Raw genomic sequence first — 119,310 nt, 5'->3', positions numbered from 1 at the left:
CATTTTTGCTAATAGAAATAATGCTTCTATTTTAAACTTCATAATATTTTCTGGTGGGAAAGATAATCTAGTTGGTACTTTTGAGTGGTCGTAATTGACTCAGATTTTTAGGCAGAACCGCAGAAGCTGTTTTCGACTAAATAGATTTAGTTTTTTTTATGCAATTAAAAAACTTATAGCCACAAATATTTCAAATTTTATTTAGATGTTTGTATTAGCATTTTAAAATACATCATATAAATTTCAAAATATTTTGACTCTTGCCCACATTTTTTGTGACACAAATCAAATACAATAATATATATAATATATTTTCAAAAAAAGTGCGGGAATTTAATACAACTAGAGAGTATAATATAACTAGAGAGCGCTAGTATTCTTGACACAGCAGCTGATTGTCTTAGCACTTTTCAGTTTCATTTTATAAACTGATAACCTGCTCCGTTCCGTATCGAGTATATCTTAATTCGTGACCCATACACAGTATAGACACAAATATATTATGACTCTGACTACGTGTTTAACACAGCAGAATAATATATTATTCACATATCATATTACTATTGTACTATTGTACTTCCGTTGGTAATGTCAATAAAAAAAAATATCTTTTGACACCTCAGTCAACTCTGACTACGACATTGCATCACGCCAACACATACACTTGCAACGTCATCTTAATCCTCAAAAAATTATTTAATAATGGTGTATGAAAAATATGTATGTCCTGATAAACTTTGTATAACAAGCTATTAGAAAATAGAAAATAAAGGTGCTTGTATATGTATTTAATATGTTCGTTACTATATAGTATATACCTATAAGTTAATTATTCTACGATTTTTCATTTACTTTATAATTAACTTAAAAATGTCAACACGAATGCTTACCAGAACCATATAAACAAACGTAATTAAAAAGTGGGAACAAAACATAACGTTTAAAATGGTGCAAAATTATTTTAACTTTAGAATTTTAACTTTAGATAATCGAATAACTTTCAAAAGAAATACTGAAAATGAGTCGAACAAAAATGTGTTAAAGATGTTCATGAATAAATTACTTATAATCAGGGCTTGCAAACGTTATAATAACGTTATGATTATAACGTTATATTTGACAAATAACGATTGAAATTTGTAAACGTAATTATAACGGAAAACGATAATCAAAAATAATTAAATACCGCAAAACGAAACATAACGATTAACAATATATATAATATATCATTAAACAAAAAATATCGCAAAACGTAATTTATAGAATATCATTACGAAAAATAACGCAAAACAAAATTATTTGAAAATTTAAAATCCATTTATTTAAAGGTATTTAAGGTATATTGGTTTCGTAGAAATATATTTTATTTCATGCTATTTATTTTTGTCTTAGAAAAAAATCTAAGAATTGATTATATTATATTCCGTATCTGGGACATTACCTACCCGCATTTTTTTGGAGTTATTGATAACTTTTAAACTGAATTGTCAATAGCTAATACCTAGTATAATAATAATAATAATTATTATTATTATTATTAATAATGATTAATAATGCCCCGATAATTGCGCTGTAGAAGTATAGAGTATAGGCTTATTTTGTATTCACTATTCACTCTGTACTTTGTCTACTCTGTAGTCTTATAGTTTTATTTATATTACCTAGCTAAATATTAAAACAAAAACGCTATCATGGGTAGTATCATATATATACTTGAATACATTACTATTTACTTACATATTGGTGTTAGTATTTATTCCATTATTTGTGTATATAGTAATAGGAATACTATAATATTATAGTCTATACTCAATATTTCTATAATTTATTAGGCAATTGTAGCAAGGTATAAATACATTTCAAGTAATGTATTTCATGTACATTTCAGGTATATGTCAAACTAATCAGTGCAAATGTGTAAAACATAAATTACTGTCTAATTTTAAATGATATTTACATAATATGAAATGTTGTAAAAATGACTATATAATTCTAACACTTATAAAACTATAAATAAATAATAATGATTGATGATCAATTAGGTATAAATGTATAATACATTTAAAACAATAATAATTAATGGTTTTATTTTTGCTATTATAGGTAATATAATGTGTAGTGATTTTATATAATTCCTAGGTAATTTATTAAATTAAAATATTAAATAATAATTGGTATAGTATAGGTACCAACGTAATTATATAAAATACCTAGGTGTTTGGTATATAGAATACCATTTATACCAATATTGAATATTAATAAAATAATAAATTATAATTTTCTGGTAACGATGTTGGAAAAAATTAAGTAGTAAATTATTTACTGGATTGTTGGAAAATGTTGGGTAAAATAACGTTTTTATTCTTAATAATGATAAATTCAAAACTTGGATAACGTTTTAATTCTGAATAACAATAAACGCAAAAATTGTGTAACGTTTTAATTCTGAATAACGATAAACGAAAAAATTGTGTAACGTTTTAATTCTGAATAACGATAAACGAAAAAATTGTGTAACGTTTTAATTGTAAATAACGTAAAACGGAATTTTTTTTTCAAATGCAAGCCCTGCTTATAATAATTTTAATGAAATACTGTATAATATTAGTTATACGTACATAACACAATATATTAATATATTATAAGGACAATGTGGATCATGAGGTCCTTCCGAAATATTTTTAACATAATTCTGCGAAGAAATATTAACATAAAACACGAAATCTTGACAACTACTTTACCTGCGAAGCCGAAATTTGGCAGATAGGTAGTTATAGGTAAAACTGTATAATACGTCAGCTAAGAATGGATTTTAGATTCGTATTATATTATTAATATTATTTATAATAAACGATGAATATTGTATTGATTTTACAATAATGTGTTGTTTTTTTTTGTGTTTTTACACGATAAGTAGTCGAAATAATATTCCCATTTTTAACTTCAGTACCTTTTCCGGTGGAAAAGTGAATATAGTTTGTAGTTTTCAAAAGCACAGGGAAAAACAGTAGTTTTTACGCAGAATAGGTTTCCGAAAAAATTGATTTTGGTTTTAGATGTAATAAAAAAAAATACTGTAAATACATGACATTTTTATTGTAAGTTTATATCAGGATTTTCTGTACACAATAAGATTTTCAAAATATTATGATTCATTCCATCCTCGCTCATCGTTACAATATCAGTTTAAAATATTAAAAATACATAGGCAAGATTGTTTTTATTTTATAATTATTTTAAGTTTATATTTCGACAACATTTATCATGATGAAAATTTACAAATTATTTTGCAGTTAAAAATTTATAAAATGTTCAATTTGTTCATCTAAGAATTAAAAATGTAAAATAAGGTTCCACGTAAGTATCTCATACTGTAAACAAAAAATCTAAAAAATATATAACCACAGTTTTTTATAGTTCTTTGAAGTTCATGTTTGGACGAAATTAGATATTTAAACAAAGAAGAACGATTTTAGTTTTGTTTTGTGTTATTATTTAAAAATATTATTCATGGGTATGTTATTATATACAAATAATATTAATCAAATTCACCAGTCTCCGCTCCGAATCGTTTCTCGTATACAATGATAATATTATATATTTATATCATTGAATTCAAATTTAACACCATCCATTAGTCATTACAGTGGCCTACTTGTATCCTACTTTACAGCAGAGAAATATCCACATACAAGCTTTTTTTTTAATTCAACTATAACTATACACTAAAAATGTGTAAAATAGAGGTATGTAAGGTGATATCTTAGGACACCTGTATCTGATGTTCTACCGAACTGAATAGCCGGATTTTTATTTTAAACACACGTTTTCGGTGGGCTGATGAGCCACATAACGAAAAAAGTTCAAATAATGAATTAATTTAATAAAAATTACGAAAATAATAGTACACCAATAAAAAAAAAATTTAAAAATTGTACACCCATGGCACTTTTTACGTAAGTACGTAAACATCTAGGATAACTATTTATTATTTTCGTTATTATTTCGTACCTATGGTTTTCGTTGTCATGGTTACTTATTAACCAAAATATATTTATGGTTCATATATTTTCTTTGAAGATTAAAAATACTGAATAGCGTTCTACCAGGGAGGGTTTTTTTTCTCAATATTATATTGTCACTCGAAACTACAAAGAAACCTCTAAAAAGTTATGTCCAATAAATATGGTTACCTACCTATATAGTTTGTTTAAGGATAATATAAATACATTATGTATTTAAATACTTATATAATTACTGCAAACTCCTCATAAACCTGTTACCCAAATTATATATAGATACCTACTTATTTATGATTTTTTTACCATCTCGATCCTTCCCTCCGAAAATAGTTTCTATTGTTGCGCTATTGTAGGCATATATTATATACTAAGCATATTATACCCAAATATTTTGAGAAAAAAATTAATTTATTTTCTATGAATAAATTACTAAGAACAAAATAATAAATATAGTACAATTTTATTGTGGAATGTAATGATTTTTGTTAGTGAAACAATTCAAATTTATTATTATTGACTAAATATTTATACGAACTAATTGATGACTAATTGTTAACGAAGACACAATTTCTCTTAGTAACATTTCTGTTGTCATGATTATACTTGGTTAATATTAATGAAATTTTATGTGGACGGTTCTATACACTCTAGAACATTCTGACACTTAATAATGCCGTATTCAGTTCTTAAATCGTTTAAATCATTTTTCTGTTCGATCTTCATACTATGGCGATATTATTACCTATAGCTGGATTTGTAGGACTCTTTCTCTCTCTATATTCACCTGTGGAATCTGGATTATAACACAGTGGTGCAATAAAATTGCGCACTTTTTACCTTTTTAAAGTTGAGAAAACACATTATGATTGTGTATGTTTACTTTTTTATATTTGAGAAAACACAGCACGGTTGCACACATTAAATATTTTATATTTTTGATATAAATTATTATAGTTTAAGAAATTCACCTATAATACAATAGGTAGCTGGTAGGTACCTATTAATTATACTATAATAGAATATAGAGTATAGTTTAACAGTGGCGTAGCCAGGATTATGAAATGGTGGGGGGGGGGGGAGAATATAAATTAAACCAAGTTTTTTACAATTTTCGTCAATGGTGGGGAGGGGGATTAAACACCCAAAACCCCTCTTGGCTACGCCACTGTTATATATAGGTACGCACTACTACGCTAGAGAAAATTCGACAGGTATAGCAGGGGCGCAACCACCGGATGCTATTGTTGTCATAAATATTTGTTTTGTTTTTTTTTTTTTTATTGATAACAATAAACGAGGGGGGGCCGGAGGGGAAGCAATGTTAACAGCAGTTACGGCTCCGGCCATCAATACTACGAGGGAAAAAAATAAAAATAAAAATAGGCACACTGTATTATTACAGTATCTAGCGGAACCACAGCCAAGGAGGTGAGGCCTGTGAGTTTCGTTGGGCGGCGCGGGGTTGACAGACCGCGGCGCTTGCCGAAGGCCGGGGCGTCCACGTCGCCGGCGGATGGATACTGACTTAGAAAAGTTTGCTAACACCAAGCCACCGTCCCACTTACGGTTGATTATGTGAATCAACCGGTGACACGAGATCCAATCACGGCGTCTCCGACCGCAGTGCCGCAACTACCGGGTGTGCAAGGTGTGCATTGCACGTCGGCCCCCAAGGCCCCAAGCCCTTATAGGCCCCACATCACCTATAACAGCCAAACTGTTAACTTGTTAAAATGTTAGAAATGGCCAAAGCCAAACTTAATACGCTAATACTAGTTCTAATAAGTGTCCCATACCGCCATACGTATAATATGTACGGGCCATACACGATACAATTAATCGTACGAAATACCTTCTACAGAATAATAATAATAAGAAATAAGAATAATAATAATAATGCGGGTCCGTGCGACCATGCCCCGTGGTCTACGTTATCAGGCGACTAACCACTCAACCAATGTGAGCTCATTTAATCGTATATAAAAATAGATCATTCCAATGGGTTTTTAATTTGTATACGTACAATATCGGGACATCGGGGAAGATGGTAATCACGATTCACGATTTAGTAATCACAATATATGTAGAAGTGAAAACATACATTTGTCATTTAATTGTTGTCTATTGATTGTTCATTATTTGTCTGTACGATCTATACGTGGTTTTACTTGTAAAATTTATATTTACTGTAATATAGTACACTATTACACTAAACTGTACCTACAGTAACTGTACAGTGTACCTTGTAAGAATTTTAACCGTCTAACATATAATTGTTTTATTATGAAAGTGATTTTGAGTGATTTTCTTCTGATATAATGTTTTGATTTTTGAATAGTATTTTAAATTTGTTAAAAATGTCAAAACGTATATATGTGAGTGGCTGGGATAAGCACAAAAAAAAAATGAAACAACAGAACGAAAACAATATTGCAGCAAATGTTATGAAATCGTGGATTAAAAAATCAGGTAAGTATTTGTAAATTATATGTATAAGGTATATTAGTAAATAGAATTTTGTAAATTGTGAAATGTTAAGTGAATATCTAAAAAAATGTTCAAATTATATTATAAATAACATATAATATACATTTATTGATTATATTATTATATTTTTAAATTTATTAAAAAAAAAAACCACATTAAATAGCCAATAGGCATTGAACAAATAAGTTGTAAATTATAGGTATACTTATGTATTTCAGTTTATTTTATTAGAATATCATGTATTTAAAAAAAAATGTAAGACTAGTCTATTAGGTATTATCATTATTATGACACCTATATTGTGTAATGTGGAAATTTTTAATTACATTTTTACTAATTATTTTTCAGTTGTATCCAACACTTCAGATGCTGTTGAAAATGATCCACAAAATGAAATTATAAAAGAGAATGATAGTTCAGAAGGTATGTTTATTGATTACCTGTATATTTATAAATAAAAATGTTTTTTAAAAAAAAACAATAAATATTGCACAAATAAGTTGTAAATTATAGGTACCTACTTATATATTTCATTTTATATTATTAGAATATCATGTATTTAAAAAAAAAATGTAAGACTAGTCTATTAGGTATTATCATTATTATGACACCTATATTGTGTAATGTGGACATTTTTAATTACATTTTTACTACCAATTATTTTTCAGTTATATCCAACACTTCAGATGCTGTTGAAAATGATCCACAAAATGAAATTATAAAAGAGAATGATAGTTCAGAAGGTATGTTTATTGATTACCTGTATATTTATAAATAAAAATATTTTTTTTAAAAAAAACATTAAATATTGCACAAATAAGTTGTAAATTATAGGTACTTATATATTTCATTTTCATATTTCATAATATATTTCAGATTTTGGAGGCCTAAATTTAACTTTGAAGTATCCAACTGATCGTGGACATTTTGAAGGTGAAGTATGCACATCATTAAAAAAGAGTATTTTGTTATTCGGACAATGCAAACCATCAATCAAATTTCCTAGAAACCATGTTAATAGATGTTTTTCTACTGGTTATTACTATATAACAACTAAAACAGGTATCAAAATTCCACGGCAATGGTTATGTTATTCTTTAATATTAGATAAAGCATATTGTGAGTTTTGTTGGCTTTTTGCTAACCGGCAATATGAGCATTTTAAATATGAATGGATTTCTGGCGTTGACGACTGGCAACATTTATCACAACAAATTTCTAAACATGAAAATTCTATTCAACATATAAATGCAACAGAAATTAGAAGATATTGGGAAAAAAATAAAACATTAGATACAGATTTAGAGAAACAAATATCTGAAGAAGCAGAGTATTGGAGGAATGTTCTTCGTCGAGTTATTCATGTAATTTTAACTCTTACATCTGGTAATACTGCCCTCCGAGGAAACGAAGGGAAGAAAGGTAATCTTCAAGAAATTGAAGGTGACTTTATGCGTACTATTAGATTACTTGCAAAATTTGATCCTTTTGTTCATAATTTATTAAATGATTCAAAAAAACATGTAAAATACTTAAGTTGGAAAATTCAAGACGAGCTTATAGAAATTTTAGCATCAGATGTACGTAATAGTATATGTGATGAGGTTAAAAAGTGTTCTTGGTTTTCAATTATACTTGATTCTACCCAAGATATAACTAAAATTGATCAAGTGAGCGTGATTATTAGGTATGTCTTTGTTGAATATGAAAATCACACATTAGATATAAGGGAATCTTTTTTAGGATTTTTTGCATTACAAAATCATGGTTCATCTGATTATGCTGAACTGTTGCTAAAAATACTGACTAAGTTTGGTTTAGATATAAAAAAATGTCGTGATCAGGGTTATGACGGCGCTTCTGTAATGAGTGGTGCCCATTTTGGAGTACAAAAACGAATTATTAATATTGTGCCTACAGCTCTTTACGTCCATTGTTGTGCACATAATTTAAACCTAGTAATTTCTGATGCTGCTAAAACTTCACAAAAGATTGTTTCATTTTTTAGTATAGTGCAAGATGTTTTTAATTTCTTTGGGTCTAGTGCACCAAGGTAGGCATTATTAGCTCTTGGTGATAAACAAGCATGTAAAGTTTCTAAGAAAACATTAAAAAAAGTATGCCCAACAAGATGGGAAGCAAGGCATGATGCAGTATTCAGTTTACAAGAGAGGTTCATAGATGTTGTTAAGTGCTTAACTAAAATATCATTAACTACCAAGAAAACAGATGAAAGAAACTCAAGTTTAACTTTAAAAAAAAAGTTGGAATCAAGTGAATTTATTTTAATTTTATGTTTATGGGAAAATATTTTGAGAATCTTAAATGTTGTATCAAAATTATTACAAGGAGTTAATTATTCCATTGAGATGGCTTCTACACTTATGAATCAATCAATTACTCAAATCAATGAATTAAGGAACAATTATGATGGGATATTAAGTAAATCAAAAGAATTATGTGCTAAATGGAACATAACAGTGCCATTCCATTTAGTACGTAAACAATTTGCAAATAAAAGGTTTGATGATTTTGATGGTGACTTTCGACTTGATATTAATGAAGAAAATTTTAAAATAAAAGTATTTTTACCTGTGTTGGATACTATACTGTTCCAATTACATAGTCGATTTGAAGGAATGGTTACTATAGTAAATAATTTTAAATTTCTATCGCCATTAACCATTATTGAACAAAATGAAGATTATATTATAAAATCATCATATGATTTTATAAATTTGTATACAGAAGATGTTTCATGTGATCTTACAAGACAATTATTATGTCTTAAGTTACATATTACAAAAATTGATAAAACTATTGTATCGGAACTTAAGACCATACAGAATTTGGCTTTTTATATAATTGATATGGATTTATCAACAAGTTTTCCTGATGTTTTAGCTGCATGTCTTATATTTTTAACCATTCCTGTTACGGTAGCATCTGCAGAAAGGAGTTTTTCTAAGCTTAAATTAATTAAAAATTATTTGCGCAATTCCATAGGTCAAGAACGGCTATGTGGAATTTCTATACTAAACATAGAAAGAAGAAGAACTTCAGATATAGATATAGAGAAAATAATTGACAACTTCGCATATGCAAAAGCGAGAAAAAAACAATTCTTTTAACTTAAGTTTCAAATGTGTTAAAATTATACTATAATTTTACAAATGTTTTATGTTTATAACCATTATAAATGTAATTATACAACATTATACAACCATTATCTGTATAATTTAATAATTTTCATAATATTCCTTATAATATTAACCTTTCATAATATAAACGCCGGCTATCATATTTTATTAACAATAGGTAAATTCATTTTGAAAAAATATTTAGGCCCCCAAATTAAGATTTGCACACCAGCCCCGTAATGTGTAGTTGCGGCACTGCTCCGACGTACGTCTCGCTTGAAGTACGTGAGATGAGAATCACAGAAGGCCGTCGCTAGCTCCTATATGCTTAAGGTGACGCGTCGGGTGATTACTTCTCCGAACATCCTTCATGAGTACCTTGAACGATAGATGGTTCGCATTAGCTATGTGCAAAGATGCGTCCCTGGCGGGAGAGATCAAACCGAGTGGATGGGAAGGCGTACCAGCGACCCGGCCGCGGGGAGGCGGTGATCTGGATTCAGTCAAAAACGTACGCAAATGACCCTGCTTTGGAGGGAGGACTCCGACGCTGTGCTCCGGAACCAACCTCGAAAGCACGGCGCCGCCAGCGGCAAAACCTTGAACGCACCAGCCCTTTGGGGCCGGCAAACCTAGTTTGTCGTCAAAACAAGCACAATTTGCTACCGTAAGACTGAAACCACCGACGAGTGGGCGGAGCCAGGAACCACATACCTGAACTACGGGCAGGTAACATCTTAGTAACGTTAGGCAGAAGCGAGGGAACGGGGGCTAAGACCCGCCGTCGCCGTAAGAACGGCTAAAGAAACTGCGGTGACGACGGCGACGGCGGGCTCGGATCCCCCGTTGCTGCGCGGAAACCGACCGTTACAAACAACACGAGGCCACCAGAACTCTGAAGGCGGTAGAGCGAGGGCAGGTCTGGGGGACTGCTGGTTACACCGGGCCGGTGTTCCCGCGCCCACACGGGTGAAGCGCCCGCCGGTCGGGGGGGGGGGATCTGGCAGGCCCCTGGAGCGATCTGACCTAGGTCGCCGAAAGGGCATCGAGGTAACCCCGTGAAGACTTACTGGCACGCCCACCCGCCTGGCAAGGACGGCCCAACCGGGTCACGACGAGTCAGGCGGGTTGACTGACCAGTACGAGTACACACCTGCTACCAACCGTGCTAAGACGGGTCACGTTGAGAAACTGGCTGACCAATCTGGTCCGGGAAAGGGGCAGGCGGGGTACGGTCTTAACGAAGCTAGCCCTAGAGCTGTCCCGGTGCCGATGCTAGTGGGAAAAGAGTCGTTGTGAGTACTCTGGATAATGGATCCTTCAATCTCATCCCGCGGGCGACGAGGACAGCCCCACTGAAAACCCGACTTTGCTAACGCCCGAACAGTATCAGTGCCCGTCGAGCTATGTGGCGTGCGTCCGGCCGACGCGCGCGTGTACCTCGCGTGCTCGCGCTCGTCAGCCGCGCGTTCGCGACATATGTGGATGGCCTCGCGGGGGCTGTCGGGAGTAGCGCCTTAGTAGAAGGGGAGTTATTTGCCTGGGTCGAATCCAGCGCTCGCTGACGCGGTTATACGAAACCCACCGATCTATCTCGAACGAGAGCAGCCGGCGGGGGACCGCCAGCCTGGCGCCCGGGCGCCCTGACGAAACCCGTCGGAGGGATGTGACCGCGTCGAAAAAAGGCGTGAAGGAGTCGTCCTCGCGACATATGGCTAAAGGTGTAAAAGCCCCCGAGGGAATGGTCTTATAACTCCCCGTCACACAGTGGTTAGTAATGTATTATTACAGTACTTATGTACAGTTTAATACCTATTTCCTTACACGTATTATATGCATAAAATATTACACACTAAGTAGTAAACGTACCTAATTATTAGTAGTGTATAAGTAAAATATCATTAGAGACATTATAGGACAATATTATGAATTAATACAAACGAAAAATATAAAATATATATTCTTTTGCCTTGTGCGTAATCGTGTTGTGTTTTGACAGATAAAAAGGTAAATGCAACAGTGTCACGTCCCAACACAGTCTCCAATTTTAAATCCTGGTATTTTTAACTTACATCCACATAAATGAATTGAAATTACGTAACGACTAATATTAAAGAAATATAAATTATTTTATTTGTAACATTTTCTTAACTTCCTTTTCTATTCCTATTGTTGATAGATGACGTGATTTCTACTCTATTCTCACACAAATCGCATAAAACTGCTTTTGTGGAGTGCCTTTCTGTGCAAGTTTCTTTTCGTTATATACTAAAGTGAGTAAGTACCTAGTTATGGTTCAATTCTTATTTTTAACTTGAACTTTGCAGATATCGCTAAAGTCTTATTTCGTTACAAATTGTATAGCATTTCTAAAGGTTAATTGGAAAAAGTTAATCAGCTTTTTGGATCATTCCAAAATAAAAACTTTGGCTTAATATATTATTATTATTTTGAAATCGAACATATCGTAATCCAATTGATTAGACATTTTTTTGTTTTGTTATATTTCATTCAGGTACTTAACATAATATTTCCTATGGCTTGGTTGCTTCTCTCAATATTTCCTTGGCTTGTATATGATTAAATATTAATATATATTTTTTTATTAATTAACAATAATAAAATCTTTAAAAAATAAATAATCTTCTATTAGTAATAATTATAAATTTGTCAAATTAATAATAACAGGTAGTCAAATAAATTAAATTGTGAAAAACGAAATTCGTTTAAAAAAAGTAAAGTTAATTGTTTCGTTATATGGACATCCAAACGACGGAACAATTCCGTTAAGTAAAATTTAGGTATTCATTTCGCAAAATGTTATCCATATTGTGTAATTACGCGAAGTGGAGCAACCACGGTTCCATTTTGTAAAACAGATGCATACGTTTTATATTTTACGAAATGTATGTGACATATAAATATAATACTGGTGTTGGCATTTTTAAATTTGATCAAAATTTCAATGAATTACTGTTAGTAATTATATCGTGGAGTATACGACAATAGTTACGCGTACAGTATATTTTAATATCAAATGTGTAATAATTATTGGTAAATAAACTAATTACTTATTAGATATAATAACCAATAGTTATAGACGAAAGAATTAAATTCAAACATAAATCATTAGCATTTTATAGTTCAACTATTTATGCTGAAAATAATCTATTTTTAATTATTTTAAAAGGTTATTGTAATTATTCTATTCTATGTCTATAGTAAAATCAAAACGTTTACACAACCAACAAACGTTTAAAATGGCATCAATCAATCATTCAATGCTAATTGTTTATTTGGTTATTATATATTATACATCTAACTATTGTATTGTACGTGTATATTGTACATGCTATATTGTGTACAATTTAGGTTACATGATACTACAACTGTATTTCATTAGGTATTCAATAATAATTAACACTAACACAATTAGTAGACAATAACTAAATAGATAGGTACAGCCGTTACGAATATATAGGTAGACATGAAGTTATATTATACCTAATAATTTATAAATCATAACTATACAAGCTATTTATTACAAATAAAAATATACAGTTAATCAAATTATGTAACTATAATATCTATTATTATACACTTGATAATAGTAATAATTAGAGTAATAATAATAATAAATCCAAAAAGATACTTGAGTTTTCAAAATTAATTTATTTTAATATATGTGCATTTCAATTAATGCATATTTTATTCTTATAAAAAAATATTTGACTATTGGTACCTATATAAAAGATCTTTAGGTGATAGGTACATTGTATAATTCATACAATACAACATACATTGATTATAATTCTTGATCGTATTTAAAAGTATTGTGTTTAAACTATGCCAAACTAATCCATTAACAGTACCTACTTTAAATTAGTACCACTTTTGTTTATTGAAACATTATAATTTATTATGTATAGCTTAACAAAGTTTGTGAGTACGTTACTGATTGTGTGGTGAATAACATAGTGGTATGTGAATTTATAATTTTATACTCCAATTTTTTTTTTATTATTTCTTTTTCCATTAATATATTATTCTGCAGCTTAAGTTAAGTAGGTACACAATAAAGACAATAATTATGTGTAAATTGACCTTTGAATAAATAATTGTTCATATAAGATCCACATAATATATACTTTGGAAATTGACTTATTTAGAATGAAGGCACCTACAGTAAAAATAAAAGTTTCCATATTATAAAAATATACATTTCTCTCAGATGTTTTTACTAGTTTTACAGAAAATAAATTTATTATGGTTACATGCATTTAAATTAGAATTCAATAAAACATTATATCATGGGCGTAACTAGGGTTGAATAGTTACAGGGGCTTGAGTTCTAGAAAACCAAAGTGTAAAATACACCGGGGGGGGGCAAAGCCCCCACACCCCCCTAATCATCGTCACTGAAATTTAATAGTCACAAAAACTTTGCTAAAATCAAGTATCTATACTTCAAACACTCACAACAATTTATTTTGATAAAGGAAGACAAACTTATGAACAATATTGTATTAAATTTTCAAATCTTAGATTTAAAAAGAACAATTTTTACGAATTTATAACTTAAAATAATTTTCACATTTTTGTCATTTTTACGTATTGTGTCAAAATACGAACTTTAAATGCTTATAAAAAAGAAAATTGTGACTTATGTATTTTTAACATTTTTCAACTGCTATTGTAACAATATAATAGGAGCCTTGACTTATGTTTTTAACTAACAACATTTTATTGATATTTATAGAAAAAATTGAAATTTAAAAATGTCCGTAAATAGCTCAAAACAAGTTAAACATTTTGAAAATTGTATCGTGTAAGGAAAACGCTAATACAATGCTAAGGTATAAACATTCAGTGAAAATTTCGAAGGCTGGGCATTAACAAGTTAAAAAGTTAAAGTTAAGTTAAAAAGTTAATTTTATTTTAACTTTTTAACTAAACTAGTTATTTTTGGCTTTTCATTAACTTAACTGTTAACTTACTAAATTTCTTTCTTAATTAACGTGAAATTAACGAGTTAATTTTTCATTTTAAGAAGTAAGTTAAGTTAATTTATTTTGTTTTTAATTTTATAATATTTCACTGTTTCAGTCTATTTCGTTTTCATGTCAAAAAATATGTGTCGTAAATTGTTTAAAGTTAAAAATGCATATCATTCGAATGTAACTCATATGGAAATAGTGTATGAAGTATTAACACTATATCCTATAATTTAGTTTTGGGTTGGAAAAAAATTAAGTACGCTAGTGTTGTATATACAAATTAACTTTTTTTTAACTTAACAAAAAGTGTGTATTAACTTTTAACTTAACTGAGTTAACCTATAGTTAAATTAACTTTTAACTTTTTGTTATTGGTGCATATTAACTTAACTTAACTGAGTTAAAAAAAATCATTAACTTTCCCAGCCTTGAAAATTTAATGTACTTCATTCTACGGCCATTATCGATTTTGCGTAAAAATTACTGTTTTTCCTTAATTTATTTTAGTTTTTCCCGGTGCTTTTGAAAACTACTGAGAATTTTTACTTTTGATCACACAATACGATTCAACTAATATAACAATATTATAAGAATAGGTAGGTTTGCCAATAAGGGTACCTATTTAAATATATTATGATGGGCGTTATATAAGCTTGAAGCTAATATGCAATAAGCCGATAATACACAACACGCACATTTCTTCCGTGGAAACTATGACCAATATTACGATAAATTCGTACTTGGTACATCCACGTATATTATATTATATTTTATATTATTATAATATAATAATCATTACCTATTAATTATTTTAAACATTTTTTTTTTCTTTGTAAGGATTTGGGTTTTAACTATGAGCTTATAAGGAGGGGCTGAAAAGTAAAACCTTTTAGGGGGGCTAAATACTAATACGGGAGGGCCAAGCCCCCCTAGCCCCCCTCCCCTTAGTTACGCCGATGCGATTATATGTACAATATACATTATAAATACTATTTTTTTCTGTTTGAACCAATGACGCCGAGGGAACTGTTTTCTTTCGCATTACTTCCGCGGCACCGGCCCAGTGTTGTGTATTATCTAGATAAAAATTAAAAATATTTATTTTTTTATCTTATCTAGATAAATAAAACTGTTATCTGATTATCTGCAGATAAATAGATAACATTTGTATTAATTTCACTTGATTTTTTCAGTTTTTCTATAACTTTTAATATTTTAAATTTAAACAACGCTCCAAATACCACAATTATTAGTTCACAATAAGGTATCATCCGAACTGCGTAATTTTGAATGTTAGTATATTAAAAATAAAAAGAATTTTTTTAAAATGTAATTATCTGCACTGATTATTATGTTTTTATTACAATTAATGGTGTCATTAAGAGGAGCTATAAGTATTTTAAGATGTACAAACAATTTACAACTTTAAAATACTCATGACTCGCTTTAAAATGAAAATATAATAAAAAACCTATGACATTGCCTAGAAAATAATCTTACCTTTCAATTTTATAAGAGATCAGTTCACTCTAGTTTTTAAACTAACGGAGCTAAACGTGATCTTCTGAGCATACAATTTGTTATGTTACACACAGCCTGAGTTTGTCCCTTGGAGGGCGCACATTTAAATTAGTGATACATTTTATGTAAGAAAAATACATTGATGGCTTAAAGCCCAGCTGTGCTTGGTTCACTTGAAGTGTTCGCCCCTGTCATGGACATATGGTTTTGGTAGTTTCCCTTCTGTCTCCGTCCTTTGTGTTGTGTCTCCGATCTGGAAGCTGCTCGAGCTATTCCGCCACATGGTGATTGCATCCTTGACCCCCTTCTCCCATAATTGCGATCACCCGGACGGTAGACAGACGTGCTGTGGGTGTACTACTGATGCCCCGGGGAAAGCCTGCCGCTGTGGGGCAGTTTCGAATGAGGTGATTAGGGTAATGAGAGTTATGAGTTGGTCTCTAGTATGGTGCCGCTTCCCGCTCGTCTCCCGGAGTTTCGTGATCGACTATTATTCTCTCGGCTTGGTATGGGTTTTTGTCCTCTCTGATCGCTGGACCACCAATGTTGGGTTTTATACAGTTTTTCTTCCGTGTCCTCCGTCCTATCATCTGCTCGATCCTTTGAGTGCCCGATCGCCCAAACATCCTATCCTAGCTCAATCACGATTGAGATAGTAACCAGCAGTGCTGTGAGTGTCTTAGTAATATCCCAAGGCAAGTCGGCTACTGTGGAGCAGTTTCAGATGAGAAGTACTGAGGTGCCAGATGGGTCACAGGTTGGGTCCCCGCATTGCGGTCGTCTTGGAGCCGAGCTTCGGCCCGTTGTTGTCGGTGGTTGGAGGGCGATGTTGGCCCTCTCTGGTCGCTCTTGTTGACCCATCATGTTCAGTTTTATACAGTTTTTCTTCTGTGCATCCCCGTTAGCCGGAACCGGAGTTACGTTACCAGTCGGCACCAGACGACACCAATCTATTTAAAACCCTTCCTATTTTAAAATTAGGCAAACAGTTTTTATTTATTTCCTAATTATATTATAATAAGATAGGTTATAGATTTAATATAAATCTTTTGTAATCTTAAAAAGCAATAACAATTTTTAAATTAATCAATTTATATATCAGTAAAGTTAACTGATATCCTATAGTTAAAACATAAGTATGAAATATATTAAAGAAAATTTTTCAAACTTCCATATTATATTATAAACTAACTTATAACAGTATATAAAATCAAATATTGAAACTTGAAAAGTAAATATAATTATATAATTAAACATAAAAAAAAATGTTTAACTTATAATATTAGCATATTATAATTTATGAATAAAATAAACTTTTAACTCAAAATGCTTCTAATACAACAACATAATTTTAAACTTTTATATGAGATATATTTTTGTTGAACTGTAATCAAGGCCAATTCAAGTCTTCTTCACCATGCTAAAATAAATTTGGTTTTTTAATTCTTCCATATGTATATATGATGTTAAATAAATAAAAAGCAATATTAATTTAATTTATTGATATCTAATTAATAGCTCAAAGCATACTCTTTTGATTGGTAATGTTCATTCACTAGGATTATTTACATTGAAACATTAGCAAATAGACGAATGATAAAAATCTATTAAATTACTGGAGTAACTCATTTAATACATAATTGTTACATATTTAATTAAAGGAAATCATTGAAAAATAATTGTAATATAGGGTTTTATTTTTAGTGAAGGTATTTATTATTTAGGTACTTAAATTAAATAATAATTGTATATTTTAATACATGCGCAGAGTGCAAACCAACAGACCTAGTAACTACATAATATGCCGCACATAGACCTATAAAAATATGGATTCCTCGTCCAACTTACTCCTTCAATACCGCCGTGGGACCTTTGTCGTTAGAAAAATAATAGTTATAGCTAATAGCTTGGAATACCCATATATTGATGTTTCATAGATCATTGATAGATACGGGTAGCACAGCAGTATAGAACCAACCTCATTAGATAACCGTGGTTAGCAGTGATCAATTAATACCTATACTAGTGGTGAATCCAGAAATGTTTTATTGGTGGTGGAGTGGGTGCAAAATTATCTTTATCCTTACAATTAAGCTACCTAAATTGTAACATAATACGTAAATGCTTAAAATAACAAAAAGTATGCTGGGTACCAGAAATATAATATATAGAATTTGCGAGTCCATTCGAGAAATTTGCTAGTCATCACAACGATTCTTTTGGAGTCATTTTTATTATTATTTTTTTTTAAATTTATTTATATAAATTATGAAATAAATATACATAAATTGTATTAATCATTTGCATTTGTCATTTTTCTTTATTATTTTTAAATATTTTATTTTATTAATTATTTACATACATAATTTTATTAATTACCTTTAGTCGTTTACTATTTTTTTTATTAATCATTTATCATAATTGGTCATTTTTATTTATGGTTTTTACATTAACTGTTCATTATTTTTTTTTTAAATGCAATTTTAGCTGATATTTCAGCTTTGGAAGACTAGCGAATTTCGGGGTGAACCCCGGATCTTGTAGCAAATTAAGTCGAAACTTTTGATACTGGTTTGGGCCGATTTTAGTAAAAAGGGTGGGCTGCCTGAAGTTGGCCCACCCTTGAATAGAAGGGGAAGTAATGACTAGCAATTTAGGAAATGGACTCGCTAATTCTATAAAATTAATCGCAAACTTTTGGCATACATTGCGAACGGATTGTGTGAAGTCGGTGGCCCAACTTCATGGTCGTCAAAGTCTGTGCACGCTTATGACTTTAGTTCAATTATTTTGTTGCAATCCGTTCTTGTATACAATACTACTTTATGTCTATGTGTTTGGTGTGTATGGAGTGCTCATTTTTATTGGCTATATTTTTATACATGACTAGTTGTCACCATATTATATGGTTATAAGTTGACTTATAGTGATGTTAAAATAAGTTAGTATCGTTTTGAGTATTATGACCCATATTATTTCTTTGGTTGCTTCTCCTCTTATATATATATATATGAATACCAGTATAGGAGAAAAATAAAGATATCCGGGGAGGAGAGGGGATGACAGAAGTAGGTACCGAATATAACTAATTTTGTGAAAGCACAAATAGGAACCAATGGTTCAACATGTGATGAGAAAACATGTATCGATGGATGAATGGATCGATGTATGGGATGAAACAATACCTGCAAAAGTTCGGTAAAGTGAATTGGCATAAAGTAGAGCGCTAACACAATGAGCAAAAGACATACTCACCAGTGCACCATAGTGGTAAAAAATTGGTTTTCCAGGAAAAAAAATAGTTATAAATTAAAAATGAATATAAGTATTTTTCGAATATGTTATATTAATATGTCCACTAAAGGTAAAATATACGTATTTATTTGGTGCACTTGTTTTAGTTTTTTTTCAACAGACTTTACTTTTATAAATTAATATTGAACTCATAAACTATATTATTAGACTTTTATTGTTATATTTTGTTATATTTTCACTTACAAATGTAAAAAATAATTAAAACAATATAACAATATCATATTAAAATAATATTTATCAATTACAACCAAACAACTTCATGATGTTAAGTAATAACTATAAACTATTGAATATTATATTAAAATTAAGATGATTAAATATTTATAAATATATAAAACGTATAATATAAATTATAATATAGGTATAGGTTATTATATAGACTATTGTCCATAATATGGGCTTAAATCTATTCTAATTTTTAAAGTTTTTTACGTAGATATTGGCAATAAATTATGAATAAAAGAATGCTTTTTTTTAAAAACAAATACTTAATAAATATAAAATTATTAAATCATTAAATATAAATAATAATAATTTGTAATCTCTTTTAAGTTCATTTATCAAGGTCTAACCTAACCTAACGGTAAGTAACCCTAAGTTTGGTAAAAAAAAAAAAACGTGTTTATTAAATTTCATATAATTTTTTAGTGTTTTAACCTAGTTTCGTCCCAAAGGTAATTTGATTTATATAACATTTAATTATTCTATTTGTGTTTTATTTTAACGTAGTAAACCTAAGATAAATAGTGAAAATGTTGCAGGTAATTTGCTACATACAATTGTTATGATATCCATTTTATTTTTACGTACTCAATTATTATAATTATTATTTATTCATTAAGTTTACAACACACACAAATTGCTTACTATAATTAGATTAAAAACAATTATATTGGTAGATATCATACATAAGTGTCTCTGGTAAAATTATGATTTGGCGGATTACGATAGTTAGCATACTAAACATCAATAATATAATCTATTACATTACAAATTATGGTTATGCAAAACTATCCTAAATTTAAATATTATTATCCAATACCACATTCCAAAAGGATTAAAAAATTGAAACAGTAGATCAGCTAACTACTCAAGCATTGTAAAAAAATGTACCCCAAATAAATTAATCAATATCACTACTATATTCTTCAACACACTTCCAAGGGTAGGGAGAAGGGACTGCCTCTAAACACAAATGTCTAGACTGTAGACTGGCTAAAGTAATAGTAATAATAAAAACAAGGATTATATCAATAAAAAATCTCACTCTTTGCGTGTGAATATAATTGTATATTAAAATATTATTCCAAATAATATATGTTTGTTCTACTAATTATATCCTAAAATAAAGGTTGTATTTATGAAATATAATAAATATTTTTTCCAGCTTTTTAAATTCAATGCCACCTATATATTTAATGTAATATAAAAACATTACCATTTTTATACTTTCCTTTTATCTATAATACAAGGTTACATATTCTTTCAACAAAATAAAAACACAAAATGCATCTTAAAAACTTAAGAATATATATGTATTATGTACAATTTACATACATATGGAAACCTACATATTATGATACACTAAATAAAAGATTTGTTTTATAAAATATGATCAACCAGAACAATAGTAAGAGACGAGAGTGCATATAAACCTTAGATTAATATTTAAAGACTTATGACATAATGACTTACGTAAATGCAATGTTGTTAATTTCTGCAGTTGTTTTATTTAGTCAAAAATTGATATCATGGAATCATCAAAAAAAAAAATATTAAGAGAGAACAATAAATTTAGAGAAATTTATTTATGAGGTTGAATATAAAAATTTAGCTTATAAATTGATTCTAATACTTACTTAAAAAACTTCTCTAATATTGAGCGAAATCTCTATAGATAAATACCTGATACTCTCAGTCCCTGAAATTTTGTCTGCTATTCGGAGGATTCAGTTTGTATAAAATTTGTAGTTTGCTCCCAAAGCCACATCCGTTATTTGGATGTGTCCGGCGTCCGCTATTTAGAGATATCTGTTAGGGGAGGTTTCATTGTATTTAACAATATGGACATTTAAATATTCTTTGTTAAAAAATATACGCAATACTCAATAGGTATTTAAATATTAAAAAACGGATCTGAAATGATAAATATATGAATGTTAAATATTAGGTGATTAATATTTTATGTTCATTTATTTGAAAAAGAATTAATTTTTTAAGTGAAACATATTGTTTACCTATCAATAGTGTTGATAAATTGAAGGTATTCGGAGCATACAAATATAAAATTATTTATTAGTTATTATATTAACTACTTTTCATAATTTGAAATTATTTACTAGTAATACATTCCATGCAGAGTTATTGAATTAAATAAAATTAGTTATAAAAACATACTAAATTTAAAAAATAAAATGTTCAGTAGGTACCCAGTAATCAGTAGGTATTTTATTCTGTCAATTCAAGGTTAATTATATTTCAAAATTATCATGAAATTGTACCTATATATACTTTATAATACGTAGTATAAATAAATTATTATGATTAGTCTAAATTTATGCGAAAAGATATTATTATTACATTGTTATATAATCATTATTATTATTATTATTATTTGTATTTGATATTAGATTCTGATGAATTAATTTAAGAATTTCTGTGTGATTGTTTATAACGATATATTCCAAAGGCTAATTGAATTCTATTATTAATTATCTATTTCAGTCACAATAATTTTTCTATTACCTACTTACATTTGAGCTAATTGTTATAAAATTAAATAATAATTTATTTCATTGTAATGATTTTTGATTCACAGCTTGACATTGAAATATAAGAATATATCCGTAATACGAATATAGCAAATAATTTTAGTGTCTATTTTTATCTGTTCAACAATAATCGTAGAACTTTTAGAAAATACAAAACTATACTTTTCTTGAGATGTTCTAAATTTTTATTATCCCGATGAATTGATTGATTTTACAATGATTATTTTTTTATTTTTATTGTCTTTAAAAAAGTAGAAATGGTTTAATCTTCTACCTAGGGTGGTTTACATATACGAGATGTAATTAGTGTTTGAAAATTTCATGAAATTTAAAAAAATGAAATATTTTAAATGTGTGAAATATTTCAGTATTTTAAAAAAATTTGTTTTATTTTTAAATAAGTTTTTTATTTACATATAATTGTCATTAACTACCTTCATAATTGTATGGTACCTATATGCATACCTAACCTTTGGTATTATATTATATGTAAAATGGTATACAACATTTTTAAATATTTTTATGTTTAAATGATACAAGTAGGTATAAAATCTTATACATATATATTGTAAACCTACTGAATTCTTACATTAGAATTTAGAACACTGAACATTAGTACAGTCGACGATAAGCCATTTCCTGGGAAAATAACCAAGTTTTGCTATAAATAGTCGAAAACAAGACCTAATATAGTAATATGTCAACCGTATTCGTATTGTCGCACTCGTATTCCATTAATGTCAATGATTATACCTAGAACTCTTGGACTATATAAATATATAATTAATAATTGATAAATACCCGTCATTAATATTTGTGTTAAAAAAAATTTCAATGTTTCACGTTTTTGTGAAATATTTCATACTTCAAACACTAGATCTAATATAATATTTTAACATTTAATTTTTGACCAGTTAAATATAAGAAATAACGAGGTTAATGTGATCGTATGATAGAAAATCAGCAGTACCTATATCCTTCAAATATTTTAGTATATTTAATTTTGAAATCAAATAATGATGTCTAATCTTTTATGTTGGTCCTTTTGGAACAAAATTTTCTGGGTAAATTTACACATTCAAATAAAAGTACATACTGCGGGCTGCCAAATTATTTGTATTTTATAAATATGTACATTAGGTACACACATTATTTATCTTCAATCTGTACCATGAAACAAATAATTCAACAATAAAAAATAAAAAAATAAATATTTTTTAAATTACTGTTCAGAGGTGTACTTTATTAAAAGGTTTCAGTTTGTAGTTTGTTCCTAAAAAAACTCTACTTTATAGAGAGGTCCTATATTTTTTTAGTCTGATATCACTTAATGGAGCAGAAAAATTGAGGATGGTTTCTGGTATAAATTAGATCAAGTTTGTGCTTTGGTAAAGGTTGAAAATTCTAATTGCTTTTTGAAATCATTGAGACATTTTTTTGAACAGTTAAAATTAGTAATACTTTTGTCACATAAAATTTTAACAAAACCAATTTCTTTTTGGTTTATAGCAAAAATAAAAACCGCAGTGGCTTAAAATGTTCACTAAATATATTTTTTAACATCTAGACATGATACAATCTTCAAAATATTTTACCTGTTTTTATCTATCATTAAACATTCACAAATTGTTTATAAGCTTTCAACATTCAAATGTTGACAAAAGTGGTTATCGAAATTGTCTTAACGATTTTATTTATTTTTTTGTGAAACAACAAATTATAATCGTAGATACTCTTTTCATCATCGATTATTTTATTATTTTCTATAAACGATGAAATTTTTTAACATCGGTCTCCGTAAGGGGTGTGTGGGCTTAAAACTTAACAGTGGATTTCACCAACAGGCGCGTCTGGAAAGTTGTCGCCTAAACTGATATTATCACATTTCATTTTAGAATTTACTATAGGATTGGTTGGTATAATATGGTTTATTGCCTCACAATAATGAACTCAATATAACTCAATATATATTTATACTACGTATATGTATAAGTAACACGAGAGACTCAATAGGGTTCCGCATTCTCTTTTTAGAAATTAAATAAATAAATATGGTATATATAATAAAAGTAGTAGACATGCAAATGTTTGACCTTTATTTGTCCTCTGACAAAGTATTAAAATTGAAAAGTTTTAAATTATTAAGTTCCCTGCTCCGATCATTGTAAACTCTGTAACATTTTCAACCATTTAAGGCCTAAATTCAGTACCCGCCGACTACTGTCACCGGATCACTGAGTGATGTACACGGATAAAAAACTAGACAAAACCTATAGGGTTTTTTTAAGATAATAAAAATAAAATGAAGTTGGTACTGGTCAAAAGTAAAAAACTCACAGTAATTTTCTAAATATCCGGGAATAACGGGTTTTTTTACGCAAACCAGCACCTATTCGACAAAATCAAACAAATATGTTTTTGCAGGTTGTCCAAACTCAACATCGAATAACCTTAAGAAAATTTAGATTTTCACCAAATATGTATACATATTAGCATTTTCTATACATGATAAAAGTATTCAAAATATTGTGACTCTTTTTAAGGCATTTATAGACATTTAAAAAAGTGTTCGCTGGATCAAATAGTTTGAAAATGTAATGCAAGAATCTTTAATAGTTGTTTTTTTCCAAATTATAAAATATCAAAAGTATATTGTCACAATATTTTTTAAGAACGATAATAGTTAGAAATTTGAGAATATTCATGAATATCATGAAAACGTATAAATCACTTTGTAGTTAAAAATGCATATCAACGGTTTGAACAATTAATACATAGGTCCTCAAAAAGTTGTGATTGTTAAAATTAAAAAAGAAAGTCGGACGTAAATTCACACATATTTTTTATGAGCGTATGAACTTTAAATTTTGACAAAGCTGAAAATTCACGCATAAAATATTGATTTTCTTATTTTGTTGTAATTAAAAAACGAATAAACGTAGATAATTGAAATTTTTACCATGTTTATACAATTATTTTTAATTCATGTAATTAATTTCTAAACATTTTGTCTTTTTTTGAGCTATTTATAGACATTTAAAACATTCAATTTTATTTTTTTACTATATATACTTGTCGATAAAAACATAGTAGGAAAATGCATAACATTTAATACATATTGATATAACAGTTATTGTTGTAATTAAAAAACGAATAAACGTAGATAATTGAAATTTTTACCATGTTTATACAATTATTTTTAATTCATGTAATTAATTTCTAAACATTTTGTCTTTTTTTGAGCTATTTATAGACATTTAAAACATTCAATTTTATTTTTTTACTATATATACTTGTCGATAAAAACATAGTAGGAAAATGCATAACATTTAATACATATTGATATAACAGTTATTGTTTTTATAGATAAAAATACTGAAAATACGAATTTGAAAATAAGCATTTGAAGTTCAAATTTTAACCAAATTCATTAAAATCACAAAATTTGCAAGACATTTTCAGTTTTTTAGGTAGTAAAAAATGTATTTAATTAAAACGTTAAAATTGTATAGCTAAGAATTGAACATTTAATATACAAGGTTTCTTATAAGTAGTTCTTACTGTTATACCAAAAACACTAAATAATAATAGTATATAAAAAGTTTTTTTTTATTTGTAATTTAAAAATATTATTCCTGGGAACTTGAATGTTTGAATGTATATTATATTATATTTTTAACACACAATGATATTTTAAAATGCAATTTTTTGGCAAAAATTCATACGTAGGTACTAATAGTAAAAAAAATACTTTAATACGGCCTTAGCTCATATTCGTTTGTTCATTGTACACAATGATTTATCATTGAATTAAAATTTAACAAATCTGTAATGGATGTGTAGGTAAGTGCAGTATACATGTAAATATGTAATAGAAACCTACTCAATTACTAGGTACATTTTATATTATATTGTACAACAAATAGCAGTTACCTGCTAGACGGCTTTTTAATTACTATAATTATATACTACGTGATATTACCTGCCATGCAATTTATTTTTCTGGTTTAACTCCCCATTTCTCTAACTATCTTAAACCTACCCGATCATTAATATTTAAATAAAAAATTCCACATTGTTATATACTATTTTAAAATAATACAAGATTACGATTATTTCGAGGTCTGTAACCATGTGTCTATGTAGTACTAAAATGTGTCTTAAAGTCTCACATTCAGATTCAATATTATTTATTCAATATTATTCATTACTTTATGTATTATTATTTTCACGTAGAAGAAAAATGCAGCAATTTAACTACTTATAAAAACGAGGTCCCAGGTCGATAACTACAAGCTTGAGCCATAGCATACCCATTCACAAAATTAAACATGCAAATCGTATTCATCCTTTTCAATGTACCCAATCGCTAGTCCATATTTATATATTAAATCTATCTCATTCACATTCACTGATTTTTCTTAAATTTTCCAAAATTATTATTGTTATTGTCTTTGTCATAATATATTTCATGTTATACTGTTGTTAATATTATTGTTTAATTAGTATTAAAATAAACTGCAGTTCAATAAACATGTTCTTGGTGAAAGCTATAATTATTATAATGTACCCGTTATAAAATAATAACGTTATAAAATTCCCAAATTTCGAACAAATTGTTATTGTTATTATTAAAAAGCTGGGAATTACCCATTTAGCCACTCTGCTATTGATTTTATGTATCTTGTATACCTTGTGAAATAAGTCACTGTAATGCATATTATGTTAAATTTTAATTCAGTAATAAGTAATAACTAAGGTAACCAAACAACTATTTTAATAACAGGTACCTTATATCAAAATTTGTACACATTTTCGTAATTTTTTTATTTTTTCCTGATTATTTAAAAATCACTTAGAACTAATGTCTACTAAAGTACAAACTAAATCCAATTCGCTACCAGAAACCACCAACAAAGTTGATGGTTGGAACATATTTTACTAGATAAAGTGTCATGAGATCCAGAAAAAATATTTGATAAATACATTTTTGAAAAAAGCACACACTATTATGTAATCAATACATTTATCGTTACACTCTGAATCTGAAAAAGTGATTTTGGTAAAAAAAAATGGCGGCGATGATGAAAAAAGGCTGATGGTGCTTGTTGATTGTATTAAAACATGTGTTTCGGCTTTTATTTTTGTCCACCGAGGGTCATAAGCGTCGCCACAAACCTTGATTTGATAAACGTGCAGGGTTCAAGTAAAAAAAAATTCTTTGACTCGACCTATTTTGGATCACTATGGCTCAGTGGTGACGCGAGTAGCTATTTTATGAAGCAACCGCTTCATGTAAAGTGGTGGTGGGTTCTTAATGATAGACTCGTTTATAATTTACAAATAGTTTATGTTCTTTTATTAATTGGGTTTGGTGATTGTGATAGTAGGGAGTTTAGGCATCCACATTGACTCGGAAACGATTGGTAGGTGGGCTCTTATTTGAAATAGTCGCTTCATAGAAGAAAAAAAGTTCACTTCGCCACTACGGTAGCTCAGAGGCGAAAAAAAGTAAAAAGACGTTACGTCGAACTGCGTGGCATTGTTGTCTAAGGCTCGGGTGGCGTAATTGCATTCGAAGTAGTGGTGATCAGTATCATTCGTCGAACGGGATAACAGATAATTAGTCTCATTACTGGAGTGCTCTACAGGTGTAAATAGGTGGTGCCCTATTAGACGTTAGATCATTTTATGATCTAAGGATAAGACAGTTGCAATGGTCGTGGGACAATACGCCAGCTGATAATTATAGGGGCATGCAATGTATTTGCATAAAATGCATGTCTGGTACCCGTGACTGGAGGGAACCTCGAGTACGATGACATGTGCAAGATACAATTATTGTGAAGACAATAATCATAATAAATAAATAAATAAATAATTATCTAAAAATGATTTAACGGGAGAAAAAATATTTTATTAAATTTACTTAGATAAATTACATGATTTTAAGAGATAATTGGGTAGCTTCTATAGTCGGTCCTCCCAATAATCTGAACTAGAAAATATAATGTATTTGCTTTGCATGTCCAGCAACTTCAAGTAAAGAATAATTACAAATTATAAAATATGTTAACGACTAATTCATCTTCTGTAACTTTTTATAACAGCCATCGATCGATTTTCACCAACGGTGCTTGCCAACTAGAAACTCAAAGTGGCTTTTGATTATTGATTTTTTACATACCTACAAAAAAAAAAACTTGACAAGCGCCGGAGGGTCGTCCGCAATCCAAAGCAGTCGGGTTGCTTACCTACGTGTCCTAACTTGCACACGATTGATTATGATTTGTGAAAACTGAATTGCACTGACGCCGTATCCAATCCACTCCAGACGAATTGTCCAGTCTGTCAACGATTTACACCGGAAACGACTGATAACAATAGGCACTAAAACATAGCTTTCGACTTTACACTTTTTACGCATACAAAAAAGCACCGTTACGTCACCGGGCTGAAAGCTAGTATAAATGATAAAACCCTTAGACAGCCTACAGCTATATAGTTAAACTTCCTAATATACCACACACACCCGACGGGAATATAGATATAAATAAGAGGTTTCGGCTATCGGGACGGTATAATGTATACGATTTTGTATGTAATAAGTATACCTCTATGTAGATTCTGCCGAGGAATTCCGACATTTTTAGAGGCAATCATTTTTATCCGATGCCCGCTGTAACTTAACTTTCAGACTACGAATACTAACCCTTCACGTCTCTAATAGCTAATATAATAAATATATATATATAAACGGCAAACGCTATAAATGGGATTTTGTTTACAACCACATCACGACTCACCACGACACGCTACGACTGCACTGCGCTAGATTTCTACCATATACATTATACAGAAAGAATTTTTTTATATATACATAGCATATTATTATATATATATTATAGAAAATCTTCCATTTTAAAGAAACATTTTCAGGAACTGTGACCTTCGCCGTTATTTACTCGTACGATCATACATTTGTCTCCGTTCAACGGAGCTGATGTTTTCATACGACGAACAACAAAACGATTTACTTCTAGATTAGATTGTACATCAATATACCTATATGTAGTGAGATGTACAAAATACTTTTAAAAATGTAAAAAATGTAAATATAAAAACATGCATTTTGTATGTAAATACAAAGTATACATAAGATACCCTACCTATACGAAACAAATTGTTTTTGAACATTATTAAATAGGTACTTAAATTGTTTTTTGTCTTAAACTAAAAAATGTATTAGATACTAATATTAGAATATAAGTTTACTTGTCCACGGTTCATTATTAAAAAGATATTAAAAATATATTTATTAGTCATTACATAATTAAATAAAATGCAATTATTACGTTTACAGCAGATAACAGTTTGCAGCACATTAGTTATTACTTATTTTATATTTAAAATAAAGATGTTGAGAAAAAAAATGAAAAATGATACTATTACTAAGAAAAATATTGTTCTAAACCTCTATAAGAAATATTGGATGTAAAAAAAACCTAAACCTATGATTTGATGTATTTGTAATTTGTATATATATTTTATATTGCAATTAATTGAATTAACTTGATGTTAATATATATCTAAATAGGTGTAACCTATATAATAAGCGTGTAGTAATACTAAGAATTTAATTTAGAAAATTGTACGCTATCGATCATTTTATATTGAATTTTTGTTGGCATTTTTGCCTGTTCAAATAAATAAATAAATTAGATATCTACATAAAATTGATTAACAATATTCAATATTACAGTTGTACGTCATCACAGGTAGGTTTCCCTGGGGATACAAGTATACAACAATGTTTAAAATTCCAAATTTTCTGGTTAACTCGTTGGAAGAAAATTTAAATTAATTACGGCACATTTAATATTTAAAAAATTTCAATTTTTGAACATCGTTGTGCCATGAAAATCTACTTCATCATTCCCGATATGATCAGGCTGGTTCAAGGGGGGCTAGGGGGCTATAGCTCCAGGTCACAATTTGAAAGGAGCCACAACGAGTCGACTCGTTTTTTATATATATAAGAATGGCATCATCAAATAAATAAAACATTATTATAAATTTCAAATTTATATCATATGAAAATCGACTTTATTACCGACAGACAATTATAATGGTCTTCGCTGTCGCGTTCAACTCACAACTTGTTTTCGTCATTCGTCGTTATCGAACGTAACCGATCCACCGGCGTGGTAAATAAAACCGTTCGATGAACGGTATGACTGGTATGAATGATAAAATGATTGTTAAAGATCTTTCGGGCGTTCTTCCACATATTTATGTAGCGTTCTCAATTTTTTTAGTATTTAGCAGTTAACAACTGTGAAAATAAACGATCCTTTTCTGCACTATCAATTATTAAAAATAAACATCGTTGTGTGATGGGTGGAATCAAGACTGACATTTCTATCAATACTTTCAATAGAGACTTGACAATGAATATTTCATTTGAATACGTTATAAGAAAATTTGAGGAGGCAGAATCCAGAAAAATGTTTTTTAACCATTAATTAGATTCAAAATATATATTATATATTTTTTTTTATTGCATATGGCGAAAAATGTACATTAAAATTAGAATACCTACAATGTAATAAATTTTTCTATATTATCAATAAAATGTATTTTATAATCGTTGGTTAACAAATATAAAGTACTGTTTTAACAATAATTCATTGTAACTATACTATACAATATACAAATATACTATACATATTGTATAATGAATATTTATTACAAATTATTAAATCTGAATAAAAAAAAAAGGTAGGCAAGTGGTAATCGCTCTGCTGTACAGAAGGTAACAAGTGGATCACAGTAGTGGATGGTATTAAATTTGAATTCGATGATAAAATATCTTTGCATAGGTACGAAGAACGATTCTGAGCGAAGACGGTCAGTCAACTTGTGATATATAACTAAGTATATTTGATGATATTATTGCGAATAAAGTAATTTATATATAACCTATTTACGTGGAACCTTGTTTTACATTTTCAATCCTTAGTTATAAAAGTTGAACATTTTATAAATTTTTAACTACAAAATAATTATTAAATTTTAAATTTGATACATATTGTTGAAATTTGAACTTTAAATGCTTATAAAAAAAAATTGTGCTTATGTATTTTTAATATTTTTCAACTACTATAATAAAAATATAGCAGGAGCATTGTATTATAATTATTATAATTTCAAGCTTTTTTATTCAACAAATAAAATTGTATTGATATTAATAAAAAAAAAAATAGAACCTGAAAATGTCCGTAAACAGTTCAAAACAAATTTAAATATTTTGAAAATTTTATCGTGTATATAAAATGCAAATTTAAATAACCAGTGAAAACTGCATGTATTTACAGTAATTTGTTTTAGAGTTACACCAAAAACCAAAATCAATTTTGTCGAAAATTCCCATTTTTCCTTAATTTTTATTTTATTTTTACCGGCACTTTTTAAAACTATTGGGAATTTTAAGTGTTGACCTCCCGAAGCACTTACTAGATTCACTTTCCCATCGAACAAGATGACACTGTTGAAAAAAATCGAAGCAGTTATACTGCCCTAAACAGTTATGACAGACACAAAAAAAAATAAAAATAAAAACATCACTCCGCTCAGAATCTAAAAATAAAATGGTTTTGGGTGAAAGGGCCTCACCAAAAGTAATAGCCCCCATTATATTATGACCATAATCCAGCCCTGGATATAATGTATACATTTGTATATGCTCTTAACACTTGTACGGTCTTAAGCTTATCGTACTCACACACACGCCAACACATCGGCATCAATGTTTTTCCGTATACGGAAAATCACAGACAATATAAGTAGAAACTTAAGTGTTTGACAATCGTGGGACACATTTTAAATAAAAATAATGAGGATTTCGAAAAATATTTATGAGTACCTATAATAATTATAATTTACTTGATAAATCACCGTCAAGTGACGGGATTCCGAGCTTCTGCGGACGTTATCGAAAAGTTACGCGAAAACGTCATTAAACGATATAGTAAACGTGTTTGAATGTATCAAAACTGGTCGATTTGTACGTATTACCGCGTAACGATCTGTCAATCCTCCGGACGACGACGCCCCGTGGTACGGATTACCGAAAACATTCCAATCACCACATTCCGTTAACGAGAGCCTGCATAATGCATAAGTTTATTATTTACCACTATTTATACTTGGTACACCCACCAGTCCACCTGCACCTGCAATAATGAGTGGGTATAAGAAAAGTTAACTCCATAAGATGATATTATGTCACCACCTACCTACTATTACCACATTTTCTCTCTGAATTGTATTTACTGCTTATTCGCTCCCGATTGTAGAAAATTATTGTCAGTACCTCCGGCTTTCACATTTTTTCTTATTTTAGTTTGAATTTTGAATGGGTTAGTAATTGGTAATAGGATTTACGTCGGTATTTTTCATTAAAAAATTCTATTTAAAATGAGCTTATTTTTCTATTGTTACCGAAACCTTCGTTTCGACCAACATATATGAGTTACCGCTTAGTGACTTAGATAATAATATTATTTTACTGCTGTGGTCATGACGTGCCGAACGTGGTGCAGCGGCGACAATGGTGCTGTACGGTTACCGCTCACCGCCAACATACAACACGTATGCGTGATCTATGACAAAATCGAGAGGGGGGTGGGCGATCGCCGGTGGTGTTATACCAGCGGTTGGGGGGCGCCTGGATGGCGGTGCGTGAGGGGGGAATGTTTGGTTGTGGGGATGTTGAGGGCACTAACTGCTGTATCATCATAATAGCCTTGGTATATATACATATACAGCCGCAGTGCGGATAACGCGCTTTACTGTTTACTGTCATTGGCCATGTGGGTGGCGTGCGGTTATACCATATAGCTGCAGCTGTATAGGTATTATGGGTTGTGGGTATACACATATAATATTTATTACTACCGTACAATAAGCCACCCCGTAAATAGTAATAATAGCGATAACGATGACGACGACCGCGCGCGCCAATTCAACTTTTACAGTCGTAAATAACGCCGCCCGCCAGCCAGCCCGCCCGTCGGCGCGGTGACTCCTGACGAATTAAATGCGTCCACCAGATGAATGCCGCACCACGACAACTACCACGGCCAACGGGTGCCGATAAAATATTATTATATTGTCGCACACGATGGCGCACGGTGGCACGGGCCGTAGTCGGCGTGTTTGCGGATCACAGACGATGTAGTTTGGTGGCGTCGCGTTTTTCAGCCGCAGAAGTATAGCGACAACTTCTCCGGCTGTCGCGGCATAATAATACGACGCCGTGTGATACGCGTGTGTGTGCGCGCGGGGGCGTGTGTGATAAACATCTCACGCACACGCGCGTATACGCACAATATTATTATAATATACGGCACACCGCGGCCTTACGTGTGCGTGGTGAGCATCGTCGTATGATAATAATACACGCCGCCGCCGCGCCGCCGCTGCTACCGTGTGCGTGTGCGTTTTACAACCGTATATACGCGCGCTGTACGTCACGATAACGGCAGCGGCGGCGCGTTGCCGAGGGAACGCACTTGCCGCCGAACGCGCGTACACGGCCTTGACGGCCCGCCTCGCTCTATATCGCGCATATCGCGTCATATGACGTGTGTATATATAAATATGTATAATGGCGCGCTTGCGAGGCGTGCGTTGCAGCCGGCAGCTTGTGCGTGCGGTGCTCCACGGCGAGCTAGCCGGCGCGAGCGAGCGACCGATCGAGCGATGTGAGTTAGCGAGCTGCGGCACGACGATCGTCGCGCCCGCGCGCTAGCTGCGGCGGCATATAGCGTGTGTCGGGCGAGACCGTGCCGGGAAAACGAAACGCCTGAACGGGGGGGCGCGTGCCACGGATACAACGCAAATCGATCGCGAGCGGGCCGCGAGCGCTTGCGCTTGGGTCATTAGTTTTACGCGCTGCAACTGTATAGCATACACTGTATATACAATATAAGCTACATAGCGACGGGGCATGGTGACGGCAACGGCGGCGGCGGCGACGGAGCACGATGACGGTGGCGGCGTTTTGATAAAAATAAAAATAAAAAAAAACAAGATAAAACACTCGACCGAGCGAAAACCGCCGCCGCGGTGCTATACTGGCTGCAGTTCGCCGAGTCGCCGCCGCGCACAGTCATCATTCAGTGTAGCTGCTTGTCGCGAGTCGGCCGGGTGTCTGGTGGTCGCTACCGCCGAAATCCGCGATAGCACGCGTTCGCGACTACATTGGTGGCTACTGTGTGTGTGAGCGAGAGAGTGTGCGCGCGCTTGTGTGTGTGTGTACGATCGTGTGCATTGCGTACGCTAGAGAGGGTTGTGCGTGTGCGCGCGCGGTCACCGGTGTACAGTAGACGCGAGTATAATAATAATAATAATAGTAGTAGTAGTAAAATTACACCGAGGTGGGCGCCACGGCGTGAACGGACGTGCTTTTCGAGTGCACGCGTAAAGAGAAAAAAAGGAAACATAATACAAAAATTGAATATTTATAAAAAAAAAAAATACATAAAAATAAAAACCTATGTAAATCGAGGCGGCTCTAATTCGTCTCGTCGCACGGTACCGCGGGCACCGTCCAACATAATATTTTATTTCGCTGTCGTCTTGGTCGCGATCGTTCGGGGGGAGACGACGACGACAGCCGTGCACGCTCTGACGTTTCGGTGCCGGCGATCAAAGTCGACGACGACAGTACAATAGTGGCGACTGCGGCGGCGTGTAAGCGACGCGTGAGTATGCTATTTATACGAGAACAACTGGACCGGCGGCGCCGCCGGTGATACTGTCATTCCACCGCACAGCATGGCCTCGGTCGCCGCTTGGCTGCCGTTCGCCCGGGCGGCGGCCATCGGTTGGGTGCCGATCGCCACGCATCCACTGCCGCCGCCGCCGGTGCCCAAGGACCGGCGGAGAATAGACGATGAGAAGCTACTGATCAACGTCTCGGGGCGCCGGTTCGAGACATGGCGGAACACGGTGGAAAAGTACCCGGACACGTTGCTCGGGTCCAACGAACGGGAGTTCTTCTACGACGAAGACTGCAAGGAGTACTTCTTCGACCGGGACCCGGACATATTCCGGCACATACTCAACTACTACCGTACCGGCAAGCTGCATTACCCGAAGCACGAGTGCCTGACCAGCTACGACGAGGAACTAGCGTTCTTCGGCATATTGCCAGACGTCATCGGCGACTGCTGCTACGAGGACTACCGGGACCGGAAGCGCGAGAACGCTGAGCGGCTGATGGACGACAAGCTGTCGGAGAACGGCGACCAGAACCTGCCGCAACTCACCAACATCCGGCAGAAGATGTGGCGGGCGTTCGGCAATCCACACACGTCCACCGCGGCGCTCGTCTTTTACTACGTCACCGGCTTCTTCATCGCCGTGTCCGTCATGGCCAACGTGGTGGAGACGGTGCCATGCGGCCACCGGCCCGGCCGCGTAGGCACACTGCCGTGCGGCGAACGCTACAAGATCGTGTTCTTCTGCCTGGACACGGCCTGCGTGATGATATTCACCACCGAGTATCTGCTGCGGTTGTTCGCCGCCCCGGACCGGTGCAAGTTCATGCGCAGCGTCATGAGCATCATCGACGTGGTGGCCATCCTGCCGTACTACATCGGTCTGGGTATCACGGACAACGACGACGTGTCCGGCGCGTTTGTCACGCTCCGCGTGTTCAGGGTGTTCCGGATATTCAAGTTCTCCAGGCACTCGCAGGGGCTTCGCATACTCGGCTACACGCTCAAGTCGTGCGCTTCCGAACTCGGGTTCTTGGTGTTCTCGCTGGCCATGGCCATCATCATATTCGCCACCGTCATGTTCTACGCCGAAAAGAACGTGGACGGCACGAACTTCACGTCCATTCCGGCCGCCTTTTGGTACACCATCGTCACCATGACCACGTTGGGGTAAGCGCATTTAATCAGTTCAGTCAGCGGTCTGCATAATATACATTACCATGTGTGAGACCAACTTCAAACCAACCCTGAATAAATTTAAATTACAATATTATGTACTATATTGTGCAGTGTATTACGTTTTACAGAAAAACAGTTAAATTCGAAGAGAACGCATATTAATGATGTTGTGTTATACTTCGCTAATAATAAATATGAAATATTGTCCCGTCTGAAATGATAAACAGACGCATAATATGAACGTAACTATATGTAGTCTAAATGCACGTTCGAAGTGCCTGATGTATAGACGGGTTTAACAGTTGGTGGTTTTGATTTGATTCTTAATCGTTAAAAACCTGCTCTTTAAAGCGGTATTTTTTCAATATTTTTAACCCCAACATTGAACCATTTTTTTTTTCTCAAACTTACTCGACTTTAAACTGCAGTTTCCTAGCTATTTGTTCGTTTCAACGCCCTAACAAGTAAAAACGCTTTACATGGCAAGCAGCAGGTGAGTCTATAAGCTATCCCACATCATTTAAATCCCCTTATGGCGTATTAGTGAGACCTGTTCTCGAGTACGGTTCGTTGTTTAGATTTTCATACGAATGCCGGCTCTCACTAGTTGAAGAGGGTTGTACACATGTGTCTACGATTTGCAGGCGCATCCTGAAAATCAACTGTTCGCCTTACGACGACTTCCTGTTCTTTTCCAGCTCGGTTTGATTGTATACGTTCATCCATTTTTTTTTTTTTTACCAAATAATTTGGTTTGCAGCGTAATAGGAGCCTCGAATTCTTCCCACTAACTACGAACGAAATAAATTAATTTCACATCAGATTAGGTTGTGTATAATCACTATAATATTATGTTGTTAGAAAGCGCAATTAATAAAATTATTAAATAACAATATAAAATACAAATTGTATACCTATATTTAGGCTCAATTTTTTTTGTTTTTAAAAGTCGACGTAAAATACTACGAAATATGATACCATGTTATTATAGTATGTGGCAATAATAATTAAAAAATAACAACACTTCGCAAATAAATTACAGCATTTTTTTTATTAATTAAACCTAACGTAACCTAACTGAATTTATTTATATATTTAAATATTAGAGTTCAAAATTTAACAAAGTTTTAAATTTAAATCATAAAAATAGTTTTTTTTTATAACATAAGTATCAAACGTAAATCATGGACATACATTACTATGTCTGAAGACTGAAAATGTGTAACATATATATTAGCATATAGTTTGTATGTTTTAGTGTAGTATTTGTGTGAGTATTGATTTTATTACTCGATAAATCTGTTAATGTATTTTATAACAATCATAGACGCTACTTTGGAATCGGGCCATTGGTTGAACGATATTCCAATAGCCAACTGTGTTATTAGTATTTCATAAGTCTCTAACATATACAGTTATAAAACTCAAATTCTTTATTTTATTGGGTATTTTCGTTTTTAATACTGTTTCATATAAGCATAATTTAAATATAGAAAATTCAAGTAAATATAATGAATACTCGTTTTATTATACCACTTACCTATATATACCAAATTGTGATATATTAGAGTTTTAAATAACTATTGTAGTAAATTATATACGTGTTATTACAACATTAAAAAGTATAATATAGCCTATAGGTAAGATATAAATATTTGGCATTGCGATAAATTGCTCATCCCATTCCACAATCTATTTACCCTATTGCACCAATTAGTGTTTATAACGGATTGTTTAATATTACACGGTATTTGTTTTCTCATTTTGAAAATGGCAAAATGTTTACTAAATATTGTTGCAAAAGTAGTAAAAATGCACAGCGTAATTATTATGAATACATTTCCCGAGACATTTCCTGACCATTAACCTCGGTAATTATTAAGATTTTAAATTTAAAATTAAAATAAATGTTTTGATTCTTGAATTGTTTAAATTCTATTACATTTTTGAATTTCAAGAAAAATATACGATTCGCGAAGGTTAATATTGTTTTTTATTATAAACTATAACAATTTAAAACTCAAATAAATGAACTCTACTCTCATTATTTTTTATAATTCAGTACCTCATAAATAAAAATAAACGGCAAATTAAATATTCCAATAATACATAGGTAGGTAGGTAGAGAAGCAAACATCGCCACGGGATCCAACTGACAGTGATATTAATAGGCATAGGAAAAATGCATTTGTTAAAATTATATTTGTTTTTGTTAAACATATAGTCAGTTGTACAATGTATTTCCTACAACGATTTGTTTATATAAAAAATGAGGTTGTAAAATTTGCATTATCTTCTTCACAAATTTAAATTAGTAATTCCTTACGGGACATAAAGTGTTTGGTACTTAGGTACACATCATAACTAAGTTTGGTTGTTAGATTAGAAAATTCCATAGTAAAATATATTGTAACCTTTTATATGTTAACCACAGGACTTCGGAGTAATATAGGAAAATTGGTTTTTGATATTTTGTAACTGCAAAATATGTGAAATTCGTGTTTACATTAGACTGTATCAACAAGAAACGTATAGAGAAAACACATTATCAAAATGTTCTCAAAGGATTTTTTTCAAAATGATACGCCAAATCGAGTTATAAGTATTTCAACAATATATTTTTCAAATCATCAATAATAATCTTTATAACAAAAATATAGAAGAAAATCTTTATAAATATTTATACCAAACCTATTATGTTTCATAGTATAAATTCCCTATATTAGCTCACTTCCCTGCAGTTAAATCTTTGTAGTACCATAGGTCCTATACTTAAAAGAAGTAGATTGGTTTTCATTTTTATTTAATATTTAAATAACTTTTGCTTTATTAGTTTATAGAAATTAAATAATTTAAACAAATTTTAAAAAGGGTTTAAAAATATGTAAAGAAGATATGTTGGTAATCCCTTTATAATCCAACTTTAATTAACAATATTAAGTATTCATGGCTAATATTTGGAATTCTTAAAATTATGGAAATCAGTGTCACTAAATTGATACATCATACTCATATAATTTAGTAAATCAATCTCTAAAACTAGTAAAATACAACATTATTAATTATGTTGAATATTATAATAAAAATTCCTTTTGCTAACCTACTGCTAAATATTAAATTAATAGTAAAATAATATTGAGCCACAATTACTTATTGTATTATAATTTATAACTTCTGGTTGAATATTATTTTGCTATAAAAGCAAGCACCCGTGACCCATCGACTATCCGATTTTATTGAAATAAAAAGGTTCATAAAAACTAATCGAAAAACTAATGAACAAATAATTAAATTATGAAAACGTATTTAAAAAAATGAAATAAATATTAATTACCTATTAACTTGAAATTAATATACAATTTCAATATCGTAAGTACAAGGGTGTTAATATTTTAAAACTAAAACTGACGAATTTAACCAGGTAAACATAGTAAATAATTATCACTTGAAATCAGGTTAAAGTTGCAGGTAATGTAAGTTTAGCGGACTTTTGCCTATTACGATTAAAGTGATTTGCTGTTCACAAGTTACTATTTTCAACAATGTCCATAACAAAGTTATTTGACAGTTTTGTCAGAAACTTACTCTATAACAAATCACCCTTAATATCGACCTAAATAATTTACTTATATCTCGTGTTACAAGTAACGGTACTTTTTTTATTTTAAAAGACATTTACAGATTCTATTTATTAAATAAGATTATAGTACCTATGTATTCGTTTTCGAAGAGTGTGGTTTCTTATTTCGGCGAAAAAAAAATATAATTTTACAGAATATGGTAGGTACCAGGTACATTGTATTGGTAATTGGCATCATTACAACGTCTGAAACCTCAAATGGCTGTCTGTTCTGTGTATTACTTACAATAATTACAAATGTATTTAAGACAGGCAATTGTGTATTCGTGTCTGATGTTAATACCAATACTTGTTATTTGTATAGACATACATTTTTTTAGTTGCGAATGTTGTGATAGGTATGGGCATATATATAAGTATAAACTTTAGATGAAATATTTATTTTTAGCTTTGTATCAGGTACTTATTAATTATTATAGAATTAGATAATCATATAATCAGCTAGGTACTTAAAATATGAGTTTTTAATGAATTTTGTTAAAATTAAAAAACTAATTGACATTTATAACTGCATTACAAATTTCATTAAAAAGTATAACTTTAGTAAACAGTTTCAGTCTGTTGATGTAAAAAATAAAATAAAATCAATTAAAATATAGTTTTTAAACACAAATTATATCATGATACAGAAGTCGAATTAAATTAAACTTGAATACCCATTCACGAGATAATTGTTCATAACCTCTATTTATTATTAATACCTCTACCTACATTTTTTAAAACAGTAAATTGTATTTGTTACGATTATTGGAATATGTAGGTAATATAATTAATCCAATATAAATTCAATTTGAAACGATAATAATGATTGTTAAAAATAATAATAATGTTACATTTTTATTTTAAAGTGACTTGTTGAAATAAATTGTGGTAAATGCTTACAACTTTTATAATATTTATTTTTATTAATTATTTTATTTTATTTAAAAAAAAAAATAAAAAACTATGTAAACGTATACCTTACTATTTACTTTTTGAAATTATTGAATTCATTAAATTAATCAAACATAATTTATAATTATTAAGTACTAAATATTCCATTTAAATTGTTATGAAGTAGGTACTTTTCTGGTAAATAGAAATATTTCCCATTTGAGTGGAAATTGTAGTCCATATTAAAAATAATTTTAAAAATGTTTCAAATCCTCTACTAAAGTCCATCTGATGACAGAGGATTAATATATTATCCTTCTAGCTGCTTGTGTAATGACAATTATATAGATACAATGAAAAGATATTAAATCCGAATTACATGTTTAATTATTGTGGGTTCCTAGTATCGGATTAAACCTTAGTGATTAATTCTACCTAAATGTAGCTTAAAATTATAAAATAAAATACGTATATCAACACGATCGATGTTAATGTTACAACTATGCCGTATAGAATATTATACACACCTAGATACTAAATATTTTAATCTAATTATCTGAACTCCATTATACGGTAGCAGAGTTATTTAAGTAATAGATATTTAAGATAACTGTGTAATTATAATAGTATTAAAATATATAAATCAAATTAAATATTATTTATTTATATTAATATTCAAATTACCGAATTATTCCATTAAAATAATGCATTTACCGAGTTTTTGGGAGACGGGAGTTTGTGTTCAAACATAGATATAATAATACGAGGTAGTTAATGCACTATAAAAACAATCGTCAAAATAGAAATCAAACATTTATTTATATCTTACGGTTTACAGTATAATATTTGAGAAATACTATCTATTATAGCTATTTATAGGTAGGTATCCATTAATTAAATGGGCACTTAAATGAAATATTTAAAAAAATTTTTGTATTCAATAGTTTTTTTTTGTATAATTTAAGAGCTAAATTTAAAACAAATTATGAATCGATCATTTACCAGAGTTTGTAATAAAAAAAAACCATAAAAAATATGAAATGATAATCGAAATATATACTCCTATAAAATATAAAGTTATAACCCAGTTACATGCAATTTAAAACCTTAATGGTTGAACATATAAAGCATAGAACATGATACATTGTATCCCTTTATTTAAAATAATATTAATTTTGTATGTAATTCTTTTATTCCTATTTTAGTGTAACGTTAGATATGATAATATTTATATTTTTACAATCTGTATACACACAATAATTAAATCTGATTTTAAAATTGATTAATCTTATACATGAACTATGAAGATTTAATGAAGGGTTTATATCAAGTGATAATATTTAATACTGAAATAGGTAATAAATACAACATAATAAGTAATACTATTCTTAAATCCAACTACAACAACAAGTAAATCAAAATGTATTATTATTTTAGATGTGTATAATAATTAGAAGAGGTAGGTAACTTTATTAACTTACAAAAAACATTGTATATTTATCAAACCAAAACTGGACTCAGAAAACTATAGGATTTACTATAGGTCCTACTCATAGGTATCTATTCGTTTAGTTATGAACTTCTTAATTGTAAGCATAACAACGCTCAACTGTTGGCTTACATCAGTTATACAGCATGTATAGTGTGTAAACATATTATGTAATTTGATTAAAAGTAAGCTGGTGTAGCTGGTAAGTACATTACAAAAACTGGTCTACAAATTGACTATTTAAATATGTTTAAATAATATCACCTATAAATATAAAATTAATTTTTCCTTCGAATAACAAAGGACAAAAAATGCATAGGTAATTATTTTGACAATCCAATTTAGTAATGATTTTTAAAATTAAGATTAAAACTGAGATAGAAAAACTTGTTGCTGGGATTGAGACGGTGGGGAACCCTGCAAAAAATACGAATACAATAGGTACATATAAAATAGTTTTCAATATTTTTTTTTTTCATATCCAATTATCAAACTAATCCAGAAGAGATTTAAAGTGGATATAATATAATATAAATATTTACATTTAAAATGAACAAATAAAATAATATATACCATACTACATTTATAAATTATAATTATATTTATATTTTAGATATCTCAACAGTCATTTCCCGAAGTTATTTATAAGCTAAAGGTAGGTAGTAATAATTGAACTCCAACAAAAGGTATTTTTGAAATACCGAAAACTAATAAGCGACATTAGTCGGTTTTAAATTAAAACCCACGTATTTTGTACAACTCCTGAAACAGTGGCCTACGCTGTATAATACATAATAATAATATATTAACATTTGCCAAACAGATCAATTTGGAATCATGTTTATTTTTAAATTAATTGTCACCACCTCGATTCGTTAAGCGATCATTATCAAATCGTAACCCTACTTGTTTAAAAAAAAAAAATATTTTCCATATAATTTCAATTATTTTCAGCATCATTATAATATTATACTAAATTGTTACTATTCAATTATTCTTACAATAGTATATAATATGCATTTTAATAGTGCTATTATAAAAGTATATTTAACCATTTCAAAAATCAAATATTTTGTACAAGTTAACTTTAAAATAAGTATTCAGAAAAAAGCTCTGCAGATCAAATACTAAAACTTTAAAATTATAATGCTTATTTAAAACAAAATAAATATTTTGGTAGGTAGGTTACCTTTAAAACTACTTTCCCATAATTTAAAAATGTCACTTTTTTGTGATTTTTACAAATACTATCAAAAACTTGCGACTTTGACATTTTAAAAGTTTAAGTTATATCTAATTTCCAAGTAATAAAAAGTCAATCTGAAACTTTAAGAACATTTTTTCTACTTAAAAATGTATTCTGACGCGCGCACCAACACACACGCGAACACTTTATTATAAAAGTTTGATCGATTATTCAGATTCACTTTCATTATAATTACCTACCACTCAAATGTTGAACTATGAGATTTAGTATTTAAAAGTTCATTAGATATTAATCCACCAACTTTTTTAGAAATAATCATTTTGTTTTTTTTGTATAATTTCAGTTAAAATCAGTATTATTCAATAGTAGTCAATACGATTTTACAATATAATGTGTGTTTTTTTGTGTATGCATGATTTATTTATAGAAGAAAAAATGCTTTGATTTTCACCTTGAATATTTTTTCTAGTAGGAAAGTGAATCTCTTTGGTACTTTTGGGAAATCAATTTTGAAAGTTCCCAACACTTAACAAATTAATTAGAAAATACAAGAAAAAAATTAGGGGGAAACGAACATTTTTATGCAAATTAAGACTAACAAAATCGATATTCTTATTTTTCTGTAATTCAAAACCGAATAACTATAGTCTATAGATACTTGAATTTTTCACCTGGTATAAATTTAAAAAAAAATGTTGACTCTTTTTAAACTATTTATAGACATGTGCAATGTATTCTTAAATTGTTTTTTAATAATTGTCGATGAAAAAAATTTCACTCGTTCAAAATCTGCAAAACTATTTTGTAGTTAAAAATGTATATAATATTAATTTTTTATAGCTAAGGCTTGAACATTTGATACAAAGTTCTTCATAGTATATGTACCAAGTTAATATTGGAAAGTTTAAATTTAACCAAAATTCTATATTTAAACAAAGAACAACAATTTCAGTTATTTTGTAGTAATTGAAAAAAATATTTTTTCTATAATTTGAAACATAAACGTACTAATTATTATATTTTATATACACAATGACTTTTCAAACACATTATTTTATACTATTTATGGTACCTATTGCCTATATTTTATAACATGAACCTGTTCACGCCGGTCTACGGTATGTCGCGGTATTGACTCAAAAGTAAATAACAATAATATATAATAATATTGAATAATAAATACACAATTATAATTATAAAATATTAATAAAAAAATGTTTTCGGGAAAAGTTCATTCAACCTAGGTACCTACCGTATTGATAATAGTAAAATTAATTACTATAATAGCAATATTAATATATCATAAACACGTACCTTACGGTGGTCACTCAATGACGAGGTACACTCGACATATTACACTATATAGCAGAGTTATATAGCTACTTCAAACCTTTATTTTCTTAATAATTAAGGTTGAACAATTTTGTTTCTTGGTTAATTAGTGATAAGGATAAGATTTCAGCTTAACTTTATAAAAAAACAAGTATTGCTTCAAAAATTAAATTTTTATTAGTAGATGGTTTAAAAAAAAATTATTTTGGCTCACACTCACTCACTGTGTATTTTTAAATTAATACTAAAATATCTTAACATAATAGTACTCAAATATAATGTAATTTACACGTAATAAATATTTAATTGTATTTATTTCATATACATCAAGTAGAAAAAAAATATTATATTTTTTATAGTTCATACTTTTTTTTTTGTTTAAGCATATATGAACGTTATAAACCAAAAACAATGTTATCTGGCCTTCCATTATAGAAATAATTAATAAAAAAAATATATATTTTAAGCAGATGTCTTAGAAAAATCTTATTTATGAGGCCAAACACCGCAATGGACATTAGAGAATAGGTTAAAAGATTTGTTCAGTTTTTATATAGTTTTATTTTTGTACTTTTATAACTTAAGTTTTTAAGACGTAACATTTATTATTTGTACGAGGTTGTTTATATCCAATTCTAACTATATTTAACAATTTTTTTTTGCACAGTTTTGTTTTATATCTACTTAAAATTTGAAAAATGGTTTTATGTTGCCACTGGGTAGGTTTATTTAAATTTTAAAGCAACGATAAATCATAAACTAGGTTCTTACTAATGTTCACGATTTCGTTTAAAACGAATTCTTACATTTTTCTGACATAATTTCTAGTTTTTTTACATATATATTCAAAACTACTGGACAATTTGAAAAATAAAGTGCACATTACCTACTAAGTCGTCATTAATTTAGAATCTATGGAAGTACAGCATGTAAATATATAAGGTTTAGACTTCAATTAAAATCGATTATCAAGTAGTAAAAGCTACAACTGTAAAATCAATAACTAACTCAGAGTTCAGACTGTTCGAAAACTAAATTTGAAATATATTATCTTCTTTCATGTTAATAAAACATTTTAATATATTTAATTCAAACTGAATATTTATTTTGTATTTTACTGTGTATACATTACTCTCATACAGTCATACGAAATAGTATTGTGCAAATAATTTCAATTATTTGCTTCATAATACACTCGGTTAGATATCGCATTATTATTAGTTATTATAATTTATAGTTAGATACTATAAACTTACCGAGGAAATTCTCAACTTATCAAACAATTTTCATTCTCCAGTCAGTACATAATTTATTTTGCGTATGTTTTCAATACTAGTATTATTTTTTAAAACTTTTCAAAACTTTTCGTGGATTGAAATTCACGAAATTTCACAAAATACTTTGTCAAATTTAATTATTTAAAAAAATATTTTGCGATATTTGTATTGAAACGCCTTCATTTGGATCAATTTTTTGCACAACTCTTTTCACTTTGGTAAAATATTTGCAATAGTATCAAGCAGCCTCAAGCCATAACCCAGCGTGTTCCTATAAGCTCTGGTGGTAATGGTATACCTGGAACTTTATTTTTAAAAAGATTAACAATTTATTTTTCTCGGAGCTTTTAAAAATATTTGCTTAATTTTAGCAACGAGTTTTAGACAGAAAATTGTCCTCGTAAATCTTCTATATGGCCCTATGCATACCATGGGCCAAACACGTTTTATGGATATTTTTTTGAATAGACTCCTTGAATTATTGTAGTCACTATTTTTACCATAATATTATATAGAGTGGCGTCACTAAGAAATAGAAGTAGGTACATCGTGACAAATACCAAAGAAGAAACACGTTGATTGATTGAATAATTTTGTAATTGTTAAATTATTTGCTTTATTAATAATTTCTGTAATTAAACATGTTATACACTTTTTCTGGTTGGTTAGTTTCAAGTGTTTCGATCACGACATTAGTCACATATTATTATCTCCCGAAAACATCCATGGTTTCATCTTTTGAAGCCCAGATTTTATTTCCCTTTATATTTTTCTTATGTAACGGAATATTGACAATGCCTATGTAGACGTTTTGGTATTAATTTTTCGACAAATTACCTGATTATGTTCTTTAGTTTCAATACATAAATAACCATACAGGGTAACGTTGTTCAGCACTATTACTTTAGTTTCACATACCTTACGGAAAAGTTCTGATTTATCGCATAAAAACACATTCTCATCACTGAATTCTGATTTTAATTTATACTTGCATAAATCGAACAAAACTGAACACTGGAAAAAAAGTTGCAAATTCAACATCCATGCCCTATTTATAACATGTCCATCAACTACCAAGTAATCTAAAGTTAAACCCCAAATAAATACCTATAAACGTTTATTTTAGATATATTTTAATTTGCACTAACTATAAGAATAAATAAACAATTATCGATTAATATTTTATTACATCTGCTACGTCATATTTGTTGAATAGTTTGAAAATTATTTAAACAACATTTAAATTTTTATATGGTTGTGTAATAATTCAACACTCCTTTGATGAAATTATATTATAATTGTACCGTTGTTAATTATAGCAGTATTGTTTTATGTCATCTTCAATACATATTACATACCTATGCACTATTTCTTGTTGAATTCCTAATGTTCCTGTGATCTTTACATAACGTAACTGTTAATAATAACATAAGTGTATCGTTAAATTTAAACTTAATTAATTTATGCACTTGAGTCTCACTCTCACATGGAGTCACTCGACTCCATGTGGGACGTGGGCTATTTCATTGCCACGCGTATGAACTTTAATCCAATTTAAATGGTAGTGAAAATCAATCTTTTTAATTCATGTTGATTTGAAAAAAAAAACAAAATATTATAATATTAATATAAGTATATTATATACAATTTTTACTATAACTTAATATTACAAAATAATATGATTTAGAGACATTAAAAAATCATTATTTTAAAATTTAAGCCTTACAAAATAATATTTGAATACATCAGTGGAATAAGTTAAGTGACTTGTCACTAGTATCTAGTATTAATAATTTGAATTGAGCTAAACTAAATATAGTTGTAAATAGATGGTTATACTTATTACCAATGATAATTAATAACCACAAAAATCGTAATATATTTTATGTAAATTTAAATAAAACTCAATTATGATTAGTGAATTAATACAAACATTTTACAAACACTAAAAATTACTTATTTTTTTATATATAAAATACATGTTGTTCTTAAAAAAGAAGAAGTTTAAAATAGTTTTGGCACTATTATTACATTAAATTGTGGAATCTATTCATATTATGAGTAATACCCACCAAGACCATTTTAGATCCTGTAGGGTGAAGCGGAAAGACTATTGGTTTTACGATATACTTTTTTTCTGGAAATGTTTTGAGGGTTTTTAATGTGCTTAAGCACAAGCTTAATGTTTACGTTTTGTGTAACCAATTGATTGGAAATTTAAATAGTATAATATTGCATTAAAGCCTCAAGGTTACAAGCTTACCATAACTGTCTAAAATCTAGAATAATCGCCTATAAATGTACACTTAAAATAATTATATTTTTATTATTAGAACTTCGAGGGTGACAAACTCACAATTACAGTACAAATCCAACATTTAAATCCAAAAAAGAAGGAAATAGATGTTTGCTCTGCTGTACAATATATATCAATTGTCCTCGTCATTAAAAATATCACGGTTATGTATGCGATAAATTTGATCTTAATGATACATCGATCCATACGAAAAACTATACATTACCTAATAAGTAGGTACCTATATATATTTTATTGTGTATTAACATTTCTATTATATTAATAGTATTTTATTATTAATAATACCGTAAGTTGAATTCATGTTTGCCGAAAACATTCCATTCATTTTATTGTTAATATTTAATTATTGTAATACTATATAATTATACCATATTATATTATTGTTTTTTTAACTTTCGATCGAAACCGGCATAACGTATAACATTGTGAATAGGTTCGTGGTAATGCGGTATAACTATAAGCAATAGCATAAAATGAATATAAATGTTTTTAAAATACAATAGCACATACAAATATAATAGTTACGTAAAAGTTTAAAATACAACACAAAAGATATTTTTAATTTTGACAAAATAATTAAAATCTGTATTCTTCGTATAAATAGGTAGGTATTTAATTTGGTCCAAATTTGAATTTATAATATTTTAATAATCGTAACTATTGTATTGTTGTATTGTTGTATTTGTATATTATGTTTATTTCTTCAAAAAGATAATGGTTTCCACTGAACAGGTGTATCTTTGTATTTTTAATATTCTTTAACAGTTATAAAGACAACTTATGAGGAACCTTGTGTTAAGATTTCTAATTTTTTGACCTAGTGAAATTAGTTATCAATAAATCTATATATTAAATTAAAAATAAATTAACAATTTGATAGACAATTTCAGGTATTTATGTTTATTTGTTTTTGAATTACAACAAAATTATAAAATCGTTAGATGAGAAATCGTTATTTTTCGCGTGAATATCCAATTTCATCAACATTTAAACTTCAGAAAGAAGTTTCTGATTTCCACTTCATGGAAACACACTCAACTTTTATTTTAAATTCCAATAGTAACTATTTACAAGGAACCTTTTATTACATTTTCAAATATTAGGTATGAATATTAAAAATATTATGAATTTTATATTACAAAATAATTTGCGAATTTGGATAATTGTTATGAATTTAGTAAAAATTTGAACTTTAAACGCTTATAAAAATATATTGCAGTGATCATGTAATTTCGATATTTTTTAAATAATATATGAACAACTTATGAAAACCTTGTATTACATTTTCAATCTTTTTATACACAAAGAGATATTTTATCATACATAAAAATTTTTAAAAAAATTGAAAAAAGTTGAAAATTGTACCAAATAAATAGCACAAAATGATTCAAAATATTTTGGAAATTATTTCACATCTATTAAATTCTATAACAAATAATCGGTGATAATTTAAAGTCCCTACAGTCATTCATTTTTAAGTTACAATAAAAAAACGAAATCGATCTTCTCAAAATCTGATTTTGCTTAAAATGTACGGTTTCTAATTATTTTTTTCTTTTTCCAGGTTATTTTGAAAACTACTGTACATTTTTTACTTTTTTCTCCTTTAAGTACCACCTAGATTCTTTCTTGTATATTTTCTAACAGTGAAGTTTAAAATCAAAGCATTTTTCTTACTATAAATTGTGTTCACATACACACATCATTGTAAGATCAATACATTCATCGTTCCGCTCAGAATATTATACTACTACATTTATAACTTGTAGGTATATTAATATTTATATAATTCAACTTAAGATATAATGTAACCATTATAAATCTGTTTTTAGCCAATGGCCCTAGATGCCGAGACTTTAATAAATAAAAAATATATATAATAAATAATATCATAATTCATAATTTTTTGTCTTAACAAAGAATAAGTTTTCTTAAGTGAATTTCGGTTACTTGCAAATATGTCGTACCAAAATCAGTTGTATTATGAGTTATATGAACCATACGTTATACCTACTTCTTTAAAGTTTTAACGCTATTTTACTATACCTATTTTATCAATTCAGCGATGGTTAATAAATAATGATTAAAAATAATGCATGTGTCATACATTGTAGCTATACAAAAAACTTACGTAATAGAATTTATAAAATAGCTATCGTGGACCGTAACATCTTTATAATTGTTACAATTGAATAACTATTAAAACATAATAACTTTTATAGATTAGGTAGAACTATGGAAGATATTATATTTACAGTCTATATAATATATGTGTAATAATTATGTAGTTATTTATTAAAATTGTTTCTTCATATGTTTAATAATTTAATAAACAAACTTAGGTATATGGTATAGGTGAGTAGGTACCTAATTTATAATAGGTTTTAAATTAATTTAACTTATGAAATTCAATATTTATTCTAAAAGTATTTTAATTTTTTCATCTGAAGTTTAGACTTTAAACTTAATTGTTGAAGTACACAGATATACAGAAGTTAAAAGGTAAATAATAATATAATCGGATATATATAATATAATAATAAGTATAATGATACGATGTACAATAGTGTTACGAGGCGTAATATAAATCAACGACTAACTATGTATACCCGGCTACACTACGCAGGACATATAATATGCTGTAGTATATAAAAATGTATAGTCAGCGTCTGATGAACTACAGTGTGAATATATTACTTATACACTACATTATATAGGGTGTTTTGTTTATAATTCCAACACTTTCCCTTAAACAATATACCCTTATACATCAATATTTATAACTCCTAACATCTCCCTTAGCTCATTGAACCGCGTTCGTGGAGTTGGTTTTGTCATAATGTCCGCAATCTGCTCCTTGCTGGATATGTACTCCAATGAAAACAATCCCTCATTGAACTTTTCTCTTATATAGTGGTAGCGAACATCTATGTGCTTCGTTCTTCTATGAAACTCTGGATTTTTTACGAGTTTAATCGCACTTTGATTGTCTCCATACATTGTTGGCACCGTTTTTGGCTGGTCCAGCAATTCACCTAAAAACAATTTTAACCAAGTTAATTCTTGTACTGCTTGACTTAAAGCTATGTACTCTGATTCAGTTGTGCTAAGGCTAACACACTGTTGACGACGTGAACTCCGTGCTATACTTCCAGATCCTAATGTAAATACTGACCCTGATGTTGATCTTCTTGTATCCAAGTCACCTGCATAGTCAGCATCACTGTATCCTTTTAACATGAGTTTTTGTCTAGAACTAAATACCAATCCAAAATTAATAGTTCCCTTTAAATATTTTAAAATTCGTTTCACTGCTGTCCAGTGTTGTTCCTTTGGATCCTCGATGTATCTACTAACTAGATTTACTGAAAAAGTTATGTCCGGTCTTGTAATCTGACTGAGATATAATAAGCTTCCGACTGCTTCACGATATGGGACTTTACTAGTTAAATTAGTATTTTGTTGCTTGTCATCTAATGAATGTTGAGGGTCTGCTGGTATTTGAACTGATTTTGCTTCAGTCATATTGAACTTCTCCAATACTCTTTTACAATACAACCCTTGGTGCATTACAATTGATCCATCAGATTTTCGCTCAATTTCTGTACCTAAAAATTGATTCAATTCTCCTTCGGTAATATTGAAATGTTGTCTCAAATATTCAATTAATGCATGTACATCCTGACTCGATGTAGCTGCAACTAGACCATCATCAACAAATATAGCGACGATTAATACTTTGTTATTTTCTCTATTAACAAAAACACAGGGATCTGCTTTTGTTTCTAATAGATTAAAGTTAAGAAGAAATGCTTTGAACTTTATGTTCCAACATCGTGGTGACTGCTGACTATTAAAACATAATAACTTTTATAGATTAGGTAGAACTATGGAAGATATTATATTTACAGTCTATATAATATATGTGTAATAATTATGTAGTTATTTATTAAAATTGTTTCTTCATATGTTTAATAATTTAATAAACAAACTTAGGTATATGGTATAGGTGAGTAGGTACCTAATTTATAATAGGTTTTAAATTAATTTAACTTATGAAATTCAATATTTATTCTAAAAGTATTTTAATTTTTTCATCTGAAGTTTAGACTTTAAACTTAATATTGAGATCATATTTTTATCTCAAACAACTTAACTAAACCAACAGTAAGGCTCGTATTTCCAAACTAAACGTGTGAAAGTTTTAATTTATTCCTTGGCAGGATAAGATTATATCTGACAAGGATAAGAGTTATAGTCTCGCATAAAAAATATTCGATTTATGCTAATATAAACTTGTGTAGAAACGAAATCTACGATAAAACCATGACATTTTTATTCTGTCGAACTCTGCTCGAACGTTATCATAATACCCAGAAATATATTTATCATTATTTTTTACCGAGTCAACATTAGAAAGTTTAATTGGCTCGGTAAAAAATAATGATAAATATATTTTTGGCCAGTCAAGCTACTAGTCAAGTTATAATTCATATAATAACAACTATTAATTACCAACCTAATATGAATTTGCTTGTATTTAAGAATTATTATAGAATGTTGGTATCGTCGGAATTTATATGTTTAATCAAATTCTTAACGTTGATGCGATATTATTTGCCATAATATGTTATTTTGATTCACATGAACTCAGTAAACCGAAAATTAAATTACCTATCAACAATTTTAATTATTATTTGTAATAACAATAATAAATAATTTAAGCATTTTGACTTATAAATTATAATAATTTACTATTAGTTATTACGCTAATAGAAACACAATCTTACATTCTAAGTAGCCAAATAGGTATATACTTTATAAATATTAGAAAAAAACCTTGTTTTAAATGTTTAATGACTCACATGACGTAGGTAATAAGGTAATTACAATACTGTAAATATTTGTGGAGCGTATGGCCAAGGCGTCAAAGCAAAGTAAAGACCAATTAAAAAAAAAACTATAATAATACAAATATATAAATTAACTGTTATTTACAAACTATAATAATATACTAATATAATTTGTTTAACCCATTGCAAGGTTTTAAATTTTCTTTTAAGTTTAAATTACATTTTTACTCTTATAATTTTACTTACCTACCTACTTCATATTATATCCGCAACACAATGTGTTATACCTTATACGTTATTAATTATTACTGTTACTTACAAATTACAATAATATTTGTTTTGTATATTGTATATATTTATAACTATTAACATTATTAATACTTGCATTAGCACACCGATGATAGAGAAGATAAATTACTTTTAAATTTGTAATAATAAACTTATACAATATGTTACTTTCAATGGCTTCAGGTCAAAATATAAATCCATGCAAATCGAATTTGTTTCCTCAAGCATTTTGACCTTAATAACGTAGCATATATTAGTGAACCATATGTATACTTTGTATAGATTTTTTTGCATGTTCAGTAAATTTCCGTATCTTTCAACAAGGATATGAATTTTTTTCTTTATGGGGTTTGATTTTACGTATATTCAGCATATAATTATCACTTAATTGTTACTTGAAGTTAAATTGATCCCCCGCTTACATTTAAAGTAAATATGTTAAATTGTAGTATTTGAATTAAATTACCCACATTCACAGTGGTATTTAACAATAGCTCGTAAATTAATTATAAATTGTAATTTATAAATTTTAATTATTGGTAACTAATTATTTTTCAAAGGCACATCTATTATTTACAAATAACAAACGGTTTAACTTATTTCTATATTTTATTAACCTATCAATAAGTACCAATTAATTATTAGTTACGATGTACCATATACAAATTATTATGCAAACTATTAAAATTTATATCATTAATTCATGCCGGTATTTCTAAATATAAAGACAAGATTTTGTTGCATTTAATTATAATTACGCGTACCTACTTTTTTCATTACCTACTACAATAGTGTAATTTTACGGCTACCCGTGTAAGATGTGGACCTACCCACTGCTGTAATGGGGAAATAACTTTTGGTAACCTTAATTCTTTTTGTATAATTTTTCCTTTTATAACTTATTTGATTATTATATTATATTATATTCTGATTTAGCTATATGTATAGTTAAATCAAATCGTAATGATATTTTTGTTTAGTCAACAAAATATAATTTTAATAGGAAGTACAATGAACCTAAGTAGGTACATATAAATAGTAAATAGTAGCTATATTAAATAAAAATTACACAATCGATTTTTTAATATACCTATTTTACTTTAAACCTTTAAAAAATGTATTATATTTTTATATTTCATGTTATGAGTCATATAGTAGTATTTGTTAGGTTTATGACGATATAATTTAAATTATAATTCTTATTAATTAGGATATGATCAATTTTTAAATTAGGTAGACTTATTTTTAAAAAGCTACCTAATCTTGCAAAATGTATAAAAAAGGATAGACCAACTTGACCTTTTACCATAAGTGATGAAGCCGATTAAAACCAATATAAATTAGGAACGTATTATCTACAAACATTGTTATATATTGTTATGTTGGGTAATAGTAGCTTAAGAAAACATCGTAAAATAATATGCCGATAGGTTTATTGTTTTAACTCCCCTCATGTGTTATCATAATATTAGCTTTGCACGCTTTGTGCGTTGGTCACTAAATATTGATGAAAGACGTAAACAACTATCAATATCAATATCAATTTTGATTAAAAGACCATTTATAATTTGACATTTATTATATTTTTATATTAATTCTATTAAAATAAATTAAATAATATAATATAATAAATTTAATATTTTTAAATAAACTTTATACCTACTTAGGTACTATTGAATATTTATAATTAAAAACATAACCCATTGTCCTCAGAAAATAATGGTATAGATTAAATTACTATTAAAGGTTGTCGGTTGTAATATACCTATTAAAAATTAAAATATATTAATTTCAATTATATTCATGTTGGTGGAGCAAAAATAAACAACTAAAAAGTGATAGAATTACTACATTTTCCAATTATTAGTTGCAATTAATTAATAAACACAACAAAAAAATATACAAACTTCTCATATTGTTTCCTTATATTTATTTCCAATGTCTAAAAAACACATCGACACATCAGAAATACGAGTAATTATACTTACTTAATACAAGTGACCGAATTCTGTCATGGACGTTTTCAAAAAATCATTACGTGATACTTACAAACAACACCAAACTATTTCGATTCGCTCACTTAAAATTTAAAATATTTTATATTTTTACTTAAATATATAGTATACTAGCTGATCCCGCGCACTTTGTTGCCCGTAAAAAATGATAACTCTTTAAAAAACGAGAGTGTGTGAGCCCACCATTACACTCTGGGGAAGTAAAACTTCTTTCATTAGTATTGGGGCCCGTGAAATTATAAGTGAATTAGGGAGAGAGTGAGAAAAATCAATACAATAATAATAAACGTGCATGCCGCCGCCCCCGACATGCATAACTTTGCAAAATAAATAAACAAATGTGTCGTTTCATTTTACCTGTTGTTTAATTTTTCGTTACGATTTTTTTTCCACCCACACCTCAAGAAGAAGTTTTACTTCAAAAGTTGTGATTGTTCAACTCCTTTTGGGTGTAACTTGATGCAGTAAGTGCAACTCAGACATCCTAGTAGGTAATCCGACTATGTCGAATCGCGGACAATATGCCACAGCATATCAAGTAAGCAACGAAACGCCGATGAGCGGAAATTCGATTTGATGCATGCTTGTACCAGTTGTACCTGATCTGCCCGATATAACCAATGGCAACCAATAAAATAATAAATACTAATTTCTACTAATTATTTCTCCTATAAACAAAAATGTCCATCGTGAATCTCGAAATTCCTATTTGAGCACCTCCTCGGGTTGGACCTACCTGGTCCAATTGTGAATCTAAACTTTCCTCTTGAATCACTCTATCAATTAAAAAAAACCGCATCAAAATCCGTTGCGTAGTTTTTAAGATCTAAACATACGGACAAACAGCGGGACTTTGTTTTATACTATGTTAAGATAATTTGCAAGCCGACAAGCGACCGAGATATCATTTGATTATTTTAATATTATTTAGTATAAATTGTTATTTATGAATGAGCAATGAGTATAATATTTGTCCATTTTTACATATTTTATTGTTACCAGGTACCTACCTACTTAGTTTGCAAATATATTCTTACAATTAACTGTTCTAAACTGGGGATGTAAATTATTCTGATTTATTCGTATATATTTTGCTAGGGTGACATTTGTCAAAGATTATACACGTTTCTATAATGTAATTACTAACTTTGTCTAACTGGTCGTATGTTCCAAATCGACACAATCATATGTTCATGTTAGAGTTAAACTTAATTTGCAATGGTATGTTAATAGTACTTCTTCTGAATCTTGTAATCATCGATTTATCATATTATATTCCAATAAAGACTCCCACCTGATTTATTCTTTTAATCTTTCGGGTCAGTATAATATTTTGAATTATTTGAATTCTTCTTTTCAGATTGTTAATGGGTTGAACATATTTTTGTTTTTCGTTATTCCGTTATTCGTAAGAATCGCGTTGGTCCAGATAATGGAATATCGATATTGATCCTTGAATTTAAATCAGCATACCTAGTTTTTTAGACTGTTTTATGTAAATAATTATAAATTGGTTTAAGTTATCAAAATTAGCCACGATTTGTTTAAATAAATATGATATGAAACATGTAAATTAAAATATGGAGGTAACAGTTTTAAAATTTGTTAACAATTTAAAATAACCAATTAAATTATTTGATTCATAGTACGTCGTTCTTTATAACTTTATCTTTAGAGTAATTCAAAATTCAAGATGTTTGAATGCATACATAATAATATATTTTGATAAATCAATGAATGTAGCAACTCCTAAAAGTACCTATCTATATTTCTTATCGAAATGTAGTTCATTACAAGACACAAGTTTAATATGTTATCATGCTAAAATATAAACTCTTGCATGAGTAAATTTAATATTTAAAATACTAAGATACGGTATTAAATATTAATTACGATTTTAATGACTTATATTTAAAACATATTATATTTCCTGCTCAAATTAAGTAATTTTGAACCAAAAGATTTAGTATAAATTTAATAGGTATTTAAATAAATCGATTTAAGTCATTTAATAATACTATTTTATTTTCCGGTTTCAAATTTCAACTTTAGGTCGTACTATATTTAAAACAAGTTGGGATCTATATATAATATAGGTACCAATCAAATATTGAGAATCTATTGTATTTTCAATTGCTTTTTGTAAAAATAGGCAGGTACTATACAGGTAACTTTCAAAGTTTGTAATTCAGCATAATAGTGTCTATTCTGTGAAAAACTCAACGCTCATAACCGTTTTAAAATTTGTTAACATCAAATACAATACAACCACTACTGTGATCCACTTAAACCAGCTATTGTTTGATTAAACACCAGATTTAATATCTGTGTGATTAATATAATATATTAAACTATAGTTTATAATAATTAAATATATTATTCAGCATTTCTGTGTTTTTATAAAAACGCATAAAGTATAATAATTATTTTGAACAATGTATTTTATAATATTTAAATAAACAAAAAATATATTACGAGTAATTATTCTAAAAGAAAAATGTTATCTAATAGGTAATTAACAATAATAAAAATTTTATAATATATAAAAAACCTACCTAATACATAGTTATTGACTATAGTTACTAATAGGTACTATACTGAACTACTGAAGTCTGAAGAGACATTTAAATTGTTTTCGTGAAGAATGGTATAAGTATAATTCTGGCAATAAGCTTTTTGAGCATTCAATATCTGTGTATGTGAGATATCCACAGCCACGTCTATTGCACTCGTGGTTCTGAAGTTTGGTACACAGGTAATCCTATAACCAAGGATGAGCACCAATTTTATAAATTTTGCATTTAAAAGAGGGGCTCACACAGGGATTTGTTGGCTCACGAAAAACGAACATATTTTCGTTCGTTTAGGGTTGGCATTAGTCACATAAAATAAAATAGTTATTATAATATTGTATTTAATTGTAGACCTGCATATTATTATTATATTCAGTCAAAACTACCCAAATTACTGTGTTAAAAGTATATTGTGTAGGTTACATTTAATGGAGTTTAAGACAAGGTAAATCCACTGGAATTGTTTAATTTGTAACGGTCAACGCCGTGTAGGATCAGTAAGTTATATACTATGATAATACATATAGACTATGGAGCATAGAAATACATTAAACAAATACAATACCTATAGTATATTATATACTATAGGTATTGTAATTTCAAGCTTTTTTTAAAAGTTTGATTTTTTTTTTTCATATTTTTAACACATCCTTTATAATTATAGACCACAGTAAAAATATTTGTATATTATTAAATATTCATGTTTATTACTAAATCATGGATCTTCACCTTGACTAGAGTCTTAGTATACTCTCAAAAAAAATATTGGGAACACCTCTGACTTCTGAGTATATACTATACTCCATTATAAATAAACATATATAACTTTTCAATTTCATATAACACTGCGTCACTGCCCAAATAATGTTCTATAGAGAGGCTCACCTACAGCACAATGATGATATATAAATCGATAGTCGTCGATACCTATTCTTGTTAGACGTTGATTGAGCGATATTCTTTATACGGTTTCAAAATATAGATATAGAGGATTTTGATTTAGGTTTAGATTTATTGGTGGAGGCACAATTATCACATGTGTACAGTCAACATAATCAATCGACCATGACATCAAGAAATCCAGTTTCTCCGTAAAAACACTCATTAAATTAGTTACAATATATAGGTTTTAAGATATATTTTATCTGTAGAAAATTACTTTAAATAAATGTACTACTCGTTACGAATTTAGATAAGCTTATGAATGTCTGAAAACTAAATCCACGTTCGAAAAACTTTGAGTCGATTGAACACATATAAAAGCTTAACTTGAGTAACACAATAAGAAAATGTTGGCTTTCATTTTTCACAACGTTCTTAACGCATAATGTTATTTATTACGAATATTGGTATTGGTTAGAATGTCTAACTAAATGTTTTAAATTGCTAAAATGCATGCAATTTCTGAATAAATATATTCTTAAACACTTTTAATCGACACACGCATAATATATTTGAACACAATTAATTTTACTTTTTAGTAAATAAATATTGTAATTTCAAAAAGTTGAACCACTGAAACCTTAAACACTTAAAAACATTAATTTGTTTTATTTCATTCCACAATAATGTTCACACTCAAAAGCGAGTAGCGACCATACTAAATTATTATTGTTCGGTTCACTTATATAGATGTAATCGTTCTTCAAAACACTCTTGTGAAATAATGCATACACATATAAATTATCAACATTTCAAATTAATAACATGATGAATAATGACCGATTTGATAATAGTTAACTCATTTTACCATACTTGCAACTTACACAATATAATAATTCAAAGTTCATGATTTGATTAATTATACGTGGCTGATTACAAGGATCCTAAAATATTTTATCAATAATAAAAACTTTAAAACATTTAATTTTCAAATTACTACGATCAATTTACTTTAATTCTATTTATACCTATATGTATACAGTTCTAAACTTATGTGTAGTAAAATAATTTACTGTTAACACTTAATAAATGATAAATATATTATATATTATATACATTATACATTGATACGCACATTTATGTTATAAGAAAAAAAAGTTAAGACGATTTGTCTTGTTTAGTTATAAATAATATATATACAAAATACCTCTTAGGAATGATTATTTTGTAAACACTATAAGTAGGTATTTTAAAAAGTCTTATAACACTTTACAATCTTTTCTTCTTAAAACATGTACTTACCTAAAACTGTTTAAAATGTGTCCTTATTTTTGTCATTGGTTTAGTGATTTAATTTGTTGATCAATTCTGATGTACCTAAATGATAACTTATACTTTTAATTACCTAATCTAAAATAAAATATTATTCTAAAGAAGTTTTTACTTACAATTAAAAATTGCCGCATTATTGCTCATTAATCACTATTTATCTAACATTGAAATGTTTATACAAATAGTATTTCAATATTTAGTATTTGAAGTTTGTACATAAAAATGTTTTATTTCAGATATTAAAATTAGGTAAAAATGTAGGCTTTCATTAACAAAACAAAAGTATATAAATTGATTTCTTGTGGGTTAAAAATTAACATACCTTAAATTTTCTAAATTGTATGAATACATGAATATTATTGTTAAAATAATCATTACCTATGTCTATATATCTATATAATATATATTTACTTATAAATAATTATCGATTTTAAACAAAGAACGATGTCAAATACAATATTAATTATAAGTAGGTAGGTATACCCACTAAAAACGCAAACTTTAAAAAAGGGGTTGAATGTATATTGCGTAATGTGTAAGCATGTAATTTGCATTTTAAAACATTCAAAATATGAGATTGTACAGTTATAGTTTTATACCAGGTATTAAATAATATCAAATTTGGGAGCACAGTTTAAATAATATATTTAAGATCAGTATTTATTTAAGGATTTCCTAAAAATCTGTATTTCTTAACAAAGTAGTATAAATTAACAAGTAAATAAAAACATTTTTTATAAAATGTTTAAAATGTTCTCCAATTGTTTTAATTATAAAAATATGTAAATTATGATTAGTACAAGTTAAAGAACCATAGTAAAAAAAAATCTAGTAATTATAGCTAATAACTTCTGAAATTAAAACAAAAAAATACCAAATAAAAAAAAAAAAAATGAAAAACAACATTTAACGTTAAAAATGTAAATTAGCAATGTATTTTACCTAACTTTAAATGTTGTACAACATTTTAATATTAGTATGTATCTATATTAAACAATTTTAAGTGATACCAATATAATTTGTAATTTTTTATGTGATGACAATTTCGTTACAGCTTAATCTTTATAGAAATAAGAAATCTATTGAAAATAGTGCTTATTTTATTTTCATCTAATACCGACATTTTGATATATTGTAGAAAAAATATGACAAATATAAACACAACATAATAGTATGGTCATAAATAATAAATAATAAATGCTTAACTATAATAGTTGTAATATTCCAACCACCATATGAAGCCAAATGCGGTTGGATTTGCTAACCACCGGGGGGGAGGAAAATCTTTCTATTTGATTATACCAAACTAAATTACATACTATGTATAGTTCAGTACAAAACAAAAATGAGTATATACAGAGTGATCTATAATTTTTATAAACAAGCTATTTATTTTAAATTTTGTTATTTACTTTTTATTTTTTGAATCTTTTGTTAATAATTTTTATTCTATTTTCCATAATGTGATAAAGCTTTTTGGAATATCCTTTAGGCGTTCTAATATAGTTCTCTTCTGTTTTTTTATGGTAATTGATAACAGAAGTTTTATGTTTGAAATCTAGATAAATAATAATTTTCTTCAATTTGCTTTGTAGGTATAATGTGTACATTAAATAGGTAACAAATCATTAATCAATGATATATTAATAAACCCTATCTAAAGTTCATACAAGATAAGTAAAGAGGGGCAATGTAAAAATAGACAAGGCAATGTCATGTGGACCCTTCCCTATACGGCTATACCACCCGCTATTATACAAATTTAAAATTACCATAATTAATTTATTCGTCTTTTGATTAAAGCTAATGTTAATGACATTATTCCAGAAGTATAAATAAATATGTAGGCATTTATATGATAAAAAATTATTCTAAAAACGTTGTTTAAAAAAAACTATTCTTCGTGTACCTTCTTTGTTGAAAATTAAATAGATAAAATTTGAGCAAGTATCTTATTCGAATTATTTCAAATACACATACAACACTCAATTTTTTTTATATAAATCCCATTATTTGTATTCCACTTTTTTAAATGAGTGATGAGATTTTCAAGTGTCTAGCATTGATAATTTTCAAATTTAACAAAAAAAACTAAAATAAGTATGTATTAGGTATGTATTAGGAGTGTCGTAAGTTGGAGCATTTTTCATGGTTCTCACCGAGTTTTCCTTAGGGAAGTACGCATTATACGAAAACGAGATAAAATCAAAAAATTGCCTTCTTAAAGTACAATCCACATCCAATTCGCTACCGGGAACACGATAAGAATGAGAGCCGAGAGGTAATCAATCCAATGCATTTTTCGGTTAGAATCCATAACCGTAGGCACATGAAAATACAAATAAAAAACACATTATTTCAAAACTAATACATTCCTCGTTTTTACTTAGAATCTAAAATATCATACAATATATTTCAATGTTCATATATCTAAGTGAACTTTTTAGATTGGTTAAGTTTATTAAAAAGTATTATAAACATTATAGTACAAAATTATAATATGATGGTGAAAAAATATTATATAATATACAATTCTGCACCATCAACTAAAAAGATATAAATATATATTTAATTAAATTTTTTTTAAATTTTATAGTAGATCCAATTTAATTTTAGTTGTATATGCATTCCTATGTACTTTCTGTGTATAAACTAGTTGCCCCCGCCATGTGTTGAAAGTTTAGTATAGACTTACGTATTTGCATTTCACATTAAAAATAATTGGTCAATTATCATTTATCATTCAAAATCGTATTATTAACAAAATAATTATTCCAATGTTATTAATAAATAAAATAAATTATGTACAGATATGTTTTGTTAGAGTAGGGAACTTCCCCTCTCCTTTAAAAGTCGTAAGTCTCGGCTGGCGTGTAACAAATTAATTTAGATACGTGATACGTCTTAATATTTATAATATTATATTATAATAAAGCGACTGTCTATTGACTGTGCAACGACTATAGTCTGCAACTGCAGCTACTATAACAATATAATAATTTAGGTGTTACAACATTACAAAGTAAGTAACACACGATATAGATCGATAATTTAGATATAGAGCAAGAATTCGTCACAGTATCACACATTCACACTGTACCTATTAAACTATATATACCTACGCACTTGTGGATGCGAAAAAAATAATAAAAAGTGAAAACTTCAAAAAGATGCGATCGAGAATAGAGTTTCATAAGGCTGACCGACGGGAAATATGAATATCACGGTTAAATGCACTATGCGAATAGCGAGCACCGTTAACAATACGGTAATGGTAAAAGCGCTATTCCACCCGAATTAGGTTAGATTATTAGTTAATTAGATGACCTATAATCATTGTGCCGCGTAAGTCGTTTATCGTTTATCATAGTCTTGGTAATCTGAGTTTGGTATTGGTCACAGTTGATTAACATGAGTTATTAGTAGACGCTGTAACCACAGATCGATCGAGTTAATTCAACTTAATGGTAACCTGTGGTATTAATAAGTAACATAAATTGACCAATCAGAGAGTAAGTACCGTTTCACACGGTTACGTGAACACGGCAAAGGTGGAATAGCGTCTTTACTATTAGACCAGACCACGTGGTTGTAGAATCTCGCGGAATTTCACCAATAAATGTGTCGGTGAAAACTTCCCGAACGCGTCGGTCCTTGAATTCCATAAATAATATTACGTATAATATATTCCATAATAACTGTAAAATACTCATGTTCTAACCTTGTAACCCATCATGACCCTCCGTACTTCAGAAACCACGGTAAGTTTGGTATACGGTATAGTGTATACCCAAAGTGTGTACCTATGTGACCACGATATTTTCCGATAATTAGTCGTCAGTTGTCACAATTTATTTAATCTGCGTTCGTATCGATGTCTCACACTCTAACGACGATTTTCGGTCGAACAGTTCTTGTGTTTTTGTCCATGAATGCTTATGTATATAACAATACATTATCGTGCAGTGCGAAACTATTTCGGTGAAACAAGTCTTCATTGGGTCTTCATAATATAATCTCCAACCACCCGATATCCGAAGATTAGATACATATACACCGAGCAGCTCTTATAAAGTAAGTCATCTATATACTGCAGTGCTAAGCCAAAAAGGTGCATCCAATTTGAGTCATAATGATTTTATTGGATATAAGGATTATAACAGTTGCATATAACAGTTCTCTATCAATTTCATAATCTGAAATGTCATATTTCCACTTTATTCTAGACTAACATACATGTTTAAAATAGCAATAGAACTAGCTATAGACAATAGCAATAGAACTTTGTAAAAGTAAAAGCATTTTCATAGAAAACTTGAATAAATAGTAAAAAAGGGTATTTACGTGAAATTTGCTTATTTTTACATTAATTTAAAATATAGTTTATCCATATTATGTTCTGGTATAAATAATAATTTATAATAATTTATTAAATTGAAGAAAACGGGCAGTAGCCTAATTTTTAATAACAGATAATAAACTTAAATTAAATCTAACAGGTTAATACACAAAATAAAATAGATATAAAAGAGATAGAATAGATCTACATAAAGAGATTCAAATTATCTCAATTCAGAAGAATGGTACCGATTTAATAAACGCCTGGCAGTTATGTTTAATATCGTCACAGATATAATTTTCAAATAAGTTCAGGATAAGTTTCATGTTATTGTTGAGTTACAGGCCACCGGGCCTAAAACCCTCTTGGCATGTTGTCTATGGCCGATAACATTATTTAAAACTAATTTTTCAAATAAATTTTTCCTATTTGCATTAGTTTTGATCTGAGTCGGTAGCTTAGAAAACTGTTTTTGTCACCTTTTTATCGACTGGAGTAATGAAATTTATGTTCCAAATAGATGGAAAAAACACCTCCCACAAGAAATTTAGCGTATAACAATAAAACTGGGTAAGCTATAGAATTTTCACAATTTGCAAGAAGATATCCGAATAATTCATCTAGGCCTGGATATTTTGATTTTATTTATAGCACAAGAACACTAAGATACGACAATAATTATTTTAGAAAGGTAATTAAAAACTGGAAATACGCGTTCCTCAGCATTTATACATTAATATTATTATTTATGATTTACCTTTGTAATCCAACGATCGTGTCTATACTACCTCATTTAGGTAGATTAACAATTTGAGTAATATTTATTTTGTTTTAATTTAAAAATATTAATCGTGGATACTTAAAACTTTTAAAGTAGATAGTATATTATTATATTTTATACGTACAAAGACATCTTCAAATGCATTGATTTTGTCAAGATTTAATTCAACTTACTTTATTAGTAATTGTAAAAATAATTACTTTTATAGCAATAATATCGATACATTATTACTAATTTTCAAAATTCAAATTCTTATTAGGAATTATTGAAAATACACTCCACCAACAACAAAAGCCTTCAGTTCCAGTATACTTTTCCCGATCCATACGGAATACGAAAACGCGTGTTTCTTTGAACAATTCAGGGGCGTACCCAGAAATTCTTTAAAAGGGTCCAACATTTTTACCGGTGATTTGCACCTTAAGAATTTCAAATTCTGCCAATAAATGGGGGTCCCCTTGGGTACGCCCATGCAAACAGTTTATTGTATCTATAGTGTTTATCAACGCTTTATTGTTGAAATTATGAAATTATCCAACGAGAACCTATCATTCTTGAACCATACCTTAGTTTTTATGTATTTCAATGTTAATGTTAAATACTTAAATCTATGTAATGATGCTAATCCATTCGAACGTTGTAAATATCTTCCCCAAGTCATCCAGTTTTGAAATATAAATTAATAAATAAATATTGACTATATTATACAGCGTGTATACTGAGTATCTAACCATAATAAAATGGTAACTACCTACGCTTCCTTGCAGTGTTCTCCACGAAAAAAGTCAAGGTGGCTGTTATACTCTAGCTCAGTGGTTCCTAATCTTTTTGATGTGGCAACCCACTATTAGACACTTATTCAGCTAAGTGACCAATAAAAAAGTTTCTAGTGGTACTAAAATTTTATAATAATTGAATTTTTTAATCTTATAACTATATACTTGAGACCCGTCAAAAAAATTGAATGAACAAAATATTTTTAAATTTGGGAAATACTTCTCTAGCTGCTTGGCTTAATTCAAAACTCATCCTCATAGAATGCATATCGAGGTGTATGCAAAAATGTATTATTTTCGCAGAACTATGGGGGAAAGAAAGTAGTGAGTTTTATTTTTTAAATTTCATTTTTCATCGGCACTCAATACATTCATTTTTTTTTTTTACATTTTTCGCCGGAATGATGGGATGAACCCTAAAGTACAAGTTATTTAGATTATAAAGACAGAACAAGTATGAAAAATTACAATAAATTAGTTTTTATAAGACTCGGCGGAAGTCGCGGGATAAATCGATAAAAAGCGATCGTGTGACGAGTCGGCCCAGAGCAGTAAACCGGAGAGCCAAGGTGGACTTAATGAATTGGCGTTTTGCGTTCCCCCATTCGACGAGAGTTGTGCGGATTGGCAATTTGTGTGCGCATCGCATCATCGTGTTACTGCCGCTTGAACCGTAACAGAATTATTAATGTTGAAAACGCTAATCACAATACCCAATACGGTCGAAACACATTGTTAAAATGCTTGCGGCAGAGTAATAAGTACCAATTAAAATATACGAGATGAAACCATATTTATTGTTTTTTTTTTTTTTACCATAAATAAAAAAACATAACAGCAAATGCCTGTCGATTTGGCTTACATTTTTTCGGGGCCAAAATAAAAATGAAATGTCGCTTTACGCACCAGTATTCAGCATTGGATTTCAATCTCAATCGCATTATTATGCACCTATATTACAGGGATTATTGCGCGGTAAGCTGTGTTTTTTTTTATCATTTTATTGTTTCGGGACGAAAAATGCGATTCCGATCAAACGAAAAAACATAAATTCTCATATTTTAGACGACTTGTATTTGTTCATATTTATGTATAGAATTTATTGGTTTTTATTTTTTCGTATTTACAGATTAATAAATTCCAGTGTAGTGTTAGATTTTATAATTGTCACAGTAATTGAATCATACATTTTGGCTTATGGCCGTACTTTTACTATCCTACAAAATCCGTTTCAATTTTTTTGAAATAAACTACCAACAAGTTATAATTTTAAAAAAATTTCACCGAATTCATTATTCCGACGTCTAATTACTACCATTTTTCAAACTGAATTCCAATTAATAGGTTTTTTTATTTAAAAATATATATTATAAGTAGCTATTGACTCGTGGAAATCCGGTACATTTAAAATATTTAATCAGTATAGAGGTAATTATTTTCTGTATAAAATATATAGTTCTGTTGTATAATTTTTTTTATTAGAAAATGTGTTTGAAATGTTTTAAATTTTCTACTTATTCAGTAAGTACTTGTGAATTGAGTACTAAAAATTATTTTTTTAATTATCGAAGTAGTTTTCCTAAACGTTAAAGTTAAAACTAATGAAAAATTGTAAAAAAAAATTATTAAATTTACGGCACCATATCCGTTTTTAACAAAATTGATTTGGGTATAGTTTCAAAAATGAACTATCCTAAAAACATGAAACTTTCACCAGTTATTAGTTTATTTGAATATTATATTGTAATATCAAATCATAAATCAACATTTTCATGAAAGTTAGAATACCGTCGATCATTATTTTATTTATGATGATGATTTTTTTTTTAAATTTCATTTAATAACATTTATGGCTTTGGATAATATTAAGACTTAATCTTTTGATTTAATGGTTCTATAGTTTATTGAATTAATGTTAAAAAACATCAATCATATTTTTTTTTATTCTATTATAATATATTATAAACTTACCATAAATACTATAGTTAACCAAGCACCACTTATAACCATATTTTTCGATGATTTATGTAAAATGATAATTTTAAATACACCATTTCAATCTACACTGATGTAATCATATTTCGATGAGTTTCCAACACTTGCAGATCAATTTTAGATTGTATGCGACGCGAGGAATATAATGGTTTTGCAATGATGTATTGATGTTTTTTTTTGTCAGACGTCACGCCTGAGAAGTGGGAACAGAAAATTTGCTCAAACTTCAAAACTGAGAGAGTCACTGTAAAAAATATAATCTCGTTGGTACTTTTGTAGTGAAAAATATGAAATTCACAGAAACACCTAGTTGGAGAAACGAGGTTATTTACGCAACACCTGTTTTTCGACAAAATCGATCTAATGCTTTTTTGTTATATTTGATTCAGAAACTTATCATCAGGGTTGGGATTTTATAGCATTTGCATATTTCTTATGAGATGCTTAAAAAAGAGCAGAGTAAGATAAAAATGTGTTTCGTGATAGGTATAGAGAACTGAAATTACAAATTTTATTTTGCTTTTTTTGAACTTTTTGAGACTTTTTTGCATTTTTACCTGTTTTTGAATCAAAATCGGCCATATTTTATGAAATTATATTTTAGTAAACGTGTTTTTAGATTTTTGTCAGTCAAATTATTATGATAATTTCGTATTAGGTATTTGGTTCTAATTTTTGTTATCTGCTGATTTTGTTGGGTTTTTTTTTGTCGATTTCTACTGCGATTATTAATCACCGATTATCAACGAACGAGCGGTGCATGCGTTGTATAGTCAATTCATTTGGATTCTGATCAGAGTGGCTAAATTATTTCAAATCTTAAGTAACTACCTATAATAATTTGTAAGTGATTAAAAAATTATTAATTAATAAATTTCATTTTTTTGCATATTTTGTTGTATTTATTGCATATTTAGCGATATTTAAGGTAATATTATAGTGCATATTTATGCAATTTTAAGTGCTATAAAATCCCAACCCTTCTTATCATCATGGCAGTAGACTTTAATTTATCCGCAATTAATTAAAATATAATTTTCTATGTATTATGACGATAACTATTATTATTCTCAAAGTATTTTAAATATTTTATATATTTTAATTTAATTTATTTATTTACATTTTAAATTGTCCAATTTTTAGGGGTTTGAGTTTAAATTTTAACTAAATTTGATCTATTTTAGTTATTGTGTTGTAATTAAAAAATATTAAGTGTATAGAGACTTGAAAAATTGACCACTATGTAGGTATCTGGTATATATAATATTCTGTACTCAACGACATTTTCTAAATATTTAGACTAATACATTTTAAGATATTTATACCACCAACTTTTTCACATTATTCTACGGTATGTTGGTATTGATTTAAAATGTAGTGTAGACGGCTTGTTATCAAAAATTAATTCAACCTACCAAATTAAGAAAATACAAAATAATATAATATATTATATTATAACATTAACTATACTTAAAAATAGATGCTAATACATTCATCTCCTTCGCTTAGAATTACTTTTTCGTATACAACGATTTAAACATATAAATTCATAAATTTAATACATACATTACCTACAAAGATATTATGTGTAACACTCTGAACAAACAAACACTAAACAAACTATACAACAAATGCGCCTGTTCTCCAGTTTTTCTGCATATTTATGTAGTACGGCGTAATGGATAGGCAAAAGTGGTACATTACTATATATATATTACTACAGTAGTTGTGGTACGACAAAATTAACTTCATCATATAAATATTTTTATTTAACAAGGCAGCGGAGTTGTGCGAATATTTAAAAACTGATTTTAGATTCTAAGCGAAGCGATGAATGTATTGATTTTACAATGATGTGTGTTTTTTTTTTGTGTCGGTCATCACCTTTTAGGACAGTAAAAGTGCTTGGATTTTCTTCAACAGTAACTTTTCTGATAGGAAAGTGAATCTAGTTGGTACTTTGAGGGGTCAAATTTCTCAGTGGTTTTCAAACGCGAAGTAAAAAACAAAAGAAAAATTAAGGAAAAACGGGAATTTTTACGTAAAATCTGTTTTCGAGAAAATCGATTTTGGTTTTTGGTGCAACTCTAAAACAAATGACCGTAGGTACATGAAATTTTGACTGAATGTTTATATTAGCATTTCTTATACACCGTAACATTTTCTAAATATTTTGACTTATATTGAGCTGTTTACGGACATTTTCAGCATTTTATTTATAAGCATTTAAAGTTCAAATATTGACAAAATACGAAAAAATCACAAAAATTAGCAAATTATTTTGAGTTGATAAATCATAAAAATTTTTATTTTTACACCTAAGAATTGAAAATGTAATACAAGATTATCCATAAGTTTTTCTACCTTTATCAAAAAAAAAATGTCAAATGGTCAAATGGCAAATGGTGAATTTTAAAAACGGGAATACATTTTTAACATCTACTCAGATCATCTTAGATACTAGCTAATATTTTTTGGTTGCCGTTAAGTGCAACCAACGTGTAAAAGATTCAAACAAAATAAGTTAATTTAGTACAGTTAATTGTATTAAAATCATTATTTAATTTACTCGTCTTTGGATAGTTAAATTATGTAGAATAAAGATTCAACATTTATAATTTGACCGTCAAAAAACTAAGCAAGACAGACACTAAAAAGGTATTATTATATTTCAAATAGTTAGTTGTATCTATTAAAAATAAATAAATTATAAATATTTGCGATTATTTGTGTTTGAAAAAATGTTCGTTCAAAACAAAGTAACTCGTGTTTTTTTTTTAATTTAATCGAAATTTACACTTTTTATTCCACTTTTTGTTCATGATATTAATTAAAAACACAGCGTACTGCGTAGGTATATATAGTGTATACTCAACGAATAACGATGTGTAAGATACACGGCTCTATTTATCATACGCAAACACTGTACATATATACATTATGTTTATAAAAAAATAAAATTAAAATAGGGTACGTTTATAATATTTAAAAATTGTGGATTTTAAACGAGCGCGTAACTATATGGGCCAGTACACTAACGAAAGTATACCCATGTACATATATAGGTATATACCGTGGTGTGTGTGTGTATATATATATATACTTACATATAGGTGTATAGCCATATAATACAGCTACCTACAATCCGTGTAATATAATATATACAACCGTATACCACGCGTATATAAGTCGTTAGCTGTACAACGATCCGCGACGATCCGTCGTAATGTAATACGCGTTACACGTATATCATAATATACATATAGGTATGTATAATATTATTAATATACCGAGGTTACGTACAGGGTGAGTTGTGGTGCACATACCTCGCGCGGTACGTATACAGAGTAGTGTACGCGCGTTCACCTATATGATATACTACACCTCTGCCTATGCAGATTACTATACAATATGCCTCATCGAGGTAGAGGACACCTCCGGATAACGGACGTTTTTTTCGGGAACAGACTACAGATTTTTTCTGAACCCTCTCGAATAGAGACCGAAAGCGTCCGGTGTTTAGAGGTTTCGCCGTAATCGCAGCCGACTCGGGGAAAACGTCATAATGGTACGTCTCACCCTGTACACCCTGGTGATGTAGGACGGATATATACGTAATTTAGTATTTTTCGTGAGTATATGGTTGCGTGTACAGATATTAATATTATAAATATCTACTGCACATATATATCATATAGTAATAAACTCTCGCGCCGGGTTCCTCCTCTCCCGCACGAGTCCGTCCGCAACTACCGCGTCCATTACACCCAAACACACAAAAAAACTCCACCACCGCTTGTGCCCCGACCGATGATTAGTGACGGTACCCGGGCCATCGTATACAGCGACGCTAAAAACTAAAACAATACCGCAACGGACGTGCCGCAGGTTCGGCGTCCTTTGTAGGGCGAAAAAAATATAATGCACGCGCGAGAGAGAGAGAGAGAAAGGACGTTTAGACGAAAAAAAAACGGTTGTCGTTTGTCGATTGTGTGCCTCGTCGACCCGGCCGCGGCGCGTGCGCACCTTGCACACGCGAAATAAACCACGCGGTGAAAGTTTATGACGAACTGCGTGTGGTAGTTCGTCAATTCCGCGCAAAAGTTCATAACTGCCGCCTCCGATGCCGCCAAGACACGTACACGTGACGTGTAAAGACGAACAAACTGCAAACATATTATTTATTATTATTCGCGAGAACACGCGTGTATACGCTTTATGAAACGTTGTTGATGATAATTTATTTATCATGCCGCCACACCATCCACGAAATAAAGTCTGTATCTGTCTCTCTGCACGCGTGTTTACGATGCAGTGGTTCCCAAACGTGTTTTGCTCGTAGCACATTATTATGAGTTACTAAAAGTTGTGGCCTATTTCTATACACACTTCTCTATGGTTTTTAATAGCAAGAACGTTTAGGTCCGACTGTCCGCGAAAAACAAATTCCCCTGCAGGCCAAACGATTGAATACTATTATGGTAGGTATTAAAAGATTTATCACTATTCCCACTAAAATATTGAAATACTAATTTGTATTATTATTATTATTAGGCATGTTTCTTCTACAGTTATTTCTGGGGACTTAAATTAAAAAAAGTTTGAATTTCACGACACACAAATTTTCTATTACACACTTATTGAGAAACATTGATACAATGTATAGTGTGGCGATGGTGTGGTATGTCAATGTGTGAGCAATGTGCATACAATGTCTCACTTTTTCTCTTTTCCCCGTTTCAATCCAGTTCGTTTCTAAACGTAATCTAGGTAGGTACTTATTACGTATGCTGTATTTGGTCAACAGGAAATCGTTGTAATATTTTAACACTGTTAACTTCCATTAGGTAGAATATACTACAACATATACGCTGTATACTCTCAATATATTTTGTTGAAAAACCACAAGTACCATTAGTACCAGCAATACACTCAGGCATAGGTTTGTTTCGCGAATAACAAAAAAAAAACTCGCTCCAACACGGGAGACGTATACCATAGGTCTTTTTGAACAAACAGTTGGTAAAGTCCAAACGAGTGGATTGACTTTGTAATTGTAGCAACTGGAAAAAATAAAACCAATCAGCTATAGTTTCTTGACTCTTGAACAATACTCGTCTGTCCATTTATTAATTGATTCATTTTTATTTCGCACTAGAACAAAATTGAATTGAAACTTCATGTTTGATTATTTGCACCTCTCCCTAACCTATTAACTATTTCATATTTTCATTAGATATTCACTATGGGAACAATTACTGATTACTGCATAAACGATATATCTAGGTATTTAAATATTATAAAAATACGTCACTGAGTCCGCTATTACCTATATCGCCATATCGGTTTGGGGGCAGTACATAGGTAAACAGTAAAAACCTGGTTGCGGTCACACAGCGAGATCGGTAGAACTATATCGCGAGGTCGTCTCCCGGCCCTATAGGGGTGACGCACAACTCGATGGAGTTTCGCCGTGAGCGATGTGGGTGGCGAACCGAGCGGCTAATGTGCGCTGTGGTATTATACTATGTGAAATAAAGAGCCGCCGCCGGTCGTGTAACTAATATATTCACGGTCCAACGGTTTCGAACCGAGCCTGCTGGCTGCTACAGCGATTGGCGTGGTTAACCCACACACACCCACCCACACACGCTCAAACGGCACGCTCGTAACATAATACGGCCCCCGCTCGGGTTATCTTAAGTGAATATATACAACGCACACACACATACTCCGCAGCCGACGTTTTCACCCTCTTTCCGTCGCGTGATATACTCTTGCAGTCTTGCAAGTCGCAGGCCGTGTGCGTGAGTACATATATCGAGTTTTATATAATATGTATACACATAAACCCCAATTGTTTCTCGTGTTGAAATTCCAACCCGGTTATACATGATATGCAATTACACACACACACATGTCTACACCTCAGCTTATATGCGTATTCGGTTTATTAAACATCCGCGCCATTATACCTCGTTAACTTTAAATTGGAAAATCACCCAGAGAACACGCGCGCCCGGCCGAATCATTATGCATATAATATTATGTGAACGTTTTACGCATTCGATATATCATTATTTTACCTAGGTACCTCGCTGATGTACATTATACCGCTGCGGCAGCATGTTCCACGTAGATATACCTATATATTGTAATCGTTCCACCACGAGGCCCACTTGCAAATAGTTTAGAGCCACATACCACAATATACGAGCTGGTATATATAAATTAGTATGTACACATAGTGTATACTGTGTATATATAGAATATATATAGGTCAACATGTTCGTCGTATAATATACGCGGTGCAAACGCTATACACCGCGCGTGTATTGAAACTATGTTGGACGTTGTATGGGCAGTAGATACAGTGGACCTACACCCTAAAATCAAAACATGAATTCTCTCCGAAGTTTTCTTAAATTAAGAAATCATTTTGAGAAATGTTTGAAATTATTGAGAATTTTTTTTTTAAGTCTAATACGTTTTTAAACAGTCTAAACGTATAAACAACGACTACAGTATATTTTTTTACTTGATTTTTAGAATAATACGCCATATTTTAACATTTATATCCTTTACACAATAAATATAGTCCCGAAAATGTTAACCCTTGGCCACTTTCATTTTTGGTCGAGTTTTTCAAATCTAAACTTAATTATTGTTAAACTAATTCTGTTAAACAAATTTTAGTTTGAACATTTTATACAACTTTTTGATTTTTATAATTACATATTTAAATATCGTACAATAGATCAGCCGAATCACGCTTAAAAAAAACACTTTATATGTAGGTACATTGTTAAGCGAACTAATCATGTTTTATCATCAATTATTACCATAACCACATCAGACGTATTTTAATATTATATTCTTATTAAAACATTTATCTTGTAATTTACTCAAACTATGTTATACTTACAACCAAAAAATGTGGTATAATAATTCCTTTTATAATAATTTCTAAAATTTGATTACACTATTTTGACGATTTAAATTTATTTCGAAGACGGACAAATTAAAAAATCCCTAACTATATTTACATTGTTTGATAATATTTCCTGCAGATAATAATGTATTGTAAGAAAATTATATATATTCATAGATTTATGACTAGCGTTCAAAGATTAAAGTCGCTGATTAAATTATAGTTGTATGCTATTATATACTTTTTTTGGCTATGAACCACTAATCATTTGACAACCATTTATATAAATCATCAGCTTTTGCTGTAATGTTTCGGTTACCGGTTATGCTATATAATACATTATAATAATACATTATTATTGTATATTATGTTTACATGGCATGTTAATTGTTATAGTAATGTTTTTATATTCATTTATTACGACATTTTCAATTAATATTAAATATAGTAAATAATATAATATAAGTGATGATAGTAGTATTCATGTTTTCAATAAAATTGAATATAATATAAGTACTATTTCATTATTTTATATTATGTTTGTTTTGATATTCTTTTATTACGACATTTTCAAATAATTTTATATAGTGAATATAATACAATAAAAGTTATGATAGGTAGTTGTATTCATGCACTCAATAAAATTGAATATTATAAATATATAAATGAAGATGTTCAACGACAAAAAAACATAAAATACTAATTATTATCAAACCATTTCATTCTCGTATTTAGTAAGAACCCGAACTATTTGATTACGTTCATTAATAATGGATATGTAGGTGTACAATTTTAATTATTTTATCATTCAACCAAATAGGTATAATGCATAGTTTTTATTTATTTATTTTTTTTTTTAATCTGTATAGTTTATGAGTACCTATTATGGTAGGTAATTGAAAACATAAATGATGTTTTATTCAAACTACCAACCTACAATTCTTTCGTTATTATTATTATTATTATTATTATTATTTATTAATTGATAATTGAAAACTTGAATTTGTTGTATAATGCTTAAAATGTATGAAAAAAAATACACAAGAGAATGACATAATGAATAATATTTGTATAGTTTTTATATAAGCTAAGTAATACATAGTTTAACACTTTTTTTTTATTAAAATAGAAAATTTAAAATCTGTAGTATGCGTACAATAAGCAAATATTATAAAATGGAGAATAATTTATACAATGACATAGTAAGAAGAGGGAGGCAGTCCAGTGCCACAACACTCAGTTTAACACATAAATAATAAGTATCACATTATATTTATTCATAGGTATTATTAATTATAATTTAAAATCACTAAACATATATAATAGCAGTTTAAGCCAACTAAAAATATGTATACATTATACATATATATTATATACTATATAATATACGTTTTCGTTCTTAGTTAACTTTACCTACCTATCAAAAATTAAGATTATTTTTATAAAAACAAAAATTTATCTTTTAATTTGTATATGACATTAAATCATTATAATATTGTTATATTTCGTATAATACCTATACATATTTATATAAGTTATAATTCATCAATGATTAAAATTGTATTATTTAAAGCCATAATCTCTTTACTTTGCAAGATAATAATAGCAACAACTTTTTTTTTTAATAAATCAGAAAAATTAAATTCTTATTTAGATGTTTTTGTTGTTGTATTCATTGAAACGTCAATCAAGTATATGGGATGGAAAGGGAGAAGTGAATAACAAACTTTGCTCTCCATTCTACATATTTTTTTTTTTGTCGTAAGCGAACTGTCGTTTCCAATAGCGCGTTTCATAAGCTTTTAATTAAAATTAAAAAATAAATAAGTTTTTTCATCATAATTATTTATCTATTTAGTAGTGAATTAAACGGATTACAATTTTCCACACATCTTTAAAAAAAATTTTAAGAGTGAAGACATATAGTTGGTCGACACATAATGGTCGACACCCTTTATTTTATTCGTGTCTAATATAGATAATCGGTATATCCCTGTAATGAAACACGCCCAAATTGTGACCTTCCATATTTATGATACCTACGTGTACCTACATTTAATTTATTTGTATATACAATTATATTTGGTGTTATTATAACCCCATGCATAAGACTATTCTGAACACTTCCGATCAAATTTAATTTATGTATGATTTGACAAAATTTAATTTTAGAATCTATATTTATTGAATTTAAATTTGTTTCCTAATAAAAATAGGAATACAATAAATCTATATACTGATATTAATTTTAATAATTTTACTAAAATTGTAGTAGGTGAGTTTATACAGCTTAAAGGATAAATGATAATAAGTTATTTATTTTCCTTGTACTCATGGAAAACTTGAGTTTTAAAATAATTAACGATAATTAATTAAGTTGTTAATTATTATTTTTCCTTCATTGAATATATTTCAGATAAATTGACAGAACTGTATACTAACTAATTAGATTATTTGAAGTTTGGTACGTCAGTAACTCACTAACTTCTAACATACCATAATTAGTTTGTTCATACTATACTAATTGACTATTAAACTAGATACATTTTTTATTGACTGTATACCTACTTGGTCTCAGTGAACTAGTTATTAAAAAGTACTCGGGTAGATAGGTTATAGCCCATAGGTACTACATTAATATTAGATTGCTCAGAAAATAATTGCTTAATTTAACTAAATATTATTTATTCCTAAAAACCAGTTCAAGATCCTCAACTACAATAATACGTATTCCAAAAAGATTTTGACAGTATGGATTTTTGATTTTTTAATTTTAACTTCTTCAAAAATTGAAATAATACAATTTTTTTTTCTTCTACTTTTTAAATATAACTATTTAAGGATTTAAAATCAAAAATGTAGAAAAGTTGATCACAAGTAGACTTGACTAATTCAAATCTTTCTGTAGAATTCTTATGTCTTTACTAGATCAATCGGTACCGTCATTGGAAATAGAACACGTCGAAATTCCTATGTTGCGCGTGTTAGACTGAAATGACAGAAAACCACCATTAGATTTACTGTAATTCCGCTGTTTTTCGTTTTTCTCAGTACAGTTATTTCCGTATTTACTAATCAATCAAAATATTTTTTGATATTTCTTATTGGCGCAAAAAGTGTTTTCTTATAAAACTAGTAAAAAAATCACTGTAAGTCACTTCTCTATATGCTCTAAATCTAAGAACAGATAAAAACGTACCTACGTCAATGTTTTCTTCGCACGTAATCAAGTACCCAATTTATTTAAGCACGTGGATATATTTTATCAATTAATAAACCTATAAATTCAATTTAAAAAGGATTTTAATCGTGTTCAAACAATATACTATTTTTAATTATAATTCGAATAATTACTAAGTTTTCAACATTTTTTAAAATTAAAATATTTTTATAAAAAATGCATCTACCAATGAATGTTTTATATATTTAAAACAGCAGATTGCCTATCTGATAAATGATAATATTATTTATTATTTAATAATACATATTTATTTTGTAATTCATTTTTTAATTATTTTCAACATTTTAATCAGGTTCCAATAATAATTTTAATAAATTATCAATTTCAAACTTTAAATATTGTTTTCACAGAGAAAAAATTCATTGCAAAACCAATTTTTTTATTAAAACTAATTTCTAAAAAATAAATATCGAGCCTTACCGAGAAATTTAATTTTTAAAATTACAAATTTTTTTGTATTGATTAATTTTCTTTAAACAGTAGGTACTTATGTAAATATCAATATATACCTATAGGTGCTAACTTTTCTAGCCTGGTGGATTGAATATTATTTCATTATTATAGGTAGACTGTAGGCAGAATTATAATATAGCCTGTAACTATGACTGTATTTAGGGGTGGCAACAGGAGGCTGTCCTGGGTGGCTGGTTTTGAGGAGGCAGCTAATATTATTTTTAATTGTCATTACTGTGATCCACTTATCACTTAATTTGGTTATTCTCTACTTTAAATATTATGTTTTTTATCAGTTAGCCGTATTAAATATCGAAAAAGTTCTAATCTCCACCATCAATTATGGTAATATAATTAAAGAATTTTCTGAGGCACAACCAGGAAGAAAATTACATTTTTCAAATTGTAATTTTCTTAAAATATAATTGTTATTATAAAAGTTGTTATTAAAACTAACACATTTTTATTTTTTATAATTGGGCTTTTTTGGCCGCTGGGTGGCTAATTCCTAATTTGAGCCTGTAACTATAATTCCATATTTACTGAAATATAAACGTTCCATAAATTTGAGCCTGTAAATCAGACAACAAGCAACCTCTATATTATATTATTATAGTTATATTTTTATAATGGAAAGATAAAGTCATTGTATTAAGGTAACAGTAATATATTTATTTTATGACTGTGTACAACAGTTTTCTGAATAGAATAAGTGATCACAGAGATTCATAAAATAGCTCTTATGGCCGTTTTTCTGTTATAAATTAATGGTACTCTAAAATATTAATAATATATTAATTAAAATACAATTTTATCCAAATGTTTTTATAAAATACATTAACAATTACCTTAATATTTCGAAATTATGAATTTTTTTTTTACGTTTTGGTAGACTTTATAGAGTTTAGACGAGCATTCTCAATTTCAGTACAAATTAAATCGTATTTGTGTTATATTACTTATTCAAACCACGTATATGCCTTATAGAAATATAGACGATTATAGTCGTATAGGTAGGAACTTATAAATTATTATCATCTATTATCACTACACTATTTGTAAGGATACTGGATAGGTTAGGTTAGGTTAGGCTATTATTTAACTTATTTCAATTAGTGTTCAATATTTTATTTGTTTAATGCAACAATTGAGTACCTAGGTAATCATAACTTTTATTATACCAAACGATTGTAGGTACCAAAGTTAGTGAAATATGACAATTGTTCAATAGTATCAACGCAAAGGCCAGTGTTGTTTTTAAAACAAATATATACATTATACATATTATATAATATACTGATACTGCTGAATTAATTGTGTACCTACTTTGTATATATTATTTATCACTAAATTATTATAATTATATATCCGTCTATCATAATAAAACAAAAATGATTAACTCCAACGTATTAATATAAAATAAACAGTTCACATTTAATTTATATGACATCGTTGATTCGTTGATGTTCAAAATGTTGTTTAATTAATGTTTACATGGTTTTAACTGTTAGTATCTGTTACGCAGTCGTAATCATACAATGTTGTCTATCCATTAGCTGGTATCTGGTACTGAATTATTAATGTATCAGTGACAGATTTTAACCGAACAAGGTAAACAGTTCGCTAAAGAGTAAACGAGAGTGGGTATGTATTTGAAATGTATACCACAACCAACACATCATATAATATACGTGTATAAATCTTGCTAATCTATACTAAGCTGAGAAATAATTGATACTCCAATTAACTTTACTGTTAATTGCACACTTGTAATGATATAATAAGTGATACAATACTCCAAAAAATGACTACGTCATTGGAAATTATTTACAAATCAAATGGTGTACCAAAAAGAGTATTTTGTGAAATAATTATGAGAATAAATATTAAATAAAAGACACATGACTTTAGGAAAGAATGTGACACAAAATGCATTTACTTATAAATTATAATGAAGATAATAAAAAGATGAATGACGTATATCTATAACAAAAAAAAAAAAAATGTTTATTTTATATTATATTATGATTTAATAAAAACTAAGTAATAATTCAATACATTCTTTAATTTAGAATGTCGTTTCTAGGTTTTATAAATAGGTATTCAATTCCTTACCATGGAATGGGGTTACTTTGATCTCGTGGGACTACTTTGATACACTTATATTTTAATTCACATGAGTACCATGATTAATTAATTTTTTTTTCATAAAAACACATTAAGAAGTATAGGTATCAAAGTTGCCCACGACGTTGTGTAACTTTGATAGCATATTCAAAAAATTGATATTTCTGAAGATAATATCAGAAATTTAAAATTTAAGACGTTAAAAAAATTAGCATAACTAGCTGCAACTAAGATTTAATTTTGAGAGTTTTATCGTTAATACCACAGAAGTAATCCATAAAAATAAAAATAAAATGGTCATAAAAAAAAAAATTATCAAAGTAACCCCATTTTAGTGATTTTACGGTAGTATATTAACGTAATTTTCACCTGAGATATAATACAAAATAATTTCGCAATATAAAAGAATCCTTTTAATGAATAAATATATAAATGTGTACAAGCTACTATAGATAATGTACAGTATACGGTGCACAAAGTTCTGAGAAGATCGAATTTTATAAACTTTATTTAAAAAGAATAAACTATTATCAAATCGATAATCTAATAAAACTTTGAAACACATTCACACAAAAGACTCACTTCTACAGATTCTTTTAAAGACTCGAAATAATCCATCAACTTTCTTTCTTACTTTATTTGTTAAATAAATTTGATCGTCTTTAAATCAATAGTTAATTAAAATAAAGGGTACTGAAGAATTTTAAACATTCAAATCATTTACAAAAACCGTTCATATATATGATCTGTAATATTGAAATCATTTTAAAAATATATATAAATCCCTACTTATTTAATTCAACGTTATATAAAATATATACAAACTGTATCTAACATAATAGATGGACTACGAACATAATATTGTACATTAAGATTTAATACAAATAGGTTTATTGAAAAATAAAAACCTATTATTTTATAAAAACTTTTCATGTTTTTTCATTAATATATATTCTACTATTAGTTATGTGATTAAAATTAATTTGACGATAAAATTATTTATTTTTTTAGTTGAAAAATATATAAAAAATATTTAAGATACTTAGTTTTAAACTTAAAAATACATAATTATAAAATGTTTTAAACGTTGAACAATATATTAAATTTTACTAATAACTTATTTTTTCATGAACTTGTATCAGAATATTTTATCCTATAATACTATTAGGTACATAATTATATTATTGCTATGCTTATAATGTAATTAGGGTGTTGAAATTATAATTAATTTTAAGTGTGACTACTTCATAATGTATCACTATTAGCACCAAGTCCATTATTTCAATATACTTAATTATTAAGTAATTTTTAATTATGACTATGACATACTACCTATACTATTAAGTCTATTGAGTTTATATTTTTCAAAGGAAATTAGATATATTTACACAGTTATTATTTATATTTACAGGTTTTGTAGTTGAAATATTAAATAATTTATGAGGAAATATAATTATTAAAAATGCATTTAAATTAAACAATTTATAAATTCTAAATACTAAAAATTTTACATTTATTTGAACAGGTATGGTGACATGGTACCAGAAACAATAGCTGGAAAAATTGTCGGTGGAGTGTGTTCACTAAGCGGAGTGCTTGTTATCGCACTACCTGTACCAGTAATTGTGTCTAATTTCAGTCGCATTTACCATCAAAATCAGCGAGCAGATAAAAGAAAAGCTCAAAGAGTAAGTTCTGTTTTTCTTTTATAAATTAAATTCTAAATAAATATTAAATATAATCATTATTATTCATTGACTGTTATAAGTTATAATTTTATGAATAATTCATGATGAAATACAAAATTGTATTAATAAACCTTTTTAAAAGTTTATGGAATATTTATTTAGGGGTGCATCCAAATGAAATAAAACTTTTAAGTGGATGTTACCTAAAATTTTTGTTTTGAGCAGAGCTTGCAAACGTTATATTTGACAAAAAAACGATTGAAATTTGTAGACATAATTAGGTATAACGGAAAGCAACAATTAAAAATAATTCAATACCGCAAAACAAAACATAGGTAACGGTTAACAAAATATTATATTATGTATCATTAAAAAAACATAATTTATAGAATTTCATTGAACGAAAAATAACGCAAAATGAAATTATTTAAAATCAATTTATTTAAAAGTTATAATGGTTTCGTAGAAATATTTATTTTGTACATACAGACATTAGAATTTATTATATTATATTCCGTGTCCGGGCAATTGCCTGGCCGCATTAGTTATTATTTAAACATGTAATAGGTATTAACACTATTCTAAATAACGATTAACTCAAAACTTGGATAACGTTTTAATTCTAAATAACGATAAACGAAAATATTGCGTAACGTTATTTCAATTGTAAATAACATAAAACGGAATTTTTTTCAAATGCAAGCTCTGGTTTAAAGTTTTAATGGCTTATAAGTTACATATAATTTTAAATTCTTTAAAATTGAAATGGTTTTCTTAAACATAAAAATATAACTATGCAGTTAATGATACAAAGTAAAACTGATGTATTTGTATGTAATCAGCTCAAATTATTATAAGTGGTTCACAGGTATTAATGTATTAATGTATTATATAGTGGTATAGGTTCTTTCAATATTTACTAAAATCTAATCAGGGACGTATTTAGAGGGAATAAGGGCAGGGGCGTGCCCAGAAATGTGTAATGGGGGGGAGGGGGGATATTATATGTAATAATACAATTAAATTAATTGTCGTGGTAATACCAAAAAACCCAAATAAAGGGCTTTATGTTTCAAGTCATATAAAATCGTTTCTAGCTTATAATTGTGTACATTTGTGAATTGTTCTATAATTTTAATTAATTTAAATTATAACATGCTAATAGGTAACAAGTTGCTTAATTAAAATAAAACCATTAAACAGAAAAAAAGTATTGCATTTAAAAAAAAAAAACGAGTAAGTTGAAGTCACTCTGCTGTACAGTAGGTTAAAAGTTGATGACTGTAATGCACGGTAGTAAATTTGAATTCAATGATATAATAATATAATATCATTGTATACTAAAAACGATTCTGAGCGGAGATGGTTTGTTAGTCTAGGATATTTTAAATGATATTTATATTGTTATTAGTAATACGGTGGTCGGTTAAGTTGAATTAATATTACCTATTTGTTTATTATCATAAAAAAAATTGAAAATTGAAAATGTCCGTAAACTGCATTTCAAAATGAGCCAAAATATTTTGAAAATTTTACCAAGTAAATTGATAAAATAAACATGGTGTACATTTTAAGTGTCTACAGTTATTCATTTAAATTACAACAACATAAGAAAATCGATACATGAGAAATCGAGTGATTATCCATGTTGTAAAAATTTGAAATTCAAACGCTCATAATAATGTAATTAGTTTTTCCAATAAATATATATTTTTTTTTTGATAAAGGTTGACAAACTTATGAGTTATCTTGTATTAAATGTTCAAATGTTAGATTTTAAGAAAAAAATTATGAATTTCTAACTCAAAATAATTTACACATTTTTGTGATTATTGCGTATTTTGTCAAAATTTGAAGTAAATATTTATAGAAAAAAATTAAGACTGTATTCTTAATATTTTTCAACTGCCATTATAACAATATATTAGGAGCTTTGTATTCCATTTTTAACCTTTTTGATCCAACGAATAAAATTAATAATTAATAAAATGTAATGACTCTAAAACATCTATAATAACTAATAAGTTGTTTTTTGTAAGTCGGCAAAAAAAAAACAATTGTGATGGGGGGAGGTATTACCCCCCGTGCACGCCATAGGGGGTTACCATATACCTTTAAGTAACGGTTTAGGGACGGCGACATCAAAATGCACTGTTTACTATCTACAACAACTATCGTCCGTCGTAATTCGTCAATATTGGCACATGAACGACTATAATATCGCAATTATATGTAAAAATTAATATTTATATCTACTTATTTGTATCGATCACCCAATACATACATGTCCAGATATTGTTAAAGGATATAGTCTGAAAATCATCTATTAACATTTTAAATACAAGAAAATAATATTTTTTAGATAGTTACTCAGCTAGTTACAAAATATATTGATTTTAAAAGATGTGTTTTTTTTCTTTTTGGGTCTCCTTGTATTTTGGAGCAGTCATCAAAATGCTTGAATTTTCAACTTCAATATATTTTCTAGTGAGAAAGTGAATCTAGTTAGTACTTATACTTTAGGGGGTCAAAAGTGAAAAATGTACAGTACTTTTTTAATAATTGGCAAAAACAAAACAATAAAACGAGTAATGGGTAAGGGTAACGGTCTGTCGTACATTAGGTATCTAGAGAGTCACTCTAATGGATGTGTCAAATTTATATTCAATGATATAAAATCATTGTAGATATACGAAAAACGATTCTGAGTGAAGACGGTCTAAATATCAACCTAAATATAATATTCCTAAGATCGTAGTACCCACGAATTATTTTTAATTTACAACAAAATAACTAAAATCGTTATTCTTGGCTTTGAATTTTAATGTGTAATTTCGTCCAAATTTGAACAAATAAGTATACAAAAAACTGTGTTGTTATGTTTTATTTTATTACAAAATGAATTACTTACGTAGAACCTTGTTTTGAATTTTCAATCCTTAAGAATGGAAATTTAACATTTTATAAATTTCTAACTACACAATAGTTTGTAATGTTTAATTTAATATATTTTGCAAAATTTGAACTTTAAATGCTTACACTGGCACCAAAAACCAAAATCAATTTTGTCAAAACCAGATTTTGCGTAAGAATTCCCATTTTTCCTTAGTTTTTATTTATTTTTCCAGGCGCTTTTGGAAACTACTGGCAATTTTAAATATTGACCTCCCGAATACACCAACTAGATTCACTTTCCCATCGGAAAAGATACTGAAGTTAAAAATCAAATCATTATTTGGAATACTTATCGTGTAAACGCACAAAAAAAATAAAAAATTTGTGTAAAATCAATACATTCTCATCGCTTTGCTCAAAATCTAAAATAAGAAATAGTTTTTGATAAAATTGATTTTCTTATTTTATGATAGCCAAAAATAATAACACTATACATAGGTACTTGACATTTTCACCAAATGGTTAGATTGGCATATTCTATGTGCAGTGTTGGGTAAATTACTTTTAAAAAGTAATGAAATTACGTTACTCATTACTTCAAATATTTTTATTTAAATTACATTTGCATAACCTAAAATTATTTTTATCACGTTATATTACTTTTTCATTAATAAAGTAGTACGTTACAAATAACGTTACTTTTTTATCTTTTTTTTTTATCCATAATATTCAATTCATATTATTCAATTATTATGTATATATTTTAAAATCATAGACCTATATTAGTATTATGTACAAATGTACAATCATCTCACCTATATGGGTATAATAGTCATAAGTCATAAATCATAATTAATTTTTATTAAATTTTTATTTTTAGACCGAACTCTTTTCTTTCTGCTAATAAAGTGATAACATTTATTCCTGGAATGTTTAATAATATTGTTAACTATTATCGGAATCAAAAATAAATATAATTGATTTTTAATTATTTTGGGATATCCTATACCTGTAATACATTCAATACTATAATTTTAATAACGTGGAAAATAACGCGTTAATGCGTTACTTCATAAAAATTACTTTTCAAAGGTAATTTTGTTACAATTGCGTTACTTTAAGTAAAATGTAATGAAATTACTGCTGTGTTACTGAAAAAGTAATTGCGTTACAGTAATTTGTAATGTTTGTTACGTTACTACCCAACACTGTCTATGTGGTATAATTTTCAAAATAATTGCACTCTTTTTGAGATATTTATAGGTATGAGTTTGACATTTTGAATTTATTTTTTTTTTAAATATTGATAATTTTTTTACTTTGTCAAAAAGGTTAATCAATTTAATACGAAGTTTTTCCCATTAGATGTTATTATAGTCAATTTAAATATTTGAGACAGTCGTGATTTATTTTACAGACATTTTAAGTTCAATTTTGTACGAAATTAGATATTTAAACAAAGAATAACAATGTAAGTTAATTTTTTGTAATTTGTAGTTTAAAAATATTATCCATACCTACTTATAATTTTAAACATATACCTGCACACAAGACATTTTCAAATGTAATGATTTTTGCAACATTTTTTTAAAATACACTGTATTAATATTAAGGGTGATTAATGTTTTCGATCAAAATCGTTAAGAAAGAAAAAATAGAATTTTTGACGAAATCAAAATAAGAATACAAATTTTTTGTGTAGCTCAAATGGAATAACCGTATAGGTATTTGAAATTTTCACTAAATATTTAAAATGACATATTCTATACGTAGAACAATTTGATTTTTTTAATCGATTTATAGACATTTTCAATTTGTCTGGTTTTTTTTATACATTTTGATACATTTTTTGTGAGGTCAAAAAGCTTGAAAATGTAATACAAGGTTTCTAATGAGTTATTATTATAGAAATTTAAAAATATTAAAGTTACATATTTACGATTTTTTTAAAAGCATTTGAAATTCAAATTTCAACTTAATTTGTCAAAATATAAAAATTTACAAATAATTTTGTGGTTAAAAACTAATAAAATGTTTAAGGATTACTCATAAATATTTCATATACAGTAGGTTAGTAGGTTTCATATGCAATGGTTTATCATTGAATTCAAATTTAGGACAATATACATTATAGTGACTTAGGTATAGGTACTCTACAATGACGAGGTACACTCGAATACTCGACACTAACTGTAGCTACTGCAGAACATTTAATCAGTAACCGGCAATTTATGAATTTATAAGTTTTTAATTTTCAATTACTTAATATACATAATTTTTGTTTTATAATCCGATTTGTATGGTATTAGATTGAACAAAAATACTTTCACATCTGTAGATATAACTAAAAGGCAAGCGCAATTGGTACCATGGACCTAAAATACAAAATATTTCGTTTTAGGTGCAACTGGTCCGTGTCCTTTCATTCTACCGTATATTGTAACCGTATTTTAACCTTAACATATTTTTTAGTTAAAAAGCAATTTTTTTTTAATTACTTTATTAAATAACATTTACATAATACTTTCTTGTAAACTATTTCTTACTATTTTTTAAACCCTAAAAATAATTGTCAGAAATAGGTTAATCGCTTATGACACCGTTGCTGATATAACTGAATACCTAATTAATTAAATTATTTTAATATTATTCTTAATTTATATTTCCAGTTTTATTGTGGTTCATAGTTTATAGCTGTAGTTATCTGTATATAGTTCATTGTGTTGGACTTAAGTTGATATAAACATATAATTTTTTATTATTATACTAACAGTATCATATTAAAATGTATGACAAAATAATTAAACTAAATGGTGTGCCTACTTAGCTTCTGGATAATTAGTCATAGAAAACAATATAAAAAATCAACTTTTTATTTCGAAAATTTCTCAATTAGATCATTATTTTATGAGTTTATGACAAAGAACTCGAAAATTTCAGAAGTATGAATGAAATGTTGAGTGTTTGTAAGTTCTTGCCAACTTTTTGTTCAACAATTGTTTATTTAAATAATCTTCGGTGGTTCAATTTGTAAAGGGATGGTGGAGATAATAAGGGCAACATCCAATAAGCTTTACGTATGGCGTCAAAATTCTAAACACGACTTTGATTTTAATAATACACCTCAGAAAGATCGAAATATTCTCTAGAAACCTAGAAAAATATAGAATCAAATTAAAATTAAACATTTTAATAATATGAGTACATATTATGTACTGATTTTTTCTACTTAGTTATAATGACAGTCAAAAATAAATTTTAAAAAGTACAAACATAGTTCAAGTATCTACTACATTTTGTTATCATAATATATTATATACTATATTAAATTTATGTTGTCATATTATGCATTTTAGAATGCTGAATGATTATTAAAAAAATGAGTGAGCGAGGAAATGATTGAGTTCTGGTGTTCATTATATTACATATTATTACATTTTCGAGGAAAACAAATGTATTTACAAATTATTATTTATTTAAATCTAAAAAAATAATTGTATATAGATCCTTATTAAATTTGTATATAAAGTAGCGTTATTGTTACGAATAATATGATGGTTTCATAATAATAAAATATTGTGGTTGTTCGCGTGATTTAAAAAAAGTTATAATGGAAATGTCTACACAGTGTAAATATAATATGCTTCCAATCGAATGATATGATGGTATGACGCATTCAATTTTTGAACACATTTTTACTTACCCCAAAACTGCTAAATAAAAAAATAACATAAAACCTTAAACCAATAGCTATTTTTCGCCCCCGTTCAGAATTTAAAATTATTCTTTGTATAGAAATGTTTTGATTTTTTTTTCATTCAAACCGTTATTTACTTATGATTTAGTTTTATCTAGAAAAAATATCGTCTGAGGACAATATACGTAAGACAGGCACGCAGATGTATAATGTATAGGTACCCTAAACTAATAACTATTTGATATTTATCGGCTAATTTTTAATAATTAATAAATAGTTAGACGAAATTTTATCAGTCATATTACAGTATAAAATATAGAATAAAATAATTATACACTAAACGCATTACTTAGGTATATACGATAATGAATATACTGTTAAGATTAATTACACGTGAACTAGGTATGTACCTTATTTAATTTACCGTCTTTTCTATAGTATACATTATTATTACCTAATAAATGCTAACTTAGAACAAATTAATGTTAATGTCATAAGTACTTAGTGTTCTTATAATTTATAAAATATATTAATTTTTTCATTTTAGTTATATTAAATAAACCAGTCAAAGGTAGTACCTAATGTAGTATAGGAATGTAAAAAAACGTGTGTTCTAAACTCTTAAAAACATTATTTATCTGTATTTGTTTCATGATACTAATCACATTAATTTGATGTTTCACAGAAAGCACGGCTAGCTAGGATAAGGATAGCAAAGGCCTCTTCGGGTGCCGCATTTGTGAGCAAAAAAAAAGCGGCTGAAGCCAGGATGGCGGCTCAAGAATCTGGACTAGAGCTTGATGAAAATTACAGAGAAGAAGACATATTTGAACTGCAGCATCATCATTTGCTTCGATGTTTGGAAAAAACGACTGTAAGTAAATTTAATAGTGTTTTAATATATTTTTTCCTTTACTCTTCCTTTCCACTCATTCATTCTTTTTACATTTTTCCTACACACAGATGAGTTTGTTTGTCTTACGTAAATACCATAAAAAAGATTATTTTTTTTAAGATAAATCTATTGGTCAATACATTTTAATTGTTTTTTTTAATATAATAAGACTAATAGTAATAGAATGTTAAAAAAAATCTAAAGGAAATAAATATTTTTTCGTTTAAGAATTAAAATAATTTAAAATTAAATCTTCTTTATAACTTTTGATTATATATTTATATGTATAAATATTATTCTCAATTGTTTTTAAAACTTAAATATTTAATATATAAATACTTAATTTATGAGAATTAGGCTACATTAGTTATTCAACTAAAACTATTATTGAAAAAATATTTTTAATAAAGACATCCATCGACCATCAATATTATATTATGCTAAAATTCCAAATTTACATTAAACTTAAAGTTAATTAAGACGTTTATGTCTGTTATAAGACAACTTCAAATATTAAAAATCATGGGATCTAAACATTTTGCGATGATAACCAAATTGTTGTTTTTATTAATATAATAAAATCTGCAGAAATTATTCCATTCAGTGATGAAAAAGTATAATTTTCAAAGTAAATTTTATCTAAAAATGTATTCATGATACTCTTGACTTCTATGTTGTATAAATGCATTAAAGTGCCAGTATTGTCGTGTCAAAATAATGAAAAGCTAACAAGAATAATTACCGAACGAAAATTACTCTCACAGCTTATAAAGATTAAAGAAAAATAAGTAAATTAAAAGATAATTACATTTCCCTCTATCGCATATTGTTCTAAGTTGTATAGGTCGTATGGATTGTCATTGAGTATAAAACCACAACTATACTGTGTTCATAGTTGTCTTTGATAAAATACAATACGGAACAACAATGGTTTTCATCCACAAAGTTTATTTTGAAACTTTAATATTACATTATTATAACATTATTACCTACGTTGATTCAAAACAAAGAAAATATAACTTTCGGTAAATAATGTTTTAAGATATCAATGCTTAATTGTTTAAAATGCTTATAAAGATAAATATAAAATTATATCTAAATAAAATTGGATAAGAAATATAATATTTAGCAAATTAAATATCTAGAAATCAAAAGTACTCAAATTAACGTTTTTATCTTGCGTTTTATGTCTTACATAAAACTATAACATAAACTTATATGAAAACATTCTGCAAATAGTTCTCTATAGTAGGTAGATTTATTATATCATACACATCTATTATATCTTTATAATTTTGTAATTACCATAGTACATTAAGTTTTTTTTTAACTAATGTACTAAATAACAGAAGATTGTTTAAAAAATTACTCACTGTTTTTTATTTTAATACTCTTTAATCAATAATCCAGATTATTAGTCATAATATGTACAACCATGTAAAGAATTAATTATTTAATTGAAATTAACTAGGAATTACTGCATCCTGAAATAATTGTATTATTATGGTAGGTTTATAAAGGATTATGGTAGGTAGATAATATCTTTCAATACTTATTATTCATGAATGTTGTACTATAGAAACATACCTATACAACTAAATTAATTATAACTAAAACGCATAAACATTAAACGTATATTATGTCACTAATGATATATTGATAAATGATATGGCATTATAATCTATGCCTCATATAATTTACGAAAAGTTCTCATTTTCTCAATATCAGTTCAAGCAGTAAAAATAAACAATTTCATTAATGAATCGGCACACATTTTTGTTATCTGACACTCTCATCCCTTCCACATAAATTTTGATCATGAAAGTTCAAATTACCAATGACGATTCATTTCATAATTTAAGATGCTCATTCTACTGTACAAATTATATGATTTCCCTGAAGATATTTTCAAAACGAAAATATCTTTTTACGAAATACTGCATATTTTGTATACTATCCAAAATAAATAACAATGCTTTATAATAAATTATCCATGTACATTTAATTTTGTAAACAACGTAATAAAGTAGTATTGTTTTAAAATAAATCAAAAATACAATTTATCTAATTCGTATTAGTAAATTTTTATTATGAAAAAAATATGCAAGGTCATAACGGCTTATTTATTACTATCCAGTCTGACAATAATTGTATAAAATGCGAAGTAAAATCTATTTTTATTCTACTTTTTATTTGATTGTATGTGTTGGTTGAGCCATGTTCCAGCTATTTTATAGCAATGTTTATTTAGGATTCTAAAGGTTATGGCTGTAGGTATGTGTGGGTTGTACAGTGGAATAACAACTGTTATTAATGATTAACATCATCACCATGACTATCAGTTTGTTTTTCTTGAATTCAGTAACCATACCTATGGTTTTAACATCTGTTATACCTACCATAAATAATAATATTTAGCTAAACATAATTTATAAAAATATAAATTATATAAATTATTTAGACTTTGTTATACTTCAATCATCTACTGTTTAAACTACATAAATAATATGCAGTAATATCATTAAACAACCCTAATTATCTGGAACTACCCAATTACTAAAAATAACAATAATACGTTTGACAAATTAAAAAATTAAAAACGTCATATCAAAATTAATACAGAATAAATGTTATGTGGGATATACTCGCTCCTAGTAGCCTATTATTGTTGTAGGTATAAAATAGGTATAAAATAGGCAAAAAAACACTTTAAATTCAATGATAAAATTTAGTACTTATAAGAAAAAACAATTCTGAGTGAAGTTTGGTAACTATACCTACTGCTTGGATTTAAAATATTTTAGTAAATATATGTTACAGCTAAAGTGTTGAATTCCGTTATTTTATGAAATAACTAGGTAGTTCATGAATTACCTACGAATATTAGTTAAAGTATGAAATAATACATGAAAATTGTACTTTAACTAGTTATTTCATAGAATATCTAGTTATTCTGTACAATTTCAGTTTGATATCCGTTAAAGTATAAAATACATTAAAATTTAAAATATATATTATAATATTTTATTTTACTGAATTATGAATTAATTATAGTTATATTATTTATTTATTTGTACATGTAAGGCTATTATGGCATTTAGAGTTGCACAACACCTCTTTTTTTCTACAAACACATCGCTTTGTGTCACATTTTTTGGTACAAGTGCATTTAAAAAAACCCTGACCAGTTCCCAGTGACTGCGCAGTTGCCGCAGATCTTAATGTAATACTTTCATTTGGAACAGCTTCTACAGCTAACAAATTTTCTGAACATACTGTGAACTGGGATCGAGAGTATAGTTGTTTTAACACTCCTGTAATTATATAATGTTTAAGGTAGGTAACAAATAAATAAAAAATTAAAATAAAAAATAAAAAATTACTTGTATTATTTAAATTTTTCTTACCATCATTGCATCCCAGTTGATAAAACCCATCGTCAGTTAATTTTAAAACAACTGCAATAATTGAACGAGGATCACCCTTTCCTCTATCAACATCGGGAATTTTGATACGCACTGTAGAACCAATATTAGCAACCGCAAATTTAGTATTTGATAAATCTTTCATTCTTTTTGCCTGTTTTTCCAAATTTTCTTTAGCTTTTTTCCTCTCCTTAAAACATTTAATTATTTTTGTAATTACAATATTAAAGCTAATTTAGCTATATAATAGCTATAATATAATATTGACCTACCGTAGCAATATTTAAATGAACTATATCTTTTTCTGTGCCAACTGTTGGTCGATCTACGTCAGTAACGTCATCCTATAAAATATAAATAAATAATTAATTTAAAAATAATAAAAATAATTAATGATTAATTTTTCCTCCTACCGTAGCAATATTTAAATGAACTATATCTTTTTCTGTGCCAACTGTTGGTCGATCTACGTCAGTAACGTCATCCTATAAATAAATACTTAATTAGTCAATTACATTAATACAACTTTAAAGACATGGATGATATTATCCAATCGGGTTTCTGTCTCTAGCCCTGAGTTAATAGTTTGTTGACTTACAGCTTCTTCTTCAGATTCCATTTTACGCAAGATAACTTTAGGTAGAAGACTTGAAGATAGTCCAGTTTTTGGTACACTACCAAACATTGCTTCGTATGGACTACGTTTAATTCCGGAATGTAAAGCTTTATTCTTCATAAATTGTACAAACCGAAGGCCTTCACTCCATTTGTTGGTATTATTGCTTTGCATCCACGTAGTCAGCATATTTTCAATATCCTGGTTTGCTCTCTCTACGCTGCCCTGAGATTGGCTATGTCGTGGTTTGCCATGGACAATAGTCAATTCGGGCCACATCTCTTTTAAAGAATTTACAATTTCATTACAAAATTCTCGGCCGTTATCCGATTGCAGTACTGAGGGAGCACCAAATAAACAAAAAATATCCAAAAGAACGTATGCAATCTGTTCAGCTCTTTTACATTTCAAAGGTCTTAAAATACAAAATTTGGTCAGATGGTCCTGATAAACCAAAACAAATTTATACCCTGCGTCAGACTGAGATTGAAAATCAATTAAATCAATTTGGCAACGGCTGTTAAAATCTTCAAACACCATTGGTTTTACAACAATACCTTTTTTTTGACTTTTTTTTTTTTGCTGGCAAGGTATACACAAATCTAAGTATTGCTTAACATCAGATTGAGTAATATTTTTATAACGTTTATTTATTTCATATAACATGCGATCTCTGCCCCCGTGTCCAATAGAAATATGAATTTCATGTAAATAATCAAATATTTCTTCAATCATAACATATAATTTAACATTTTCATTTTGATTACTTACGGGTAGTATTAATTTTTCAATGCCGTTTATTTTTACAATATCGTAATGTTTTTCTAACCAATAGTCACGAGAAGATTCCTTTTTTATTTTCATTTTTCTCACGTCTATCATCAAACTTGCATATTTTTCTTTTGTTAAAACTGCACTATTTGGTTTTAATAAACGATTTTTAACACTAATATAAAACTTTTCTTTCATTAAATCTAATTCATTCATTGTGAACAATATAGTTAATACTTAAAATAATAGTGTAGAGACAAACGAACTAACAGCGAACACGTGTGACTGTAAAACTATTACTAAACTTTAAACCTGTATAATACATGTACCAAATACCAACAACAAAAATCTTATAATAACACGATAAACGATTATCTTATAATAACACGATAAACGTACATTGCGGTCACCGATAATCTTATCTGATTTAATGTGTTATATTAAATTGTTGAAATGTAAAGGTGGGATCACACGGCGCGTTGCGCGTCGCGCGGCGTGTGGAGTGGTATAGCGCGGTACAGTTGACGCGCCGTCTGATTCGTGTTGCGCGGGGTGGCGTTATTTACAATTTGACACATTAACTAAGTGATGCCAGGGAATGCATAAAATAACTAGTTAAAGTATAAACTATATACATTACCTACAAGCTTTAGTTATTTTATAAATTACCTAGTTATTTCATAAACTAACTGATTCAACACTTTAACTGTAACATATATATACATTTTTTTGTAATAAAGCCTTAAGTTACAAATTCAATAGAAAAAAAACAAAAAATAAATTATACAATTTTTTTAAAAAAATGTCTGCTTTTTTAACATTGTTATGTTATAATACATATTATGCTGGTTTACGATTTCTGAGATTCTCTAATTATAGTGGTCAACAAAACATTCCAACATTCCAATAATTCAAATTATAGTGATATACATTTTATAAATTGTGATCTAAAAAGATTTTAAAATGTTACAAAATTAAATATTGAATCATGCCATTGGCACAACTAGGGGGTATGCTAGGGGGTTTAGTCTCCCCTGACTAAGATTTAGCCCCCCCCCCAAAAAAAAAAATATCCCTTATTGATTTAGATATAAGCTCCCTAAAGGTTATTTTAAATAAATAGTTTTGTTAGCCCTCTCGGAATTTTAACCCTATAGTTGTGCCTATGAATCACATGGAACTTTTAATCACTGTTCTATTAATAAAAGAAACCATCATAATAAAAAAAATAGGTACCTACACATAATTATACAACCAACATAATATTATATACCATAGCTTCACTCTAAATCTAAAACGTAAAGTAAGTATCACCTAAGTATGTAGTTAAAACGTTTTTAAACGGTTTAAATAGTTGTCATCAGTAAGAACATATTTTTAAGTTTTACTTAAGTATCTCATAATAACGAATAAAAGACTATATTTATACAACACAATGCAAAATATATGTATACGTTAAAGAATCTACATACTTTCCGATTTCTCAATATTTTCTTAGTAAGGTGTGACAACTATAGAAATGAAAATATTTTATTCAACGTAAATTATAAGTCATGTTTTTTGAATATGAAAACAAAAACTAACGATTATGCATATTAATCTAATAAACCTCTGTCCCTTTTTTTCTGTATTAAATTCATAATATAAGAAATATTGTAGTCTTACGAACATCTCCTTATTATTTTCGAAGACTAGGTATTGATATTTTGCAATACTTTTATGTAAGTACCATCTGTTTCCAATTGTCGATTTCAAATTTACAGAGTATACATGAAACTTTAAAGGACTTTTCTTGCTTCAAATACCCACAAAAACCAACATCTTCCTTAATCCTTATTCCCCTTTAAATCTAAACTCTTAATATTATATATTATATTCTATTTATTTATTAATACTTGGCAGTTTTTACTATTATTATTTTTTTAAATACAAACTTTTTTTTAAATTGTGTCAAGAGAATATAAAGAAATTTTAAAATAGTTTAATATGTAAATTATATATCATGGGCTTGCGACCATGCCTTGGGCAGTGCTTTATTGCCACCTCTTTGTTTTGTTTATATCAATATTAAAAATAATAGGACAATTTTTAACCTTAGCATTATTAATGCTGCTGCATTTAACTAGTCTAAAGCCTTTTAAATTTAAAAAAAAAATAGGTACTATTAAGAAAATGTATTCACAAAAAATTGACGCCTGAAACATAATTTGTGACAAATGTATAAGATGATCCCGTGCTATTCGGCTATTTGGTATTCGATTTACTTATTTATTACTTATTAATTATTATTATTATTATTATTATTATTATACAACAATTATTATTTATTTTAAATGATTCTGTATTATCTTTATTCCAAATTTATTATTAAAAACTACAATAACTGTACTATTTAGGTACTTATAGAATAATCACTTTTAATAAAAAATAATTTTGTATTTAATTATCAGTTAAAAATAAATTTTAGCAATAAAAAATGCTTGAGCTTTTAATTTTATAAGTTATTACAATTAAATGTTCTAATTACCTAGGTATTTAAAGTTTATAGTCCCGTCATAGATATGCAACATTTTACTTCATAGCCAAATAATATGTAAGTAATCCGGATATTCTTATATTTAAGGAGCATTATAATATTTAAAAAAACTAGTTTTACCCCATGATAGCATACTATAATTTATTTTTGACTTGCTATAATCAGCTATATTTAATAATTTTACTAACTTATATAGTAGCTTGCGATCTGTGTTTTTCTGTTTTCTAATGTTTGTTAAATAACCTAAAAACTTTCAGTTTGTGTGCTTCAAGCTTGATGTGTCAGCGAAACTATACAGTATACTGTATATAATACAATGACTATAAAAAACATACCCAGCACTTTTTTACATTGACAGCTTAAATATATTGAATAGGTACAGTTTTTATTTAAAACATGAATGGATAAGATTCTTAACTTGCTTATTAAATAATATACGAAGAAAATCCACGCGCCTACAATATTATGAAAACAAAAACATTTGAAATTAATAGAAAAAACAACAAACATTGCATCCAATCATCCAATTTTTATGACTACAGCGTATCATGCACTTTTGGATAGAAGAAGTAAGACTCGGCCTTTATTTAGCCCCCTCGATTGGAATTTGCATGGATATTTCGATGGTATTTTAAACAGGTCATTCCATGGATTACGACGAACTTAAACTATTATAATAATTCGTTTTTTGGAATTTCAAATATTAAAAACTTTAAATCTTGTAAATTAGCTATTAAATGGATCTATCATAAAAAAACTAATACATTATAATGCCTAATCATCATTAATATAAAAAAATATTCACACTACTGTTGAGTTTATTAAAAATAGTAGTTGACTTGTGACAAAATATATTATTGGTTTATGTATAAATGTATAATTCAGTTTTAATAATAGAAAATACTGTTTAATTAAACTAGATTACAAAGAACAAAAACGAGAAAAATGTATTTATTGACTGTAAGTAACGTAATTTTATGTAAACCGAACATATGAATAGGAATCATTAATCAGGTCAATTTATTATTTTATTAATAATTGTATATTATTGAGAATTTACATTTAGAATGGTTTTTATTCATGTTTTACAGTACAGTTGTACAATTTATTAACAGCAGTTTTTTTGCACAATTCGTGGGATAAGCTGATGGTTTGTTAATTTCGTAAACTGAGCAGATGTTAAATGTTTCATAGTTCACAATTCTGGCGAATATATTAACAGAGATATGAAATATGAAATATCTAGATAAAATTATTTTTCTTTCATCTTATTAATAAATTTCACTTCAGGCGTCCTTATCTTAATCAAGATAAAAAGAAAAGGTATTTAGGATTATAATTAAAAAGCTTAAAAAATGATTGAGTGCCCTCAACAAATGTTGAGGAACAAGTCGCAGATAACACAAGTAACGTCTTTTATAAAAAAAAAAAAAAGGCCACGATATTGTGTGATCTTAACTCGGTCCATCGTGTTATTGTTGTTAAATATGCTACGTAATCAAAATAATTGTTCACTTTATACAAATATTTTTTCTATATTGTCTTTACTTTTAAATCGTGTAAATAATATTTTTATCTTTAATTATATAATATAAATAATTAAAGATACACGTATTATGTTATGTATTTAGGTGTTGGTTGAACACTTTCCGACATTAAATTATATTAAGTCTCTTGTTCCTGAGTGTGTGAAAATCACATGGTTTTAGTTATAAGTACCTATTAACAATAATTTAACAATTACAAATTCTTTGGTTTTTACATTATTTCTAACAGTTACCAACTTTTATTATGAAAATAGTTTAGTATACACTTTAATTACTTATTGCCCCCTCCCCCCCATTTAGTTTTAGAACTTCCACTCCCCTATTTCTTCTATTTATAAGAAATTAAATACACTAAGTACAAACTTCTATTGTACCTATATAATATATTGGGTTAGGTGCTACAAGAGCTTTAATATTTAAATTCGAACACCCTTTTACAATCGTTGTAATATATAATACTGAAAATTCATTTTGTACAAATGTTTATTAATACCTACATAAATATAAATGTTGTAAAAACGTATACCTATATACAGTACCTTATATTATACAGAGTCCACCGCAGGAAACGCATGGTTTTTAAATAAGAGTAACACAAAAAACACCTATATTTGGTTTAAAGTTTAATTTTTCATTTAACTAAAATGAAGTTTATCTTATCATATGACAAATTAAAAAAAATGTATTTATTATGTTTGGAAAATCACATTGTGGAGACTGGAGATGTTGGCGATTCTCTGGTATTTATGTTTGACGCGGGCGGGCACTCCCTATATAACGCTGTGAACTGCGTTAACCATGCATCTGCTGCAGGCAGTGGCGAATTTAGGTTTTTGTTTTGGGGGGATATGATTTTATCTAGTAACCCCGTCTTTAAAGTTAGAGGCCTTAAGTTAGGACTCCGAAAACTTTTGCATATTATGTACAGCCTATGGGGGGATTGATCCCCTTGACCTCCCCCCCCCCCCCGTAAATACGCCACTGGCTGCGGGATTTGTTTAACTTCGTTGTTTTAAAGAATTTCCTTTAAAAGTTTTTACACACAGCTCACGTGTAAAAAAAAGGCCACACATCAACAGATCAAGGGAATGGGCCCCTGCCAGTGAAATACTGCCTCACTGCAAATGCACTCTGTACAATGACTCCAACATCATGATAGTGATTAATTTGTCATTACTGTATCAATCGAATAAAACTACACTAGAGCTGAGAATAGATAACTGAAATATCGTGACCTAACCTAGGGGAATTAATCAATTTTACTTATATCCAGATAAAATAAAAATAATTTCACTTGTATAATTGTATCCAGATAATAAATTTCAAATCCTAAAATTCTGAAATCTAACACCGTCAGTATCCCCATTAGTAAATCACGTATCATGTGTGAATTTAATGATTCTTACTAAGAACTGTAACGTCTCCTCTTCACCTGGGGCTCTTACCCGTTCAGGTGTCGTTCTGTTTATATTAACGAGGTCTCGGAGACTCAACCTATTAATTTTGAAATTACGATGAAATAACAAAACTATTGAATCAGGTGAAATCGTGATTTACATTGTGATGATTCATTTTCCAGTAGTTTTTTTTACATGTTTATCCAAAAAGTTCAAAATTCGTAAAATTACGTTTAAAAAGTACCAACTAAATATATAACAATTTCTAGTAAAAAATGGGTAGGTAAGTCTTCTGTAACAAAAATTTATAGTAAAAAAAACTAATATTATTCATGAGAAATAAATATTTTATTGCTGTGGTTGGTGCGTGATTTAAACTAAACTTGTCTACCCATACATAAGGAAATTTGCTACCCTAGATAACCATTAGAATATTAGATAAATTGCACAATAGTATGTTATCTAGATAAGATAATAGATGAGTAATTTTTTTATCTAAATAAGTATTGACACTATAAACACTAGTTCGCTACCTACTTCAACAACCAGTATCACAGTAATAGTCGATTGAAAACTATGCGTTTCCCATTAAAACCCTTTACATACCTATATACAATGCTGGGCAAGTTAACGATTTTTTTTTAACTCGTTAAGTTATTTTAAAATAATTAAGTTAAGTTAAAAGTTACCCGTATTTTTTTTTCGTTAACTTTGAAAAAAAGTAACTATTAACTTAGTGTTAAGTTAAAATTTGCTAATTTGCAAAAATAAAAAATTCCAGACATAATATGGTTTATTAGATAGTTTTTCTTTACGTTCAAAAAATTTTCTGGGGAAATTTAAAATGATACATCAAAGTAAAAACATTCAAAAATTTGTATTATTCTTCGGACAAAAATTAACTTAATTTAAATATTTTTTAAATAAAATTAACTTGAAATTAACACATTAATCTTGAAAAATAACTATAATGTCGAAGCCGTAATAAATTAATTTTAAAAAAATCTTGAAAAAAGTAACTTATTAAGTTAAAAGTTAATTTGAAATAAAAGTAACGAGTTAATTAACTTAATTAAAATTAACTTAACATTTTAACTTAATTTTAACTTTTAACTTGTTAATGCCCAGCCTTGCCTATATATTGCGTATAGTATACAGTGTACAACTTTACACTTTGCATAACTGTTGCATAATTTCCCATCAATAATTGTACCTACAAACTATTCTGAATAATAATAATTATGGTCACAGGATAGAGTTTCTACGGCAAATTAAAATTTTCTAATTAATAACATTTATTCTTCAATTTATTTTATTATTATTTATTAATTACTTATATTATTCCATATTCAACTATTCAAGTAATATCAACAGTGCTTTTAACATCTAAAATTTATATTAAATTAATACAATACGCTTTTTTGAAGATGCATAATCATTTACCATGGAATTTAATTTTCATTTTTAATCACTCCATTTAAAAAAAGAAAATAATATTTTTTTTAAAACGTATTATAATATAATATGTAGGTACATTTTGTATTTACAAATTATAGTAATACGTTTACATCATATTAATAAACTTTAATAGTATAATATACATGAGCTACATCATCTTGTTTCATATATTATATACGTTGACCCTTACAACTTATATTATTTTTTATACAAAAAGAAAATATAATTTTTTACGTTTTTAGATTCTAAATTAGATTTATAATAAATGTAGAATACTTACAAAATTGAAGTCCTTTATTTTCAATATTTTTATGTGCCTGACAAATACTTAACTGTAAAAGCAGTATAACAATATGTTATATAAATGAGTTTAACTTGTGCGTATACAATACAATAACTCTTTGATAACTAATTATAACAAAATATAATTCTATATGTTATAACTAGGTATTTAATCATACTTTCATACCTACTCGATATTTCTCTATAATTATTCTTCTATTGTACCTATTCTTTTAGTCATCGATTTTTTTTTCACTTAAGAAATTATTTTTTAGAATTAATTTTTTTTTTATGTTAGGATAGAGAGTTTGTGGAGCTCGAAGTGCCATATAATGGTCAATCAAAAAGGCCATGCTCACCGTCTCCCCTACTGAGCCCTAGCCATTCGGCATTAAGCAGGGTGAACTTCTTAAGCTCATGCTGTACAAGATGCTGTAATCAACGGTATCAGGTTTGATAGTTTCTATTTCATTAATACTAGGTAAATCTATAGTAAAAAGTTCATTTGAATGTCGATGATCGTTAAAAAAGTAGAATTATTTAAATTTGTAGATATTATACTTCGATTACAATTTATCAAATTAGTTTAAACTAGAGGTACCCAAACTGTGGGTCACGTAAAATATTCATGTTTATGTTTTTAAATATAATAATTAGAATATTAGATAATTATAAAATATATAGGTATGTATATTTAAATAATAAATAATTAAAAAAAAAATAATATATTGGAAATCGAAAAATCTATAAATAAATTCCTACACAATTCACATTAAACTAATAAATAGTTAACAATCATAAATCTTATTTTTTAATTGAATAAATTATACTTTTTACAATGTTATGATTAAGTATAATATAAATTATAAATTATATATTTATCAACAAAAAAAAAAATTTCATTTATATTTTGGTGGGTCGCCAACATTTAAAAATGTTTTCAAATTGGGCCGTACCGTGAAAAGTTTGGGAGACTATGGTTTGGACGACAGTACACAATACACATGTATTTGGTTATCTATGCTATGTTAGAAGTTCCTAGTGAATAAAATATAAATATACGAGTAGGTATATTTGTAGACAGTAGACACTATATACGGTATGTTTATCGTATAACGTAAAATAATATACAAAATCCAATGGTATATGCGTTATTATGAATAGGTAGGTGTACCTACCTAGTAATAAATTACAGCAGATAACGTAGATTTTAATATGTAATTATAGGTAGTTAAAGTATAATATTGTAATTAGTAGTATTTTTCTGAAAAAAATTGAAGTAGTAAAATTTTGTAGAGCTGAATAATTATACTTTTTTTGGGCCTGATAAATTATTCATAAATGTAGGTACTTATAAAAAATGTTTGCATGTTTTAAAGAATATCTTATAATACATAGCTTATAGAAATTAAAAAAATATATAGTTAGTATTTTTATATTTGTATATTTAATTTATAATTAACCAAAAATAGGTACCCAAAGTCACATTTTAGTAAAATTATTTTTTTTTAAGACATCGATGAACAATTCGACTAACGTCAAAAAAGTTTAAAAAAATTATTCACTTTTTTTGTCATGTTAACTTTTTCAAATTATAGGTAGAAAAAAAATAATCTACATAATATAGTAAAAATTATTTATGTAATAAGAGCCTTAAATAAATTTTAAAAAAAATACAATCATAATTTTAGACGTTTTAGTTTACGAAAAGTGATTAATATTAACAATATAATATACCTATTATACTAAAAACTATCATTGAATAAAAGTAAAAAAAAAAATATTTTGATATTTTAATATTTGGAAACAATGTAATTTCATTAGAATGTAGAATATGGTATAAACATAAGGCTTTGTAAACTAATAATTAAACTGTTGTAAATACTAAATGGGTAGGAGGTACCTCCGCCAGTGATGATTATAGCACCACAATATAATAAAATACAAAATCAGAAATAATGAATAGCAATAACTTGACGTTATTTATGAATTTAACTTACTTATGACTTAATACATTTGTAACTGCCGTGTAGTTATGACTTATGGCAATAAATAAAAAGGTATATGAAATTAACATAAAATACCATTAAATATTTTAATCATCTTTCACACGATTTAAATAAAGTACATTTTTTCTACTGTTGATTACTTCACATTATACATTCTAAGACTGTATAGATGTTGATTTTGTTGTTTTCCATATCATGTTTAGAAATTTACATGCAAACCTACAACATCAAGCTACATATTATTATAATGTACCTAGTCTACATACATGTTATTAATGTAGGTATACGATAAAGGTTATTATATTCTATAACCACTCTAATTAAAAATGACGTGTATCGTACCAGAGAAAATGCTTTCGAAAAAATATACATAACGTCATAGTCAAAGTAATATTTTTAATACGTGAAAAAAAAACGAAAGTACCTCCCTATATTTGTCTTAGTAATAATTATTTGCACACCACTGACTATCTGCATACGATGAGAAAACTCAGATTGAAAAGAAGCAGCCCGTCGCACGGCGTGTGACTTCGGGACATAAGACCCGGCGTGAAGTTATAATATTATTGTACTATGTATTAGTATAGCTCACGTTAAAAAGTGTGGCGGGTATATTATTTTCGACGGTGGAAAAAAAAAGGTCACGAACAAAACCGGGGAGAGGCCCACGGTATAACGCGCACATGATATAAGAGTTCTCGTTGACAAGCGAATAATATATAAGACCGCTCTCGTTTATGTATTATATAATACATATATACCTCCATAGCCGTGCACAGGTGTTGGCGTAATTACTGGTATGCATTAGCAGACCCGTCCAGTTGTGTATACATTATTATTATTATTATTATAAACGTGCGGCGGAATCTTAACTTTTGACTTGCCAACAATATCGCGCGAAGGCAAAAAAAAAATAAAATAAATACCGACGCCGATCCCGCCGCGAAGAGCGCAAGGGCCGATCGATTCATGTTATGATATATTATATAATTTAATAAGTACACCTATATATTATTGTACTGTAGTGTACACGTTGTATAGTATTCGTAACGATCGGAAAAAATCGAATTCTCGATTTGCTAGACACAATATTTATTTAAGAACTTTGAACTGCACCGCGGTATAATAATATATAATATATAGGCTATAGGCATATAAAAAAATAGACATCTCGCCGCTGTTCGTTTGGCACCCGCCCTGAAACCCATAATTATATATAGTCACGTTTTGTCCCGCCCTTGGTGCAGCGTATACCCGCAATAAATTACCGATAAGTACCTCTATCCATTCCGAACATTATAATTCTTTTCCGTTTAATATTTTGATCCGGAAATTCGAAATCGTTCAAACAAATAATATTTTTAACTTCCTCGCGCGTATAAAATATGATGACGTGTGTTTGTAATTATTTACGGTACCTACATAATAACATAATTCGGTTACCTACTTATTTCAATTTCAACACGGACCTCGCCAATAATAGTATTACGGCCTATATCTAATGCGGATGCATGAATACGTGTATATATATCGAGCGTGTTCAAACCGTATTACAATTTAGTGGCCAGAATTGTGGCCATAATTAATATATATATATATCAGATACGTTTGGTGTCGACTTGTATAAATTATAAATACCATGCGCTTAAATATTTTTGTTCAGTAATTCGTACAGTTATTAATACTTTATCGTGTAGATGATAATATAGTGTCTTATACTATATGTTTGATAATTATTATTGGTAGATCAGTAGATGCACGCTATAATATGACACCCGGTACAAAATCCACGGTATCATACTTATTATTATCCACGTCATGCCTCACCCATGCTTATATTATATACTATATGTGGTATTTAACACGGTCGGATCGCGTATTGATGTTTCAGAAGCACAAGCGAGAGAGCTCGCCGGACTCGATAGGCGAACCCATCAACGAGGAGGAGCTGATCGAGGTGCAGATGAAGCAGCGTCACACGTCGGCGGCCGCGGCGCCCGGCGGCGGCAAGTCGAGCAACTCACTCGACTACAACAGTTGCGACATGCCGTCCGCGTCGGCGGGCCACAAGTCGTCGGCCGCGGGGTCGCCGTCCTCGGCGTCCGCTTCGGCGGCCGCGACCACTGCGGTGGCCGGAAGCAGTAGCGGCGCTGCTGGCGGTGGCAGCGGAGCAGCCGGCGGATCCACTTCCGTGATGTCCGTGCAGGGCTGCAACAACCCCAACTCGAGCACGTCGTCCGTCGTCGTCAACCTGCCCACGTCCTATCCAAACTCGGAAATGGACTACGGGTCGGCCTCGTACCCGCCGTCCCCGTCGCTGTCCTCCAACAACGACAAGCCGCAAGTACGCATCACGTTCCTCTAGCCGCCGTCCGACTCCGAACCATAATATAATATTTATTGTTACATAACTGTTCCATTTCGTTTTTGCAGTTTTGCGCGTGTCGTATCGTTTGTTTGTCGCATAGACTAATTCTGTCATTATACTATAATATTATATTATTATAGTACATTTTACGATGACGTAATAATTTTAATAATGATAATCGCGATTATTAATATTATTATTGTTATCGATACTATCGTTGTTACTACCATGTTTATATTATACACCTGGCTAACCCTAAGTATATTATGATAGGTGTGTCCCCAAGTCGTTAGTCCGGCCTGCAGTGCCGTCGAGGGCGCGCACGTGTCTCCTAAATTGCAGTTTTGGTGTACCTATGTCCTATATATATACCTAATTCTTCGACACCATCACAGTCGCAGGGATAATAACGATACCTACTCGATTTGAGGTATAGATACTGTTCGGACGTGTATTATGATTGTGGACATCGTGTCCAGCGCCGGTCGCGCGATTGTGTGATTTCCGATCGAAATTTGAAAATAGTTTATTAACAATTTCCCAAACACACATACACACACGTATATTGTACAATACCTACGTCGTTACGGTGACGTGCATGACAGCCGACTATGATGATGATAATATGCCGGGGTTTATGCGGAGGTATGATTCGCGTGACATTTTAAACATTTTTAAAAACATATTGGGCTTCACATTTTATCTGTATTTTCTTTCTGTATAATAGTCGAAATATAATAATTTATGTTAGGTAATACTTCCTTAATAGGAAAAAAATTGTGTGACGCCATTGCTTTTTGTGTACCTAGTAGCTACCTACGCTCGTCATAAATTCTACCCAGTCAACACTCAACACCCACGCAGGTGAACAACGGTTTGTCGCTTCAAGTCACTCATTGCGCCAACGGGAAAACCACCCCCCCCCCTCCACACACCCACACCCATCCGCTAACGAGTAAATACCTACTGACTATAATACTATCCTTTCAGCGTATAACAACAGTGATTATAATAATACGGCTTGTGTGCGAACCGAATAATGAATACTCCTAACACGTACGTATAATCTATATAATTATTAGGTACCTACGTGCGGGATACAGTGCGGTCTGGTCGAACTTGGTCCCAGTCACATCAACAATTCCCGTTCGCTCTGTGTGCGTGCAATTTTAATCGAGCAAAGTCCGAGTGGGGTTGATGGTGTGGAGGGTTTGAAATAATAATGCGTCGACTAACAGCTGAAACCCGTCGACGGACTGCTCCGTGTCATTACATATTTAATCGTTTTTAGGCCTGTTCTAAAACATATATTATACCATATTCTAACAAACAATCTATTCAAACATTATAATCGGGAGAAATCGATGATTTCATATTCAAACAAACGACCGTTTCGGTAATCGCAGTGATTTTCATTCAAAACTATGCGAAATAAAAACCATAAGAATTCATTCAAACAAAACGCACTATTAATTATCATGCCTGTTAGTTCAAAATGTCTCCATTGGTGTAATAAAAATCTTCAATAACGTTAGAGGTATCAGTGTACCTACTGTACGGTTTTTCGCATTCCCTCGTTCGATTATTTTGTGAGAAAATCGTGAAAACATAAGCTAAATTTAAAATCAACAATAACGCAATAATTGGTTCTAAAAACAATTTTACCATTTGTCAAATCAGATCTGTTCATATTTTACTATGCCTTGACGGTATAATACCAGAATAATATCGGACGATTTAATTTGTCTTTCCATTCCGCCACTTAAATCAGCTCTCGCACTCCTTGCCGCGATACAAATCTTGTAGATGGACCCCCCCCCCCCGTATATTAAACTCTCGCAATTGCATCAAGTATATTGAAAAGGTGTAGACACTTTCAACTGTTATTGTGTAACGTATAATAAGGTACGCAAAGGTATAATATGCATTATGCGCATTCCAATAAGTACGCGTTGATAAACCAACCAAGTCCGAGTCATAAATCATAATACTATGCAGCAGTGTATAAGGTGTAAATAATTATAATTTTCTGTAAAGTGTAATTTAAAAGCTAGTATCCAAGTCACGGTGGGTGACGATGGGTTTTGTTAAAGTTATTTCAGAGGTGACCAGCGAATGTAAAGTGCTACACGCCCGTATGTGAATACCATGAGCTATTGAGAAACGGATGGCACCAGCTGATTTTAATTTCTAAAGTACCTAGATTTTCTTAAGAGCCCAAAATTACATAGGTACTTAATAAATTATAAACTTTGAACATTTTTTTTAATCTGATACATTAAATTGTGGGTCAATAGTTATGTGGTTCTAAATCGATGTTTTCGAAAATGCAAATTTTTAAACTCAACGTTTTTAAAATTAATTAGTAGGTACTTCTTTGGTATTTTGTAGCTTAGAAAATTGTTTCCTGTAAATTGTAAAAGTGTTTTCAACTACAAAATATTAATCAATAATAGATTAGGTACCTACATACTTTAAAGTCTTAAGTTGTTGAACAATCAGCTTATGTTTTATATACTTACTTACATTTTCGATATTTTATTAAAAATAAAATGATAAATAGGTACCAATAGGTACTAAATAATAGTATTATAGCATAGATCTTTTCAGTGACGACAAAATTTAGGTGGTATCTAAAATATAACTGATCAGAAATAATATTTATTTTTTTTTATTAAAACCTTAACTCTTACGTGTTGAATGTGTAGTGATATATTTTTTTAAATATTGGTGACTTCAAAAACATAACAACTAGTCTAAACTAAATTAAACTTGTTATAAAATGTTTTTTTACAAACGTAATTATATTTTTTTTAGATTTGAGTATAGTCTATATCGTTTAACATGCAGAGGAGTTATTTTTCACCGTTCATTTTTGAAATTTACATCGTATAAACTATAATTTAAATTCCTTCGGGGCTTGTGTGAATAAGCTGATCTAACAAGACCTGGAATACTAGCTCGAGTATGGAGTGTGTATAAACTAAAAACGACATGTTCCTTCAATAATGGTATTTTGTAAGAAAATTTGTATTTGTAAAAATAGTACCTACTACCTATGTATAATCAATTTTTAAAAGTGCTCTTCTGAAAATCGATTTAGAACCCTTTTTATATTTTTTATACTTGACCCACGAAATGTTATTGACTCGAGTGAAAAATTGGGACGAATTCCAAAACAATATGGTGTACTGGCACGTCGCCCTCGGTGTGCATATTTTAATTTACTTTACTTATCCTATATAACACCTGTTCTCGCCAAGGACTCTGGGCACCAGTTATATTATATTTCAGTTACATTACTAGGCTGTCCATATTTTGTAAATATATTATGATTATTGTTTTTTTATTACTTTATTTATAAATTAAATTATTACGACTAAGTGAAAAATTCAACGTCGATTTAATACAAACTATCAATTATCTTTATTATAGATCCTGAGCGGGAGCAAAGAAGCTATTAGTTTTACAACTATGTGGGTTTTTTTTCCAAAAACACTTTCTTTTTTTTTGAAGACTCTATAAAATGGATGTATGTTTATTATTTATCGATTTGACCCAAATGGTATTTTGGGTTTGTCAAAAGTGAAAAATTCCCAAGAAATATTTTTAGAAAATTGCGAAAGACTGCAAAAGCATCATTCGACCTATTTGTTCTCGACATTATTAAAGCATATATTTACTATCATAATATTTTGATCATACCTACCGATAGCTGTTCCTATATTATAATATATTCACCAAACTTTTGTAATATATATTTATAATATACCTACATTCAAACCTAATAATTATTATTAATTTTACGATAAGTCTGTACAGTTGTCATATTATAACTATAATAAATAATAGGTCCACAATAAAATGTTTGTTTCATAATTACAATATCTTAATTGAGAATAGTATAAAACATTTTCGTCGATTATAGAATCAACAAATTACTCAAATTTTGTGATTAAAAAAAATTGTAATTATTTAATATTAGTTAGGTATATCGTATAATATGAAATGTGTTTAAAATTTCGAGATATAATCTTATGTAACATAATAATATAATACATGCTCTACTTTTTGTACGTATTAGAAATTTTTCCCTGAACACATAGGTCAAAATGATGGTTATAACTTATATTAATTATTAAATGTCAATATAATATGTCTCAATAATGACAAATTAAAAACACCATGTTTTGATCATATCGAACAGTAATATTAGAGGTATATTTATTTTTAATTAGTGGCTAATTTATTGCTAAAAAAAATGTACACAAATGTGTAAAAAAAAACAAAAAAAACTACCTATTTCTAAAGAAAATGAAACAGTTTGCGTGGCAAAACACTTATAATACGAATTGATATAGAATAACACAATCATTATATTATTAGAATAAAATATAACGACGCTACGTAACAATTTAATTGGATCCCAAACTCTAAACGATCTTTTTAAACATCTATAATTGTGCCGAAGCATGTCTGTAGTAGATTAAAATAAGCGTTTAAATGAAAATATTCTAAATCTCTTTTTTTTTTTAAATTATTATTATTGATATTGAACGTAACGTCTGTCTGTCCATATCTACGAGTTTGTTGTACGATATATTTGAGTCTTCTAGATCTTAAAAGGGTCACTATTATATATATTATATATTATTAAATTGTATGAAATTCAATTAAACCATCAAAATAAATATAATACTATTCATAACAAACACTTTATATCATATATATCATAATAATTGTCATCGTTCTTGTTTAAAATCGTTAGTTTTTTCTTATTAGTATTTTTTATTACTTGCGCTAACTCTCGGGTAGATAAAAATATATATTAATATGAATAATACTTAAAATTAATGTATTATAGATAGATACTATTTAGCCATAGATCACCTGGATCATTAAACAGTTTACATGTGTAACAGCCAACAGGTGTGTTTTCCATTGTCTCATAAATTGAACATCTTTTAGGTAAAATTTGTTAAACTTTTTTAGATTTGTATTAATAAAATAATTTAATAATGGATCTTGAATAACTATTATTATATGCCTATAACATGTAAAAACAGTTTAAACAAGCAAAGTATTTAATTTTAACAGCGCATTCATTATTATAATTATTATTGTTAACAGATAATATTGATGCATTTATGTTTTAAACAATATTAGAAAGATGAACAAATTTATTAATGTTAAAATTAATTATATTTATTATTATTATTATTATTATTATTATTATTACTACTACTACTATATCAGGGTGTTTTGGGATATTCTGGCCAAATTATTTAACAACATCGGTTTTAAAAGCATCTATATAAATCATCCTGTGGATTTCTGCTTGATATCAAATACCTATCAAACAAAACGTGTTATCATGCGATCCAACTCAGTTCATTACATACTATATGTTTTCGTAAATAAAATCATTTTTTTATTTATATATAATATGTGTGTGTGTGTATAATATATACCTATTATACTGGCTATACTATACATTATATGTGAAATTTGAGTGTAAGATACCTATAATTTACTTTTCTACGATAAACTTTGCTTAGCTTCTTGCATTACACCTTTATAACAATATTTTAATAGATATTCATAGAAGATTTTTTTTAAGCCTGATAATTTCTAGATAAATTAACTTTTATTCATGTATAGTTTGGCCAGGATTGTCTGAAACATTTGTCAGCTTGGCCCGAAAAGATTTCACATTCTATACCTAATGTGAGTTCTTCATAAATTAAATCAAATAACTGATAATAAAACTAACGTTGCTTTAGTATATTTAATTGATATAATTTGATCAAATGTACGTCTTGTTATTATTTTTAATGATTGGTAAAAAATGTATCAAATTATGTCAGATACATTTGTCAGTCATCTTTTCGGACCATGCTGATTATTTTTCATCAATATAGTCGTTTGTATTACATTCAATTTGTTTAAGCATGGTAAACAACTAAATGAAAAAAAAAAAACGTTTTTTTTATAAATAAACAAATTACAAATTGTTTATAAAATATATTATACAACAGCTAAATGGTATAGATTGTTTTTAAAAATGCGAATTTAGAAGTGGTTATTTCGTTTTAATAAAAAAAAAAATTCCTAAAAAGTTGTTATTTTCTAACCTACCTCTTCTGCATGTTTCCTTTCAAGAGAAAATTCTCGACGATTATTTTATTGGATAATTTCTGGTAAGATGGTTCAGAGCCGTGTGATATTATAATATTATAGGTATAGGTAAACTAATCCGTTAAAGAACCTGTCGATCCCGTGTACATCATATACCAATACCTACAATCCTGCGTGGTATGTGTGTTATTAGATTCGAGCACAGCTTATTATTTGATCACATTAAGTATGGACAACAATAACCTTTGATAGTTTATGTGTTATGTTTAAATAATTGAGTATTGACCAACAGCTAGGTCGGCAAGTGAGTTATTTATTGGTTAGGCTTTACACCGAATTACACACGATGCCAATGACGTATATATTTGACGATATTATATAGGTACATGTACAATTGTAGGTATATATATTATATATTATACATTATACACACATAATAATATGCGTGTGCACTGTGCATACAATACTCGACTCGACCGTAAAATGTCCAATATATGATATAGTCTTAAAAATACCAACAGCCCCGGAAACGAAATTAAACATTGTGGAAGCACGATTATCGCTAGAGGGACTTAGCTACAAAATTAATCAGTTTTCCGTAATGCGTTAACCATGCGGCACGTGGTTATAAGAACCGTTTGTTTTCGTTTTGCGGTTTTGTTTTTTTTCCATTTCCCTCGTGCTAAGGAATTCCGAAAATGTTTAGGGCGTTGTTTATAGTTTTCAGAGACGTTTTAAAATAATATTGCTTCGAACAAAATAAAAACAAATTAAGTTGACTTCCTTCACGCATTATTGACCATTGGAGTGTTGGATGTGTCCATGAGCCCGGGAAGATTTGTTCCAGCCATCATATTAAATTTGAAACCAACTAAACATAGGTAAGTATGTGAATGTGTGTGAGAGTTATATCACATTCCAAAAACGATTCTGAGTAACCCAGTTTACTATGGTTATTATTTTATTGAAATATGTTAAAAGTAAGATAAATTACAAAAATATTAGATTTTATAAAATTATTTCATGCCTAGATTAAATACTAAAACTAATTTTTATTCAATTACAAGTAATTATCTAAATTATTAATATAATTTTTCATCCCCGACAAAATTGTTCAAGTATATTATAGTATGTTTGAAAAGGGGGTTTTCATGATTTTCACAATTTCATAGTTTTTTTTAATGTTTTTGAATTTTTCAAGACATTTTTGAAAATTGAAAAAAACACCTTTATAAAGTATTATCTTTAACCAATTTTAAACTGATGAGTAATGAGGCTTTATCATATAATTTTTTGTGCACTATTGGTACACACAATTTTCTATCCCAGAAGTGTTCACAGACCTTAACACAAATATATTTTGCGGAATTTGAAAATTCCATTTGCATTCATTTAGGTACCTTATGTACCTAGGTAAGTAGGTACCTACCGCGGCCCTCGATAAACATAAAAATATAAAATAGATAATTATTAAAACTTTTATGGATGTCTTGTATGCACTTTAATTTTTAATATTTTTAATTAACTAGTTACCTATCTTCGATTTATATTTTTATAGTTTTATATATAGTTCATATATAGTTACTGAAACGTCTAAAACAATACAGACATTTTAGCTTCAGTAAAGAAAATTATTACGTACCTACCTACACACATTAATTTAAGTTTAATTTGAACCTACAATATACTGTATACATATCTAATACAAATCCATAATTTTTTCAATTTTGAAGAATAGATATTATAAGAGAACATTTTGTTGAATACTATCTATGTAGGTACAACGTATAACATATTAATATATATATCAGTTACATGGATAATCACATATATTTTTTATCACCGAGTTGTTATAAACCTTTTAATTGGTAATTATTTTAGATTGTATGTTGTGTACATTGTATTATAAATTACAATAGATACCTAACTATCAAATAATAACTTTTAATTAACATTATTAAAAATAGAATAACTTAATTTAATTAATTAGGAACCTATTATAGTAACTATACCACCAACCCCAATCGGTCCAATCCACTTAATATTTTTAATTTATAATTAGTCAGTGTTAAATTTAAAAAAAAAAACGGTGTAAGTATCACATAATACAATGGCATTTAAATGAATTAATTACAGTATAACCCTACATAATACTTATAAAGTAGGTAATAAATTAAAATATTAAAACCAAGCCAGCGATAAAAATTGTTTTTCCATGTGCAAACATATTTGTAAGCCTTTTTTTTTTATTTACTTAAGTTAAAAAACAAATAATAACAAAACTTTTTTTCCTGTTCGTACACTTTTGATGAATTATATAAATTATATAACATATAAATTTTGCAAGACCACTAAAATTTCAGTGCTGTGTTCAACTTTACAGGTCGCGACGTTTACCTTCCGTCGTCAGGTAGTTACTGAATATAAAAACAAAAAATTAAAAGTATGGTTGATTAAATAATAGTGTAAAAAGTTTTTTTCCCTTCTCCATGTTTGATATTTTATGACAATATAGTACGATGTCGTTAAATTATTTATAAATTCCAAACTTCTCATTAAACATTATAATATAATATATATTATTAAATACGCATATAAGTATTTCTCAATATTTTTTTTTTTTACTTAAACTACCTATATTGAGTTTAAAATGTATCAACATATTTAAGGGAAGGTGAGTCATTTTTCTGCAACTTATTTATGGTAAATTTATTTTGAAAATGTATTTAATATTTATATTTTATAACATATTGGAAAAGGGAAAATTAATTCAGTATAATAGGTACTAGGGTGTAGGTGGTATACACAAGACATGTGACGTGCTCACATATTTTATCAATTTGCCTAATGTCCTTATGTATGTATTTGTCATTGATTTGATCTACATCAGCAATTATTTAAAAAAAATTAATTATCCTTGCAGCTTTGAAAATTTAAATTTTACAACTTACCTAAACAATTTATTTTTAATTATTTTTTGAAGAATAAATCAACAAAAACAAGTGTTCCTATCCTTCATTATGGTATCATAATATATAATATATACATAGGAAAATAAATTATACATCATGATTTAAAATTAAAACTGTGTGTTGCTATAACCCTACAAACGATAAAATGTGTACAATATTATTTTTTTAAGTTTCCGTGGATAGTATATGTGAATAAAAAAAAATAAAAAATTTGGATACCAAATTTATAGATAGGTAGGTAATAATAAATAGTGATGAGAACACAATTACAAATTGGTAATGACTTATAGTAGTATTCCTTAAACAAAAATTTGCTTAATATATAAAAATGATGCTATTATAATATTTTGTGTAGGTACATCATTATACCTTCTAGTATATATACATAAATAATAATAACTAAATAACATTTTTAGGAAATAACTAGATGATAGACTATGTCGATGCAGACACTTGAATATAACTATATAAGTGGAAGGATTCTATGAAATTTTGAATTAAAAATACAAACTATAATAAGATAAGTGTTCTCGTTGTAGGTACAGGTATAGAAGTTTAGTAAAATAAGAAAAGACCCGAAGGATATAGGTCAAGAATGATAGTCGTGGATAAAAATTAAGAAAAATGTCAATACTTTGTGAACCCTATGAAGTAAAAGGACTAACGGTAGATAAGTAAAATGTGAAAAACTGCTCATCTTCTTTGAGACTTAAATTGCAATACAGAATGACATACAAGATTAAATAGAAAATTACATGAAAAATAATAATTGCTACATATGTTATTTTAATTTAATTACAATATTTAATTTAGCCCTTATAGACTATGATGTCGACTTCAATCGAATATAACAAAAATTATTTTAGACGTTCACAAAATTAATCTATTTTTGATCATAATGGTCTTAGCATTCAGCAGCTTAAATAGTATGTTGTATTATCCAACAACAAAAAAAGGAATTTATCTCATATGGGATTTATTTCTTAATCTTCCAAGGATTATTAGAATGTTCCTTGGCAAAAAAAAAACAATAATTTATTATATCGTGTAAAAATATTTTATAATTCAGAATAAATTGTAAATCAATTTTATAATGATGTTAAGAAACTGATTATTGAGTAGGTGACGTACGAAGTGATGAATCAACAAATCTAACCAACAACATTTGTATACATTTAACATTTCGAAATGAACTGAAATTGCAATTTTTTTTTAAACTAAAACCGAACTAATTAAAAACAATTTAAATATAACATCAAAATATCGAATACGAATACGAATCGAACTTTTAAGAAATTTTACAATATCAACAAATATGAATAAATATTATATATTATATTCACCCTAATGATAATATTCCTTTTATGTCTTATTGTTCTTCATAAAACTCAATACAAATATTGATTATTTTGGTTCGAATATTTGTAATTTTTAGTTCATAACATAAACACTTTTGATTATTAAAATCAATTTATTCTAAATTTAAACTGTAAATCATTTGTCAATATCGGTTAATTTTATATAAATATTCAACAGGTAGGCACTAGGTAGTGTAATTCGTCATTATATAGGTAGAGTTACATACTTAAATTAGTACTCTTAATTGATTATTATAACTGTTTACACTCTTTGACAGATTCAAAATGAATCGATATAAATAGATAAATGTTTGAAAAATGGTGACCTACCTAGATGCCAAGCCGGGTAAATACGAGTGTTTAATAATAATTATTATAAGCTTGTACACTGTACATACACCTACCTCATTTTTATGCAAACTTTTATTAATAATAGCAATATGTGTTCAAATATAGCTACGGATCATTTAACTATCTACAAAAGGGATTTTCACGACGAACTAACAGCTAATAAGTCCATATAATTTGACATGAAAATATGCAATGATCTGTTAAGGCGTCAACGATTGCTAAATCCCAAAATATTTTGACGAACACAGTTTCCTAAAAATCATGCATTTGTAAATATTATCTATAATTAATAAACATTAAACACGTATTTTTATAATTATTAAATAACTATTAAGAATATTCATGAGTTGTGTCATTTAGGATATCTAGATAATATTACTTATAACTTTGTATGGTAAAGTGTATAGGTATTTGCACATTTTTATTTCAGTAATTTGGTCACATATTTTAGCACAGTAATACCATGACAATTCAGCAAGCTTATAAAAATGTAGATATATTTTTTCATTTCAAAGCCAACAATAAAAATAGGTTTTTAGCTTCTTCCTGGGTGCATAAATGTACGTGTGTACATAAAACAATGTATACACATATAATATATAAACATAATACATGCGGTTGTAAAATGAATAAATTATTTCACCTTAATTCATCTGTGGCGCATGTTCAAAGTTCCCGCACAACAATGTACGTATTAAAAATAAAATCTAAATGACACCACTGATATTCGCTTGTTAAAAGTGCAGTATGTCACGGTTTACCTTTTTTTGCGAGGGGAGAACTTAATCGTAACAAATGGTTTTATCAAACTCATAAATAAAGCATTTTATATTATAAATAAGTTATTTAGATTTGAAGTAGTTAGTAGAACGAGGAATGATATTGTGCTTACAAGTTACGGTGATTTGTTATTTCTTTGTTTAACCACTTTTTGGAACAGTAAAGCCCTTGAGCTATCGAGATTGGAAATAGTTATTACAGGCGTTTTTTTAAAGATGTAATTTTAGAATTTTCAGTCATTTTCAAAGAAACCACAAAAAACTGCAAATAAAATTGAAAAAAGCACTCGATATTTATACAAAGGTTTGTTAAAGCATATATTTATATTGCCTAACCTAACTTATTTACACGAATATACAGGTATTTTCACATATATCTTTGTAAACATTAAAGTGTATCGCAAATGTTGTTTAAATACTATATGACAGTTTAATAATCCTATATACAAGAAAATACAACTCTACAATAATAAATTCTAAAGAGCCACAAATAATATTACGCAATACTCGTCATCGATAACCACATATTTATTTTATTTATGAAAGTGAAATATGGCAAATACAACAGCAGGTAAGCACAAGTGCAAGTATAACAAGTATAACACACAAAAATATTCGACGTCAATCACAAAAAAATTCATCGGAGATAATAATACAACGTAGGAGGTAACAGTTCTTGATATAGGTAAGAAATAAGAATATTATATTATACTGCGCATTTATGAATACATACATCATAAATAAAATTAAGGAAACGAAATTAAACAAATACATTTAAATCTACCTTAATTTGTACACTCAGTTATTATTAATGACTTCTTTCATAAGGCTGTACCTTATGGGTTATGTACTTATGCCTGTTAACTGTTAAGTATTTAAATACCTTTTTGTATTTTAATTTGTAAATAGATTTGAATTACTTTGAAAAATAAATATTTTGAGTGGTACTATTTAAACTTTTTTTTAGTATTTGTAGTTCAAATTACAAAATAAAAATGAAACTTAGAACCATAATATTTTTTTATTTCATCAGTACCTAGGTACCTAAATACTTTAGTTACCAACTTAAATCGCCTACTATAATAACAATAACAAATATATATGTGATGCGTTACTATTTTTTTCTAAACTATTATTTATGTAGTACCTATTTTATATTTTTATATACCTGCAGGTATCTATTTATT

General features: G+C 28.5%; 4 protein-coding genes across 10 annotated transcripts; 2 read left to right on the top strand and 2 right to left on the bottom strand.

The window, feature by feature from the left end:
* Positions 1 to 6,379: 6,379 nt before the first annotated feature.
* On the top strand, positions 6,380 to 9,640 carry LOC132940098 (zinc finger MYM-type protein 1-like). The gene is made up of 7 exons (XM_061007521.1): positions 6,380 to 6,491; positions 6,858 to 6,932; positions 7,178 to 7,252; positions 7,386 to 8,562; positions 8,641 to 8,772; positions 8,827 to 9,160; positions 9,302 to 9,640. Exons 1-7 carry the CDS (start codon positions 6,380 to 6,382, stop codon positions 9,638 to 9,640), a joined length of 2,244 nt encoding a protein of 747 aa, XP_060863504.1.
* Positions 9,641 to 34,084: 24,444 nt separating this feature from the next.
* On the top strand, positions 34,085 to 112,826 carry LOC132934161 (potassium voltage-gated channel protein Shal). 5 transcript variants are annotated; one of them, XM_061000435.1, is made up of 5 exons: positions 34,085 to 36,211; positions 82,467 to 82,629; positions 89,907 to 90,095; positions 102,447 to 102,599; positions 106,052 to 112,826. In XM_061000435.1, exons 1-5 carry the CDS (start codon positions 35,097 to 35,099, stop codon positions 106,520 to 106,522), a joined length of 2,091 nt encoding a protein of 696 aa, XP_060856418.1. In that variant the 5' UTR covers positions 34,085 to 35,096; the 3' UTR covers positions 106,523 to 112,826. The 5 variants fall into 5 exon arrangements, 3 of the variants coding, with proteins under 3 accessions (XP_060856418.1, XP_060856417.1, XP_060856419.1); XM_061000434.1 differs by having other exon boundaries at positions 106,049 to 112,825; XR_009662986.1 differs by having other exon boundaries at positions 34,096 to 36,211; positions 102,452 to 102,599; positions 106,049 to 106,186.
* Positions 50,843 to 52,114, bottom strand: LOC132936312 (uncharacterized). The gene is made up of 2 exons (XM_061003013.1): positions 51,531 to 52,114; positions 50,843 to 51,390 (listed from the first exon to the last, which is right to left on the bottom strand). Exons 1-2 carry the CDS (start codon positions 51,923 to 51,925, stop codon positions 51,387 to 51,389), a joined length of 399 nt encoding a protein of 132 aa, XP_060858996.1. The 5' UTR covers positions 51,926 to 52,114; the 3' UTR covers positions 50,843 to 51,386.
* On the bottom strand, positions 93,118 to 96,677 carry LOC132936822 (KRAB-A domain-containing protein 2-like). Of its 3 annotated transcripts, XM_061003602.1 has the most exons (5): positions 94,084 to 96,677; positions 93,955 to 94,027; positions 93,814 to 93,885; positions 93,524 to 93,731; positions 93,118 to 93,430 (listed from the first exon to the last, which is right to left on the bottom strand). In XM_061003602.1, exons 1-5 carry the CDS (start codon positions 95,142 to 95,144, stop codon positions 93,180 to 93,182), a joined length of 1,665 nt encoding a protein of 554 aa, XP_060859585.1. In that variant the 5' UTR covers positions 95,145 to 96,677; the 3' UTR covers positions 93,118 to 93,179. The 3 variants fall into 3 exon arrangements, with proteins under 3 accessions (XP_060859585.1, XP_060859583.1, XP_060859584.1); XM_061003600.1 differs by having other exon boundaries at positions 93,118 to 93,731; positions 94,084 to 96,659; XM_061003601.1 differs by having other exon boundaries at positions 93,118 to 93,731; positions 93,955 to 94,026; positions 94,140 to 96,659.
* Positions 112,827 to 119,310: the final 6,484 nt, after the last annotated feature.

Source organism: Metopolophium dirhodum, chromosome 1 (genome assembly GCF_019925205.1).
Source record: "Metopolophium dirhodum isolate CAU chromosome 1, ASM1992520v1, whole genome shotgun sequence".
Taxonomy (NCBI): Eukaryota; Metazoa; Arthropoda; class Insecta; order Hemiptera; family Aphididae; genus Metopolophium; species Metopolophium dirhodum.
The sequence above is the reverse complement of the archived record's forward strand: the minus strand, read 5'-3'. Positions and strand labels throughout refer to the sequence as shown.

Coding starts and splice junctions, on each gene's coding strand:
- LOC132940098 (XM_061007521.1), top strand. CDS start 6,380: ATGTCAAAACGTATATATGTGAGTGGCTGGGATAAGCACAAAAAAAAA. Junction 6,933..7,177: donor AGAGAATGATAGTTCAGAAG/GTATGTTTATTG, acceptor ATTATTTTTCAG/TTATATCCAACACTTCAGAT. Junction 9,161..9,301: donor TTGAAGGAATGGTTACTATA/GTAAATAATTTT, acceptor TTATGTCTTAAG/TTACATATTACAAAAATTGA.
- LOC132934161 (XM_061000434.1), top strand. CDS start 35,097: ATGGCCTCGGTCGCCGCTTGGCTGCCGTTCGCCCGGGCGGCGGCCATC. Junction 36,212..82,466: donor GTCACCATGACCACGTTGGG/GTAAGCGCATTT, acceptor TTATTTGAACAG/GTATGGTGACATGGTACCAG. Junction 82,630..89,906: donor ATAAAAGAAAAGCTCAAAGA/GTAAGTTCTGTT, acceptor GATGTTTCACAG/AAAGCACGGCTAGCTAGGAT.
- LOC132936312 (XM_061003013.1), bottom strand. CDS start 51,925: ATGCACCAAGGGTTGTATTGTAAAAGAGTATTGGAGAAGTTCAATATG.
- LOC132936822 (XM_061003600.1), bottom strand. CDS start 95,144: ATGAATGAATTAGATTTAATGAAAGAAAAGTTTTATATTAGTGTTAAA. Junction 93,886..93,954: donor TTCATTTAAATATTGCTACG/GTAGGAGGAAAA, acceptor TATATTTTATAG/GATGACGTTACTGACGTAGA. Junction 93,732..93,813: donor TTCATTTAAATATTGCTACG/GTAGGTCAATAT, acceptor AAATGTTTTAAG/GAGAGGAAAAAAGCTAAAGA.